General features: G+C 41.2%; 5 protein-coding genes across 13 annotated transcripts; 3 read left to right on the forward strand and 2 right to left on the reverse strand.

Annotated features, from left to right (window-relative positions):
• Positions 1–1,375: 1,375 nt before the first annotated feature.
• Positions 1,376–35,246, reverse strand: LOC101074049 (PQ-loop repeat-containing protein 1). 3 transcript variants are annotated; one of them, XM_003967183.3, is made up of 5 exons: positions 34,968–35,238; positions 33,017–33,261; positions 32,654–32,787; positions 17,710–17,926; positions 1,376–3,241 (listed from the first exon to the last, which is right to left on the reverse strand). In XM_003967183.3, exons 2-5 carry the CDS (start codon positions 33,205–33,207, stop codon positions 3,067–3,069), a joined length of 717 nt encoding a protein of 238 aa, XP_003967232.1. In that variant the 5' UTR covers positions 33,208–33,261; positions 34,968–35,238; the 3' UTR covers positions 1,376–3,066. The 3 variants fall into 3 exon arrangements, with proteins under 3 accessions (XP_003967232.1, XP_011605289.1, XP_029697345.1); XM_011606987.2 differs by lacking the exon at positions 1,376–3,241 and adding an exon at positions 11,177–15,091 and having other exon boundaries at positions 34,968–35,243; XM_029841485.1 differs by lacking the exons at positions 1,376–3,241; positions 17,710–17,926 and adding an exon at positions 23,746–24,300 and having other exon boundaries at positions 34,968–35,246.
• Positions 35,247–35,278: 32 nt separating this feature from the next.
• Positions 35,279–37,202, forward strand: hsbp1b (heat shock factor binding protein 1b). Of its 2 annotated transcripts, none has more exons than XM_029841486.1 (4): positions 35,279–35,464; positions 36,300–36,366; positions 36,540–36,666; positions 36,803–37,202. In XM_029841486.1, exons 1-3 carry the CDS (start codon positions 35,420–35,422, stop codon positions 36,659–36,661), a joined length of 234 nt encoding a protein of 77 aa, XP_029697346.1. In that variant the 5' UTR covers positions 35,279–35,419; the 3' UTR covers positions 36,662–36,666; positions 36,803–37,202. The 2 variants fall into 2 exon arrangements, with proteins under 2 accessions (XP_029697346.1, XP_003967218.1); XM_003967169.3 differs by having other exon boundaries at positions 35,282–35,464; positions 36,540–36,669.
• A 783-nt stretch (positions 37,203–37,985) lies between these two features.
• LOC101073826 (DNA topoisomerase I, mitochondrial) lies at positions 37,986–61,965 on the reverse strand. Of its 6 annotated transcripts, none has more exons than XM_011606985.2 (21): positions 61,884–61,965; positions 59,830–59,968; positions 59,436–59,490; positions 58,822–58,868; positions 56,708–56,806; positions 55,706–55,804; positions 55,452–55,533; positions 55,227–55,348; positions 54,974–55,089; positions 54,336–54,457; positions 52,716–52,838; positions 52,451–52,638; positions 51,719–51,863; positions 51,344–51,487; positions 51,004–51,189; positions 49,172–49,240; positions 39,960–40,074; positions 39,661–39,788; positions 39,400–39,500; positions 39,073–39,222; positions 37,986–38,283 (listed from the first exon to the last, which is right to left on the reverse strand). In XM_011606985.2, the coding sequence occupies exons 1-21, from the start codon at positions 61,963–61,965 to the stop codon at positions 38,181–38,183; spliced, it is 2,415 nt and encodes an 804-aa protein (XP_011605287.2). In that variant the 3' UTR covers positions 37,986–38,180. The 6 variants fall into 6 exon arrangements, with proteins under 6 accessions (XP_011605287.2, XP_029697286.1, XP_029697284.1 ...); XM_029841426.1 differs by lacking the exon at positions 61,884–61,965 and adding an exon at positions 61,033–61,051; XM_029841424.1 differs by lacking the exon at positions 61,884–61,965 and adding an exon at positions 60,348–60,393.
• On the forward strand, positions 61,055–71,090 carry mlycd (malonyl-CoA decarboxylase). The gene is made up of 5 exons (XM_003967182.3): positions 61,055–61,653; positions 64,250–64,362; positions 65,717–65,873; positions 66,223–66,375; positions 68,442–71,090. Exons 1-5 carry the CDS (start codon positions 61,108–61,110, stop codon positions 68,994–68,996), a joined length of 1,524 nt encoding a protein of 507 aa, XP_003967231.2. The 5' UTR covers positions 61,055–61,107; the 3' UTR covers positions 68,997–71,090.
• Positions 71,091–86,163: 15,073 nt separating this feature from the next.
• On the forward strand, positions 86,164–95,503 carry LOC115251107 (uncharacterized). The gene is made up of 4 exons (XM_029842225.1): positions 86,164–86,964; positions 87,779–87,937; positions 94,496–94,591; positions 94,998–95,503. Exons 1-4 carry the CDS (start codon positions 86,182–86,184, stop codon positions 95,304–95,306), a joined length of 1,347 nt encoding a protein of 448 aa, XP_029698085.1. The 5' UTR covers positions 86,164–86,181; the 3' UTR covers positions 95,307–95,503.
• Positions 95,504–111,261: the final 15,758 nt, after the last annotated feature.

The raw sequence follows: 111,261 nt of genomic DNA on the forward strand, positions 1-111,261 counted from the left end.
AGATGAGTACAGAGAGGCAAATTGACATTATTTATATTGATTTTATTATGAAACTAGAAATTCATAATCCTAAAGTGAGTTTCACTTTTATATGGCCTGTAGCCCCCAAATATTTAGTATACTAATATATTACTGTGTAAACAGTCCTTTCAGTTTTAAAAGGGTTTATTTTGATATAAATTCAAACTAAGCAAATATTTTATATTCCAATTAAAACTCGATATATAGAAATGTAACAAATCTTTAATCAGCATTTGCATAGTTCTAACCAAGACTGTTTGGATCAGTAGGAATAGAATTCTGTCCTGTCCACCTGCTTCAGGTGCTACACCTTTAGATTGCCTGGGTCAGTGCACAATATCCTGACATATCCTGGCAATAGTTGGAGATTGCAACACTGGCCGGAGGAATGAAACAGCCATTACTGGCCTGCGACACACGTGGCCATTAGTTACCGGAGCAGGACAGGGCAGTTAGCCACTCCACCGATGAGAAGTACTGGCGTACTATTTTAACCCGGCTCATCCATCATTTAACCGAGGGACTCTACAGACGGACATGCCGGATGATCCGCTGATGGATGAATTAAACAAAGACACAGGATAGGAAATGATGAAAGGCGGGCTGGCGGGTTATGTGGGTCCATTATGACTAAGAATGACTATGGCCTATCTTGCATATTTCATGCTACAGGACAGGCGTCTTCCTTGGATGAACCGTAGAAATGCAGCCAAAACACAGCAGGGAAACATTCACAATCATGCTCCACTCTGACACGGAGGGAACTTAGTAGTATTGGATACCAGCTGATGCAGTGCTGATTTTTCTATGTATGGATGCTACATTTACATATGTTTTCTATTCTGCACTGCTGAATATTTTATGGGAAAACCTTTTCTCTTAGAACTAATTTGCAGTCTGTTCAGAAGTGCTTATTTTAGTGTTATATTCTTGGTGTATATGCCCATTACAGCATTTCATTATTACACAGGAAGTAATTGGCTGCCATTAAGTTATGTTTTTAATAAAAGCCTAATTTCTGGAAGCGAGGTCATCTTAGACGGTACATGCCTGTCTGTGATGAAGAAGATGATGCATTGTGTGAGGGGATTAAAGCCATCAAGCATTGCAGTTCTTAATTAACACCACTAATTCATTTTCCCCTGTCAGGAGCAGCATGGTTTTGTTCTATCGCTTCATTTTTTGTCAAAAAGAGGAGGAAAACAAGGTTTTCTGTTTCTTGACAGTCCTCATTGGCTTGTGTGAAGAACATCTGCACCATGAGGAATTCGCAAAATGACATTAAACATGACAAATAACTTTTCTCTCCTACATGTCTAACATTTCAAGACAGAGTCATGACACACAGCCACATGCAAAAATATAAATACTTTATATGGGACAGAATAACGTGATAAATATTTCATTTACAAATATTTCTGGTAAAAATAAAAGTAAATGTAATGAAAAGGGAGCAGTTCAAATCAGGCAGTTTCTGTCATATTTAGAATTTTTAAGGCTGTGTTGCTTTTGGTTGTAGAGATTGGGTACCTAATACACAAACCGTAGTGTTAAGGGCTGGGGAATGCATTATGCAATCCTCAGAAAGATAACACAATCATGTGCATGTGCCTCTGTGTGTCCTCCTGTCCTTCAGGAGGAAGTAGTTTTGAGACAATATCAACATTCGCAGATAAGAACAGAAAAGTAATGCCGCAGCAAAACACAGCATTACACAGCATCATGGTGAAAAGACAGGCTGCTCATGGTAGTGTACATATTGTGAAGCAAGAAATTAATACCTGCATAATATAGTGCACTCTTTAACATGACTGAAGTGCAGATTTCAGTGCTGAAGGTCACTTAGTAACACCATCTGAAAACAGTTAGAAAAGGCCATATTTGGCAGGTGTAATATGTGTGATGAGTCTTCTGTAAATACACTAAGGTTCCATTTGAAGTGTACCTACACTGTTAATGGAGTTTTAACTTTTCTGCAGACATGAAAGAAAATGTGGTGCCTGACTGGATTCAGGAGCCAGCTTGATATATGGATATCAGGATGTAATAAAATAAATCTTTCTTCTTTTTACTGCCGTTATAACACATTACACAGCTTTATTCCTATTTAATGTATTGTGTCACTGATAAAAATGAGGCTTTGGTTACTATGCTACAAGACATCAAGCTAAACTGGACATCTTTTGATTGGCAGCTGTTGATACTGGGGGAAAAGGATGCATTTTACTCATTCATTCTTTTAAATAGCCTTCCTTGTCAATGATACTCTAATAATCCTACTAGACATGTTGCTATATTATAGGTTTATGGTTCTTCAAAATGTAAATTCACAAAAATGAAATAAAAAGCAGAGGATGTAATGTTATATTTGGCTGGAATGTTCACAGAGGTAACTGAACTACAGTGCAAGGTCCTGTATAATGCCCATGTTGTTCATCAAGTTAAGGTTCGTTTTAGATAAAATAGATAAAGTAGTTACACCTTGACTGATGCTGGTTGTTATTACCAGTACCTGGTAGACCTCGTTTAAAACCCTCACCTGATGCTTCCTGCTGATGGCAAAATTCCATTTCAACCATGCAGGCAGAACAGTGAGCTTGCCAAACATGAAACTCATCACGTACATACAAAGAGAACAGTTGAGGTGTATAGTGAGAAGTGGGAAAGTCATCTGTCAGGCAGTAAATAAATGTGTGAGGCTTCCAGTGCGTAACACAGATCTGCTGTGGTGAGCTGCCAAATTGAGCAATGTTTCACTCGGTGTTTCCACCTCACCACACTTTTCTGCATCATAGTACTACATAGCACAGCACAAATAGTGTAAAATGCTAAAAATGAACTTAAATGACCATCAAAATGCAGGTAACATTTGTTTTCAGTAGTTTGTTAGCTTTGCTTTGGTTAAATCCTAAACATTTGCTCAATGATTGCTGGTTCTTTGATTTTGTTCTTCCTGTTTCTAATACATTTTCATAATATTCCAATACACATAAATAGATATTTTACAATTTTTAAATAATGGCTAAAACACTGAGCAGCGACAGATTAGCCTAGCTTGACTCTTGCGTCCCGGCTATAGAGAAGGACCTGCAGCAGGATGACTGCATCGATGAAGATCTGCACGAACCCGCAAAACCAGAACTGAATTGGGCTTCTGTTCATCAGAAAGTAGGCGGTCTTGAAGAGATCTCCCGCTGTCCACAGCAGCACCATCTTCACACTGGAATAACACAAAAAGACAGACACTTTATATTCTAGGTGGGAGGAATAGATTCCCTAGATCCTGGCAATCCCTCAATACAGCAGGTGCTGTCCAGTGCTCTGTCCTGGGACATCATTCCTTGAGGATCTATCAACCCCTTGGCCATTTATTTGATAAATACACCATTACTGTCCACTGCTACACAGGTAAGACTCAACTCTGGCCCTCCAGCAATCACATCCATCCTTTTTCCAAGGAATAAAATCTTTGTTTTCCTTTAATCATCAACAACAAGAAAGAAGAACAATTCTGGATACCATCACCAATACTACATCATCATTCCAATCATGCACATTGCACATGTTCACAGTTAACCACTCTTTCTTCCTCACCCACCCCAGGCCAATATTCTTATTCCTAGTCTCCTCGATTTGACTTTTTCCTTTCAATCTCACTCAAGAATCTCTCTAGAAGCTTCAGCGCTTTCAAAATTCTGGTGCTTGTATAATCATTAAACCCCCTCCATACTCATTTGACCTCCTCCCCATCAGTACACCCTCCCACACACTCGTGGTCTTCCATTCTCAATCCCCTCCCAACCTTATCTCCAGCTTTATAACTCATTGCCCCCTGAAACCACCCATCACCCTCTGAACTTAATCCATTTTTATTTAAGATGCACTGCCCCATACTGTATGATTTTCGCATTTGATGCTGTTCTAAATGTCACAATGTATGCTAGTTTCTGGCATATTCTCATATCCTGTCTTGCATATGATTTTATTTTCATTTTTTTCCCTTGCACCAGACAAGCAATGAAGGCAGACACACTGATGTCTTATTATCATCGTGCAACCTTGTTGCTGAACGAAAACCCCAATGATTGCTGCACAAATACTAATGGCTTTTAACAAGTAATTATCTAACCACAGCCTGCCCCCTAAATCAAGGTGAAATTAATATTACAGAGCAATTTCAGAAAAAGGAACATATTTAAATAATAAAATTAAGCCAGCTGTCACTAAAGTTAGGTCATCAATGGTGCAGACAGAACAACAGAGAAGGATGGAGGTTGATGGTCCAAAGATACTAAAGAGAGACCAGCATATTCACACGTGGTACCATGAGATAACTCACTCAGTATGTTTACATGTCGCAAAAGAAAACTAAATTGTTGCATTAATCTGACTGTATCTGGGTAGTTGAATTGCTTGTAAACATTAGTCTAGTTAATATCAGACTTCTCCTTATCTGACTAAAACACTCAGATAATGTGATTGGAAATTGATTTTCTCTGACCTTAATCGGGGTTAAAGTAGAACATGCATGTGCGCATGCTCCACAACCCCTGCCAGGACAAAACAATCTGACAAAGCCAGTCATAGTAGAAGTAGGCAACAACGGATAGCATGCTTCTGATCCACACAATAAAGTAAGGCACACATTATGTACAAAGCTATATGACTATCCATCCTACTTTTGTTTGAAATGCTGCCTGACTCCAGTCATTTTTTTTAATATGACACATCAACAAGAAGTTGGGCTGCATTAACCCGCTGTAAACCCGCTGTAAACCAACATGTAGTGTTCAGGAGGAGGCGGTAGTTCCTGGCAGTTATATGGTTTTCTCCACTGCATGTAAACTGGGACAAGGGCTTAATTCTGAAAAAAGTCAAAGTCAAATTTTGAGCATAGCTTAATTATCCACAAATGTTAACATACTGACTGAAGCCCTATCACAAGACTCAGCCACAGAACTAAGTCCAATATGGTTTTTTATAATCATTTCGTAGCTTCGGAACTTGCTGCTGCTGCCTCACTCATTGACTGTCACGCGTCTTTAATGTTTACCCTTCACAGTATCTGCCCTCCTCTCCTCCTCCCTCCTCTTGCTCTCTGGACACTAAACCTCAATGGTATGGAAATAATCAGAGTTTATTAATTTTATTATAAATATCTGTGTCTGAGGATGGAACAGGCTCATCACTCAGGCTATTGTACGGGTCAGCCTGGTCAGGGGAAAAGAGAGAGGGAGTAAGAGAGAGAGTTAGAGAAAGATCTTTCAAGGAAAAAAAACATTTATCTACAATTCTTTAGGTGAATGAGGAAGCGAAACCATCCAGGGGACAGAGAAGAGTCTCTCTGATGGCCACAGAGATGATGAGTGTGTGAGAGAGGAAGACGTACAGTATAATGACTATAGGGACAGCACTCCTGTCCTATCCTTCAGCTATCCTTGCAAAAACACTCCCAAAGCTCTCTGGGCTTCGTTCAGGCCCCCATAGAGCAACCAAAACATTTGCTGAGATGACATGGAAAAAAAGACAGCATTATTCAGAATGTGCAGCAGCAGTCTGCTGCATCTACGATGCATCTCCTGCTGTTCACACGTCCAGTCAGGACAGCAGACCATTGGTGCGCTTCAGGAAATCAAGTCATTCCAAATCTGAGTCAGGTCATCAAGATTCATGATAAAGTTCATAAAGCCTGGAGTTAATGAGACCATCTCACCTTTGTTGTTAGCCTGAAAATCATAGTAACAGAGCAATATATCGATACAGTCCGCTGTACACATTTTTGTACAATCACATGGTCCATAAAAACTCTGAACATTTTAAGCAAAGGTTTGATGTATTGATGAATAAGTTTTGGTTCTCTTTCTAAGTAATTAGGACTCCAGAGGGTAAAAAACAGACAATTTTACATCTCCCTTCCGTTGAGTTTTCCATTTTAGTTTAGTCTTCAGATTTTCATTTTTGATCCCCCTCTTCTTTACATTTCATTCTTCTTTATTATTTTGTCTGTAATAACACTCATCATTTTTATTACTTTTACTGCCACTTCTCTCAGTCTTCCTCATCTTTAAAATGGAACCTTCTATCAGCCCTGACTGCAAAACACAGAAACATTTAATATATGCCAAACTAGTGTGTGAAAACAAGTGTGAGAAACATATAATGGCATTTTAATAGGTAATTCTACATTAATACAACAGTACAATTTAATAGCTGAAATTATTGAAAACCTTCAATGGGTTGTCAATATATTATGCAGCATGGATGCTCTTTAAGAAACAAATGAGTGCAAAATTCAGTCCTCACTCCAAGTGGAAATAATAGCCCATCACTGCAAACTCATGCTAAACCTACATAAGCAAAGATAAAACAAGAAAAATGGCTATAAATAATAAATTTGTGTTTTCATTTTCACCATTTGTTCATACAAGGAATGTTTGTCTCTTACTCAGCACACTTAAAGGAGAAGACTGTCTTCAGCTACAAGTTATTTTCCTCAATGTGGTTTATATCCCGCTTTACCTTCCCACGCCATTAAAATGGCCATTGAAAAGCTACAGTATATCAATGGTTGGTAGAGAAGGCTCTAACAATGTCTTCAAAATGAACGTTCTTGGATTCATAAAGAGTCAAATGTGAATTTTCACAAAGCAGTTCTGAATTTGTTTTGTCATGAATTACTATGGCCTGTTCATAAGAAGGCTCACATCACGGCTGTAGTACTCACAGTTGTAGTACTCATGGCTGTAGTATTCAGGATTGTAGTACTCATGGTTGTGATACTCATGGTTGTAGTACTCATGGTAGTACTCGTTGGTGGCTGGACAAACACCACGGACAATTACGAGTGCTCAAAATCAGATTTCTTAGGAATTCTGAACCTTATTTTTTGGCTTTTAATGTTTATTCTCTTGTTAACCAGAGATTCTGCCAATGTACCATCCTTTGCTCTCCAAATTCTCATTTCTTCCCGCAGCTAATTTCTTTGGCCATGAGACAGCCAACATCATTAATGCCAATGAGTGTCCATGGGGAAGGGGACTGGGATATTGACCGATTGAGTACCTACTTCATATGCACACATAGGCACAAGCACTGACATCAATCAGCAGGTTTATCAGCCTGCTTTCCTTTGCATGAAACAAAAACAAAGCACATGCTCAGCATAGCATGTGCACACGCGCACAGACTCAGTTCAGTCTGTCATTGATTATTGCTGACCTGACACCTTCATTTGAGCAAAGTGGAAACAGGGGTGAAATGGTGCTGGGATGAGAAAAGAGCAGCGCTGGGAGATGCATGAGCGAGGTTGGCGGTAAAAGGAAGATGGTGAGAGATGGAGGACGATAAATCTCAAAAGGGGTGGGAAATGAAGCCACTCTGATGGAGAACTGGAGAGTGACAAGACACATAGAGAGAGATGGAGACTGTGGAAAGGGGGTCAGATTGCACATTGTGATGGCTGTGCCTCATGAGGACCAGCAAGTAATTTTACTGAGTATTGAACGAGTGCTGTCAGAGCAGCTATTAGCTCTCCTAAACTGCGGGAGTGGACGGGAACAATAGGACTAGGGTATTGTGACATTTGGAAAGAGAAAGAGGGACAGAGAGAAATAATAGGGCAAGTGTGCAAATTAAGTGATTTCACATCCTAAATATTTGTAAAGTTGCAGCTTTAAATGTCATTTATGACTGTGAATCTTGGCCTTGAAAGCACATTGTCTTGTGCAACGCTGCTTAGATTTATATTGCTGGCATATATGACTGTTATTTACATTTTATTGGCACAGCACAAAAATAAAGTGACCATAGCAACAGATTTATAACATAGCTTTTGTTTAAAATACATGCAATATATACTATGCTAGTCTATAAACAATTGCAGTTGTGCCATTTTATTTCATTAAATTTAAAAAATAGCTACATAAAATATATTAAACTATGAATAATTAATTTATTGTTTTCAATCTCAAAAAATGATTAATGTCACAAGTGCTTCTTCAATTTACAAACAGCTTAATGGTAATCATCATGCATACCACAATCTCCATGTGTATTACAGGAATGCTGCTGTTAAATGGCCCAAAAAGAATCAATCGAATGTATTAGTAAAGCCATAGAACAACAGAGTTCAGGGGGATGACAGGGTCTCTGTTAATGAGTCAGGTCATTTATTGCAACATGTTCCTCATCTAAATGGGTGTTTGATTAAGTTACCGTATTTTCACGACTATAAGGCGCACCTAAAAGACTGAGATTTTCTCAAATCGACGGTACGCCTTATAATATGGAGCGCCTTGTTTGGACTGAGTTCCAAAATCAGCTGTGCGCCTTTGGTGGGTGCACTACGGTAAACGCTCCGCCAATCGATTAGTTGCACACCTACGCGTAAGGATCCCCTAAAATGGCGCCGGTCAAGCGAAACGCGTATGAATGAGGCTTACTTTAAACTGCAGGCCATCGAATATGCGGCTGAAAATGGCAATCGAGCAATCTTAGTGTTTTCGCTTGAGGCGGCATCTCTCCATACACGCAAGGACAACTGTTGCGCAGCGGCTGCTCGCGGATTACCAGGAGAGGGTGGCCATTTTCCGCACCTACTGCCGCAACAAGATAACCGCACCCAGTCACATCACCAACATGGATGAGATCCCTCTGACTTTTGACATCCCTATGACCCACAAAGTGGAGAAAAAGGGACCAGCACGGTGGCGATACGTACAACGGGGCACGAGAAGTCGTCGTCCACCGTGGTTCTCGGCTGCCACGGAAACAGACAGAGCGCTGGATGACGGAAGGCGAACACTCCTTCACAAAGACTATGAGGCAGCGGCGGGCAGGTTATGCCACCATATGCGGGTGGATTGTAGACGCATGTGCTATGATACTGTCTTCATGTATTGTAAGAGGTTTCACAAAATCAACGCTGAACCGGAACCGGTCGGTGAGTCCGATTCAGATGATTAAGAAGAGGTATTCAGGATGTTGGACATTGAAATAGTGCAGCTGTTTAATTCAGATACAGAAGATGAAAACTTTGATGGTTTTGTGGCGGAAGAATAAATATTTTGTTCAATAAATGTGTCGAAACTCACCGTTTTACTTCCGTTGTCATTTTTTACTGTATGTTTCAGCATGCGCCTAATAATACGGTGCGCCTTATGTATGTTTTAAATACAGAAATAGCACCTATAACTGAGACTGCGCCTTTTAATACAGTGCGCCTTATGGTCGTGAAAATACGGTAAGTAGATTCTGTGTCTTGTCTTGGCCTCACTGCAAATTGCCCAGTGGCCTCTCCACTGGAGCCCAGTCCCTTGGCTGGATTAAATGAGTTATCTGTCTCTCTCTGTTTATGTATTTACCCCCCAAAACCTACCATTAACCTTACAGTTGGATGGATGGCTGGATGATAGATTGATGGATGGATGGATGGATGGATGGATGGATGGATGGATGGATGGATGGATGGATGGAAGGAAACATATGTAGTTCCTCTGTCATGTGCATACATTTCTGCCATATTCAGATATTAGAACTATAGTTGTTAATAGATGTTGACTGTCTAAAAATTATATGTCAAATATCAACGTTTAAGGAAACTTTGGGGGAAGGAATAAATTCAGCTGATTTGGTTTGTGAAAGCACATGTCATTATTTACACTCCTCATTTCACAGTGTAAAATATTGCTGCAATAGATCTGCTGATTCTTTCTGGTGACTAAATATTGATTACTCGACTTACTCCTGTACCTTTCCCAGAATTGCATCTGCATGTTTACTATGATAGCGCAATGGAAGCACTGAGTAGTATACAATACAAAACTCCCACATGACGCACCTGCAATGTCCTGTGATGCTGTGTTCTACACATTCATTTCGACACACAGAGCAATCTAATCAGTTTACCATGCCACCAGGAATTCTCCTGGCACTCTGAATACACTGAGAAAGTTCCAGAGTGGAGGACAGGCCTGGTAATTACTTGATAATATTGACTCCCAATTCTGTGGAAGGAGATATGGTTAAGCAGCAGTGTCTGACTCTTAAAGGTTCAGTCCTCTCTCATCACCTCTTCACAAACATCCAATTGCGCATTGGCATGATGTGTGTGTGTGTATGTGAATCATACACACGATTACACCCACACGAGGTTGTGTGTAAGGTGATTTCACAGCTGGGCTATGAGCTCCTCGAGGGGGCAGAGACAGACTAAAATCAAAGGGCCTAGCTACTCTTAAAACGCTAACTATGAATTATGCATGTTGATCGATTGCACACAGGCAAACAAGGAAAAGTTCCCAATCTGTCAGAAAAGATGGATTCTACTTCACCCAAAGAAGCAGTGGAGAGGCAGGGGAAGTGAGTATCAGAGATGGCCTGAGGATGGTTTGGATTTTCATACATTTTTAGAGAATGGAAACAAGAAGAAATGGATGAGATCAATGTTCCCTCTAAGCTGTGCGCTTGCGCAATCGCGTACTGCTTGCACATTCTCAGCGCACAAGAAAATCTATGCAGTGCACAAAATAAAATTCAACAGAAACGTATTAATTAATATCTAATTTTAGAACTGATATAATCTAGTTAATTAGACCAGTAATATTGTTTTCTGTACCATTTTGCAACATAAATCAATGAGCGACAGGTGTCCAGCCAATAATCCAATACAGTTCACTTACGCTACACAGCCAATCATGGCATTGACAGCGTTTGCGTATGTGCCCTACCTTTACTCGCCGTGCAGGTTAGCTAGATAACAACAGCAACGGATCTCAGAGACACAAATGCTAATCCCTTATCATGGCGAAACAAACGGGCAGAGACACATCCACTCATCAAGCCAAAGTAAAAAAGAAATGCGGTTCTTTTAAGATGGAATGGCTGTCGGAGTATGTGCAAATAGAAGAACAAGCGGTGAAACTGAGATTTTTTCCCAGGCCAAAGCAGGACTGTTCCTTTGGTTAAAGCAGGACTCTCACGTATAACATAGTACACATCTCATGAACAACAAGATTTTTGTCTTTTTCATTTTATGTGCTGCTGTCATTTGATTCTTTTAATAAGCCATGTAACTTGCTATGATCCAAGGTTTTGAACAAGCGTGATACTGGTGTGTGGCCACAGCGTACCCATCTGATGTTGCTCACAGTGGTCCTCAGTGTGCTCAGGGAGCTTGTATGTCTGCTCAGACACATGAAACATTAGAGGGAACATTGGATGAGATAGCAATGGCTAATCTAAAAGAGATCTCAGAAAATCCAGTGCTAACAATGTAATCATAAAGTATTTCCTTAAAGTCTACATAGTCTGTAAGATGTTTGATAGTGGTCAGCAAAAGGAAAATTCACTTATGAAACAATATATTCCTGACACATTTAAACACAGCTAATTCTGTGTCCCATAATACATAACATACATACATTTTCTAAATAAATCTGGCATTTAAATGTATGTATTAAACATTGACCAATATACGTAAATACACTCAGGGTGAGTCTGGGGAGAGATGGTGAATCAATCAGCTGAATCATTTCTGAATTGTCACCAAATGCTTCAATACAGATTAATTAGTGAATCTGGAGTGATTTAATCTCGATTTATCATCTTCCTGAGGAGACAGCAGGTACAGTCCATTTAAGAGGCTTGTGCAACAGTTGACTGTGGGTTTCATACAGCCCTTTTCTTTCTTGCAAACATACATTCTGTTCAGACACAATAATATAGGATAGGACCTTTGTGTGTCATAAATACAGCAACAAAGCAAAGTCAGCAAAATCTATTTTATTCTATAATCCATATAAGTCCACTTAAATAAAATGGAAATATGAGTTCTCACAGCATTCTCTTGTCCTGTCTTGCCTTAGGACAGAAATTACTTTGTGAGAGTTTGCATTGGTTTTGATCACATTAACCATGCTCTAGCAATCACTAGTAGCTCTTCTTTGCTCAGGCACGATGCAAGCACGACATGCATGCTCGCATGCAGTACATAACTGCATCTCATGGAGCGACACGATTTGAGTTAAAGGACTTTATATGTGATGACTGCTTGTGTAATAGTCTGTGGGAAAATGCTTTTAGCAGCAAGGGTACATTTACTGTGATACAGAAAGTGGCAAATGGGCAATGATGGTGTTGGTTTTCATATAAAGTTAGTGAGAAGACAGAAAAATAAAAGATTAATGGTGTTTTACGTGAATCTATTTGTTTTGTCATTTAATGAGGACCTGGCTCTCCAGTGCCAACTTGTGTGCTTTTTCTCAGAGGTCACGGTGATGTTATGTTCTTTTGGGGGCCAAAGTGGAAATGTACTGGTCCTCTGTTGAAAGTCGCCTCAAGTTAACAAACACTGAAACCTGTGAATAGACTCCAACTTAAGGGACACACGACAGTGAAAGATTGTTCACCCAGGTTTGCCAAGGTGTGAGTTTTTTTATGTGGTGAGCAGATTAAGATTTCTGTAAGATTTTAAGGAGAATATGTTGATAATATTTGTGATCATTTAGTGTTATCAAAAATAAATATGACATTAGTGGTGTAACACTTCTCTTTTGAATAGTAACAATATATCAGCAGTTCAACTGTAGTTTGAGGGAGCAATGTCGGAAGAGCATGAAAGCCATGCAATTATGTCTTTTCATGCTACATCAGCGATGGCGGCAAATTAAAGGCATGACAGGTGTGGAAGGATATCTCCATGAATTTCCATTTCCATCATTAAAATTCACCATTGTTTGTGTGTAGCTTATGCCTGCCCTTACCATGACTGCAATATCACCATGGACCCAGACAGCTCTGATAACAACCAGTTGCTGGAACACCCATACATTTCCTTCAATTCCTTAAACCAGCTGTTTAGATGGAATAGGCTCAGCTCTATACTATTTTGGGATTTCATGCACCAAAGGATTGAATGAAAATATGGTTTTTCCTGGTCTATATTATCTGTAATTCTGATGGATCACTAATTAATTAGTACTGATTCAGTATCAGAAGTACGTCATATAAGATATTAGTTTAACTTTAACAAGCAATGTACAATCAGTATAAGATATACATGCATTGCACAGTAAATGTGGTGCTTTTCAAGCGTGATGTGCATCTCTCTACAGCATCTAACTTTCCTTCATATACATCTGGTTGAGGGAAACTGAACAACAACAAACTGTTTCACAAGGGACCGCATGGGAAGAAGTGCAAAACTTGTGCTGCATCATCATACCTGGAAAAAGAGTTTGTGCAGCCTTCAAATGAACAACTGGAAGTACAGCTGAGTACAGCTGTTAATAGATCTGAGACACTTAATGGACCCAGAGAGAGAAGTGCTGACCGGGATGTTTCCACCTTACAGGGTCATCGCTCCAATTAAGCTATGGAAATCATTAGCAGGCTATAAATATTACTGTAAAAGAATTTGACTTGAAGGTGAGGATCGGTATTAGGAAATATTTTCAGACAACTGTGTTAGTTTGCTTGTACAGATTACTGTTGGTTTCACGTTTCTGAGTAGATGTCAACATGATTGTAGATATGAGGTCAGTTAGGTTGCTCATCAGTCAGCTCAGAGACGCAATGCAATGTTATCGCCTATCTTTGGCACAACATCCACCACGATGGCTGACTGCCAAGAGCACAAGCCAGCCTTAATGCACATCCTAGGACATGGTATGTGAACTCGTTCATAGTTCTAAGATGCAGTACTTGAATAATTTAAAAGAGTTATCAAATGCCTTTTTAATGGTTAATAGTGTTTATGGATAGAAATGTACTTCATAAGGCTATAACAGCTGATTTTCTTTCATCCTGAATTTAGACCAAAAACAAATATTCCTCTCTCTTTTGTTACTTATTATTACTGTATACAGTATCAATAATGCATCGTGAAGATAAAACTGAACTTGTGTGTCAGCAAACCCACCAAAACAAACAAGTGAGACCCAAAACAACAGTGTGATAGCTGGTGTGTGAAACAACAGACCAAAAATTTGTGCCTGGGCAATTCATCTTACAACCATGGTTGCACAATAAAATTCATCCAGCATTGATTAGGTTTTCTGATTAACAATGTGTGGTTCAAGGGTGGACATATATGCAATAGTAATGACTGTACTCATACAGTTACAACAAAAGCTTTCAATGCTCCATGGGGTATACTGATATAGAGACAGAGGGGTATGTACTGTAGACTGTAGCAGGACAGAAAGACTAATAATTGTTTTGGTGGATATCATTGAATAAAGATGATATGCCACAATGTCGAGACTAAAAGGTGGTTGTGAGTCCTCCAGCATCAATCAGCTGATCTCCCATGTCTTTGACATAATCAGTAAATGTAGACATAGTTTATTGACAGTCAAAATCCAGCGGCGCAGAACACACCGCCATGGCTTGGACAATTACTGTTTATTGACCTTCAGACAAGTATGCATTTTTTTTCCCACTGATGACAGCCAAGCGACATAATGAGGGAATAATTATGATAATTAGTTGGAGGTTCTGTGCCATTAATTGGCACAGAAGGGGGCATAATTGATTTCACAACCTTCTACCTAAGAGGCTAATCAGTATACACACTGACCTTTGCTTACTTTGACGAAATCTAAGCAGGAAAGAACACTCATTATGCAAAATAAGCTTTGTTTGCTCCTGTTCCTCAACTCTTTTCTCTCTACACAAGGTGACCTTGAATTTAATCATAGTTTCACCACAAAGTAGCTTCAGTCTCTTTAAATTCCTAACTAGTACAAAAACCTCACCCCAGGTTGGGAACTTTATTGGCCTTTGAGCTCTGCTTTCAGTGACTTCTGTACTTTGAGCATTTAATAATTGACTACATCCAAATAAGAAACCAAACTCTGGTCTGCAAGTCTGAATCTCAGACTTTACCTGAAAGCAATTGTTTCCCTTTTCTACTTATTTTTGCAAACATTTACACGTGAATGAATAGAGACAAAAGTGTGGAAAATAATTTTTAATAGAAATAATCAGTGTACATAACTCTCCAGTATTTATCCTCATGTAGTTTGGTTTAAAAAATCCTGGTTCCACAGTGGTAAAGTTGTACTTTTGCCTTGAATGAAAAATGGAAAATGAAAAAAAACCTTGAACAGAATCCTGCACTATGATCTAATGTGTACCTCCCCAGAAATGTAGCTGTCTAAAAATTATTCTTTGGATATTTGGACTGTTCTGACAGAATTCATAAACACAAATGTCTGCAAACTACCAAATGGCAACAAATTACTGGGTTGAAATAGCCATAAATCCAGACAGCATAAATAGCTTGTTTCCAAAAAGTTTTTTTTTTTTTTTTTTTTATCCCTGTAGACCAGTCTCAATATGGCTGCTTTTCTCAGTTCATGATGTTGTGTTTAGTGTGACACAAAACTATGAGGATGCTGGGTTAAACAGCACAAGTGTTTGGTCATGTTAGTAAAGTTAAGGGTATGTTAATTGTTGTCATTAAGACTGAGTGGGACTATAATTTAGTGTCATTAACTCACTGTTATGTTTACAGTGGCCAGAAGAAGTATGTGAAACTTTAGCTGTATTAAGTTTGTCTGCATTTATTTCTCATAACGTCTGATTTGATGTTTATGTAAGTCAACGGCACCGACAAATATAATGTGCCTAAAACAAACACACAAAAAAATCTAATCTTTCATGTCTTTATTGAGAACAACCATATAACCATATAAATTAACATAGAGTCGGTGTGCAACTACGCAAAAAACAATGTCGGACTCCGTAGCATTCTCTAGTCCCCTTCCCAATCTGGCCAGCGATTAGATGTTTAGCCGCATGTCATCGCTTCGTCGCTGGTTGTCACGGTGGTGCCCCGAAAACCAGGTGGCCTTTATAGACAATTGGAGCACTTTTTGGGGAAAACCTGGTCTGATTAGGAGAGACAATGTCCATCCCACACAGGATGGTGCCTCTCTCATTTCTAGTAACTTGGCTAATTTTATTAGACCCAAACTGACCTGACAATCCAGGGTCCAGACCTGGATGCAGAGTTGTAGTCTTACACACCTCTCTGCTGCTTCCATAGAACCCTCATCCACCAACAATAATATATTTAACACTATAGAGGTAGTCTCTGTTCCACGGTTAAAAGTTCACCAAGCACAGAGCAGGGGAGCGGTCAATTACCATAATCTTATTAAAATTAATAAGTTAAATATTAGATCTCTTTTGTGTAAATCCTTGTTAGTGCACGACCTGATAGCAGATCATCACATTGATTTATTTTGTCTTACTGAGACTTGGCTTCAGGAGGAGGAGTATGTTAGCTTAAATGAATCTACTCCTCCTACCCATCTTAATTATCATATTCCACGTGTTACTGGTCAAGGAGGGGGAGTGGCAGCAATCTATCACTCCAAGTTATTAATTTATCCTAGACCAAAATATGGCTCCAGTTCATTTGAAAGCCTGACTCTTGGTGGCCCGAGCATTTAGCTACCAGGCCCCCTTGCTATTGAACCAGCTCCCTGTCCAGGTACGGGAGGCTGACTCCATCGGTAATTTTAAGATTAGGCTTAAAACCTACCTCTTTGAAAAAGCTTATTGTTACTAATTCTGTAGTTCCAGTTACTATTATAGACAGACAAATTATCATACTTAGGGGGTCGTCTAATCATTAGGTTAACATCTTAGCTATGCTGTTATAGGCCAAGGCTGCCGGGGTCCGGAAATATGATCACCTGACAGGCCTCTGTCACCCCCCCACTGGGTCATGGTTTCCTTTCCTCTCCTTCTCCTCATCAAGCAGACTAGTTAGCTGATTCCTGTGTCGTTTTTCTGGTCCCCCGCCCCTTCTCCATTCATTTACAGGTATCACCGCCTTCGGAGCTGCATGACGACCTCCGGCCCCGCTGACCCGCTGTATAAATAGTGTATTTTTGTGTGTGTTTCTGTGCTCTGTGCCTCTCCTCTCCTCTCTCTATACCCAGTCGACCATCAGCAGGAGGATCCCCCTACTTGAGCCTGGTCCTGCTCAGGGTTTCTTCCTGTTAAAGGGGAGTTTTTCCTTGCCACTGTTGCTTGTCTGGGGTTAGGCCCTGGGATTCTGGAAAGCGCGTTGAAACAATTTTGATTGTATAAAACGCTATATAAATAAAGATTGAGATTGATTTGACTTGCAATCTCTAATTATTATTATTGTTAATACTACTAATAATAAGCAGCAACAACAACAACAATAATAATCATAATCCCAATAATAATAATCATAATAATAATAAAGTATTATAACGTTTATCATTTTGTAATTTTTATTTTACCATTAATATCTACAGCTGGTTTGTGCTGTGTTGGAAATGTTGATTGATATATAAACGTATGGCCTATATCAATCTTCAAGTTGCATTTTATTGTGTTCGAAAGAAACAAAGCTTGTGTCAAACATAATCTCTGACATAAACAGCGCCACATATTTCTCCAACTCAGAAAAAGCAGCTATTCAGCACAAAATGTTCTGATGTAACCTTATTTGCATATTTTGTAGGAAAATATGATTAATATTCCCTTCATGATTGTAATTAGAACATTAGATTAATGAGACCACTTTCCATTTAGTGTTGCTGAGCACTATTAAAATCCTGTGGGAACGCGTCATGGTATGCTATGCTGAGTCTACTTGAGAGGTTAATGAAAAGTCTGGCTTGACCTCAAAGTGTGATGTACCTCATGCCTTTGGTGGTGTGATTGTGGAAGTTTTGCAGCAGCTGTGGGAGCCCCAGCATGGCTTCGAATATGACGGCCAGGAAACCCAACATTTCCACAAACACTGAGGAGTCCAGCAGCATCAAGGTGACCACTGCACACAGCAGGGTGAAGCTGAAGCAGAAGAGGAGGTAGTCCTCAAAGGCACTCCACTGCCAGAAGTACTTCATGTTCAAGTCTACAGATGGAGCAACATAAACAGATGAAGAGAAACAGTTTAAATGAAACAGTTTAAATGTCTGAGAGGCAGGATGGCAGGATTTAGAGCAAAGGATGCAGAGGAAAAGGTGATCAATAAAACCACAGCAGAACAAGAGGTAGGAAGTAGGCTCACATGTGTGTGTATAATGTTGCGACATGAGGACAGATGTGTGGCGGTGATAGGCAGAGATTTTAAGTTTAATACAAGAGAAAACTATGATGGGAGGAAGAACGAGCAGGGATAGGAGTTTCCTTGAAGGATGCATGGGCATTCTGCAAAGACAGCAATCCTACATCAATATGCTGCGTGGCTGCTGAGTGAATGGAACGAAGATGAATGTGATACTGTGGAGCTTTTACATTCCTGTTACACTGAAATAACCTTTTCAGAGGCTGTGCTATACATACATTAAGGTTTGTTTTAACCTTTTCACTGACAAATCTATTTATCAAGTGGAGCCTTTACAGTTCACTGGTACACCACTGCCGCCAGGAGCGACTATTTACTGTTCAACTTAAATGGAAGAGGTGCTCTGTATCACGAGAGTGATTTTTTTAAAATTTAACCTAACATTAATCTAAGCAATCTACATGGTCCAGTAGCTAAAATGATGTCTCATACATTAGAATTGTAAACTATTATTTGTATGCTGGGAACTATGGCCAGCTATTGTTAAGTTTATTTAATATGCTTTTGTTAGAAATAGGTAATGACATGTATGACTTCTGTTATGAATGATTTTTGGTTCCTGGGGGAGTGTTCCCTCCGGACGTGATTTTGGGGAGGGAACACGGGGGAAAATGATTAAGAGAAACTCGTGTAGTCGCCTTGTAAGTTGCCTCGCTGGTTAAGAAATAAAAGAAGTCATTCGCCATTGTAACCTGTCTTTCTTTGTACCCACGAGCCCGACGGAGAAGAACGGACCTAAGTTCAGGTTACAGAATGTTAATTCAGAAGCTGCCAGGGAAGAGTTTAGAGACTATGAGAGGAAACATTCTCATCCCAAGCAGCCAAGCCCTCAATTGACCATAATGCAAGATGATCGACCATCTTTCATTGCTTATGTATGAAAGCTCTGTCCTGTAAAACCAGCTTACATCAGCTAAAGTGGATTGATGACTCAATAAGAGCACATTAAGCTGTGTGGGTACTCAGACATGACATTGCTTACTACAGAGATAACTGACGTTAAAGTATGCTGCTGAACATTGGCAAAGACTGCCATGGAAAACACACAAAATGCCTAAAAATCAATTTGTTCGTAAATGTAAATACAACATCCTCGACCTAAACCCTCTTATTTAACCAATATAATAATAAATACTTTGCTGTTGCTGATCAGGATGGGTAGTATCTATCAAGGTACACTAATAGTAAATGTAGGTTTAATGGAGAATATCGCACACATAACTCCCATTGTGACGAAAATGACATTGTGGATACAGTCGAATACTGTACATAGTTGAGCAGCACCAATAGTTGATCTGTTGTGCAAAGTGGGTAGCTAATCTAAAGATTTATTTGGACCCTGAAAGCTGAATGTCCAAAAGACTGCTATGAGACTTGCTATGAGCCTCAAAAGACAGTAATTTTTAGAACAGAAATGGGCTTTTATTGCTTTAAGAGCTATATTTAAAATCAGGCTCACAGCCCAACAAGGGTCCTAAGATCTACTCTGAATTCCACCACAACTGCTTTGCTAAAAGAGTCAAAAAAGCATATCTCAGAAAATGACATATTACTTTGTAGTGTGGACAATAATGTTTCAAAGACTGTTTAGTAAACACATACATACTCAGCATCAGCATGTGTGACATTTCTGCACTTCACTTCAGTCAGCTGCATCTGCTGTTGCATCCTGGGATCAACAAATTGAGACATCTTGCAATAAGCACAGCCTGGTGGCTTTGTTGTACCCACAGCTGCCAACAGATACATGAGCTGAGAAAGGAGACAAGACCAGACACCCAGGTTTTTCAAAGTTTTAACACACCTGCTTCTTGGTGAAAATTATCTTTCATGATTTGACTTGTTCACACAAACTATGACAGGAGCCAATGAGCTGAGGACGAACTATCAGAACATTTGACAAGTCACACTTTAGTCCCATCTGCCTTTTTTTTCCAACACTACAATCACTGGTGCCTTGCAGACAGAGGGTGGCATAGATATCACCTTTTATATCACCCAGCTGCCTTTCTATTATTTCAGTTTGAAGTCAAGAAAATGTCATAAACAAACTGGCACCTGTACACAGTGCTGTCCCAAAACCAGCCAGTTCAATCGTACTTTCCATTCTTGGAATCGTCTTAGCCTTAAGGTTTACCTGCAAAATCAAATTGCCCAGAAGAACCCAAAGGAGTACAGTAGACATGCATTATTGATGGAGACATTTCTTTTGGTTTCATGACTTTTCTCAGTGAGTTTCCTTTTTCTTCCCATCTTTGCACATTTCTTAAACCCTCCATGAGCACTGTTTTGACTTCACATGTCCCATTCATGCACACACACACACACACACACACACACGCACGCACACACACACACACACACACACACACACACACACACACACACACACACACACACACACACACACTCGAGTACCCTGGTCTTTTCCAAACAGTCTCATCCTGTCGGCTGTGTCAAGACAAGAGACCCCAGAGGCTCTGAGGGGCAGGCTACATGCTCTTTCTTCACTTTGTTAGCACAGACTGCATTCATGATCAAACAATCCAATTATGAAACCAGACAAGGACGTGGCAAAGACAAAGGTCCAGTACCTGCCTCTGAAGATAGTCAAGATGCTCCAGCAGGATATGTCAATTAATTCCAGCACTTTTGTGGGGTGGTGTGTGGCTGAGCCCTAAATCAAACAACAAGCTAAATAAATAAGGGGTGAAATAAGGGGGGGGTGAGAGAGAGAGACTTTGACTTTTAAAATGTACTTTATTTAGAGTGCTCTGTTCACATAAAACCAGTTAAAAACCCTCATCTGTCCCTCAGAGCAGCCATGCTGCAGCCTCCATCTCCCCCTGCTCTGTTACCTTCACTAAAACCTCGTCATGCACTGCTGTTTAAAGGCTTCCAGGTTCTCAGTGGCTTTGTAGAAGCAGAACTCCAGATTCAGGCGCACCCTCACGTTCTGCTTCCACAAAGCCACCGCGTCACATGCCGCTCCATTTTTTAATTTTCTCCATTCTAGACAAATAAATGGCGAGTTTAGCCTCACTTAAAAAATTAAAAACCTGGCATTTCCTCCTTCCTGCCCTCTTGTGCCTTAGACCACAAATAAAAGCAGAAGTGGAGAACACGACATTAAAAAGCCTAAAAACACCAGTTAAGACACTAAAAAGACCTACCAGCCTACTGCACCCGGTAAAAACATGAAAGACACTCTCGTTAAAATCACAGAAAGTCAAATCAATCTCAGATCAAATCAATCTTTATTTATATAGCGTCTTTTACAATCAAAATTGTTTCAAGGCGCTTTCCAGAATCCCAGGGCCTAACTCCCAACTAGCAACAGTGGCAAGGAAAAACTCCCCTTTAACAGGAAGAAACCTTGAGCAGGACCAGGCTCATGTAGGGGGACCCTCCTGCTGATGGCCGGCTGGGTATAGAGAGGAGAGAGGAGAGAGGAGAGAGGAGAGAGGAGAGGAGAGGAGAGGAGAGGAGAGGAGAGGAGAGGAGAGGAGAGGAGAGGAGAGAAAACCATGACCCAGTGGGGTGACAGAGGCCTGTCAGGTGATCATGTTTCTGGACCCCGGCAGCCTTGGCCTATAACAGCATAGCTAAGATGTTAACCTAATGATTAGACGACCCCCTAAGTATGATAGTTTATTTGTCTATGGTAGTAACGGGAACTGCAGAATTAGTAACAATAAGCTTTTTCAAAGAGGTAGGTTTTAAGTCTAATCTTAAAAGTAGAGATGGAGTCAGCCTCCCGTACCTGGACAGGGAGCTGGTTCAATAGCAGGGGGGCCTGGTAGCTAAATGCTTGGGCCCCCATTCTACTCCTAGAGACTCTGGTAACCACAAGTAGACCAGCATTCTGAGTGCGGAGCGGTCTATTGGGCTGGTAAGGTGTCACTAGCTATTCCAGGTAGGATGGAGCTAGGCCTCTGAGAACCTTGTAGGTCAAAAGAAGGGTTTTAAAAATTATTCTAAATTTACCGAGCAGCCAATGAAGAGACGCCAGTACAGGAGTTATGTGATATCTTTTGTCAATACCTGTCAGAACTCTGGCTGCAGCATTTTGGATCAACTGGAGGCTTCTTAAAGAGTTGTTTGGACACCCTGATAATAAAGAATTACAATAGTCCAGCCTGGAAGTAACAAATGCATGGACTAACTTTTCAGCATCATGCCGCGTCAGTAGTTTCCTAATCTTTGTGATGTTCCTCAGATGAAAAAAGGCACTTCTAGAGACTGTTTTAATGTGTGAGTTGAAGGAGAGATTTTGGTCAAAAGTTACTCCTAGATTCCTCACAGAGAGATTAGATGTTAATGAGATACCATCTACAGTGATCATGTGATCTAATCTATCCCTGAGAGGTTCAGGACCCAAAACCATGACCTCAGGAAATTTGAAGACATCCAGGACTTTATGTCTTTAAGACAGGTCTGAAGCTTCACTAACTTCTCTATCTCCTCTGGTTTCATGGATAAATAAAGCTGAGTGTCATCAGCATAACAATGAAAATGTATCCCATGCTGCCGAATAATGTTCCCTAAGGGAAGTATGTACAAGGTGAAAAGGATTGGTCCAAGTACAGAACCTTGTGGAACTCCGTGGCTAACCCTACTGTATGAGGAGGGAACGCCATGGACATGAGCAAACTGGTATCTATCAGATAAATATGATCTAAACCAATCTAGTGTTGTCCCTTTAATCCCAATCACATGTTCTAGTCTCTGTAACAGGATGCTGTGATCAACTGTATCAAAAGCAGCACTGAGGTCCAGCAGAACCAGCATAGAGACCAGTCCATGATCTGAAGCTATGAGAAGATCCTTAGTAACTTTAAGAAGTGCTGTTTCTGTGTTGTGGTGAGCTCTAAAGCCTAACTGAAACATCTCAAACAGGCTGTTTCTCTGCAGGTGCTGCTGTAACTGAGTCACCACCACCTTCTCAAGAACTTTAGCGATAAAAGGAAGGTTGGATATTGGCCTATAATTTGCTAATACATCAGGATCCAGTGATGTTTTTTAAAGCAATGGCTTAATCACTGCCACCTTGTAGGACCGGGGTACATAACCTGTCACTAAAGAACCATTGATCTGGTCCAGGATAGAACTGCCTATCACTGGTAAAACATCCTTCAACAGGTGTGTTGGGATGGGATCTAAAAGACACGTGGTGGTCTTGGATTTCTGAATTAGCGATGACGCCTCAGAAAAATATATAGGGCTGAAGGAGTTTAAGGACTTGTTGGAGAACCTGTATGTTCCCACAGTCAGCACATCTGGTGATGGTCCAGTTGTTGGGATGGCCTGGTTAGCTTTTTCTCTGATAGCTAGAACTTTATCAGTGAAGAAGCTCATGAAGTCTTCACCACTAAGGGAAGAAGGGATATGTGGATCTAAAACACTGTGACTCTTGGTTAATTTGGCCACAGTGCTGAAAAGAAACCTGGGGTTGTTCTTATTTTCCTCAATTAAAGAAGAAAAATAAGCTGTTCTAGCCTCACGGAGGGCCTTTTTGTAAACTAATAGACAGTTTTTCCAGGCTACATGATAGCTGATGATAGAAAGGACAGTTGTTTAAAATGTTCGGGTTTAAAATTGACAGGAAGGCACTGGTGGCCATGGCTCCATGTAAAATTCTCCATTGGAGGTCACCAGTTCTCTTCTTGATGGGGGGCTTGTAGAGAGTCCTCCACTGAGGACTCTGTCCCCCCGGCCTGTCCTTCCGCACTGTTTTGCAGTTTGTCTTTGTTGAGTACCTTCACGATGTTGCTGTATAAAATCCTCCTGTCCATGCTGTGAAGGGATCCTGAGCCACAGCCATCCAGGAGAGGACCACCAAGGTCCAGGAGGTCTGGGTGCAGGTGGAGTTCAGGGAAAGCGTCCGTGGGGTTGGTCTCAGCCTCTCCTCTTCCGTGAAGGAGGAGGATACCCTTCTCTTTTATAGACATTCTGTGTTTCCAGAGGCCCAGGCTTCTCTGGAACAGTCGGACCGACCGGACGCCCAGCGCCGAGCTCACAGCCTGGGCATCGGTGAGCTCTGGTCCTGCTGCCGCCACCAGCCGCTCCAATGTCACCATCTTCTTTCGGATCAGGGCCTCCTTCAGCCCAGGGGTGGCGCTGCTGCAGACGTCCACTCTGCCGCCACAGACTAACGGCTCCTTTAAAAGCCAGTACAGAGAGTCAGTCTGAACGAAGCTCAATCTAAAATGAGCACAGGATTTAAAAGATGTTGACTGGTTGGGCAAATTCCTTCAAGCTCCCTGTGGAGGGTATAGAGCTGGTCCAGGTGAAGGGATGCATCAGCCTCTGCTCACCTAAAGTTTGGCATCTGGTTGCTACCTAATGGTGTTTCAAATATGGTCGCAAGACTTGTGGACTTTGCACTGGTGGCTGTACTTGTTTTTTCACTTTTTGTCGCCGTGTCCTGAGACCTGTTGCAGAGCTGTGGCTTGCTTGTGTACAGCAGGGACCAGCTATTCACCCTGTGGAGCTCTGCAGTGCTGTCTGAAGAGCGACCTGACGTGCCCCCCGAGCTGAAGAGGAGGAGACGGGGTCGAGCGTCGCGCCAGGAGATGTTATCAGCCCGTCCTGCCCTCCATCATCATGGAGAATGTCTGATCTCTCCCCAACAAGATGGACGAGCTGGTGGCACTGACCCGGCATCAGCGGGAGTACTCGGAGTGCAGCCTGCTGCTGTTCACTGAGACCTGGCTAACCGTGCTAACTCTGGACACGGCCGCACAACTGGAGGGATTTACTTTTCTGCGGGCGGACAGAAGCAAGATGAGTGGTAAGAAGGGAGGAGGGCTGGCAGTGTTTGTGAACAATAGATGGTGTAACCCTGGGCACACCACTGTCAAGGAGCAGCACTGCAGTAAGGACATTGAACTGTTGGCCGTTAGTGTGAGGCCTCACTACCTGCCAAGGGAGTTCACATATGCCCTTGCTGTGATTGTATACATCTCCCCCTCTGCTAACGCCGATGCAGCCTGTGATGTCCTGCTCTCAGCAGTGAGCAGGCTACAGATACAGCACCCTGATGCCCTCCTCCTCATCTCTGGGGACTTCAATCATGCCTCTCCATCATCTTCTCTGCCCAAATTCACCCAGTACATCACTTGCCACACCAGGGACAATAAAACACTGGACCTGTTCTATGCCAACACCAAGGGGGCATACCACTCTCTCCCTCTTCCTCCCCTGGGCCATGCCGACCACAACCTTGTACACCTCCAGCCTGTGTACAAACCTCTTGTGCACAAGCAGCCTGCTGCCTCCAGATCAACACCAATAAAACCAAGGAGCTGGTGGTGGATCTCCGCAGGCGTAACAACCCCCCACCTGCACCGGTGAATATCCTGGGAACGGTTGTCAATGTTGTGAAGTCCTTTAAGTACCTGGGTGTTCACCTAAACAATAACCTGGACTGGACACACAACACAGACCCCCTTGTCAAGAAGGGCAATAGCAGACTGTTCCTGCTCAGGAGGCTGAGGTCTTTTGGACGGCAGGGACCACTCCTGAGGACTTTCTATGACTCTGTGGTGGGATCAGCCATCTTCTATGGGATAGTCTGCTGGTCCAGCAGCATCATGGTCAGGGACAGGAGGAGGATGGACAGACTGGTAAGGAGGGCCAGCTCTGTCCTGGGATGTCCCCTGGACTCAGTGGAGATTGTGGGAAACGGGAGGATGATGGTTAAGCTGTCATCCATGTTGAACAACACATCCCATCCCCTACAGGACACCCTGACAGCACTGGACAGCTCCTTCAGTGAGCGGCTGCTCCACCCTTGCTGTGTGAAGGAGAGGTATCGCCGGCTACTGTCAGACTGCACAACAACCATAATGCCCGATAGCACACACTTAATATTATATATTATATATATTCTGATATGTGTATTGTATACACCCTCTGTACTATGTACAGGTATACAAAAGGCTGATTATCCATTTATCTTGGATTATTATATATACATATATACATTATTTTTAAAATATATTTTCTATTCTTATTTCAATTTTTTTCTGCATGCTTTTGCTGCTGTTGCGCTGTAAATTTCCCAGTGTGGGACAAATAAAGGAATCTGAATCTGAAAAGGGTCTGAATTATGTGCTCAAATCTGCCAGGTCATTGGCCATCGTTAATAGCCTTTCCTCCTACTGAGATAAGCAGGTGTACATTAAAGATAGTCAGGGAGCAGGGCTGATGTGCAGATAGGTGAAAACTATTTCCAGAGCTTTAAAGATTTACAGATTAAACAATGTGACCTATAGCAAGACATTTTTAAAACCTGAGAAAGAGTTTCATGTTATGGTTCACGTTAGTAGCTTCACAATATAGCACAGACAAATTTTAGACAGTTATTTTTTTGGGCGGTAACATGCACAGTATTCACGGGCATTCAGGCCAATCTTAATTGTGTCATAACATGTGCTACATGCATGTCGGACTGTTTTGTTCTCTGAAGTTTCAAATTTAGCTCAAACATACCCGCATGCTGCTTGGAATTTAAATTATTATTTAAACTGGATGGCTTGCTCCTTTTTTTTTTTCCTCTTGGAAAATAATGTTTGCTGTTTTATGACCAGTCTGTCACCTTCAACTAAGGATTCAGACAAAAACCCTCACAGCCAAATTGACCCTCATTGACCCCCACGTGGTACAATTACCATGTTAACCAGTGTCAATAGTCAGTAATTATCACAGCACTGCCTCGTTTAAGTCATTATTTAAATATAATTTCCACTTATCTCTTAATTTACTATATAACTGCATACCTTACTTTGTTCTTTAGCAATCCTCCACAGCCAACTGGAAGATTTAGGTGATCACAGTGAAAATAAATAAATTAACATAATGTGGGAAAAAAAATATATTGACCCTAATATGGAGTCTAGTGTCTGGTAGAAGCTGGCTTATTTTAGGTGCAGAGCAGAGCTGTAATTCAGACATTCAGCTATTGAGATTGTGTTTTGCATAAAACACAAATACACTGTTTGCATCAGATAATCTGCAGCTGCTGTGTTCTGTGGCGTGAATTTTTGTGTTACCCGGACCTTTCTGAACCATTTTCCTCATTAAAATATCTGCCGACTTTTCACCCTGGACATGTCTCCAGTACAACGGAGGGCACACACTCACATTCACACTGGAACAAATGCTATTGTTTTTTCACCCTGTTTTTTAATAGTTCCAGCTCAGTGATGTGGAAAGGTTTTCAGTGTAGTTATATGTCCTTGTGTGTGTGTTTTGGATTCAGGGCAGTCCTACAGGCAGTGCACTGTGACATGTTGACAACGAGTTGAGGAATCTGCAAAAGTCATGACGATCGTGGAGGCCACATGACCCCAGGCTCGGTACGTGTCCAATTAGTTACAGCCATTATTTTACACACTGCTGTAACTTCCAGCTCCTCTACAAAGTGACTCATCCAGAATGTTTTGAATATAGAGTAGGAAAACTTTGCAGAAGTCAGGCTTCCAAGTCACAAGTTTGGTTACCTAAAGTTTCTCAGGACACGAACATGATAAAAATGACATTTAAAATTGACAAAATACTGGTGTAGTTATTTTTAATGTTTAACAACACGTACTATGACAAAAAATGATCGATTCTTACAAGTGAGTCAGCCAAATCTGATCTCTCATTAAAGGGAACCCAACCTGAGTTAAGGATGTTTTTCATCAACAGGCATTCAGGAGGAATTGATTTTTCTTTTTTTTTATTTAGTTATCATGTATATTGATTGTTTTATCGACATATTAGTCTTTCTGTCTTTATTTCTCTCTCTCACACACACACACACACCCACACACACACACACACACAGAGTCCGATCCTGCGCATACAGTAGATGGTGATAGCCACTGTCACCATCTATGCTGCACCAGTACTGGAACTTGTCCAGTAATGTGACAAACTGTCCACATTGTCCTGAGTTACACAACCAGATCAGTAGGATCACAGGCATGTTTAGGAATACCTAAATTACATCTATAAATACGTCCAGAGTTTGTGGCACAACCCTCTGAATATTTTCTGTATCGAGCTTTCCTGATAACAGTTTCTTAGGATTTATTTTAGAGCACAAGGTTACAAGAGCAGGTTTTTTTTCTTAACTCGGCCATCTCACACAAAAGATTCATGATAATAATCCATATCACTGTCTGAAACCAGGTTCATTCATGTCTCTGCTGGCTTTTACTGCTGGAAATTTTATCCTTTTAAGTGTGCTTGTATTTAATGCTGCAGAATCTCCCTTTAGTTTGGACTTTAATCACAGGACATGTAAGATTACAAAATTACAATTATTATGTTGTACATTATCACTAAAATGCCGTCAGATTGTTCAACATGCACAACACTTAATTGTAGCACCAATAACCCAGGGTTGGCATATTTGCACTAACTAATCATCCTACCTCTGGAATGTCTTATTTGCACATCTTATTTGCACCTTATTTTTTTCTTCACACTGTCCGACATTCCTCCTGTACATAATTTTAATTTCTGTATATACTGTACAATGTACATAGCAATGTACATAATATAAGAGTCTTTTTTTTATTTTAGTACTTTTCTGTATTGTACACCACTACCGCTGTAACGTGCAATTTCCCCGATGTGGGATCAATAAAGTCTTTTATCCTTATCCTAAAATGCAAACTTGCACTTTCTGCCATTTCCAGTGTAACTTTACTGAGAACTGTTTTCTTTTCCTGCATTTATTCCTTCTGGCTTTAATTTTTGGCACTGAGTCTGTCCTGTTCTCATAGGAAGTTGGGCCAGTAACATGCACCACAGCAGGGCCTGGGACAGAAGATGTAAATGAAATTCATACATGGTATGATATGTATAAAACACAGCAAACACTGACACAATGAAGAGCATCAGATGATTCAGTTATGTTCTTTATTTCATTACAAGACAAAGACCCTCTCCATGTTCACATATTCGGTGTTTTTCTCTCCAATAGCTTCTGATATACTGTCACCCCTCCAGCCAGATGCTTTATATTACTAATGAGGCACTGACTGAAAAACAGCTTCCTCAGTAAATGCTTTTCCCTTGCAGCTCTGCCATCATACTTATTTCTAAATTATTATCATTGTCACAAATGCTTTCTGTGAGGGTTCTTGTTTTAGTTCCAGTTTTTATAATTCAGTCAAAGTAATCCAAATGCTTAAATGCTACTACAGCAGCTCTAAACAACCTACCTTGATTTGACTTGCTAATTAGAGTTGAAGCTCTTATCAGGGGTTTAATTACAGTTGGTTTTCAAAAGCACATTTTTTGATAAATGCAGCATGTTGGTGTGCTTTTGTATGGGCTACATCTGATGTTCCCCTCTTCTGTGGACATGGTTGAATGCTTGGGGCTTCCTTATCTGCACTGTAACATTTTCTTATGAGCTTATAAATATTTGAAAAAGTGAATGTATAAATATGTCCCCAGCTGAAACTAGCTGCACTACATTGTGCACTAACTGTGATCCTATGGGTGCCAAACTAATGTATACATAAACCAAACAACCAGTATGCATGATATAATCCTTTACCTGAGCTTAATACCAGAACACTACAGACGGCTCAGTACAGAAAAGAACCGGTATGAATTAATAAGGGTCTAATTTGCTGGAACCCCGGCTGAACTTCATCTTGCAACACCCCAGCCAACAAATTAACACAGTGAGCACACACTCTTTAAGAAATTCATAACATGTGTCGGTTGTCTGTTCAATCATCTCCTGAAGAGGTTATCTAGAGGGATTTAAAATTGCTTTCACAGCTTAAGTGCTAACAGTTTTAAGGATGACCGCAGGGTCAATGGCAGCTATTAGGCGTCCAATTGCTTCCTCGGTCAATCAATCAATCAATCTTTAAATAGCATCTGTTACAATCAGAATTGTTTCTAGGCGCTTTACAGAATCCCAGGGCCTGACCCCCAACAAGCAACAGTGGCAAGGAAAAACTCCCCTTTAACAGGAAGAAACCTTCAGCTGGACCAGGCTCATATAGGGGGAACCTCCTGCTGATGGCCGGCTGGGTAGTATCATAAGAGCAGCACTTCTAATGTGGCCTTCTGCAATGGCAAATGGAAGTCGCCTTAAGTCATAATTCAAAAGCAGCATAAAATGGACCAGGAGGTTGAGGCTGAGTCACTAGAATTTTGAAGGACCTGTACCTACTGTACTCTACGTACTGCTACAGGCACATAAGTCCACATCTAGTTGCACATGCACATTAAATATGAAAGTGAAGTAATTAAATTTCAGTCTAATCAATTCTGCTTTTAAAGAGATAGAATATTAGAACCTCCCATTGTGAACCTGCCATTTTGCCAGAATTTTAGATTTTCTGAATTCAGTAATCTGAGAAAAACTTTCATCAAGTTGATGAATTGAAGCAAATCTACTTAGATGCAACTACATTTTGGACCTAATACAATTATTGATGGGTCAAATTTACATCCCCTTACATTTCCCTGTAAGTTATGAATGTTTCTCATTGGCAGCTCAATGAATATTATAGGTCCATAATTAGCCCGGTGTAGCAATTTCTGTGTAGGAAAAACTGTAAGTGGCCAAATCAGCAATTTCACAGTAGGTAGTTTTCATAGTATGAAAAAAAAAAAAAAGAATCTCTGGACACTCACAGAAAAAACAAAGGATCAGAAAGGAATCTATAGAGAAACAAAGGAATAGCTCATGATCCGAGATGTGCAATTTATCTGTCAAAGGCACTGGGAGCAACATGATGGTATTGACATTGGTATTAATGGTATTGGTAATAATGAATCTAAACAGAGTTTTGTAGATCTATAATATCTGCTGATAATGAGGTAATGGGTCTTGTCTTATTAACTATTAGATCCCTTATCAGGGTCACAGGGAGGTTACACAATGGGTGAAGGCAGGGTGCACCCCCTGGATAAGTTGCCAGTTCATCGCAGGCCTCTATATGAGCGTTTGTGGGTTTGGTACCCTGCTCAAGGGTACCTCTGCAGTGCTCTGAATGTGTTCTGGCACCTTCCCCTACTACCAGAACATCTCCCATGTTTTGTCTGCACTGAGGTTCTAACCGAGAACCCTCTGCTTCTCAGCCAGTTCCCCAGAGTGAGCTACCACCACCCCGAGGTAATGGGTGCAAAAATTAAAAACAAAACAAAGACAAAACAGTAATTAGAATTAAAGTGGATAAACAGCTAAAATAGAGTTAAAAAAAAAAGCCTGGACATCGTATCCAGACAGAAACCTCAGAATTTGTTTAAGCCTCCCCATCAATGATTTCATTCATTTTAAGACATTTATCGCCCATGAAATACTTTTTGAGACAGACTCAACTTGAAAAAGGCAGAAAAGTAAGCGTACAGTATGTGTAAAGGACGCAGTTGAAGGAGAGGGTTCAAGGGAGATTTTAGAGAAGCAGAAGGACAGTAGAGAAAGATGAGAAAAAAAGAAAAACACTGCAGAGGGGAATGCTGATGAGAGTATGACCGTCAAAATGACTTGTAAGTCATGCCTAAACTACTTTACATTGAAAGGACCCTGGTGGTGGTGGTGGTGGTGTGTGGGGGATGTAAATTGGGAGTAAAAACTGTTCTGATCTATTCTTGTCCTCACCCTACCCCAGCCCCCTTGTACCGTCATGTGTGAAACAGCACATCAGGCACGTCCTCTGTTTGTGTACCAGGTGGAGTGATGAGCTTTAATCCTGATTTTATATGCTGAGTGTGTAATGCATACAAAACCATCAGATGAAAAGCACCGCATAAATTATTAGAATTTGCTTTAAAAAAAAGTTAATATGCAGGCTGAATAATTAAGGAATAAAAGAAGAGCTCATGATGAGTAATCCTGTGGTTTGCTGAGACAAGACAGGTCCAGATGTTCATTATTTTCATGCCTGAACACATGAAATATTGCAGTCACACAGTATTTTCCTGCTGCAATGCATCACTGTGTGTCTTTAATAATTCACTCCGATGCATGATGAGAGCACTGAAATATTCAACTATCCTGGTTTACCGTGGAGGACATCTAATAAAACTGCCGGCCCATTCACAAAAGCAGACAACTTGGGGATTTATAATAATAATTTAGAAATGACTAAAAATGATCCGTCAGCATCATTCTGTAGCGTCTTTCTTTCTCACTTACTATATGCCAGTGTCACTCCCTTTAACCTCTCTCACAGGTGCACACAAAATGTACAGCAATAACTTCTACACTGTAAAATCTCTTCCAAGTCTTCTCAATTAACCGCATTTACTCCAGACAGTGGTCTTAATGAATATCTATTTAAAAACAGAAACAGCATTTATTTATTTAATAAAGAGAGAGAAAAAAACGTTCATAAGCATTACAAAACAGTAGCTTTTCCATCTTAGCTTTTTCAATGACGCCTCCTTTTGGTATGAAGTGGGTATTGCCTGACTTAGTGTTTTTTTTTCAGGTTTTTTTTTTTTTTTTTTGCTGTCCGTCTGTCTCCGGTTGAAAGAAGTACTCACCTGAAAGTCTATGTTGCTTTATGCTTATCCGGTTGGTGTTTTGGAAGATGCAGCAGAGGTGGAGCATGGCAAACATGGTGATGATCATCACGACACTCTGGAGCAGCAGTGCGAGCTCAAACTGCTTTCCCATCCTACAAGGATGAGGACACAAACAGAGGTGATATCAAATGATAGGAACCTACTAAAACAAAACAAAAAAACACCTGTTTGCACATAAACCCTGCAATTTGATGGATAGGTGGCATTTTAAGACACAGTTGTAACAAAATATACTAAAACGCACTGTTGACCCCTGAAGTTGAAAAATTGAAAGGAAAGTCAGACATTTCATGCATATTGCGTATTAGTGGTCATCCTTACCAGAAAAAGATGCGCAGGATATTGGCTACGAGCAACAAAAGACACACCCTGGTGGAGAAGCCCTCACTGTTACCAATCCTCTGAATCTCCTGGTACTGGGGGATGTAAGGCAGGGCCCCACCAAACACCATGAGGCAGGACGCCAGCCAGGACAAGGGCGTCCACATGCAATACTCCTTCTGTACATCCATTTCATATAGTGACTGTCACGTGTATGCACTGTCTGGGTTGTCAAGTCATCCCACCTGGAAGGCAGTAAAACAGTACTTTTACACGTCAGAATAAATAGTTCAGCAGTATTAATGCTAATGGATATTTTGATATAACTTCTAGGGCCTAAATTAAATTACCCTATGATTAGTTTGGATTCCACCTGGTAAATTTAGATTTGTGGGCTTTTTGTGCAGTTAAATTAACCCCAGTGCTAATGAGACTGTCTATACTCAAGAGCACAAGTTATTCATAATCATTTACCATCTTGTGATCTGATAAAAAGACGAACAATTTATTATATCTGCAGATTATGCAGCTCATAAACCGTGGGGGGAAAAAAACCAAACTAATTCACCATCAAGTTCTTCAGCCTGGAATGCCAATAAAATTTACACTACTTATATTAATAGTGTACTACAATACAGAAATAATGGCTTGTGTTTTATTCTGTTGTCCTCAAAATGATAAACTTGCAGGAAAAGGAAATTGTGTGTCCACTATGTTGCCAAACCAGAGCACTGCACACATACAAGACTATGTGCATGAGAGCTGGTGCTAGTCTTGGGTGACTGTGTGATTTATCTTTAATAAACATACTGCAGATCTCCAATATGAAAATACAGTCCTTTGCAGCCATTCAACCTCAGCTGACAACTCAGTCTGAAAAGCTTGGAGAGCCAGCACCAGCTAAAACAGATAAAGGTACTTGGATCATCGCTTGCCCTTACTCAACCACACAGACACAAACACTTTACTTTTACAACAGTGGTAATGACTGCAGATAATATGGTATTTCAGCACTACCGCAAATGCTACTGTACCTCTGTACTTCAGGAGTGATTCTATATGTGACCCCGTCACACATCAGTTGATGTAATAAATCTAGCTCTACTAAAGCAAAGTTGGTTTGTTTAATTCGATTTCAATCTGTCATTTAGAAAAGTATTGCATCTCTGGTGTATGGCTGTACATCACTGGTTGCAAATATATAGAATAAAAAAGCCTGTCCTGTTTCAGGCTGCATTATAACTATACTGTATGTGGTATACGGGAGTTTGACTTTGTCGAACTACAGAAAAACAGGTCTTCAAAATTATTGTAGACTGGGTGTGTATCACGTGGGTGTTTCTTTAATTGTAAAGTAGCTAGAGCTTTTCATGATTTTTTTAAAACAATATTTACTTGTCTTCTTTTAACACATATTAGAGAAAGGTAGGTAGAATTTTAGTTTAAGACAGGCAAAGACATCTGGTAAAAGCTTAAACAATGTTAACGCAACATGACTCCATAATCGGACAACTTTATTGATTTCCCAGTTTTTAAATTACTCTAAACGTTTTTTAAAATGTACCATTTAGCTATTTTCTTGTTTTCAGTTGACTTGTGTTACCATATGCCTCATGTTTGTTTTTTTTATTATTGTGATTAAAGATAGTTTCCTGGGGTTGGGTAGCTCATGTCTGAACATACATACGTCGGTTTTAAGCAACTTGGCAAGTAAAAAGTTTGCAAGTAAAAACACATTTTGTTGCAATATAATTGTTCTAAAAACACCTGCAACCTTAGTCAGAGGTTCTTTTAACTTTAAAAGGTTCTTTCTGAGGAGTCCATTGGTCAGACGTCAGCTCCTTGTGAAGACTTCAGAATTGGGAAGTACGTAGAAAAGCAGTAGTAGTAGTAGTAGTAGTAGTAGTAGTAATATTTTTATTTACTAGAGGCAGGTTTCAGCTTTACGTACCTTCAGTTACTTTTCCTCACCATATCAAAACAAGGCATTTCCACCAGTAGTGAGATAGTAAAACAAACTTGGGTCTTTGACGAGACCAGTTCCACAGTTCGTGCACACGATGGAAAGGAACATGCGCAAACAAAAACTCCACAATCTAGTTTTGGTTTTTTAAAATACCACTTTACGTATTTTTAAGGAACTGCTCGTTTTATTTACGTAATGCAGCCTGTCTGAATGCGAAGTAAACGCAACTACTGGCGGACTCACTCCTCATTTGAAACGCGAATACGTTTCTAATAACGACGCAGTTCTCGCGAGATTTCCAGTATTGTGACACCAGCTGACTGTACGGTGGGTTGTGTGAGAAACGACTATTTTGACCTGCTAAGTAAACTGATAGCGGCGCACTCCGTGGACCGGTCCCCGAATTTTAGCATACTGATCATTATTTACACCACAGCATGGCAGATACGGACCCCAAGTCAATGCAGGACCTCACAAATGTGGTGAGTCGTGACCACGAAGCTAGAATTAGCTGCAGTAGCTTAGCTGTAATGCTAATAGAGTCGTCAACCATAAGGAAGGATACGAGTTTAAAACAGATCGTGGCATTTCTTTAAGAGATATTCTGACATTGGTTCGCGTGTTTGTTTATATAGATCTGTTTATCAAGTAAATACATCACAGTTTGTGTTTAGCTCTGTTATGTAATGGTTTCTCGGTCGCATAAATGACATCAGTGGACTAGAAATGACATGCATTTAATGTCACATAATCGAATTCTCTTATTCTGTCTGCTATGCATATTAAAGCAGTTATATAGACCTTTTACAAACCAAAAACTAGTTTCCTTTTATATTGTTCTTATTCAAAAGAATTGATACATTAAATAATGACTTGATCATATTGCTAAGCCCGATTCACATTTTTTTTAATATTACTATTTAAATTTATATTATATTGATATCGCAGTATTTACAACAGTAGAAAATGTAGCGCATTTATGATCCTCCATGATGCTTTTCACGCTAATGGAGGATCACCGCCTCCTGTGCTTACAAAGCTGTTGCATTGTTGTCAAGGAAACTGTGTCCTATTGTTATCATTGTCCTGCAGCTTTTCTTTATCGTGCATACGCAACCGACATGGTGCATTTGAGTGGAATGTTGTTTTGGCTTGTTGATGTACTCTTGAAAATTTAATGCAGGCAGTTTTTATATAGTTCCCCAAAGCAGCGCACTTTGTCTGAACCAAAATTGGATGTATAGTTGCCAGTTTTGGGATAAACAAATCAAGAGGCGGGCGTTTGCATTAAAAGCATGTATGTTGTGTTTCCTGCAGGTGCAGACGCTCCTGCAACAAATGCAGGACAAGTTCCAGACCATGTCGGACCAGATCATCGGGAGAAATATCCTGCCTTTTTGATTTAAAAAGTGCCATTGAAACAGTTTACCTACAAAGAGAAAAGAGGAAAATGTTTGAATTTAAATTTTATGTGAAGAGCTCCAAAGAGATGCGAATGACCTGCACATGTAGTTTGTAGGCTCTGGTGTCAGTTATGTTCCTGAACTGCTGCCTCACTTGATGAGATGAGCACACGCATCGACGACCTGGAGAAGAACATTGCGGATCTGATGACCCAAGCAGGCGTAGAGGAGATTGAAGCAACGCCTGAAAAGGCCAAAGAGAGTCAAGGATCATAATGAAGGTGGTAAGAGTGCCACACATGCACCCGCCAGTCCAAAAATCTCAACTTCATAAATGTCAGTGAATTGCAACTTTGAATAGATTTCTCTAAATACAACTTCTCAAAATTACTATGCACCAACATGTCTGTCCTGCAGGTTCTGGAGTGACAGTGTGAAGGAGACCCGCTGTCCAGGAGCAGCAGACTTTTCCATTTGCTGACTTGTGTCGATTTGGTGTGTTGTAGTGTGAAATGCCTTTTTATAAATTGAATATTGTGATAAACAGTTATAGTTCAAATTGAGAGTTATGTGTGGGTTAGAATAGTTTGATACACCCTCCTGGAACTGGAATGCAGATGGCATGGAGTGTGTATGCACAGTTAAGTCCCACAAGGTGGTGCTGGTGACAATGGTGACCTGCATGTTAATGAGCCAATCGTTTTCCACACCAGGATGAGGATGTTGCACAGCAACGCCTAAAGCCTTCAGCACAGTCCCCACCACTGGGATGCATTCCAATGTTTATTTTCTTCTATTAAACTTACTTAATTCAAAATTTGTCACGTGTTTTATTGCGCAGGTTGTGCAGAGGGGAATTTGAAATGTATATAAAGAAACTGTAACTGTTTGAGATACCCTCATTTGATTTTCTAGTACAGTGGGACCTCTACTTACGAACGCTCTACATGCGAAATTTTCAGGTTACGAAATGTCTCAACGGGAAAATATTTCCTCTCGTTACGAAAGAAATTTCAGGATACGAAAAGCAAAAATATGCTACCGCTGCTACTCGCAGCTCGCGGAGTTTAGCGAACGCAAACATGCTTGTAGCTGCTCTGCCATTGGCTATCGCCTAGCATCTTCCTGTAATCCCATTGGCTAGGAGGGACATAAATATGTAGAAGTTTGTGTGTATCCCAGCGTCTTCGTATTTATTGTGGTTATTCGTATGTTTGTCCATTAGATGGCGGTGTTACCACAAGTGTTAATGTTCGTTGCTAGTAATGATGGCTAATGTAAGATTAGCCTGTAATAAAGTTCATTTTGTTCCTGGAGACTGAATTCCTACATTTATTGTGCTGCAATCTAATTGTAACATGTATTTGTTACATGTTTTGATGCATTTTTATGATTTATTAAAAAAAAAAAATCCTAATTTTGGGGGGCCTGGAACAGATTAGGGCATTTACGTGGAAAACACGTCTCTAATTTTCAGGTTAAGAAACAACTTCCGGAATCAATTCATTTCGTAAGTACAGGTCAAATTAACATTTTTCTCTGTATAATGCAACATTAAGTGTTCACTTAGCATTAAAGCAAAATAAATGCAGCCAGTAGAACTTTATCAGATGGTGGGAACCTTTATTTAAAGGAATGCTAACAAAATACTATCGACAGTCATCTTAAAAAGAAAAAGCAGAAATAAACACAGATGAATTAGAGACACCAGCACTCATTGAAAAGAATAAAGTACTGTGTCAAAGTGAAAGGTTGCATGAAAGGGTAGATATTGCTTATTAGACTGATGTTGCAGCTAGAACTCAAAATCGACTTCTGTCATGTCGATGGCCCAAGCAAACTTGTCTCTTTGGCTCTTGTTGTAGATCTTGTCCACAGGCAACCCCATGTTCTTACACCTGTGCAGGTAGAAACACACATGACAGACATATGTTGGAAATAAATTCCAGATTTGTTTTTTCTCTTATTGCATTTGATCCTGAATCTTTTTAAGCATTACAGAAAAAAATAGTTAATTTTCTAATACAAGGCACCAAGTCCCAGATATCATTTTATGCATTTCTAATGCACTGCAGAATAGGGAGGTGTATAATACCTGTTTTTGCTACTTTGCTACTGGAATCTACTGATCATTTTTTCATAATTAATGAAGATTTTTAGCAGAATTACTATTTGAGCAGAGCTCTGTAGTTATCAAACTAGTCCAAGCGCACATTCTTCAACATAGGAATAACTTGAATTTGAAGCCCAGGGTTTCCAGATAGATACAAATTAAAAGTCTTGGTTAAAAAAAAAATCAGTGTCCAGTCTTTTTAGAATTAGTTTCATTATGTCATTATTAGCAGCTGTTTTGGGCAGCTCCAAACAGAGTCAAAGTGCAATAGAACCCAGCACAAAATGCTTGGTCAGGAACTTTGGAGAGCTTCCCTTGCAAAGAAGCCGTAATGAATAAACATTGGTATGTTAAGAATGGACCAAAGTTAATTTTATTGTGATGGGCTAAACATCATGCAAGGAGCAAATTAAATGAGGACATTATGTGTCATTAGTCTCCTGAGGCTGGATGAGCCCAACACTTGGGATCCTACAGAGACACACTGAATGTGATTGAAGACTAGCATGTTCTTTTGTTCTTTTTTTCCCCTCGATTATTTACACCAAACCCTCCCTGAGTGTTTGTCTCTCACCAGGCCACACTAATGCGTGGGTCCAGATAATTGAGCTTGGAGGTACCCAGAGCAATCTGTTTGTTCTCCTCTCTATCAGTCGCCTGAATCTCCATCTTCAGCAGCTGCTCCTCACATCGCTTAACTGCTGCCTTTTTCCGCTCCACCAGCCTGATGGGAAACAGAGAGAGGCACGAAACAGTCAAAGATGGAGGAAATAATGCTCCTGATTTATGAGAAAATAATCTGTTTTTCTTTCTAGCCTGTTTCTTATTACTCAAGTAAACAGAAGCATTAGAAAATATCACACCTGCAGACAAAAAATGCATCAAAAAAACTAACACATACGTCTGTAGTTTGAACTCAGAGCTGCCTTTGGCCTTTGCCTCCTTCTTGGCCTGCTTGAGCCCAGACTTTGCGAGCGCCAGCTGTTCTTTTCGAGCATCAATCTAGGAAATAAAATAGATTCATACTATCCACTTTCTTACTATTACTGAAGTAAGACAGAATTTGATTTAGTGTTTTCCCTGATTATGCTGAATATACTGAACAAACCTCTTTTGGGGCAGCTGGACAACATACGTTGAATTGTTAAACAGAAGGTTTTACCTTGGATTGAAGGGTAGCCATCGACTGATCAAAGGTCTTTGGCGGTGCCCGCTGGTGGTTACACAGGATAGCGACAGCTCTGTTAGCCCTGTTGTAAGACAGTAGCTTCTCTGCAACACTGTCGGACTCTGTGACAAGAAATTGAACACCATGTGAGTTAAATGGGGGGGTCGGTCACAACTGTGAAAGATAAAACATTTACGCACAAATGTTTATCAGTACAATTGTGATTAATTTTATTCTAACTGAAATGCTAATAAAGTACACATGGCAGTATGGTGTGTGTTGGTGTGTCTTACTGTTAGTGAGCTCTTTCAGCTGCTCTTGTAAGGTAATGGAGGCATTATATGTCCTGAAGACCTTTGCAGTCAGACCTGGCATGAGAGAACTCAGGTGCTTGTTCAGCATGCTTGTCTGCAGTGAAAAAAAAACAACCAAAAAATAAAACAAAACACAACACAAAAATCAGGGCAAAAAACCAGACAAACACCCAAATATCTTAAACAAATAATTACAGCTTCCACTAGATGGCACTGTGTCATAGCCCCATAAAAAACATGAACTCTCAATTCTGCCCTCATTCTCATTATCATCTGTTATAGGAAGATATAAATAGGTCTCAGCACCATTTCTTTGGGCATTTTAACAAGTTGAAGCTGCTAGTTATACATTTTTTAGCTCATGTCAAATGTCTGCATCTTTACCAGAATAGCACTGAGATGAAATGGAGTGTTAGGCTACAGCCTGAATGTCGAAGCCAAATCAACACTCACAGACAACCATAGGTGCGAACGTGTGGACAGCAGGTGTGTGAATTACAAACAGAGACATTGAAGCGGAAAAGAAAATGAGAGGAGCTGCACACTGCAAGTTTAAAGACTCAGCCTGGCTTCTGTGAAAACCTGACAAACGCCTGCATGAATAACCTTTTCCCTCGCAACGGGCGCTACACATGATGTGTACACTCACCTGTGAGTGTACGCTCACAGAAAGCTCAACATTTTCTTACAGCAGGGAGCATCGCTTTCTGTTGTGCTAAGTGCACAATCTCTAAACACAGAAACCGTATTAGTCCAAGACCCAGAAATTCACAAAGGATTCTTCTCTTAAGATTTGAACAGCAGGAGGATATTTTAATTATGTTGTAGACTCTCATAATCATCTCAATGAGATGGGAACATGTTTTGCAATCGTGATCTATTGATCAGGTCCACTTTAGCTCTTCATCAAACTCAGTGATTGAAAGGCTGTATGAAATCAATGCAGACCATGTCACCGGCTGCATTATTTCACTTTCCCAGGGGCTCTGATTTGCACTCAACGCTGTAAAAACAGTCATGACAACTGTGCAAATCTGTTGCCAGTGCAAGCACCTTGGTGTACAAGCCTCCTCCTTCAAAGCTTCTCTAGCTGGAAAATCCATTTTTCCTACTTCAATAGTTTATGACGACTTCATTGTTCCTTTTATAACCATCGATTCAGTAACTAGAATATTTTTAGGCATATTTGGTAGGTTCCAAATACATCGGCTTAAAAGAAATCTCTCCCAAAGTGAGAGATGCATTTGAGGTGTTTAAATATGAAAAGGTTTGCTCCCAAAAAGGTAGTCATGCAAAATGAGAATAGGAGGCTGTGATTTAGGGAGACAAGCTGGACGGACATTTATTTTCAACCCCAATACTTTGTTGTTGCAGCGGCTAATTTCCAGGTGACTCATAAGATTAGTGGAAGCAAAACCTGAGTTCTTTTTTCTCCCTTCGTGTGGCTCATATTCTGACAACTGTAACTGGGTTATGCTAAACTTCTCAAACCTGTGTTGATCCAATAATTGTACCTCAAAAATTGCAGCTACTAATTTAGAAATGATCGGATGGGTTGTATCACATGTTAATGCTGCAGTATTGCTACCACTTGTGAAGAATATAGGAGGAGCTGACTGTCTACAGTCTCCACACTAGCTAACACAACAGTTAATGCAATCATGAGTTTAATCATGGGCTTTTTCATCTAAAGGGTAAATTAAGCATATCAACAGAACACATAGCAAATATTTGCCCTTTTTGAACATATTTCCTGTTTTTTTGCTCACACTTCAGCCATACTGCGTTCACACTCTCAGCCCCCTCTCACCTGAACCAGCTGCCACTTTGCTGCCTCTCCATCTACCCCCCCACCCCCCTCCCTCCGCCCTCTTGGTAGCCTGGCCTTTCTGAATGTCAATCAGACCAGCCCACAGCAGCCATTACCATTCCACCTCCAACTAGCCCTGACATTTCTCCACACGCTGGAGTAAAGATGCCGCATACCTTCAAGTGTCCCATTTTATCAGGCAGCTCTCACTCTTTCTGCTTTATATAACAATAACTTTAATGAATTTTTGATATATATGTGTTAGGTCCATTATATTAAAGTTATCTCTTATTTGCTTTTACCTTGTTACATTCTTTATTCTTGTTATATTGTTTCTCATGACTTAATGTTTCTTATTATTTGTTAATGCTTAATGTTCATGATGCTTGACGTGTGAACTCGAACTTCTCTGGTCAAGGGCGACAGAAATGCAGCTGCTGTGGGGAAGTGACATTGACTGGAGATAGAGCTGCAGGGCATGACACAGGAGGTGTTCTTTTAATCTGTCTGATATGGAAGAATGTGCTGTGTGCGAGCTAAGCTAATCAAATCAGTGAAGACCTACGTATAATCTCACCATTATGATTTACAGTCTTTTGCTTTGTATGGGACCTGCTATCTTGTGTTTCCCCATCCCTTAGACACATTTGAATTCTGTGTAACTAGGGACCTCCTATTTCCAATAAAAGAAGGATGGCGGAAGTTGTGCCTCAGGACGTGCTGGAGATCTGTAACTGAGCACATCTCTCCGTCCTCCTTGCTGCAAGTAAAACTTAAAGCTGTTGTTTTTGCCTCATTTGTTTCTCTCATGTTTTAGGTCGTTTGAATCCAACATTTTGGTCCTTCGAGCCGGATTCCAACACACTTGAAGGGTCAAGTGCGTGAGGCTGAACCTCAGGAAAGACCACGGCAGGCCGCCTAGGTGCGACCTAAGATACCCTTTCCGGGACTGGGCTTCAACTCCCTGCTTGGACCCTGATGGTTGACGGATATCCAGGATGAAAAGGCAACAGTGGTGAGCATGTTTTGAATTCAAAAGTGTGTGCGTGATGATTGTCAGGGACTTAATGTAAAATTGCGATAAACACTAAGGCAGTGTTTTGGGAGAGAGGAACCCGAAAATCCTCTGTAAGACGCAATGAGAAACAAACCCCGTGAATACTAGTCAATGGCAGGTAAATAAAGAGTACTAAGGTCAGTACTAAGGCAGGGTGAGGGAGTCCTGGCCGCGAGTAAAAGAAATTAAGTCACGACAAATCATACAAAAGAGTGATTGTGAGTGTGAAAGGATTGTTAAATACCACTAGGTATTTTCAATCATACCAAAGCAGTGGGACAGTAAGTGATAAGGCTCTTGTGGATGCAGAGGCAAGACTCTCCACTCAAAAGAGTTGAAGTGAGAAGTACCACAACGGTTAATTAATTATCACCCCAATGAGATCAACATCCCAGTTTTAGGTCACCCTATGTGCAAGACTGGACCAAATTCCTAATAAAATAAAAAAAACAAACTGGAAATTAGGATAAGGTTAACTCGTAAAATGAAAAAAAAGAAAAAAAAACATAACAAACAGAGAGAAAAGAAGAGCTAAAAGTTAAAACCTAATCCTCCAAAAATGGGGACAAGTAACAGCAACCAAAGGCTCAGAGATGAATTGCGGTGTAAGGATTGGAAATTCATTGACGAACAAAATCCAAAGAAACTCACTAATCTAGATAAGTGGATAACTGATTATGGATTCAAAGGACAGCTAAACTCACAACAAATTATTGCCTCAGAGGTGAGACCTGGTTAAACTTAGCCATAATTAACTGGGTTAAACTTAGCCATAATTAAGTAGGTTACAACTTAGCCGTATTTAAGTTAAGAAAATAGGAAATTGTGTTTGTGTGTGAATGGAGGACTAAGCCACTGAAGAGTTGATAGGAGAACTCTGCTAGTCCTGTGTTTTATTATTTTGCCTCATATGAAAACGAAGTACTGGTGATCAGGGGACAAAGGACGGGTTTCATCCCTTAAAACTAACACCGCTGTGCAGATAGTGTACAGTAGAAGGCCGTGTTAGTGTCCTCCCTTTGACTCCCTGTGCCAGAGAACTTTTCTGTGAGACCACATAGTACAACATGCCGCTGTTCAAGAAAAAGGATGTCGAATTTGAGGGGGATGAAAAGTTTGTGGAAGGATATGCAGAAGGTTCGGGGAAAATAAGTCAGGAAAGGTGGAGAAGAAAGTTGAATTTTTCAGGCAAACTCTGCACTACAGATATTCTGGAGTTGCAGACAAACCTGGAAATTGAGGAAATAAGTTGAGAGACATAGTCGTGAAAATACGGTATATAAGGCGCGCGTAAAACACTGACATTTTCTCAAAAATCGACAGTGCGCCTTATAATATGGTGCGCCTTGTGTGTGGACTGAGTTCCTGCTGAGGTGCACTACGGTAAACGCTCCGCCAATCGATTAGCGGCACACCTACGCGTAAGGATCCCCTAAAATGGCGCCGGTGAAGCGAGACGCGTATGAATGAGGCTTACTTTAAACTGCAGGCCATCGAATATGCGGCTGAAAATGGCAATCGAACAATCTTAGTGTTTTCGCTTCATGAGGCGGCGGCATCTCTCCATACAGGCAAGGACAACTGTTGCGTAGCGGCTGCGAGCGGATTACCAGGAGAAGGTGGCCATCTTCCGCACCAACTGCCGCGACAAGATAACCGCGCCCAGCCACATCACCAACATGGATGATATCCCTCCGACTTTTAACATCCCTTTGACCCACAAAGAGGAGAAAAAGGGACCGGCACGGTGGCGATACGCACAACGGGGCACGAGAAGTCGTCGTTCACCGTGGTTCTCGGCTGCCACGGAAACGGACAGAGCGTTGGATGACAGAAGGCGAACACTCCTTCACAAAGACTATGAGGCAGCGGCGGGCAAGTTATGCCACCATATGCAGGTGGATTGTAGACGCACGGGCTATGATACCGTCTTCATGTATTGTAAGAGCTTTCACAAAATCAACGCTAAACCGGAACCGGTCGGTGAGTCCGATTCAGATGATTAAGAAGAGGAATTCGGGATGTTGGACATTGAAATAGTGCAGCTGTTTAATTCAGATACAGAAGATGAAAACTTTGATGGTTTTGTGGCGGAAGAAGTGATTTAAAAGATCAACCTTAAAAGATCAACCTTTAAAAACTGGAGTACTTTTGTTTGTAGATGGCTCATCAAAGAAAAATGAGCAACCTTAAAAGAAGAATCTATGTATGACCAGCAGGAAAACCTATCCTACCAGAAAATCAGTGTAAATATGCTGCTATATTGAGCCATGGTGTAACACATGTCTCAACAGGAGGGATGGTAGGACAGATACAGCAGCACTATACAGCCTATGGATTTAGTTCTTATTCAAAAAATTATTGTAGAACATGTCTGACATGTGCAAGACACAATTCACAAGGAAATCTGAGACCAAGGAGAGGAAAATTTCCTGCTCCCCAATATCCATTCCAAACTTTTACAAAAAAAACAGCACATTTAGTGATGGGTCACGCTCTGATAGTTCTTACAACACATAGTATGGTATGACTGATCAGCTCAGCAGCACTCACCATGACCTCACTTAGACAGACCAGGATGGACAAGATTTTAACTGCACCACACATAACGTACACACATGAAGGGATCAATATGGCAGATGGTATGGGAGAGGGCGAAAGGCACAGATGTGAGGAGAAAGTGAAGAAAGATGAAAAAATCAGAGTAGATCTTAAGGTGGAGTCGTTAAAGGATCCAGATGAAATACTATTCACAGACGGCTGTTGCTTCAGACACCCACAGGAGGGGGTGAAAGCTGCCTATGCAATAGTTAGAAAGTCAGAAGAAGGTTTTGAGGAAGTGGAAACAGGAAAGATTACAGGTAAAGTGTTAGCACAACTTGCAGAATTGAAAGCAGTTGTTGGAGCATTAGAAATATCAAAGGGAAAGAAAGTCACTATATATTCAGATTCAACATATGTAGTGGGAGCTATCCAGTTAGAACTTTGTCAATGGTTGCGGGCAGGTTTTAACACAGCATCAGGCTCTCCTATAAAACAGGCGATTGGGTCCTAGTAAGAAGCGTAAAAAAGAAACACTGATATTCACCTAAGTGGGAAGGACCTTACGAAGTTCTTTTATCTACACTTACTGCTGCTAAAATAGCTGAAAGATCAACCTGGGTACACCTCACACATTGCAAGAAAGTCATTTCTGTTGAAAACTCCGACCGGGAAGGTGATGCAAAGTCTGATAATAGGGTGGACTTAAACGAGTAGAGTCTGGGTAGACCCGAAAGTCAGTGAAGTTTTCAGAGCTGCCGACTCACTTAGGGAGGCTACTTCAACAGGTTATGATCTATTGCTGTCCATAAACAGTGTACCAATTTCACAAACTTCACGAGGACAGCAGCGGGTAGAATAAACAAAAGATAATACAGAAAAATACAGAAGATTGGCAGAAGCTGTAGTATGCTAGCCTCGGTGCTAATTGTAATCATAGTGTTCCTGATAAACATAATAGTTATACAAGGTCTCCAACTCAGTTGAAACCAAATAAGTTCAAATGACTCCCAAGTGGCTACAGAGTGCAATTAAATGTTGGGGAGTGTGTTTTTTCTTCATATGCGTGTTTTTATTTGTATGATACCTCTGGAAACCCCCAGGTCTAAGATTGAACATTTCCAAAATACGTCATGACAAGCGAAGCATAAATAACAACCTAAAGGACCAATGTGGCAACAGCAGCGTTCCTTCGATAGCGCCACAAGTGTGTCTGCCATCAAATGCAAGCACAACCGTGACAATTCCTTTCACCAGCCTTAGCAGACCTAGCATCTTTGGTAGAAACGCTGCAGCATGGAAAGATTATCCTTGGTATTTAACTACCAGCAGGGCAGCTCTTATGCTGTATTTGACCTGTAAGCTTTTCATTCACCTGAAGCTCACCAGCTCCATTATTTCAGCTTCACTTCTTTAACACCTCTTTAAATTGCTTGTTTGTTCTGAAAGTAGTTTTGATACAATTTTCAATGCAAAATGAAAAACTGTTCTTACTGTAAAATAATATATTTTTTATTTGTTGGAAAGTTCAGTTGTTGCACCCTGCTGCTCATGCATGCATTATAATGTTCTGAAGTTGTGTCTCTGTTATTTATTTTATTTCTGGTGGTGGTGTGGGGATGAGAGACTGTTTGATACATTGCCTATGAGAGCTACAGGACTATGTGCTTAGTAACACTTCTTATGCTAATTTCTGTGTTCCCTACGTTGGCTGATCAATTAGTCACTCACACGCATAGATTTATGCCTGAACAGTGGCGTCCTAATAAAAGATCTACATGGCAATCTGAAAATGTTCCTACGTATATTGACACCATCGGTGTGCCACGCAGTGTTCCAGATGACTATAAATTAGAGTATCAAGTAGCTGGTTTTGAATCTTCTATTTGTTGGTGGTGTACAATAAATAAGAATGTAGACAAAGTCAACTACATCCATTACAATGTTCAACGTTTAGGAAATTGGACTCAGAGTTGTTTTGAGGCTGTTCATAGCCAACTGTCGGCTACTTCCCTTATGGCATTCCAGAACAGGATCACAGTGGATATGTTGTTGGCTGAGAAAGGTGGTGTGTGCGCTGTGTTCGGAGATCAATGTTGCACCTTCATTCCTAACAACACTGCGTCAGATGGTAGTCTCACACTGGCCATAGAAGGCCTTCGCACCCTGAATAGCAAAATGAAAGAGCACTCAGGAGTAAATACCGCGATGTGGGACGAATGGATGAATGTGTTTGGGAAGTATAAAGCATTAGTTACATCTATCCTGATTTCTGTAGCTGTTTTTGCTGCAATCCTTACTTTGTGTGGATGTTGTTGTATTCCCTGCCTGCGTTCTCTTATTAACCGCCTTATCACCACAGCTTTCGCTCCCATGGAAAACCGTATGGCCGAGTTGTATCCCTTAATCGGCAGACAAGAACCGGATTTGACTACAGACTCTGAAGACTATGAGGGAATTGAGCTAATTTTCCACTGAGTGTAAATGTATTTGTGTTCATAAACATGACTTTGCAACCGAAAATCTACTGGAAGAGGTTGTAAAATGACACTGAGAATTTGAAGCAAATATGTGATAAACAGGAGGGAAATGGTCCATTATATTAAAGTTATCTCTTATTTGCTTTTACCTTGTTATATTCTTTATTCTTGTTATATTGTTTCTCATGACTTAATGTTTCTTATTATTTGTTAATGCTTAATGTTCATGATGCTTGACGTGTGAACTCGAACTTCTCTGGTCAAGGGCGACAGAAATGCAGTTGCTGTGGGGAAGTGACATTGACTGGAGATAGAGCTGCAGGGCATGACACAGGAGGTGTTCTTTTAATCTGTCTGATATGGAAGAATGTGCTGTGTGCGAGCTAAGCTAATCAAATCAGTGAAGACCTACGTATAATCTCACCATTATGATTTACAGTCTTTTGCTTTGTATGGGACCTGCTATCTTGTGTTTCCCCATCCCTTAGACACATTTGAATTCTGTGTAACTAGGGACCTCCTATTTCCAATAAGAGAAGGATGGCGGAAGTTGTGCCTCAGGACGTGCTGGAGATCTGTAACTGAGCACATCTCTCCGTCCTCCTTGCTGCAAGTAAAACTTAAAGCTGTTGTTTTTGCCTCATTTGTTTCTCTCATGTTTTAGGTCGTTTGAACCTAACAATATGGAATCAAAACTAAAAAGATGGTGCTTGGATGTACTCAGAGTGGCTCCTTTAGTAAACGGACGGCAATTACCTAGATTCTGATCAGCATTGCTGCCTGCAGGGAGACAAAAAGAGGCTGAGTGGATGCTGGATTTTTATAGAATGTGTAAATTAATTTACCCAGCATGGTTTGCTTTCAATTTCCACTTGCACAGTTTCATTTTTATGTACTAGAGTACACCCCCGCCTCTCTTTTGAACCTCCTCCAGCTCATGGTCTCCCTGCTACCCATTTCATTTCCTTCTCATATTCCATTTCCTCACTTTACTCCCGTTCATCTCTTAACACCACCCACTCCTTCATGTTCTATCTCACCTCACTTCTCAATTGAATCCCTGCTCTTTCTGAAGTCTTTTATCTCCAAAAGACAAATATGATTCTATTTTCATTATTTGTATTTAGGGATTTTCCTCAAATATTACACATTAGGTTAAATATTGGGAGCTCTCTACTCTTGTCCAAAAATAATAAAAATTACAGGTTTTTTTATGTAGACTAAATACACAGCAGTTCTGAATCATCAAAAACATCTGACAATGTGCTAGTGAGCCCAAAAAAATGATAAAAGCAGTACTCACATAGAGGCGATCAAAAAGCTCATCACCAGGCTGCTTGTTCTCCAAAAACAATTTAAGGTTCTTAAAAACCTGAAAATGAGGAAAAAAATGTGTAAGTTAACATTTATCCTGCGTAATCTGACTTGAAAAACTTGTGGTTTAAAAGTCGGTGTTACGCCGAGAAGTGAATAAAATGGTTGTCAGAAACTAAATCTTATAGACTCCTTTAGATACTAGTATTTCTTTAAGACTGCAGTCATGATGAATGTTGCCCTTTCGATGCCAACAGTACATGCTTTGATTGGTCCAACTTTGACCACATCCACAGGTGGAACACTGCCACTTCTGACATTTCCACGGTTGTCACCTTTGAAAGTTACAAAGTTCAAATATGCATGATACCAATTGAGGTCTAAAATAAACTTTAACAGCCTGAACTTGATCAACTTGTTATCCCTTAAGGCCATGTTTTTTGAAACACAAGTCAATGTTCCAATTGGCATTTATAAACTCAGTAATTGGCACAATGTTAATTGTGGCTGGCCCAAAGCTTTTGCATTAATCATCCTCCTCAAAATTCAAATGGTACAACTGGCAATCACACACCATAAGTGGACATATTACTGTTAAATGCTCGGCCTTCAGTGTGTTATGTTCTCTGCATGCAAGCAATAATCTATAGGTAACCCATGAAAAACCACAAGTATGGTATTATACAGTGTCACATTCAAACTAGAAATAAAAATTCCTTTTAGCCTCATTCAATTTCATTACAACTGACATTTAGTTGCAATCTTGGTAATTTGTCTGGGAAATGAGGGCACTACAATATGCAAGGTACTAATTAAAACTTGCTAATGCGTTACTCTTTGAAGGCACTCATTTGAATAATTATAAATATTCTGCCATTAACAAAATACCATGACTATCAGGTGATAACATTTTTCTATCTCATGTATGAATACCAGCAGGAGCTGTTGTCTTTTACCTGTGCATTCATGCACACACACAAAACATTCAATTATATTCATAAAAAGGTCAAATGCATCGGCCTTGGATATAGTGTTTGGTGTTTTATTTTTGTAAGGAAAGGAGGGTTAATTTCCCAAAGATCAAATAATTTGTCACAGGAAATTAAACAGAGAAATATAAAACCCCACCTAAAATAGCCCTTGGCTTTTTTTCCCACATTGGAAAAAGTCACACTCCAGTACAGTGTAAGATTCTCAACCATCCCCCCTTCAGATTGTTCCACTGTCCACATTACTAAATTAATTTTAAAATGAAAGAAATAACATCCCATCACAGCCCTTTTCTAATGAACTAACCCTGCAGCCTCTCCTCTCTTAAGAGTTCTCCATTGGGATGCATTTATCAAACGAATGTAAAAGGCTGGCGATAACAGAAAGTAGGCACATATTAGTACAGCACATATATCATTAATCAGAACATGTACAACATGAAAAAAAAATCTGGCTGCATAATCATGTAATCAAGAGAAGCAGACTGAAGAAGAGGGGCAGCTACAACCTTTCCAACAGTTAGAGGAATTAAACCAAACACCTCCACAGGAATGTAATCAGCAACTGCCCAGAGGAGGATCATTTCTCAGTTCATTGTCTGCTTTTGGCTGTAACTGCATATTTGCATACAAGTGACCTCATCCAAAAGGGTAAAAGCTACATCATAATAATAAGGAAATATATTGGTTTAGCAATAAGCACCCTGGCTTGTATCAAGTCACCGTCAAAAAGTGACTAGAATTTTTGTAAATCAAGTCTAAACATTTCCTGGTATAAACATATTTGGTTAGACTGAAATGAATTGGAACAATTCCTTTCTAGTAGCTTTACCTTCTTGATGACAGGGACTTTGTTGTAGTAGCGAATGGAATCTTTACCAAGGAAATCAAATTCCACCACATACTCTTTACCGTCCATTTGCTCATGGAGGGTGATGTGTTCAACACGCAGGGAGCAGCAGCCCACCGTGTCGGCCGTCTCTCCCTCTTCCTTCTCATTACCAGCTCTTAGGGCCAGCTTGAGGATCACCAAAATCAGATAGAAACACAGAGTTCATTTCAACCTGCTCTTTCCCCAATATCTCCTGTCAGACCTCATTAACAAAGAGCTTCATTTTTGGCACTTTGGTGTAACTGAGACAAAATATCTGGATCAGTGACTAAACACAGACCTTGTCTATGAAGTAGAGGGCAACAGCTCTTTGCCGCGTGCTCATTTGTCGAGATTTGAGGTCGCTGCGGTACTGGCTACGGATGTTGTCCACGCAGGACTTCAGTTTCCGAGCAACCTCATATTTCTCCCAGTCTTTCTCCCCCTGCATTCAGTGAACAAAGGAAAAAAGGCAGAAGAAGAGTCAAAACTGTGAGAAGAAAGAGTAGAGACATGGGACGCAGTATATTTTTTGCCAACTTTTTTTCGCACCCAAATGAGATATTACTGAATGATAATAATTAATTTTTTCTCTATCAAATGTGATTTTGAGTCCATTTGGAAAGGTCACAGAATGTCACCTGCTTCTTTGCATACAAAAACACATTTTCTGTACCTTGAGCTTTGAGTTGGCATTAAGCATGATGTATTTAATGGAGCCCTGAATGTTCTCAGTCCAGCTGACCAACCATGTTACAGTGTTGTCGTGTCGAACCTCCTTCCAACGGTGACCAGCAGGAGGCACCGGAATACAAGCCTCTCTGTCAATTAGAAGCGTGAATGATAAATAGAAGCTAGTTTCTGTAGATTCAGGCAGAGTGCATGGTAACGTCTTGAGGAGCATGTAGACTGCAGGAATTTCACAGGGCTGGGCCGATAGGGGGAGGTTTCTGCAGTGGAGACTCACATTGACAGCTCCTGCTATACACAGGAACCTTTACGGGGGCCTAACCGAGTCCCTGCTCTGGGGTAGGTACTTGCATCAGCCCTGAAAAACTTCTGGGAGGGGCTTGAGTTTTAGTGTCGATTTGCTAAACCTAGAGCCTGATGTGAGGTGGAACCCAGCAGAGGAGGAGCAATACTCATATTCACTTAGAATATTACACCACCTCAGCTCCTTTCATGTTTACCAGGTCGCCCTATCAGAATCTGTAAGGTGGCTGAGGGGTCGTAGCACACAGGGTAGGCATAACATAGACATCATTGAGGACCAAGTGGGAGGAACAGTTCCTGCAAAGATTTACCACAACCTCCCAAAGGGAAAACATTCTTTTTTACATTATCCAATGCTAGAAACATACAGTATACTGTAAACACCATATATGTATCCCCTTCTCCACTTTCTCACTTGCTGCAGTTTATAATGATGTCCTCTGGTTGAATCCTTTTCTTCAGCATGCCCTGTTTAGGATGCTCGCCTCTACCCCGAAACAGGCCTGGCGGCTCGATCTTGAAGTTGCCAATGCGCTCTCTGTGGTGGTCGAGCAGACAGTACCCAAACTCGTCCACTATTTTCTGGTTGGCCTCTTTCAAAGCCTATTGAAATGACCAATGATGAAACTGTATCTATTCATGATTACATTCTTGAGCATTATAAAATGAATATTACAAACCTGTTTCTCCTCCTTGGTCATGTTTTTCCTGGCCTCCACTTTCGCTTTGTGCATGGCGTGAATCTCTCCAAAGTCACACTTGCCAAGATCTTGAATCAGTGACCTTTCTGCATCAGTCATTTCCTTATTAGACACAAAACATTAAATATTGAACTGGAAGACCTCTCGCAGTGTGTATTTATGTACTTAGTTGCTTAATTAAAGATCAGCTGTATATTTAGATGAAATAAGGTTCTTTGGCTTTGTAACAGAAGCACAAGTCACAATAAATACATTTCTATACCAACTGAAATTACAGAGCAGTGCTTTGGGATCATGTGCCTGGGCAGATAATCCCAAAGCACAGTAGTCAGAAGTAGTCGTGGCTGCAAACTAAGAAGAAAGGATGAATAGTGTATAAAGGATGAATATTTTTCCTTTACACAGATTTATGTTCATGATCATAACAGCACAGTTTATGGTATCACCTGATTGGAGCTTATAAGATGATTTTATCTTCCATCCAGCTGCCTACATTAGCGACATGCAGATGACCAGGAGGACACACCTCCATCTCCAGACCCTGTCTGCCAGTGTGAATAAACAGTGTGTGTGTCTAAGCATGACTGACACACGACAGTGAGCAGGCACTGAGGGCACTGGAGCGAGCAGAGTTTTTTCCGGCTATAATAATAGTCTTTAATTGGATTTGTTAATTTTTAGGGGAGCAACTTGTATTAAATTAGCATATCAATGCCTTCACATAAATCATATTCTCAAGTGCACTGAGCACTAAACAGAAAAAAAGTCCTCGCAATATGCCTTACGGGTTCACAGTTGCAGACAAATCAAACAACAAATACCATATCTGAGATGGCTAGGTATCTTTATAACTTAACCCTTAAGCGTAGGTGAGATTAAGTTCCAATATTTAAATAGTTGAAGCATTAAGTAAACTAGAGTGCTTAAAGGTGCACTATGTACTCTAGCATGACATCAACTCCGTTGACATTAAAAGTAAATGCAATACAAAACAGAGCAAGCTCGTCCCCCCATATTTCCTTATTAATTTCCTGTTATTTCCTGTCATTAAGATGCATCAAAATTGAAAACTTATCTGTGCCGTCATTACAAATGAGCCAATTTAAATTTGGCGAGTAAACTTATAGTTCTACCTGCAGAGGTTCTACCTCTCTTGAAATCTTGTCAGTGATTGGCTGGAATGTAGTTTGTTATGTTTTGATGCGCAGTCTGTTCCCCAGGTGTGTTTTTGACATTTACAACGCCTGTGTTGTCTCCAGAGACTATTTTTTTTACAGTATATTCAGGGGCAGACCGCTAGCGGATCAAGAAGAGGAAACCATGCAAGATTGCATAGAGCGCCTCTAAGTTCTAATGTCGTCGATGAGGATTGCAGTGAGCTTTACCAGAACAAACAAAATTCATTGTAAGATATACTTGTTTAACATAAACAATTTAACTTTAATTGTATATCTTTTCAGTTAGAGGTGGTCCTCCCAGCATTCTGCAGTCAAGAGGTAAGCCATCTCCAGGATAACAGCAGTTGGTTTGGATTAAGCAATTAAGGCCTCTAAAACTGTGAAGTTACCTCAACAACTATGGTCATCCGTATTATTTTACCTTTCTCCAGTCTTTAAAGAAGTTCTCTCGGAACACCTTCTTTGTGGTGTACTCATGGTCCAACATTTGGGCAAAAAACAGCGCCACCTCTTCAGCTGCGAGGCTTAACTTCACTTTCTTCCCTGCACACACAGAACAAAGAAACCATTTCATGAAATAAAACAAATTATTTGGATTTGTATTATTAGATATTTCATGTGATGACCTATAGAATCTTGTCAACCTATTTTACATCACCCATGATTCTGTTCAGCTATGGCTGGTTTAAATATCAAATATAGAGGCCATAAGAACATACGGTAAATAACAAACCTAAAGCAGTGTTATTCAGAAACCGCATTAGAAACAGAATTAGCATTCAGGCTGAACTACAGCTAAGTTCCAATGAGACAAACAAGTAGGAATTAATAGATCAAAGTGATTCCCTGTTGGGCACTGTTGTCATCAAAGTAGGGCTAAACAATTACAGTCATCAATCAATGTGTGATCCAACAGCCTTTTGCCACAGTTTCAGCTGAGCTTTCTCCTTTACCCTCACCTCCAGGCACCTTCTTCCAAGAACTCTAATATATGATTGAGTGATGTCATTATTTAAGAGTGAGAACATTTGACATGTTCAACATTTCCAAACAACCAACCATCATAGTAGAAGTGGACGTTGTCAGGCAGAGGCTGGTACTCAGGAGGGAAGTAGGGTCCACTGTGTTCCAGGAACCTCCATTTCACTCCATCTTCATATTTCTCTTCTTCCCACCTAATGAAAAGGAAGCCAATGAAAGGGTGAAGACATACTTAGAGACACTGATATTTTTCACTGGTTTCTTGTCTGATGATGGATGCAGTAGGGATGTGTTGGGTCAATGGAAGATGAAAGGAATGGCGTTTCCAAACCATCTCCAACGACTTTGCTCCTCCTCTTCCTTCTTTTTGATCTTCAGCTGCCTTGCCTCTTCAATCTCCCCCTTTGTTCTCTTTGGCTTTTTACATTCGTTGCTGTCTTCACATTTCACCTTCTGCGCAAAGAATAGCATTAAAAATTACTTAAAACTCCATCACTCTGATCTATTTAACATGAAACATAATTGTTGACATTTTCCTAAAATGGTGGCTTTCTACCTTTTGCATTTTCTTATTTGATTTCTTTGTCTTTCGTTCTTCATCACTATTTTCTCCCAGTTTGTGTTTTATTTTCTTTGAGCTGTGGAAGCAGATTTTAAAAATCAATCAATTAGAGAATCTAATGTTTCCATAGACAAATTTGACCACTTTCAAACAAATCCTTATTTACGATCCACCATTATATTAGAGACTTCCTCAAAATATCCTTTACTTCAGGCTAATCTAGAGTTTATAGCCCTGGTCAGACTTACGTAGGTATAACACTGGAATCCATAGACTCATCTTGAACCCATTTTCTTTTCAGTCCCTTCCTTGCACTGAAGTCATTGTCTGTTTCTTTCACAGACTCACTTTAAAAAAAAAAAAAAGACAATGCTTAATGGTGCATTTTACTGCTCTCTGACATACAACTGGTTCACACAAAATTGCCATTTAAAGGGAAAGGGAGAAGTAACTTGAAAATGACCAGAAGCCTCCCCGTATAACCATGGTATCAAGGAAATATGAAAACTGTTCGATAATTACAGTAATTACAGACAAACAATGGACAATTTTTGGCTTAGATTAAAGCTGAGGAAAATATTAACTAAGAAACAGCCAGCATTAAAAAAACAAAGCATTTTTATAGTAAGGGATGGTCATTACCACACATGACATTTCTATAGAAGGAAAACTTGGAAAATATGTGGGATAAACACAGAAAAACAATTGATGCAGATACTATGAGCTATGGTAAATGAATAAATGAATGTCTACAATTAGTCAGGTGATACACCAGAATTAAGCCCTGATGAGCACATGATTAGCAGTGAAATGGTACATTAAGGGTGCTTTGGTTAGATCAGATCTCCACAGCCTTGGCCAACAAGGCTGTATTTTTTTTTAATACATGTCCTTGTTGTTAATCATCTCGAGTTAGTGTGTTAATTTTAAAAGTGCTGTGAAAAAGACATTTTAGTCATATCAGATGTAGGGGTTATATGTATGGTTCCTGATCGTCATTTTAAAAAGTGTATTGGCCAACAAGTAGCAAGCAGAATTGTCGACAGTTGTCTGGTTCTGGTTTTCAAAATGTAAATATTTTCTGCATTTGTCGTATAGGATGAAGACTGGAAACGTTTTGATAACGTGTGGCAGGGAGGAATCGACTTTCAACACAATTAAACATTTTACATTGGAAAAATATTGGAGACTTCCTCACAAAATCCTTTCCTTCAGGTTAATCTAGAGCTCAAAGCCCTGGTCTGACTTACGTAGGTATAGCATCGGAATCCATAGACTCATCTTTAACTCGTCTTATTTTCGGTCCCTTCCTTGCACTGAAGTCATCATCTGTTTCTTTCACAGACTCACTTAAAAAAAAATACAATGATTAATGGTGCATTTTACTGTTCTCTGGCATACAACTGGTTCACACAAAATTGCCATTTAAAAGGGAAAATGGAAGAGAAGTGACTTGAAAATGACCAGAAGCCTCCCCGTATAACCAAGGTATCAAGGAAATATGAAAACTGTTAGATAATTACAGTAATTAGAGACAAATAATGGACAATATTTGGCTCAGATTAAAGCCGAGGAAAATATTAACTAAGAAAAAGCCAGCATTAAAAAAAAAAAGCATTTTTATAGAAAGGGATAGTCATTACCACACATGAAAGAAAGAGGGAAAATATGTGGGATAAAAACAGAAAAAAATCAATTGATGCAGATATTATGAGCTACGGTTTTCAATTCAGAATAATGCATTCTCATGAAGCTCCCTGTGGGGCAGTGAAATTATTTAGATTTTTCAGTCTGGCTGTGCTACAGTCACGATTAAACACAATTCCAAATGTGCCTAGTGAATTGCTATTCTTAGTGTCCCATGTTGTTGGAATGGAAAGACAAATGAATGTCTACAGTTTGTCAGGTGATACACCAGAATTTTAAGCCCTGATGAGCTACAAATCAGACTGAAGGCAAAAGCAATCGCCACCGCGATGAAAATAGAAGATTTTAGAGGTGGGCCATCGGGGAGTTTTAGATTGTTCGTTGTTTGAGTAAAAAAGCATAAACAACGTAATTTGTGTGTAGCTGATACAAACGTATATTTCAAGGTAGCTGCATTACAGACACCGTTAGAAAAAAAAAGCATTTACCGGTACAATATATTTATGTTGCTAAGCGGATTAAATTAAAAGAAAAGTTAAAAAATCCTGACGTGATGAAAATTGGATTTAAGGTCTCTGTATAAATGTACAAGTGAAAAGAGTGGCTGTTGTTTCTTACCTGTCTGTCTGTCACTCGTCAGTGACTCGTCTCTTACGGTAATAAAAACATCTACCGGTACTGAATGTTTTCGATCTAATTTTTCATATTACTACGGCTTGTATAAGTACAAAATTTATTTTCTTTTAAAATTAGATTATGCGGCTTTTAATCAGGTGCGCTCTGAAGTCCAGAAATTACGGTACTCGATATTTGTTCTTATTGTATACAGTCGGCATCCATTCTCTATTCAGTATTCCACAAATGACTTTAATCACTAGACTTTATCAGGCACCAAGATACAAACTCAAAAATAAAAACATTTAGCTAGTCCAAGTGCTATTCAAATACCAGCAATGTTGCAATAAAGGGAAGAACTTCAATGGTGCTCGAGTTTGTTTCAAGTTCTTAAAGACTTCCAAGACCTGACTAAAAGAGATGTGATCCAGTTCTCCATAGCATCTTGACTCAGTGGCAGTGAATCATGCTGCGTTTGTGGTTTTGAGTCACAGAAATGGGAAAAAGCCACCCATTTTAACACAGCTAGATGACAACTTGTGTGTACAAGTTCTCACTTAGCTGTGTTAAATGTATCTCTCTTTAATATCCTGTACCACTGAGCATAATTCATACATCAGTCAAAGCAAGGTGGATCACTGCATTTTCATGATGTTACGCTTCTAAAGTGTTTCCTTTTTTAACTCAATGCCCCACTAAACTTAACAAGCCACAATGCTTATATTTCTAAGGAAAACAAAGCTTTAAACCAGAGTTTAGATAAATGTATTCTTACCAACCTGCATCTCTTAAAATGATGTCTTTTGCATTGCCGGCTACATCAGCCTGCTGTCTACAGTCTGCCTCATGGCTGTATCTGCTCCCCTGCCTCCCGAAGTGATGGAAATTAAATATTTGGAGGAGTTGTTGGTGTTCAAGGGCTTTAGAGGAATGAATTCCCATTACACACAATGTGGTAATTTCAACATAAAATGGGCATAAATTATTAAAAAGCACCTTGAATTCGCAAAACAATGACTCAGTTCTGTCACTTCAGGAGGGAGAAAGGAAGAAAGGAAAGCAAAAGCTAGATTACCCGTTGTTCTTGTGACTCCAACCTTACCTTGCACTGATGGTTGAGTCCAGGTTCTCTGATTTAAACACCATCACCTATATGAGGGAAAAAACATTATGGTCACCATCTCAAAGGCCAGAAAAAGACAGCCTAAAAATGTGCAACATATCAGAGTTCATATGTATATACTATATAGTAACAAATGAGAAGTCTTACATTATTAATTATTTCTCATAATTGCTAGTTCTTTTTATGTTTCAAATATTGTCAAGATATTCTGTAAAACTATTTGAAGATTTGGAATATCACATCCTTGTCCTGCAATCGTTGCTACATCATTGTTTGTCATTACTTTCAAATTAGTATAAAATGTTCTTTTTTTAGGAACTGGAATTCAGTGTTACCCTGCCTTAGCAGCAAAGAATTATTTTAGACCAGTATATTCTATTGCTTATGGAGCACTGCACTCAAAGCCGGGTCACTGGGTAAAAGGAGCTGTAACTTTTACCCTGGTATTTGCTGGGCTATTTCTGAAACAGTTATGGACGCATCATCCATTTCCAGAGTGAAGAGATGGTCAACAAAGAATCCACTGTGATAACAGAACTGGTTGCAGAGGACAAGGATACGCAATATTAAAGACAGATATCTTATCTCCATACCTTCTTGTGACTTTCGCCAAGATCTGTCTTCTCTCTGGTTTTCGGAGTCTTTTTGCTGTTTATATGAATATTAAGGAACACCATAAAAAAAAGTAGGTTTATTAATGATAAAATTTTAAACAGCCATCAGACAGCAATGAAGGAACAAAAAGCACAAAAATAATGGCATTATCATAGTGGGTAGCTCAGTATCTAAATCTAACCCAGCGCCTCAATAAGCGTGAGTAAATATGTAGCCAGGTTTTATAGCTGGCTGGCTCTTAATAATGAACCACCCAATGGAAATGTATAACTTGCATGTAACTTTACAGCGTGCCATTGACGGCAGTAAGTGGAGGTATGTACTGTATTTACCTCCGAGGACAATAACTTGGTGCCATCCACCTTTACTTACTTATTTTTGATCGCATCTCCGCCAGCTCTGGTGCTTCCATGGTCACTTTTTCGTCTTTTCATCTTTGCTTCTTTGTTGCGGGCCTTTCCTTCTGTATCAACCCTCTCGCTCCCCATACCATCACAATCTTGAATTTTACCTGTGTTGCGAACACATAGGACAACAATGGCGTTTCTGTTGCGAAGAACTAAGCGCGGATAGCAAAAGTTCGGAAATCATCAAAAGCCTGAGCAGCTAATTGATTAGCAGATTTTTCGTATCGAACGCAAACACAAAGGAAAACTTTCTCAAGGCAGATGCTGTTTCCCCGAATTATTTCTCGTCTAATTGACATCGGAGCTGTTCAAAACGTGCTCACCGCTACTGACAATTAGTGAACTGTATTTAATGACAAAAGCCAACTTTTGGGCGGCGAAGTTCACCTCATTTAGAGGGAAACGCCGCCAGGGAAGCATTTAAACAGGCTTCCCTTCCGGCTTAACTTTGATTGGTTGAACAAGTTCAAACAGCATGAAGACCTCCTGATTTTACGGCCTTTTCCAGCATCATTTGGACAGGATTCACCACTGAAAAGTCCCCATTTAACCACAGAGTTGATGCAGACTTGGGTAGTCATATTGTAGATATAATTAAAAATAGAAATGACAGTTTAATAATAGAGAGAAATTCACATTTTCATGAAAAACAGAAAAGGGAAGAAAATAAACAAATAATATACACATATACTAGAACAAGCGCACTGGGAGAGGGCAGACCTTAGCAGCCAGCACTTGGAGAGATCCAAGAAGTCTACCTAATGAAGGTTGTTTAACTTAAAAATGACTGAAAGTTAACTAGTGCCAGTAAAATACATATGCTGTATTGATAAATACATACATAACGTTGTTTAGGTTTCTTTATAATCAAAGCATCTTGACTTTGATCTACATAAGATCAAAGGTTCCCCCCCACCACCACCACCAAAAAAAAAAAAAAATCCAGTTCGTTATCATTTCCTGAAATGTTACATTCCGCAAATAGCAATAAGTAATTTTGCTGACAGGAAGACGAACTCTGGCTGTCACATAACCTTCCAGGCGGGGTAATAATAAATTAACAAAGCTATATTTTTTGTGAAGCATCTTTTTTCGGAATTGTATCGTCTTGCTTTACACCCATCAATAACACGACGTTCCTGCGGTGGAAACGCGCCTCTATTTTTACCGGTGATGTCCCTTTAATATACCCGGAAGTGGATCCTTTCTGAGTTCATTGGAGGACAGCTTAGTTCCCTTCCTCATGATGATGAGCCATCCTGTTATGTTCGCTATTCGAAACAGTGCGAGACATTGGCGATACAAGACGCTGCTCAAAGCAGTCCGAACTCCGGAGGTCGGCTTTCGGTGCTGGTACTCGACACCACTACGAAGCGGCGTCCCGGGTATGGATGAGATACTCGCTAGGATCGTTGCACCACTGCCCACATATGAAACGAGAGACAAATCCCCTCCTCCTCCAGAATCGAATAGTTTGGAGTTTATGCACTTCTACAACGGTCTCTTCAAGGAAGACAAGCTCAGTTTCCTCAACAAACTGTCCCAGGACTTCGGGGTAGACCACAGAGGCGTCTCAGAACTAGCGCTGAAGCTCTTGGACACTCAGCTGCGAGATTTGGCGACCATTCTGCAAGCAGAAGACAGGCTGAGATACAGCTTGACTCCCCGATATAAACAGCTTTTCAACCACATCAGCAAGGCCGAAGGAGGAGTGAAGTTTCTTGTGGACCTCCGAGCAGATGTGCTTGAAATAATCTCATCTAAAGCTAGCGAGAGTCCAGATATCAGGGTAAAACCACTGTTTTCACAATATACGGGTGCTCGCTTGTCTCAAAAAATATTAACTTGGTTTTGGGTGGCTGCGGCGCTCTCCTTCTAACCTTCATTTATATGTTTTAATTGATTTATATGACCATGTAAGTCAACGTGGCCCCCACGACTGCCCCCGTCCCCAATGACGCATTTTCGGCGCTTGCTTTGCCCCTTGCAGTGATCAGATTCCACCACAACGTGAGTTACCTTTGCCCCAGTTTCCTCTTGGTCCCAAAATAGAATTTTTAAAAACTTTCCTCGGGACATAGGGCATTATTCCAAATTCCATATTTTGTTGCTTCAACATCAAATCTACCAATGCTACCTGCAGAAGGAAAAGTTCTGTGCTAACACTTATAATTTAAGAGGAGAGGCCATTGTCCCGCAGTAAGCAGTTGCAAGAGTGAAATGCACTGGGAATACCTACTAATGAATATTTGGTGAAGTATTTTGTTGACAAACAACTAAATATATTCTGCTTTTACAATACACAAATTATTCCCTTGGAGCTCTTACTGACCTTGTTTTTTTCTGCAATGTGTATTCCCAAAAAGCCCCTTCTTGCTGTTTTATTTACTTCATTGTTTAGTAAAATACAATGAGAAAGCAGAACTATTCTCATGAAGTCATTATCTCAGACAATACCAATAAGTGGTCAACGTTTTATTGCTATATCATACTGTGCATGTAAACACTGAATGTGTAAATCAAAGGCGATTCATTTAAATGATTTATTTCTACATTGTGAAAATAATATTAACATAAATTACAATTTATGTTATTCATTCTATTGTCTAATTGTGCACAGTCTGAGCAGAGGAATTGACACACTGATAATAAAGTGAAGTGTTATTAATAAAATACAATTAAGTAATAAAATAGAAACACCAGATCAGATGCAAATATAACAGTCATCCAGATTTGTAGTGGTAAGTATAAAATTACCTGTCTTTGGGTGAACCGTAGAGCAAATTTCCTGTTAGTGCTCTTCTTATTTGCAATCTGATACTGTTTCGCTGTGGAAAATCCAATTTACCAAGACTCTCGCTGCAGTACTCGCTGCAACCCCTCTGCACAGAATCTATTTTATTTCTGTCAAGAGGCTAGATACCTTTAATCTCAATAACTGTTCCTACTGGGACCTTTTGTTGCATTTAAAGGTCTAAGCCTACCTGCAGGAGCACAGACTTGCTCAAATTGCTGATCACCTTCATCTTGGTCGGCACACCAGACTCATTCTTAAAATTGATTGAACTAAAATGAGGAAAGGTCATGGTAAATAAAGCTTTTACTGTTATTGATGTCGTGTCCATAAGAGTGGTGAAGGGAACTATGAGAAGTGACAGAAAATACAGTTAACATCAAAATATCAAGCAAAAAAAATCATTTCTAAAAGAAGCGTAAGCCTGGGCCACAGAACATTGCAACTTCATTCTCCTCACTTTTTTATTTTTAAATCTTCTCTTTATTTATTTTTATTCATCCAGAAACTGTACAATGCTACCTGGCATTATTAAAACTATATTCAGACATTCATAATCAACATGGCAGACTGCTCTCTGTTGTAAACCTTACCTGTAAACATCAGTCAAGTTATTTGGCCTTTGATGGGTGTTTTCTTTTGATTAACAATCTGTCCCCTCAGATTTTAATGGCAATACTGGATGCTAAAGTAGCATCTACAGTTTTCACTCTGTTTTCCTGCCTTGACATCTAACCTCTGGCTCTGAATGCTGGCACCATTCATTTGATAATTTTTTTCCCCCCTGCATTAAATGTATCCCATAGGTCAGTGGGATACATACGCCATCCACGGCAACATTAACAAACATTTTTAAATGCATATGCCTCATTCATCACATAGACTGTATGAGAAATGATTTGCCCAAGGTATTTTTTTCTTAAGTTAATGTTGCTCTACAAGCTGAAAAATGCAGAGCCAGGTGCATACATATGGAGAAGAATTTGTGTTATTCGGTGTTTGCGATAATTGTTCACAGAAAATTTCCTCCATAGTCACTCATTCGCTGAAATTGTGGGCGATCTGGTAATAAAGTAAACCTGATACAGAGCTTCTCCTCCACTGAGTGTGCAATACACTTGTTTACTTGCGCACCTTTGTGAAATGAAATCTGACCTTTTACAGGGACAAATAAATAAAATTACAAATAAATCACAATGCTCTTTCTCTGAGAACAGCTCATGGGACCAGAAACATTCACATCATTGCAAAATACCACTGTGATGGATTATGTTGGATTTTTCTGTTGACAAATAGTTTTGTCCATAAAGTTTGCTAAAAAGACATTTAGCGTTGAATTCTATGTTCAAGAGCCCCCAAAAAGCTGCTTTTTAAAGGATGAAGAACAATGAACAGCTGAAATAAGTGCTGAATAAACACGGCGGTAACAGTGACCTTGATTTTCTCATCTATCATCTTCAACTGTTCACTTGGGAAATTTGAGGGCAGGGTCTTTCATTGCCAAACAGACTGGCTGCTGAAAGGAGGTGTATGAATAATTAACTGTTGTCATGGATTTGAATGTAAATCGAATCTCAAATTTCATCAGCAGGACCTCAATGGCACTTTGAAGAGCTTGCTGTGTGAGTGGTTCTCCGTTGGTCTGCTCCGGCTGGAACGAATCACCTGGAAGTCCCCCTGTGAGGTTCTGCAGAAGATCAGTCAGTAAGGGCCTTCTTACTCCATCACTTTTTATCTATAAAATCCAAATCCTGAAGCTCTGTAGACACCTTAAAATTTTAATTAAAAAGTAAATCCAAAAGAGGCCTAATGTTTGATTACAAAAATGGAAGTATGTCATAGTATTTGTATGCTGTGTTGACAAACAAGAAGTCTTTTAACTATTTTTGCGCTGCAAATGTTGTGGTAAGAAAGCGTAATAGCAGGCAAAGTATTTAAAGTGCTGTACTTGCAATAAATGTACAGTAGTTGTCAAACTTAATGTTCATTGTTTGGTAGCCTAAACATCTGCTCCACTGCATTATGCAGGCAACTATTGCATTTTAACTCCAATATACAGTACATCACTGTGGTAACTAGTTACTTTTCACAATATGTCCTGCAGCTAGTTACATTAATGAATGTTAAACAATGTTTTTTATTAAACCAAAATCGATATTTACAAGAGGAAAGTAATGCTGCAAAAAACAAATAATACAGAATATATAACAATCATTATGTTAAGATTCTTTACAAATTCCTTTAGGCTGCAACCCCTAGAGCAGGGGTCGGCAACCCAAAATGTTGAAAGAGCCATTTTGGACCAAAAAACAAATCTGTCTGGAGACACAAAAAATTAAAAACCTTATGTAAACCTTATTATGAAGGCAACACATGCTGTAAGTGTCTATATTAGCTGTATTAGCCTTCTTTCAAAATAATAAGTAGGCTACAAATAAATAATGAGCATTCATGATTACATTTTTATTTTCCCTGCAGCGCATCCTGGAGAGAATGACACACCACATGATTAATCTGCTGTACGATGGTCCTTTAAGTTTAATTTCCATTGTAATGAAATGTTGAAATTAAATATTTATTATACACATTTTTACAGCATTGGAAAACTTTAAGAATGTTTGTCATGTTTTTCCTCCTACAGAAATTATGTTAAAACAAAAAATATATTCACACCATCTTTTTCCATTTTCATATTTTTGAAAAAGCTCCAGGGAGCCAATAGGGCTGTACGTCATATTTATCTTGGGGACAGGGGTTCTAATCCTTTGGGCAGACAGTACATATAGCACATACATACCAGTACTATACATGTCGTTACATAATTTTAATTACATTTTTTCCCATCGGGCCATTGTCAGAAGAATTTTAATATTTTCTCATTACTATAATGAATCATGGGTGTTTTAGCCAGGTATTTCAGTGATTTCTATACATAACACAATTCAACCACAGTTTTTTGTCGAGCTTTCATTTGCATAAACAGATGTGCTTCTCAGGTGTAACAGCGATCAGTGAAGCAGTTTGCAGGACAAAATGCTAAATAGCAATCTTCCATTAGGTATGAGGCTGTGCATCCCATAAGGAACTGGGCTGACCTGAAGCGCAGAGTGGGACCATATCGCCGTTGTTATGCCTTCACCCACGCAGCCATGCCGGGCGAACCCCTGGTCGTGCTCCACGTGGCCCTCACTGAAGACATCTCTGACAACATTCAGGTTAGAAGCCATGCAGCTGCAGGGATTTGGAAAGGTGTGTCTCAATTTACTATGCTTTACAGGATGGTTAAGCACCTGGAGTTTGCTGTTTGTTCTTACACTTAGCTCACAAAATATAGACTTTTGGACTGCAAATCCCTTTGAGATTAAACTATGCAGCATGGACTTCTCATTTCCCCTGATGCTTTCCATGAAGAAAAGTTAGGTTTCACCACCTCGAATAGTTCGCAATGTGATATATGTAGTTTTGCTCCCGCAGCCCTGAAAAATTTGGTAGACAACACATCTGCCACTGTAACTCTGCAGTGTATCGGGGTAAATGATGCTGAGTTTGTTGTTTTCTTCTCAGAGCATTGTTCGTGAGTTTACCACCCTTCAGTCCACAGAAGATGTAAACAAGATAAATTCAGCCATTTTCTACTCCATCACCTCCACCCAGCCCGGCCTGCAGGGAGTGGAGCTGGGGAACTACCTCATCAAGAGGGTGGTCCGAGAACTTCAGGTGAGTGGGGGGGGGGCAGTGAAACTAAGAACTAGAACTTACTTGTTGTAAAGGTCACCAAACCAGTTTGAAAGAATAGATAAATAAATAAAATGGTGTTTTGGTTTTTTATGCCTGTACGCATTCTTAAATCTCCCATTTGTTTTACTTTTGCTCAGTGAACACATGTACTCACATGTACACGCACAGACAAACAAACAGCAGCACTAGACAGGCAGCAATGAAATCTCTTCTAGACCTCTCAATAACTACACCAAGAGTCCTCCATCTCAGTCCACTCCAGCTAGCACTTGAAATGATTGGAAAATTGAATGGAACAGCACTCTGCCCAAGTGAAGGGAAACAATCTTTTTATAGTTCATCCTGTAAAAATCAGGCAGTTGTGTTTTGGGCTCCTTCAGATTGAGTATTTTGCACAGAACTCTTGCTGGCTACCAGCTCCTGACTTATTGGGATTTATATTAATGGCAGGCAACATTATGCCACACTGAGCTCAGAACTTATTCTGCGTTTTTCTGCTCCAAGAAAAATAGCTATTTCTGTCACTTTGGAAGTTATGTTGCACTGTTCACATATGTCTTGAAGGCTCAAATGAATTCATATGTTGGTATCCACAGCAACAATAATTAATGCATTCAATTTTAAGCCATAATTCTATCACTTATTGCAAAAAATGTACTCTCCTATATTAGACGAATCCAAGTCCACAGCTACAATAAAAGATTATGTATATTCTGTCAAATGGATTGTCTAATCTGCAGATGTCAGTTTTAAAAACAGGGTTTCTGCAAGAAGAATCCACAATTTAAAGTTTAGTTTTAAAATCTGAACTTTAATCTTCTCCTAAAGTCTAATTGAATTAACTTTGGGATATTCAAAACTCATTTTCCTTTGTGTCTATAATGCTCAGTGATTTAATTTCATGACAGTTTTGGTCATTGCACCTAAATCAGGCTCAAAAACACACATTATACAGCCACTCAAAGTAACTTAAGACTTTTTTGGCATCCAGGTTTCTAGACAAGGAACTGTCTCCTCTTTTGGGGTCATAGGGAGGGTACACAATGGGCAAAGGCAGAGTCCATCCCAGATGTGATGCCAGTTCATCACAGGGCCCTATATGAGCATTTGTGGATTCGGTACCTTGCTCAAGGGTGCCTTGGCAGTGCTTTGAAGGTGTTCTGGCACCTTCTCCAAATACCAGAAGACCTTCCACGTTTTGTCTGCACTAGGGCTCAATCCGAGAACCCTCTGCTTCTCAACCAAGTTCCCAACAGACTGTGCTACCACTGCCCACACAAAGACAAGAGACAAGGAACTTTTGCACAAAATGTGAAGGTTTGACCTTAGCTGCTGATCAGCTGTTTGATGGTGAGTTAAATAAAACTATGCACAGGCCTGGATATAACGATCTTGCAGATTCTAAAACAAGTGGTGGTGCAGCGTTATCTGCATCTTTTTGTTTTTTTTATCTTAATGGTGAAGAGCTGTGCCACAGGTGTCAGGCTAAAGAAGGAGGTCTTCCTTGGCTTCATAGATTTTTGTAAATCTGACATGGAAGTCTGATTATGTTGGCACAGTTTTCTATGTTCTCCCTGCATACTCTCAGGTACCCAATGCTTTGAGAGGGAAATGAGCCAGGGTTTTGAAATGCTGGACTGACAGCAGCACACCTCCCCCAGCAGGGGTCTGACATGTTTACTTTTATTTTCAGTTTTTCATTCCTCCTGCCACAGCTGTGTGTCACTTATCAACCCAGATGTCTGAGGGCAAAGGTAGGAGGAATTAAGTGTGAGGAGAGAGTAATGGGGGAAGATGGGGGAACCCATGTGTCTATGCGCATAGATGAGACAAAGACAACTGAATGAAGTGGACTTGTACAAGAGGAGAGAATAAAAAGAAAGAAAAGAGTTGGTTTGTTATGTCGTTGCTGTCTGAGGAAACTAAGGTCCGACCAGCAGACTGAGCACAATCAAGAAAATGCTTTTTTTCGTCACACATTTAAGTGGTTGATGAAGGGACTGTGTTTTTTTTCTGATTTAAAGTGTGACCTCTCTCCTCTCTAGAGTGAGTTTCCTCAGATGGCCCAGTTCTCCAGCCTCTCTCCGATCCCAGGCTTCTGCACCTGGCTCCAAGGCCTGCTCGGCCAGTACAGAAAGGAAAGATGTCACCCTGACCTCCTGTCTGAGCAAGAATGGAGGGAGGTGGAACTAGCTACAGAATGCCTCGGTAGCAGGCCAGGAATGCCTGCTACCGAGGCCCTCCGCAAACTAATCGGAACTGGTGAATGGATGCATTCTGAGCTCCTGTCCAGAGTTTTGGAGCCCGTCCTAATGCGCCTCTGCGCCTGGTACCTCTACGGGGAGAAGAGGCGAGGCAGCGCCCTCAACCCTGTTGCGAACTTTCACCTGCAGAACGGCGCCACCATGTGGCGAATCAACTGGCTCGCCGACACTAGCCCCAGGGGCGTGGCCAACTCATGTGGCATCATGGTTAACTATCGTTATTTCCTGAATGACACGTCAAAGAACAGTGCTCTTTATCTGCAGAACAAGGTTGTCACGGCTTCGGAGCAGGTTTTGGGACTGGTGTCGCAGTTTCAGAAGAACAGCAAACTGTGACTGAGATGAATACAGTCATGCATATTTTAAAAGGCACCCGCTTTCATCAGTATACTGACAGAAAACCTGTCATAGTGAATCAAGCCACCTGCCTGGCTATCAGCAGCACTTATATTTGGATGGAAACTAGAACAATCTACATGATGCATGAGGATGTTTGATACCGCACAAATCCTAAGAGGGGAGAGTGTAGTTAATGAAGTAAGAAGCATCTGTCAATGCTTTTCTGTGTTTCTGGATGGTTCCTTGTGTAACGGTGGTGCAGATGCTGCAAAGTGGGAGCGCAGTAACTGGAAAAAATGACGTTTAGATTCTGCCATTTTCCCAACCTGTCTTTTTTGCAAACCTGTTGACAAATGAGAGCATATAAGACCCCCCCCCCACCTTCCCATGAGTTTCTTATACACCTGCTATTAAAATGGTTATTCCCACCTAAGTGCAAGCCACAAAAGTAATGATTTACATACTGGAAATACTGTTTCGTATTCAACTATACTAAACAAAGCAAGATTTTTTTCTACCATGTTTGGTGGTCACTCATAATTTACAGTTGGCTGTGCCAGCTCTGCTCCCCCTCCCCCCTCCAGAGAGCCATTGCTGACATTCTAACTGCTCTGTACAGGTGCCAAGAAGTGTTGTATCAGCCCACATCCCATTGTTGTAAAATAATATATCTCAGCAAGTTGATTGTGAAATTACATTTTATCTCTTCAAGGAGGCAAACTCTTTTTGTCCTGTGTTCTCTTTCTCCCTATCGTTCCCACCTCATCCTCTCATGCTGTGCCACTCTATGTCCTAGAAAGTAATGGAGTGAGAAATAAAGTTAACATAAAATGGCTGGATTGATAGTGTTCAGTAAAGAAGATGGGAGAATAAAGAAGCACCAAAGGGACGGTTGTTTAAAGGATGCCCTGGATAGCGAGTCGGAGCATTTTGGAACAAAATAAAGGGAGAACCTCTGGCCAGATGGGCAGGAGTGGAAGCTGTCACCACTGTCGTGTCCCCTCAGGATAACTGCTGTGCATAAAATACCATTTGTTGTCGTGGGAACGTGGTGTTCTGACCAAAACCATTTGCATTAAAAGTTAAGTGTCTTTTCATTAAGAAATTATGGTGATAAGTAAAAGTAATAACAGTTTTGAATATAGTAACTGGTTTATGCAAGCTGAAATCCGATTAAGTCATGCCAGTTATCATTGTGCGGCATCCACATAAAGGTGCATTTTCTAAACCTGCTGGTGCTATAGCATTACTGGTAATCATATCTGCTTGTCAAGCAATAATGCAGCCAATTCAAATTCATATGCAGGCATGTGATTACTGGAAACACACACAATATCAGTATCTTTGCCCAAAAAACTGCCATCACAATTAGAGAGGTGTTTTAAAGCCTCAACCCTCAAAACACCAATGCAATTTTTTTGGAATGTCTTTGGTGTTGCTTTTCTTGAAATCCTTAAAATCCTTGAAATCCTCTTGGTGGAGGCAGTCTGGATTTTATGACGTATTTTTTGGATGTGAACATTTCTGCTGCAAAATCACAAAAAAAATCAGATCTTCAAATATTAAGGAACCCTTACATACATCAACTGTGATATTTAAAGAGATTTAGGTTGATCAACACCTGCCTTCAGCTATAGGGGAGAGCTATTTGTATTCAAAGGATACATCAAATATTCCAAATTACTGCCAGCTTCCATGTCAGCTCAGTGTGTACTCAGAGCTTTCTTCATTTGTATCTAATCACAGCACAGTTTTGTCACATCTCCTGTCTGACGTGTTGCACATAAGTACCGTATGCGTAGATGTGTGAGAGTATTCATTTCTTGTTCCTCATTGCGAGGAAATTGCTTTACAAATGAAGCTAATCCATTTTCTACAGTTGGAAGTGGCCAGAAAAGTCAAAGATGGATGAAAGAGTGGTGGCCAAAGTTATTTTCTTGTGCTATTTTATTCTCCCAGATTTAAAAGCCTTTTGTCCTTATGGCTGCTGCATGTTTAAAGGGGCAATCAAAATAAGCCTTACGTTTCACTAATGACGGATTGTTATATTTTCAATAACCTGCAAATAAAAAGACTGAATAACCATAGAAACAATGGGCCCGATTCACCAATATGTTCTTACGAATCTTCTTAGATTCTTTCTTAAGTTGTCCTTAAGAAGTTTTTTAAGAAAACCCTACGTCGGATTCATCAACGCGTTCGTAAGCCCCAGAATTGTTCGCAGCTGTGTTCTTAGATTGATGAATGCCATCTGTTCGTAAGTTGAAAGCGCGTGCCAGGTGAGTCTAATTAACATACGATTAGCATAAGTCACCGCCCACTAATGCCCATAAAAGGAACTGCAGCAGGACCCTGTAGACAGAGCAAAAAGCAGCCAAATGCCCAAAGCGAAATGCCCAAAGCTTGCCTCTCCACGCCTGATTTCTGACGCCGTGTTGCACAATCAAGAAAGGATGGCTAACACGCTTGATAAAATTGCCTCAACCCTGATGACTATAGCCAACACGCTTAAAGAAATCAACGAGAATGTAAAAAAATAAGAATGTAAAAAAAAAATAAACGTGTAAAAGCTGTGCTCGGATTGTGACAATAATGCATTTTATTCACAAACGGGCAATTAATCGCGCTCGAACGTGAACCGCGTGCCTGCAGTCTGGCCCCATCATTGCGTCAGGACGCACAGCCTCACGGGGTTGTGGCTCTGTGTCCAAACACATCCAGCGCCCCTTTAACATGCCGATGGTGCGTTCAATGGTGGAGCGACTGCGCGCATGCATCTGATTGAATAAAACTCCTGTGGAGTCTGAGGGTTGGTCAGTGGTGTCAACAACCAGGGAGCCAGGCCATATCCTCGATCCCCTAATAAAATAAATCAAGATAAAATCAAATAAAAAGACAGTTTTGGCATGGTTTCCAATTTGGTTGATTAATGTTAAGTCATTGGCACATTTACGTAATTTTAAAATTCTCCGTAAATCACCCAAAATAGGAAATAAACATAAATAAATAAATATGACAGAATTATCATTGTAATATTGAATTTTATTGAACTGCACAAGAGAAGAAAACCCAACCATACCAACATGTCGGCACTGAAATGTGCGCAAGAGTACTCCTGAGTGTTCGTAGGATTTGTTCTTACCTACGAATAAATCCAGGATAAGAAGAAATTGGTGAATGCCACAATCTTCGTCAACTGTTCGTAAGTGGGACTTAAGAACAAATTTGTTCGTAAGAACGCTTCGTGAATCTGGCCCAATGTCCTTTGAATTCTAAAATACAGGCACAAGTCTGACTGGAAAACAACTGTTATTCTACAATCTGTTAATTGGACAGTTAATTATTTAGACAATCTCCAAAAGATTTATGTCCAGAAGTGGGAAGCTATCTCCAAAAACATCTTAGCAGAGGTTTAAATCCATGTAATCGCCCGATTACATTCAATGGTTTATAATTTAACTGGCACTAAACCCATAGCTCCAAATTTCCAACTTTACCGCTTTCCAATATGACTCAAACGCAGAAGATCCTGAGGAAAATATCACGCATATAAATGTACCAATTCCAGATTACTCTTATTTTTTGACAGCTGCATCCTCACTGGCAAAAAAAAAACAAATGGCAAAAAAAAAAACCAGCAAAATCTGAAACAGCAAAGTGGAGAGTTATAATTCATATGTGATATGCAAATGTCTGTGTCCCTGCTTTAGATGCTGGCAACCTCTGAACTTTGTACAAGTGGCATATGCTGTTAAATTAAATGTGTCACATTAGTTTAAATTAAATCAAATTAGTTTAAATCTAATCAAATCAGATTACATTGTTAAATTATCAGTTCAATTTTATCTACTGCACTGTGATCAGTTATATTTTATTTGGGCACAAATCAGATGTTAAAATGGTTAAAATATCAACTTTTCAACTGTTATCAGAGGTATGTGTCTACAGAATGTTCATGTTTGTGTACGACAAACACATTTCAAAGATAAAATGTATGATTATTTGGCACAAAGCATTGCTAAAGTGATTATTTGAAGCAAATTATTGTTATAGTTTGAAGTAATTTAATTCAAAATCACACTTGGATAAATGGGTCATTTTTGACCCATGTGGTGTAGTAATCCAAAATCTATTTTTATTCCTAAAATAATAAACAGACAATGGAAGGACTGACCTTGTACTAATCAAAAACAAAATATTAAAATTATAATTGGGACATTTAATAATAAAATTAGAAGGTGTGTTCATAAGTTGTGCATCAAGGGGTTAAATACCAGACAAGATGAAAGTGTGTGTGTGTGTGTGTGTGTGTGTGTGTGTGTGTGTGTGTGTGTGTGTGGGGGGGGGGTTAGTTAATCCATTCTCCCTGGCCTCTGGTTGGCCCTACTTTATGCCTCTCACCTCATCACTGTCCTCCTCCTCCACTCCCTGGTGACCTGGCCCAGCTACACATCCTATCCCTTTTGTCTGTCTTCACAGGGCTTCATGATTTGACAAGCAATCAGGACACATGCATGCAGGAGTGTTCCACACACATGCCACAAATCCTGAACTATTTCCATTTGAAGCAGCTGATATTTCCAGCTATACCTTAGCAGTAGAGACTCACTGCACTATATCCGGATGCAACAACATTACAACAGGTACACTCCTCCAACAGCTCTGACAGGACACATATGGAGGATATCTAAAGATGTCCTTTAGTTCCTGGCACCAGGATATTGGCAATGCATCCTTCAGTGGTCCATGGATGCTCGGAAGTATAATTTATTGCTCCATCAGTGATGGTGATCTGTCCTCGCCCAAATGTGGGTAAAAAGAGCAAAATAAGGTCCTCCCATCACAAGAATTAGACATAAGCTTCTTGTGCTTCAGTTCAGTGTTTTGCTTTTTGAAAAAATAACATTTTTCTTTTTTTGGTGGCCAGCAAACAAACAAACCTACCATGAACACTTTATGGTTATGAACATGAACTGGCTAATAAGAGAATTTAGATGCTCAGAATTTCTCGTGGGTTCCTCTGTGACCTGTCTTACTATTCCATCTCTGGCAGTCCGTCCCTTCCCAGTGGAAAACTATTTTAAATTCCCTTAACTTGGATATAATCTGTCTGCCGGAGGATTTGTGGAATCTCTTTGTTAGATGAATTTCTAACATTTTAGAATCTGGACAAGCATCAGTAACCTCATGGGAAGTTTTCTCCTGACCCAAAGCAGTGGTTTTATGAAGCAGTTCTGCTTGTTGACATTCTTGTCATTCAAGAAAAATGCTCAGTTGTTATGGGTCTCGCGTAAGCAAGCAAAAGATTTAGCTTTGAAGAAACTGGGGGAACTTGATTTCTCCTGTGAAAGAGGCATCTCTGGAATCCCATACAGAACATCAGTACGCAACACACACACAGACACACACAGACACTGAAGTGGTGATTACCGTATTTTCACGACTATAAGGCGCACCTAAAAGCCTAGAATTTTCTAAAAAATCTACGGTGCGCCTTTTAACCCGGAGCGCCTTTTGTATGGATTACGGTAATATTGGTTAATCGCGGCTACCGTAGTCAGTAGGCGTGGCCGAGGTAACAGCAGTAAATTCAGTCCCAAACCATTTCTGTCTGTAAAGACCCCAAAATGGCTCCTTGCAAGAGACGCGCTTTTGACGCAGAGTTCAAACTGAAGGCTATCAGTCACGCAGTTGAACACGGAAATAGAGCAGCAGCAAGAGGATTTAACGTGAACGAATCAATGGTGCGGAAGTGGAGGAAGCAACGGAGCTTCCGAGGAAACAAAGCAAGAAGTGGATTAACAAAGGAACTCCAGCCGCTAGATATTAGTGTCAACGGGGCATTCGAAGCTAGACTGCGAACTGCGTGGGAGCGGTGGATGACGAACGGCGAACACACGTTCACCAAGACGGGGAGACGGCGCCGAGCGTCATACGTCACTATCTGCCAGTGGATCGTAAATGCCTGGGCATCGACCGTGGTCCGAGCTTTCGGGAAGGCAGGGATTGTCACTGAAATGCCAGACAACACCAGCGACACCGACCCTGATGACGACTTTGACAAGACGGAGCCGGCCGTGTTGGACGCCGTATTCGCACAACTGTTCAATTCAGACACCGAAGAAGAAGAATTCGAGGGATTCCTGGATGAGGAATGAACTGATAAAGTGATCTTTACGTGTTTCTTTTGTGTGTTTACAACTTAACAAGGCTGGTCATACTGTGAATATGGACATTACCGTTTGAACAACGTTGTTATATTGCTATTGTTATATTGCTATCGCTTTGCACTACTTCGAGAGTTCGAGTTACCGTATATTGTGTTTGCACTAACGTTTGATTTACCGCAACGGTACTACGTGATAAAAATGTTGCACTAAATCGAAGATTTATTAAACTCCACTTGTGATAAAAATGTTGCACTGCCTGTTATAACTCGCTGTTATTAAACGAACTGTGTTACGCGAAAACACTACGTCACTCGGGAAAAAAAATAAAACAGCTGTTCTCACAACTCTATTGGAGTGAATAGAGTTGTGAGAACGACGGTTTGTATTCTATTAATAAAGTTTGACTGACTTATCTGGCTGTTTTATTGACATTCCTTTTAGCGCAGCTCGATCTAGTGAACGCGTCATGAAACCACAGGCACTACGCAGTTTCTATGCTATGCGCCTTATAACACGGAGCGCCCTGTGTATGAAAATATTTCTAAAATAGGCTGTTAATTGAAGGTGCGCCCTATAATACGGCGCGCCTTATGGTTGTGAAAATACGGTACTTACCATCTGGCCTTTCTCCCTTTTTCCTGATATGTCTTGACCACCTGCAATCATCTGGGTAACACCTTTCTTTTCACCATGCTACTGATGTAAAGTTCCTCTTACTTTGGATCACTCAAACTTCTTAAACTTTTGAAGGCAAGCAAATAAACCAGCTGTTGTGAAACTGTAGTTATGCCATTTCATTGTTTACTTTGACAGGAAAACATAGAACCTCCGTGGCACATGCTTAGCGTCATATTTTTCAAATTCTGACACACACATGCTGAATTTGTGTGCAAACAGAGCAGATAAGCATTGTAATCAATTTGAGTGTGCTTCTTCAAATGAACCTGTTATTGAGGAGATATTTATCATGCTCTTCTGCAGACACACTGTAATGAGGCAACACATTGTCTTTTCCAGTGGCTGCATAGTTGGCCATTAGAGAAACACAGTGTCACCCTATGTCTGCAGAGCTGTCCTCAAAAGTCTATATGCTCCTACAGGTCAACTCACACACTTTCTGCATTGCCCTGCTTCATCCTCGCCCTCCATCGAGAGGTCTGCAATGGTTGCAAAGGCGTATACTAAAAGGGATGTGTGGTTTCACCTCATGCAGCTGCGAGCATTAAATGGCTGCAGCAGCTGCACTGAAACACAAGGCATGGCTGCTGAAGTCACTGGGCCCGATTCACCAATATGTTCTTACGAATCTTCTTAGATTCTTTCTTAAGTTGTCCTTAAGAAGTTTTTTAAGAAAACCCTACGTCGGATTCATCAACGCGTTCGTAAGCCCCAGAATTGTTCGCAGCTGTGTTCTTAGATTGATGAATGCCATCTGTTCGTAAGTTGAAAGCGCGTGCCAGGTGAGTCTAATTAACATACGATTAGCATAAGTCACCGCCCACTAATGCCCATAAAAGGAACTGCAGCAGGACCCTGTAGACGGAGCAAAAAGCAGCGAAATGCCCAAAGCTTGCCTCTCCACGCCTGATTTCTGACGCCGTGTTGAACAATCAAGAAAGGATGGCTAACACGCTTGATAAAATTGCCTCAACCCGGATGACTATAGCCAACACGCTTAAAGAAATCAACGAGAATGTAAAAAAAGAAGAATGTAAAAAAAAAAAAAAAACGTGTAAAAGCTGTGCTCGGATTTTGACAATAATGCATTTTATTCACAAACGGGCAATTAATCGCGCTCGAACGTGAACCGCGTGCCTGCAGTCTGGCCCCATCATTGCGTCAGGACGCACATCCTCACGGGGTTGTGGCTCTGTGTCCAAACACATCCAGCGCCCCTTTAACATGCCGATGGTGCGTTCAATGGTGGAGCGACTGCGCGCATGCATCTGATTGAATAAAACTCCTGTGGAGTCTGAGGGTTGGTCAGTGGTGTCAACAACCAGGGCATATCCTCGATCCCCTAATAAAATAAATCAAGATAAAATCAAATAAAAAGACAGTTTTGGCATGGTTTCCAATTTGGTTGATTAATGTCAAGTCATTGGCACATTTACGTAATTTTAAAATTCTCCGTAAATCACCAAAAATAGGAAATAAACAAATAAATAAATATGACAGAATTATCATTGTAATATTGAATTTTATTGAACTGCACAAGAGAAGAAAACACAACCATGCCAACATGTCGGCACTGAAATGTGCGCAAGAGTACTCCTGAGTGTTCGTAGGATTTGTTCTTACCTACGAATAAATCCAGGATAAGAAGAAATTGGTGAATGCCACAATCTTCGTCAACTGTTCGTAAGTGGGACTTAAGAACAAATTTGTTCGTAAGAACGCTTCGTGAATCTGGCCCACTGTTCCTACATCTGGAGAGACGGCAGAAGGGAAGTTGACAATGTTGTGACAAATCGTTTTCTCTTATTTTCCATTCCATTGATTCACTCCCTCACCCCTGACTCCCTCATCCAGTTTCACATCGTGTCAGTCCTTTGGAGCAGAAGGCCTTTAGCAGTGCTTCCGGGGGAGGTTAATTGGCTTTGCTGTGCTGTGTCATTAGGAAGCTGGGTAATGATGATAGCAGTAGCTGTTACGAAACATGGTTGCAGAGGACCCGAACGCAGGCCAGGACACAGTGGTGGAGTAGTCAAGAGCTTTATTTACAGGGAAGGGGAGCACACACTGACGACAGGAAACAGTCCTCCTGGACCGCAGGGGGATTGGGAGGCAGCGTCCGCCTGTCACAGGTCCATCGGCGAGTCCCCAACCAGACGCAGTCCCCCTGGACTGCGGGGAACTCGGAACACCGGTGAGTCCTCAAACCGCAGCAGTCCCCCAGGACCGGCGAGGACTCGGGAGTCCGGCGCGACACGCTCACCACACGAATGTGCCCCGAGACACTAAAGGCAGAGGCAGTCGTCCTAGGCTGCAAGGGGAGCAGGAGCGGTCCGCCAGGAGACCAGGAACAGGAACAGGCGCGGCCCGCCAGAAAAACCGGAAGCTTGGGGACAAGAGCGGCCCTCCAGGAAAACAGGAAGCTCGGGGACAGGAGCAACCCTCCAGGGCAACAGGAACAGGAGCGGTCGTCCAAGGAAACCAGAAGCTCGGGAACAGGGGCAACCCTCCAGGAGATGCAGAGCACCACACGACAGGGAAGCAACCAAACAGCTTCACCACGAACAGACACCCTACCAACACCAAGGAACCCAAACAAACAAACACACTCCCCACACGAACAGACACCCCAGCACTGACAAACAGGCACAACCTGCTTAAATAGGCAGCAAGATGTAAATTGCCTACAGGTGCGCCGCCTGCAGTGCCAGCTGCACCCAATTGTGCTCAACACCACACCCTGCAGGCCAAAGACAGACACAAACCAGAAATCCCAACAGTGGCAGGGCGAAGGAGGACTATTTTCTCAATTTTCTGCAGATAGGCACCTGCTTACTTTCCACTGTTTTCACATAATCTGAAACATTTCTCATGTTTCCCACAATGTCAGCGGGATACAGCTAAATAAGAAACTTGCACATGGAATTTATTTCTACAGACATTGACTAATTTCATGCTATTCAATTACAAGAGGTCTACTGTGACAGAGTGCTTGTCTGGCATAATTACTATCCCTCTGCAAGTTTATTTCAATATTTTTCTTTTCTTTGTGTTTTAACTGTCATCCAATGTTTTGCACGTGCAACCCTGTATTACTGCAGAATTGAAGAAAAAACAATTCCCGTTTCCTTTCCACTTTCTGATTAATATAAAAAGGTCAGGTTAAGGAACATTGGTAATCTCCCCTTTCTCTCATTCTGCCCTATCTGCCCTATCCTATCGGCTGGAGGGTCCTGCTCAAGATTTCTTCCGGTTAAAGGCAGTTATTCTTCCCCCTCACTTGGAAACTGGTTGCTCAGGGATTACGAACCAGGGTTCTGTCATTTAAGGCAGTTTGGGCTTGTAGTTTGGCTGTAAAATACACTACATTAATACATTTGCACTGCATTAAATCTGAATTCAATTTAAATTAGCTGACCTGTATGAGTGTAAGAAGCAAAATTATTGTTCTGCAATGATGTATAAAATATTTCATTGGTTCCTTATGAATTGGGAAAACAGTTTTAAAATTATCTATCTTCTAAAGACAAAATATCTGAAAGCTGTGCTGAGCATGTTTTTACATGGAGGTGTGGGTGACACTGACCCTGACTCAAATGTGAGTAGCAGCAGAACTGCACTCTGCAGCCTGTCCCATTGTTTTTCAGTGCGCCCCCGCTGAGCTCTGCTTAAAGTTCAAATGATTTTAGCTGTGACCCTGGGTGCCACTGACCTTTGAGAAGTGCCACAAGTGAGATGTGACAAACCCATGACATAACACGAGCAAACCGAGGAGCCGAGTGTGTCACACATGTTAAACTTCCTGTCTACCAAGGAGAGATCAACGATATAATAAAATATTTAATAGAGCCTTCAGGTTTGACATTGGGCAAGTACTCTTTGTGTGTTCAATTGTCAATAATTCCTGCCTGTCTTTGTTGAGTTGTTTACTTGCGAGTACATAAAGCAACCCAAACTTAGTCCTTACACCGAAGAACCATTATACAATGACTGGTATTAATGAGATTCATCACTGTAAAAACGATAACTCGTAATTGTTGATTTAATTAAAGTTTTCAAATTAAACTGACTCAGAAATAAAGCTTTCCATTTACAACCTACAAAAACTTGTTTGCCCAACCAATTTCTCTCATTGTTGTCCTAACTAAGATTTTATAAGCAGCACAATAAAGATTATCAACTTTTGAGTAGATTTTTTGAGTTACGGTAAGTTGGGAACCAGTGGGAAACCCCATAGATGACTGACGTGCGCATGCACACATGGTCTGAACAAGTTTGAATTCGCTGTCGACCAAACGGACCTTCTACTGAACCTGCGCAGACCTGAGACGTGTGATGATGGTCAGTAGACATTTTCTGTACTGAACTACTTTGGCCACGTTTGGTCAAGTTTTCTTGGGGGGGCCAAGAAAACTTGACCAAACGTGGCCAAAGTAGTGCTTGGCCATTTTCTGGACAGAAGCGGGAGCTGACGACCATTTTGCCCTAGCAGGTAAGCTAATTAGCTTAAGTACCGTATTGGCCCGAATATAAGACGACCCCCACTTTTTCAGTCTTATTTCAACGCAAAAAACACCGTCTTATATTCGGGCCAATATGGTATGTTGTTAGCGTTTTCTACAAGCGCCTAACGACATTTCCAGCCCTTCACCTACTTCTATGCTAAGGTTTTATTACAGAGCATCGGCCCAGCTCGTTCGACCCCCGCAAAAAGTAATGTTTGATACTGTTTAATGTTAATCACGTCTGAAATTCAGATACAGACTTTCATCACTAAATGGCGGTATCTCATCTTTACTGCACGTCGGCCGTGGTAAAGCTTATTAGCTTATTACTCGTTTTTTTTATCAAGATTCAAGAGTACTTTATTGATCCCTTTAGGGGGTGTCCATCAGGGAAATTAGCATCTGTTTTAATGTTTTAATATCTGTTTTAATGTTATCCTTGTGTGGAGACATGATGTTAACATGACCAACAAACTCCCGCCCATGTAAGCTACGCGGGTGCAGGCAGGCGTCCTCGTGCACACGCTTTCATGGGTCGGTGTATGGCAGACATGTGCGCCAATTATACGATGCTGATGTAAGTAACTTGCATATTAGCTAAAGTTGTTTTTCTTTTGTTCAATAGACACCGTTTATCCGGTGCTGCACTGTTACTTTACAGTAATGTATAAAGCTAACTTGACAGTTTGACAGCTGGTGTGACACTGTCTAATGTCCTTAATTACTGTAAGTTAACTGTTACATACAAATTAAAGTTGTGCTTCATGCTCTGTTATAAGATCGCTACATTTTCAGAGCTTTTTACATAATGGGGAAGGAGACAGAATATTTGAGGAATAATTGTGTGTTGTTGATGTCACATTACAGATAGTATTAATTTTTTCATAGTTATTGTGTTTTTATCATAGTAACAAAGACAAATGTTTGAATTCACGTTTGCATTTATGTTACACGTCACGTATGTTAGCAATTATATGCCTGATATAGTAGAAGATATAGTAGAAGAGTGGTCATATATAAGTTAATATGATTCCCTACATACTTTTTTCATGTTGTCTCTGGTTTTGGCTTGTTGATGTGTTCAGCTCCTGCATCTAGGGATTCCTTCTGTGTGTTATATATGGATGTTTTATCCCATAATGACTGTTACAATTAGATTTCAGGCAAGTAGGGCTGCAGGCAATATTGATAAAATTCTTATCATGATATATATTTTTTTCATATCAGGAGATTTCAATCCCAATAATACGTTTAACTTAATAGTCTAATATGTAATACTTCAAAGTCTCTTTAAACTTCTAAGTTTTCTTATAAGTACATTCAGAATATAATGTTTTTGACGAAATACTTTTATTAATATTGCAACAATATTGTAGTGATGACAGTTGGTGCTTTCACAAACTATGGACATAATGAGACTTTAAAATCAGTAATCATTAGTAATATGGATATAACAACTAAATGGGTAAAGGAAAATAATAGAACAGCAAGGACAGTCTGGTAAGTTAGGAATTACATTGGCCATTTGATATATCCTCTTCTCCCTGCATGACAAATTCACCCTGGATATTGCCTATCCAGTCATGGAGCATCACAAATTGGGGAAATAAATCTGTATTGTTATTTTATGTTTACAGGGACTGTTGCAATAGTGCTTTTAGCAAAACTGAATGTGTCCTATGTGTCTCTTGTGTTTCAGGGGTGGATTTCATGCAGTGCAGATTTTGCAAATTCACAAGCTCCAGTCAAGAGACTCTTCTGAAACATTTTCGCCTTCATCACGGACAAGGTGCACGTTGGCCTTGCATTCACACAGACTGTGTATGTGTATATAAAACACCTGGAGCATTACGATCACACCTCTCAAGATCACACTCAATAGTGAAAATCCACAAAAATTCAACATTTCAATGTGAATTGTGTGATTTTAAGGAGATTTGCAGTGAAAAAACTTTTTGGAACCATCTTGGACATCATTTAAAGAACCGAGAAACTGTACAATGTCCCTTTCTAAGGTGTACCTTTAAAACAAACATTTGCCCAACCCTCAGTTCTCACAGAAGTCGAAACCATAAAAATTGTACACTTGAGGATGTTACAATACATGGTGGTAACGGACCCGAACGCAGGCCAGGACACAGAGGTGGAGAGGTCAAGGGCTTTATTTACAGGGAAGGGGAGCACACATCAACAGAAACAGTCCTCCTGGACCGCATGGGGATCGGGAGGCAGCGTCCGCCCGTCCCAGGTCCATCGGCGAGTTCCCAAACCAGACGCAGTCCCCCTGGACTGCCGGGAACTCTGAACACCGGTGAGTCCTCCACACGCTGCAGTCCTCCTGGACCGGCGAGGACTCGGGAGTCCGGCGCAACACGCTCACCTCACGAACGTGCCCTGAGACACTGAGGGCAGAGGCAGTCCTCCTAGACTGCAAGGGGGGCAGGAGCAGTCCTCCAGGAGACACGGAACAGCAACAGGAGAGGCCCTCCAGGAAAACCGGAAGCTCGGGGACAGGAGTGGCCCTCCAGGGCAACAGGAACACAGGAACAGGAGCGGTCCTCCAGGGAAACCGGAAGCACGGGAATAGGAGCGACCCTCCAAGGCAACAGGAACACAGGAACAGGAGCCAACACCAAGGAACCCAAACAGACTCCCAACACGAACAGGAACACTCAGGAAAGTGAACAGACACCCCGGCACTGACAGGCAGGCACAACCTGCTTAAATAGGCAGCAAGATGTAAATTGCCTACAGGTGCGCCCACCTGCAGTGCCAGCTGCACCCAATTGTGCTCAACACCACACCCTGCAGGCCAAAGACAGACACAACCCAGAAATCCCAACAGAGGATTTTCGAACAATTTCAAGAACTGTTCCTGAAGATGAGATAATTGAAACTGAGCAATCTGATAGTGACGCAGGAACATCAGCTTATAATATTGTGAGACCAGATGAGGTGGAAGAGATTGTAAAGGATGTGGATAGTGAGACACTTGAACAAAAATTGGCTTCTCTCTTTCTGTGTATGCAAACAGTGTTGCATGTTTCTCGAGCTGCAACACAAAAGATTGTAGAGGATTTGCGTAACCTGCTCTCTTTCTCTAACATTCATGCTCTCAACAGTGTCAAAGAGATCCTTTCAAAACATGAAATTGAAGTAAATGATTCTGTTTTGCAAGAAATTTCTAATGCTATAGTTCAAACTAATCCACTCCTTTTAACAACATCGGAGAAAGGTTCCCTATCTACAGATCACCAAAGGAATATATATTTCAAAGAGCACTTTTCTGTTCTAGAACCCACAGAATATCTGTACAACACAGCTCATAAAAACTCTTTTGTTTATATATCTTTCACTAAGATACTCAGACGGGCAGATTTTTTTGGACCAAATTGTATTTAATCAAGAAGCTTTATCTGGACACCTTAAGTCTTTTCAAGATGGCAAGTATTACAAGGACAATAAGCTACTGGGACAGCAAAACTTATGTATCAGTTTGGCATTATATATTGATGATTTTGAAGTTTGTAACCCACTGGGCACCTCTAGAAAACTTCATAAGATTACTGCAGTATATTGGGTAGTTCTAAATTGACCAGCCAGATTCCAATCGAATCTCAGTTCAATTCAGCTAGCTCTCTTAGGTAAAAGTGTGGATGTCAAACAATATGGTTATGAAAAGTTTTTTGAGCCATTGATTAATGATATAAGGTGTCTAGAACAAGAGGGAATTGTTGTGGAAGTTGTGGGTCAGTTTGTTAAAGGCACTGTATATTGTGTAAGTGCTGATAACCTTGGTGCACATGGTCTGGCAGGCTTTTCTGAAAGTTTTACTGTTGACAAGTTCTGTCGCTTTTGTTTGATAAGTAGGGACCAAATTGCAACCACTGAAGTTAATGACTTCCAGCTGAGGGGTGTTGATCAACACAATACATTTCTGGAAGAGCTTAGGCAGACTGACAACCTCCAAAGTGTTAATGGGGTAAAAAGGGAATGTGTACTGGGCAAACATCTACTGTTCTTTCACCCAATAACCGGATTTCCTCCAGATGTTTTGCATGACCTTTTTGAAGGTGTCATCCCTTTGGAGTTGTCCTTATGTTTGAAAAATCTGATCTCCAAAGGTTTCATTACATTTGATGCATTAAATAACTTCATAAAATTATTTCCCTACAAATATTCAGACAAAGTAAACAAGCCTCAAAAAATTCCAAAAGCAAGCTTTGAAAAAGGAACAGTTGCTGGTAATGGACATGAAAATTGGACACTGCTGCGCTTACTTCCTTTTATAATTGGATGTAAGATACCAGAACAGGAGCCAGCATGGGAGATTTTAATGGACCTCAAGGAAATTGTTGACATTGTTGTGTCAAACAGACTCTCTGAGGAAGCATTGTGTTATTTATCTTGCAAACTACTGGATCATTGCCTGCTGCTCACCAGTACCTTTCCGGACTTCAGACTGAGGCCAAAACACCACTTCACTGACCACTACCCACATCTTATACGCGGCTATGGGCCTTTAGTGGAATTGTGGACGATGAGATTTGAAGCAAAACATAGCTTCTTTAAAAAGGTGGTCCATGACACTCACAACGGGAAAAATGTGCTGCTCACTCTTTCCTCGAAAAACCCGACCATCTGGATAGTGGGAACCTTTTCAAGCCAAAACTCTATGTTGAAAATGTGAAAGTGGTCAGGGTTTCAGAATTGGATCCATCACTTAAGTGTGAAATACAGAAGAAGTACCCTCATCTAGACAGTGTGCCTCTGTCTAAAACGATTCACCTGCATGGGACACAGTATGTGGCGGGCATGATTTTATCTGCTGGGCAATGCAGTGGCCTCCCAGAATTCCATAAGATTGTGACCATTCTTGTCAATGCAGAGGAGGTGAGATTCATTTGTAAAAGACTGTGTTCCTGGTACATTGAACATTTCAGGTCCTATGAGCTTGTTGAACACACCTGTGCAGACCTTCTTGTCCTGGATCCAGATGCACTGACGGATTACCACCCTCTAACAGCATACACAGTTGGTGGAAAGCTGATGGTGACCCCAAGGACGTTCCTTCTCCATTAAAGCAACTCAAAATGGTATGTTCTCTTCCCTACACCCTGTCTCCTCTTCTCCTCATCTCCCTTCTCATCCACCCTCTGTCTCTCCTCTCATCCACCCTCTGTCTCTCCTCTCCTCTATTGTCCTCTGCTCCCCTTCCTCACTCCTTTCCTCTTGCTCTTTCTTTTCTTCTCCACACTCTTCTTTCTTCTCCTTACTATCTCTCTTCTCCCCACTCACCCCCCTCTATCCTCCCCTCATCAACTCCTTTCTCTTCTCTCCTCTCACGCACTCTCTCTCCTCTCTCCTTTCTTCTCTCATTAAGTATTAGTTTTGTGCTGAATGAATTGAAGGAAATGAAATGAATATAGACTTTAGTTTTTTTTTTTGTTTGTTTTTTACATTTGTAGACTAAATTATTAGCAAATCAAACATAATCAGCAGATTAATATGGAAAAAGGTCCTCATTTGCAGCCGTATGGTATAGGTGTCAACTGTTTTCTAATCAGGTTTGACTATTCATTTTCTCCCACCTTTTCTCTCTCCTCTTTTCAGACTTTGTTACTTCGGGTAGTTCTTTCCTCCAGAGAAGCCTGGCGAGTCCAGCTTCCTGAAGTACCAGCATCTGTGGGGCAGTTGATTGATATACTTAAAGAGAGACTCAAACTTCGAGGTGATTTCTCACTACAGTTTGAGGATCCAGAGTTTGGAAATGCACTATGCAACCTGACGGCAATATCTGAATTACCAGCTGAGCGTGCAGTCCTGCATATAATGTGGGACTGTGATTCATCTCCACTTAACCAGTCCACTGCTTCAGTGTCCTCTTCTTCAGTCTTTTCCCAGGACACAGTAAGTGTTCACTATGAAGATTTCAGGCCTAGCTGGACCTATTCTTTCCAGATGAACTTAAGGCATGTCTCAGAGTGGCCCTCTCCATTTCCTATCCCCAAGTTTTCATATGATGTTGAACTGAAATTGTGTAAGGCTAATGTGACATACGAAAAATCTAAGAAGGGCCTTGCAGTGACAAGAGACATAAAGATGGAGATTTTGGATAAAATTGCAGCGGCAGTTTTTGAAATTAAAGGCTACCCCGAGAAAGATGAGCTTGAGTCAGTTGCTTCTGCGCTGGTTCTCAAGTATCCATGTCTGAAGGAGCCAGGTAGCATCACAGGCTACGAGGGATGGAAAGCAAGTATCAAGCACAAACTTGGAAACTACAGATCAAAGCTTCGTAGGGCAGGCTGCAATGAGGTAAATGTAAACAGGAAAAGAAAAGGGGGAGATGGAGAGGACAGTCCTTTCACCCTTAAAAAGCCCAAACGTGGAGAGGTCAATCATGTCCCAGATTATCCACAACACCATGATGATTCTACTCTTGAAGAGGAAAGAGTTGCTCTGGTCAATGAAATGAAGAAGAAACAAAAGAACATGACAGTCATACAGCAGAAGATGGCGCTGACATTTTCCCTCAGGCGGAGAGAGGTCGAGGAGTGTCAACCTATGGTATCTGAGGTCCAGGAGAGGTGGCCTGCACTGTTTTCCTCTGAGGAGGTAAGGCTGTCCTAGGCACAAGTTATTATACTACATTGACGATAATTGAAGAAGTACAGTACCGGTATTTGCTGGGGTAATGTATTGGTAAACTTTATTATACCTTGCGCTACCACCCCCACTCAAGGCCCCCACTCAACACACTGCACCCACTCCAGAAATGTGCAATGCCAGTGTTTTTGTTATGTTATATCCTCCCAAGGAGTGCATCACTTACTGCAACTGTAATGGGTGTCAAAATGGTAAATTTTTTATTGAATTGTCAGTCCTCAAGGTCCATGTTAACAAATGCCACAGATTCTTTGACCTTTCCTAATATTCTTACCCTAAACATTTCACTCCTATAAGAGCCCATTTCTGCCTGTACAAGAATAAAAGAATCCCCATGCTAAATCGAAATTGTGAAATAAAAAGACATTATGAGACAAAAATTTAAAGTAGTTTCACCTGGAGAAAAACGACCAAATTTGGACTTTATCTCATAATTTTGACTTGGCATGGATTGTTTTTTCTTTTACTGGTGGAAATAGGGCTGGTTAGGGAAAGAATACTAAGGCAGGTCACAGAATCTGATTGGTCACAGATTTCGGTGCAACACTGGAACATGATAATATGCATTCGCATATTGATACTGTTTTTTGTGGAGGGTATTTCCATTCCTGTGCAAAAGACGTATTCACAAGAGCTTTTTGAAGTAGGTTTTGCTGTTGATAACATGGTCAGGCATTGAACATGGGGCAGACTGCACAAGACAGCTACCCAGGAATGTTCTGTGCTGAATAAATGGCAATATTTTGTTGATTGTCTTATTTAGATATCTAAGGAATTTCATCGGATCACGAGCAAAGACCTCCTGGGGACTTTTAATGCATCCCTTGACAAATTTGTGCCTGGCCTGCTGAAACTGTACCGGTCTAAGAAGGGAGCTCTTGGGGAGAAGATGGAAGACCTCCTGGATAAACTTGATGAACAGGTGAGTGACATTTTTAGAAGAGTATGAATATACTTCTCTCATAAGAGAAACAGAAAAAGATGTTAGCTTCAGCAAAAACACATTAGTGGATGTGTGTCAGTAAAAATGAATGTCAGCAGTCATTGCTTTATGTTGTTATTTGTGTTTATGTTGGTATTTGATTTAAAAGTGAAGTAAAATTGTTAACATGGTTGCAGTGTTGTTGTATTTTTTTTAATTTTTTTTAAAGTTTTACATGTTGCTGGGTCCTTTATCTTCATTACTATAAAAGAGTCCTGATTTTGCATTGTTTTTAAGTACATTATGTATATAATAATTATATATAGAATAATCCATAAGGACCAACACATATTGGTACCCTCCTGTTGTCACTGGGAGTTCAGTTATATCTGCGGCAACTTTCTGAAATGGCCGGTCTGCTTGCATGGGCTGCAAAGGTGCTTTCTCATGTGGAGTGGGGGAGCTTCGCCGCTGACACGGCAGACACTCACTACAGTACTTATATATGTCGCGTGACATATATGGCCAGTAACAAATTTCCCTTGCCTTGCGTAGGGTACGCTCAGCACCCAAATGTCCACTAAAACTGTCACCATGAAGAGCTTTCAGAGCCGTAGGTACCAGTTGGTCAGGTAGGACAACCTGGTGGGTTACAGCAGCATATGGATTTGGTTTGAAGGCACGACATAGGATACCACTTTGAATACTCAGTCTTGGAAACTTATGCCAAAGCTTTCGTACAACCGGATTTGCTCCTTTCAACACTCCCCTGGGGGGTCTGTTCTTACCCATCTCTGCCCAAGATAAGACAGTCTGCAGTGACTTATCCGCCTGCTGCTGTCCCCGTATCTCAGCTAAATCAATCGACAATGCGGGAGAAAGATTTGGGGTATTCAGTACCTCCTCCCCTGTCCTGCCAGCCGAGGTTGCTACGTCCCTAGGGCTGGTGGGGGTCAAGACACACTGTACCGCTTTAGTGTCCACCTCCGTGCTAGGGCGTCTGGACATAGCATCCGCATTTGCGTGTTGTCTACCCTCACGATGAAGGATGGTGTAGTCAAACACATCTAGTTCAAGAATCCAGCGTGCCCGCCTACCAGTAGAATCATTATCGACCTGAGCTTTTGTAAGACTAAGGAGGGGCTTATGATCCGTGATTATTTTAAATGGGGACCCTGACAGGAAGTGTTTAAAATGTCTCACCGACCAGATGATGGCCCAGAGTTCTCGGTCGTAAGTGGCCCATTTCTGCTGTGCTGCCGTGAGCGTATGACTCGCGTACGCAATGACGTGCTCTTTACCATTTTTCACTTGAGCTAATACCGATCCAAGGCAGGACTGAGACGCATCTGTATTAAGCAAAAACGGCAGAGAAAAGTTGGGATGAGCTACGATTGGCGGATTTGTGAGTGCGTGTTTTAACGACCGGAAGGCCTCATCACAGTCAGATGTCCAGCTAAATAGGGCCCCCTTCTGAGTGAGAGCATTCAAGGGTGATGCTAGGACGGAAAAATTTCTCACGAAGCGGCGGTAATAAGAACACAGGCCGACAAAAGCTCTCACCTCTGTAGTGGTTCTGGGTGTTGGCCAGTCACGAACCTTTTCAAGGTTTTTGGTGTCTGGTTGAAGGCCCTGGCTAGAAACGACATGTCCTAGGAAGGTCACCTGGCTGCAAGCAAAATGACACTTGCTGGATTTCAGCTTAAGGCCCGCAGATTTGAACCGCCTAAAGACCTCCTCAAGGCTGTTCAGGTGGTCCGAAAAGGTACGGCTAAACACCAGCACGTCGTCCAAATAAATCAAACACGCTTTCCAGTGAAGACCACGAAGTACCAATTCCATCAATCTCTGGAAAGTTGGGGGTGCATTTGTTAACCCCATCGGCATAACTTTGAATTGGCAAAGGGCACTCCCGGTGGTAAAAGCGGTTTTCTCTCTGTCCTGTGGGTCCAGAGCCACCTGCCAATAGCCACCAGACAGGTCCATGGTACTAAACCAACACGACCCCGACAAACTGTCCAACGCATCTGCTGGACGTGGCAATGGGTAGGAATCTTTAACAGTCACGGCATTTAATTTTCGAAAATCGATACAAAATCGGTAACTGCCATCTCGTTTCTTTACAAGTACAACTGGCGACGACCATGGACTACAACTCTCCTCAATGATGTCCTCGTCCAACAGTTTTTAAACCTGGCGGTCTATCTCATCCCGCATGTGAGGGGAGGTTCTGTAGGCCCTCTGTTTAATTGGCTCTGCAGCCCCTGTCCTGATACTGTGCTGCACTTTATCCGTTCTGCCAAAATCTCTGTCGTGTGCGCTAAATATGTCACCATATTTAACAATTAAATTCTCCAATTCTTGTCGCTGCTCAGCATCCAGTGCCGCCTGACTGAGGTCAACTTTGGGGAATGTCACAGGCTGGGCCTTCACGTTGGCTACTGTAGCTTCTACTAATGAGAATTCTTCCCCTGACTGGTTCGCAACTGAATGAAAGTCCCCTAGTACTATGTCACCCGGCACACAGCAATCCTCAGAAATGGGGTTCATAACCTGAATACAAGCCACACCTCTCTTTACAGTAGTCAATGTACGGGCTACCAACAGACTAGGCATGTTTTGTACGCCAGGTTCTAAGATACCAGTGTAATTGGGACTGTGTTTAGGGTCACTCGTATTAGATTGAATCTTAATCAACACATTCATCTGGCTTAGAGCAGGGACGGTAACAGGTGACAGCATTACAGCACTGCACCTTAACGGCGCTATCTGGGGGCTACACAGCAGTGGAACAGGCCTGTCCCAAAGCTTCAGCTGATTCGAAGTCAGGTCAATGACTGCACGGTGTTTCTGTAAAAAGTCCCACCCCAGAATCAGCGGTTGTGTGGCATTTCTGACTACCTGTACATCATGACTGAAACACTCATCACCCACTCTGATGGAAATAGGGAGTGTGCCTAATGTATCTAAACAATCCCGTCACAGATTTGGCCAGAACATATGATTTTTGAATAGGCCTCCTCTGTAAAGCTGGTAGAGACATTCTCAAAGTTTCACTAATCAGTGAAATTTCAGAACCCGTGTCGATAAACCCCTTAACAGCAGTGTCCTCAACAACTGTAAACACAAAAGACCAAGATGGCGGCGCGAGCACATCACGAGGCCCGGCGTCTCTCCAGTTTCTGCAAAATTGCAGTGATTTACCTGCTCTTCGCTAGTCTGTTCATACAGAACAGCCTCGGGTTCACATCCTACACCCGTGAACAACTCCTGGATATTAGATCGCAATGCCAGGAAACTTTTATCACCGATCTTCAACTCATCCCTGAGATCTCCAGGACGCCGGAGGCTACGCACTTTACCCGGCCGGGCGGAAGTGCTCGCAGGCGGCGTCGAGATCGTAAACAAAGGAGGGGGAAGCGCGGAGGGCTAAGAGCGAAGCTAAGGCTAACACCGCATCGGCTCTCTCTTCCCAGCATTTTCCTCGCCAACGTACGGTCTTTGGTAAACAAAATGGATGAATTACGTCTCCGACTCAACCACAGTAAGAGACTCTCGGACTGCAATGCCATGATTCTCACGGAAACTTGGCTAAACAGTGGCATACCGGACACAGCCATCGGGCTAACCGGGCGCTCCACACATCGGGCAGACAGAACAGCTGACGACTCCGGTAAGACCAGAGGTGGGGGGCTATGCATCTACATCAACAAGACCTGGTGCACCGACTCCGCTACTCTGAGGAGACACTGCTCAGCCAACGTGGAGTTTTTAATGGTTAAATGTAGACCGTTTTATCTGCCTCGGGAATTCACATCCGTCATCATAACAGCAGCTTACATTCCCCCGGATGCTAATGCCACTCTTGCGATGAATGAACTTCATGCGGCTATTAGCCAACAACAGTCCGCCCACCCGGAGGCTGCATTTATTGTTGCGGGTGACTTCAATCATTCAAACTTAAAAACTGTTCTTCCAAAATTCCACCAACATGTTTCCTGCAATACAAGAGGAAACAAAACTCTGGACCATGTCTACACAAACATGGCTGGTGCCTATACGGCAACACCCCTCCCCCACCTAGGACAATCAGACCACCTTTCTTTGTTCCTCACCCCCAAGTACTCACCCCTCATCAACCGCGTCAGGCCATCAATGAAGACCATCAAGGTGTGGCCGGCGGGAGCAGACTCCGTACTCCAGGACAGGTTTCAACACACGGACTGGAGTATGTTTACGCCCCAGGGCAGCTGTGGCTCACACACACACACCGACATTGACAATTTCACCTCCACTGTTCTGGACCACATCACCACCACCATCGACAGCATAACCACCACGAAGCGGATCACCACATACCCCATATCAGAAGCCATGGATGAACAAGGAGGTGCGGCTCCTGCTGAAGGCGCGCAACACTGCCTTCAGATCAGGAGAAGCCCAGGCCTACAGCACAGCCAGGGCCAACCTGAGGAGGGGCATCAAAAAGGCCAAGCACACCTACAAACGCAAGATTGAGGGTCACTTTTCCAGCTCTGACCCCAGGCGTATGTGGCAAGGCATCCAGGCCATCACCGACTACAAACCCAACAACTCCAGCCCCACAGTCATGGACACCACCTTCCTGAACGAGCTTAATACCTTCTATGCTCGCTTCGAAAAGGACGACAAGGACACTGCCACTAGGACCCCTCTCCCAGCAGACCACCAACCCATCACACTATCATCTACCGCCGTCTACACAGCCCTCAGCCGGATCAATCCACGCAAGGCTGCTGGTCCTGATGGCATCCCTGGACGTGTGCTCAGGGCATGCGCAGAACAGCTCGCCGGGATTTTTCCGGACATCTTCAATCTGTCCCTCGCCCACGCAGTGGTCCCGTCTTGCTTCAAGGCCACAACTATCGTCCCAGTTCCGAAGCATTCCAGACCAACCTGCCTCAATGACTACCGCCCGGTAGCACTCACCCCCATCATTATGAAGTGCTTCGAGCGACTGGTCCTGGCTCACCTGAAGGACTGCCTCCCAACCACACTCGATCCACACCAGTTTGCCTACCGCAGCAACAGGAGCATAGATGATGCAGTCTCCATAGCACTGCACTCTGTGCTCACACACCTGGACAACACGAACACTTATGCACGACTGCTGTTTGCTGACTTCAGCTCAGCTTTCAACACCGTCGTCCCCTCCAAGCTGATCACCAAACTTGGAGACCTGGGCATCAACCCCTCCCTCTGCAACTGGACTCTGGACTTCCTGACCGACAGACCACAGCGTGTTAGGTCAGGTCACAGCTGCTCCACCACCATCACACTCAGCACCGGTGTGCCACAAGGCTGTGTGCTGAGCCCGTTCCTCTACTCTCTATTCACCCACGACTGCAGACCTGTACATGGATCCAACTCCATCATCAAGTTTGCAGACGACACAACGGTGATCGGTCTCATCAGCAACAACGACGAGACAGCCTACAGAGAGGAGGTAGAGCGCCTGACCACATGGTGCGCTAACAATAACTTGGTCCTCAACACCAGCAAGACCAAGGAGCTCATCGTGGACTTCAGGAAAGCAAGAGGAGGCACACAGGACCCCATCCACATCAACGGGATGGCCGTCGAGCATGTCTCCAGCTTCAAGTTCCTGGGGACCCACATCTCAGAGGACCTGTCCTGGACCACAAACACCTCCAGCATCATCAAGAAGGCTCACCAGCGCCTCTTCTTCCTGAGGACACTGAGGAAGAACCAGCTATCCTCGGCTGTCCTGGTGAACTTCTATCGCTGTGCGATAGAAAGCATCCTGACCAACTGCGTGTCAGTCTGGTATGGAAGCTGCACTATCGCTGAGCACAAGGCCTTGCAGAGGGTGGTGAAAACTGCCCAACGCATCACAAGGACTACACTCCCTGCCATCGGAGATGTCCAGAGGAAGCGCTGCCTGCATCGAGCACGCAGCATACTCAAGGACTCCTCCCACCCTGCCCACAGACTATTTTCCCTCCTGCCCTCTGGGAGGCGCTACAGAACCCTCAGGACTCGGACCAGTAGACTGAGGAACAGCTTCTTCCCCAGAGCGGTGTCCCTGTTGAACTCCTGCTGACCCTTACACACTCCACACCTCACTACACTACAGCAGTTTACACAACAACTCACTAGCTTAGTAACCAATGTAGCTACTGTTTAAACCTGTCCTGCGCACTCATGCACTTTATCATCTGTATCTGTATACACGTAATTTATAATTTGCACATCTCCTCTATCTTATGTAAATAGCTAAATAGCTCCTGCACTTATAGTCCAAGGCATTTAATGTAAACACCATCTGTAAAATATGTTTATAGCACAACCCGGTAAACAACTGTAAAATAACCGCCATACTGTATTTATTAAGTTATTATCCTCACTTGCTGCTTCTTTTGCACTTCTGGTTAGATGCTAAACTGCATTTTGTTGCTCTGTACCTGTACATGTGCAATAACAATAAAGTTGAATCTAATCTAATCTAATCTAAAATATACTAATTGAAATGCTTGTTTTCCACTGAATACTCTTTAGACATCCGACATTGTGTCCCACCGAAAGACAGCAGCACTGAGAGGCCTGCCCATTTTCCTCCGAGAAGATGCAGCAAAGGTTTTCCTGAAGTGCTTGGTAAGTACAGACAAAGTAATGCAAGTAAAACTAATTCCTAATTCCCATGAGATGTTTTGAAGGATGAGTTCATCCAGAATGAAAATATACACCTCCTCAGTGCAGTCCAGATAATTTTATAGTGAGGATTGCAGTTTATAACTCTCACTCCCTTTTTTTCTGCTGAGAAGCAGCTGGGCATTATTGGTGGGTGTTCCGTAGCAGAAAATACTTTTGTACAAAACTCATCACAAAGTTTGCGGGTGAAAGCTACTGTGTCATTAATTAAAGAAAAATATGCTTTTTCTTATTAAAACCTCCATGAGTCAAATGACCAGCATGGTACAGAAGTTTAAGTTCATATCAGTAGAAATGTATTTTGTCTTTAGTTTTTCTTAGCTCTCAATAATACATCTGTTTTCTTCAGGACACTGACAATTTGGAACCAGTGCTGAACGGTGCATCTGTTGCCATCCTCACCATCCTACAAGATGACGATGCCGGTACATCTGTGTTAGAGCAGGTAGTTGTGTTGGAAGGGGAAATCGTGCTACATGACATTCCAGACCTCTCTACTGCCTTGGCATACCTCTTTGGCCTTCTGTATGCCCTCAACATTGATTATCCAAAGCAGATGAGGTATACCTTTGAAGCGATTCAGGCCATCTTTTTTGAGCTTGGCGGTTCTCGATGTTCACATCGCATAAGGGCTCTGAAAACAAAGCTTTTGCTGTGACTATTAATGGGGAAGCCAGACATGACTTTAACTGTGTTCTTTAGCCTGTTCAAGTGCATTGTAGTTGAAAACAGTACCGTATTTTCACAACCATAAGGCGCGCCGTATTATAGGGCGCACCTTCAATTAACAGCCTATTTTAGAAATATTTTCATACACAGAGCGCACCGTGTTATAAGGCGCATAGCATAGAAACTGCGTAGTGCCTGTGGTTTCATGACGCGTTCACTAGATCGAGCTGCGCTAAAAGGAATGTCAATAAAACAGCCAGATAAGTCAGTCAAACTTTATTAATAGAATACAAACCGTCGTTCTCACAACTCTATTCACTCCCAAAACGAATAAACAGCTGTTTTATTATTTTTCCCGAGTGACGTAGTGTTTTCGCGTAACACAGTTCGTTTAATAACAGCGAGTTATAACAGGCAGTGCAACATTTTTATCACAAGTGGATAGTGGAGTTTAATAAATCTTCGATTTAGTGCAACATTTTTATCACGTAGTACCGTTGCGGTAAATCAAACGTTAGTGCAAACACAATATACGGTAACTCGAACTCTCGAAGTAGTGCAAAGCGATAGCAATAGCAATATAACAATAGCAATATAACAACGTTGTTCAAACGGTAATGTCCATATTCACAGTATGACCAGCCTTGTTAAGTTGTAAACACACAAAAGAAACACGTAAAGATCACTTTATCAGTTCATTCCTCATCCAGGAATCCCTCGAATTCTTCTTCTTCGGTGTCCGAATTGAACAGTTGTGCTAATACGGCGTCCAACATGGCCGGCTCCGTCTCGTCAAAGTCGTCATCAGGGTCGGTGTCGCTGGTGTTGTCTGGCATTTCAGTGACAATCCCTGCCTTCCCGAAAGCTCGGACCACGGTCGATGCCCAGGCATTTACGATCCACTGGCAGATAGTGACGTATGACGCTCGGCGCCGTCTCCCCGTCTTGGTGAACGTGTGTTCGCCGTTGGTCATCTACCGCTCCCACGCAGTTCGCAGTCTAGTTTTGAATGCCCCGTTGACACCAATATCTAGCGGCTGGAGTTCCTTTGTTAATCCACTTAATGCTTTGTTTCCTCGGAAGCTCCGTTGAGTCTTCTTTAACTGGCGCAGGTCGTCTTGTTGCTTCCTCCACTTCCGCACCATTGATTCGTTCACGTTAAATTCTCTTGCCGCTGCTCTATTTCCGTGTTCAACTGCGTGACTGATAGCCTTCAGTTTGAACTCTGCGTCAAAAGCGCGTCTCTTGCAAGGAGCCATTTTGGGGTCTTTACAGACAGAAATGGTTTGGGACTGAATTTACTGCTGTTACCTCGGCCACGCCTACTGACTACGGTAGCCACGATTAACCAATATTACCGTAATCCATACAAAAGGCGCTCCGGGTTAAAAGGCGCACCGTAGATTTTTTAGAAAATTCTAGGCTTTTAGGTGCGCCTTATAGTCATGAAAATACGGTAGTTAAACCCCTTTGCCTCTGATATAATCATTTGCCAGTTAAGAGTTGCATATTTAGTGTTTGAACTGTTAAAATTCATTATTGTCTATGTTGTTGACAATATAATGCCATGTTGCCATGCCATTTTGCACTGTTCAACAAAATAAATAAGATTTCAGATAACATTCAGTTGTGCTTTGTTTTATTCAATGTCTATTTAGCATTTTTCAAATATAATGACAGCAACATACATTTTCCTTTATTTATATAGGTACATTTTCAACACACTGGAGTAAAAATTGTATGTTTATTCAACAAGAATATCTGTGTTTGGTGAATTTAGGAATACATGGCATTGAAGGAATAATTGTATGTTTATTCAACAAGAATATCTGCATTTGGTGAAGGCAGAAATACATGGCATTGAAACCAGAAAGATCCAAGTTGGCAGAACTCTTGTCAGAACTTGTAAACCTTAGTTAAGTCAACAACAGTAGGCAAAAGTTGAGAAAACTCAAAAATCTCTTGCATCATGTTGCCTTGAAATTTTACGTTTTCTCAACTTTTTCTTTTTTACAGTGATGGTGTGCTGGGTAGCAAATGTTCCATTGCACTGTAGCACACTAAATAAACATTCATCCTCAGGGCAATGTTAGCACTGGCATTTTTTAAAATATATCCAAGCTTACCAGCACACACACTTTGTTCTCTTTATTCCTCTTCTCTGGACTGTTTTTTTAAAAGTTAAGTTTGTGGAACAAACATGGCCGGAGAATATCCAGTGACTGATTCTTGTCATGGCTATGAATGATTTACCTAAGCACATCTTTTTCATTGTCTGTGAAGCAACCTTACTGATATCCTGACAAACCTTGCACCTTCATATGAGCTGTTTGTCACAAAGTAACACAGGTGTGTATTTTGTGGTATCTATTAGAGCCCATTGCCAATTCTTTAAAAAAGTCTTTTGAGGACAGTGAACCTCATTATTTCTCATCACGCTCCTTTACATCTCTCCCTCTGCTCTATTCCCACACAGTCTCAGCCTCCTTTCTCTGTTCTTGTCCCTTCATCCATCTTGACACTGCGTTTGGTTGGACCACTCCTGGTGACCGATGAGCAGAGCCATTGATCATTATTAATTCAGCCTTTTATACTTAATGGAATCCCTCCATGCTAAGAGTCTGGCGGAGTACATATACACATGTATGATGTGTACTGGCGAGAGATGAATTAAGTTGATAGACAGATTTACAGATTTCTGCAGTAAATTCTCTTGTGTTATACTGAATTCATCAGGCAATCTCTTCCTTTTGAATATGGAAAGGTGCCTTTCATGTGTAACCATGACATGCATCCTGACAGTCTGTTGGGATCCGGCTGAAGTGGCTGTGATCATCCAAATCAAACTGCCTCAAAACAATCACCACTTTTCTCCTTTTCCAACAATAGCAAATTCAGATTGAAACTCATTGAAAACTACATGACGGCGTGATTCACTCATTGCAATACCTGCACACGCAAACACGCTTTCTACTCAAGTGAGAACAATACTGTGTAAACCGATTTAAAAAGCCTCTCCACTGATTCATCAATCTACTTGCTCCAACACAGTAACCATTGCGTCCATTTGTAGGTACTCTATATTTAAAAAAAGTTGATTATTTTGCTGAGGCTCTCTGAAAAACCTGTCACTCTACTACACCAGTACATCAATGGGTACACACGCCATTCACTCACTCACAATATAAAGTCTTTGACTACATCAGGAATGTACAGTAGAATACCCAGGTACATGGTGCCAACAAAGATTATTAAAACGAGGTTAGGCAATTAAAAAAAGTTGAATAGTTATGCTGCCCATTTATTATCAAAACGCTTAACAATTAATGTTTTGTATGACTTTTAGCATCGTGAAATCATGAAATCTCCATCTTATTTTGCTGTGGATGAGGCATCATTGTGCACGCATGTGTATGTATCTGTGTGTGTGCGTGTGTGTGCGTGTGTGGGTCCTCATCACCAGACTTTGTTGACATCTGTGACTGATCAAGTCTGAATCACCTAAATGTAGGACAAATGGGAAAAGAAATGCTGCATTTGATAAATACTTCAATATTACTTAGATCTAAGTAAGATTATAATAATTTAAATTTTCAGGAACTTTGAGATATTGGTGGTAAATATTCTATTCTATTCTATTCTTTTCTATTCTATTCTAACTGTACCTATTCTCTTCTCTCCTCTACCTGTCCTCCTCCCCCTTCTCCTCTCTCTCTACCCATCAGCAGGAGGGTCCCCCTATGAGCCCGGTCCTGCTCAAGGTTTCTTCCTGTTAAAGAGGAGTTTTTCCTTGCCACTGTTGCTTTTTGGGGTCAGGCCATAGGATTCTGTAGAAACAATTTTGATTGTAACAGATGCTATTGATTGATTGATTGATTGATAGATTGATATTCTATTCTGTTCTATTATATTATATTATATTCATGAAATAATATTAGTCTGTTACTTCTTTAGGGGATATGTGAGTCAAAACAAATGATACATGCAGTTTTGTCAATTTTATGAGCTGAAATTCATCACCAATATGTTGGGTTTCGGAGGACAGGAAATGTTTCCGTCCTTTGGATGTAACAGGAATGTCAAGATAATCAGGCAAAGTCAGGTACTAAATCACTCATTATGATGTGCATGCATGACATCCTGCATTAGCATAAAAAATCATGGCGCTGAACTGCCCTTGAGGTGAATGCAGGGGGAAGCATGTGCACGTCTGCATGTCAGAATTATGGGAACAAACCCACGTGGAGGCAACACACCCCAATCATTCCCTCATCTTCAATGTCATTAGGAAACCGTTGAGCTGTTACAAAATGGTAAAATTATAATGCCACTAAATCAAGCTCTCGAAACAATGTTTGTGTTGGATCTGATGCCGTCCATCTGGTTTCATTAAAATGAAAATGAGACAGACCATTAATCTTTTTGTCAAGACGCTCCCACATTTAATATCAAATAGCCGCTCGCATTTGTGCAGCCATAGTCAGCCTATGATGACTTGAAGGGGTTTTATTATTTTTATTCCATGCTGGAGATGAAATAAAATAATCATGTCATCACAGAAATGTAGATGACTGTGTTTAATTTAAGGAAAAGAATAACAGCACAGTATGTCCACTTCTCTGGAGGTTAAATGTGTTTGCATAATCAACAAATCAGAGTCATGGGTGAGAAAAATCAACCATGGTCTGAGAAATCTGAAATCTTATTTATAATATTTAAAGGGATTACCATACCCGAACATTGAAATTTTGTCCTGGGATGAGAACAGGATGGTACAGTAAATTACCTTATTTAATTTTAAGTTGTTGGTGAGAAAAGGATCAGTTTTCTCCCTGTGCTGTTGCCTTCAGAGGAATGAGACGGAAGCTACAGTTTACTTGCTGCAAGGGCAACCCACACGTCTGCAGTGTGAGCTACAAAGTGTGAGCCTTGACAAGGTTTATTTTATATTAGCACACGAACATGTAAGATTACAAAAGGCGTAAGTGTAAGTGTCACATGATAAAGCGTAAGCGTCACATGATAAAACAAAGCATGATATATACAAAAGGAACATATAAGAAAATGTCGGATGGAGTGTCACAGGATGGTCAGGTTGTCCCCTGCTATCCCGAGGCGATAGAACATCAGTTAAAGCAGGTCACAGGGTTCTGCACAGGAGTGATAATAAGCGGTTACAGCATTGCTACAGTATATGAATAGTTTGAACCTAACAAAAGTTTAATCAGAACTTTGTGTAAAAATACCTTAAAAAGAGGCTTATATTTTTGGAAGAGTTAATTCAGAATGTACAATTCAGCTTTTATACTAGAAACTACTGCAAGTATGCATTATTATCCTACATGTGCACGTGAGCGAGTCCTCGTGAATACCCTGACATTGTCTCTAACACCAGTCCTCCTTTAGATGACCTTATCTGACTCAGTGTTGCAAGTGAGAAACCAGTAAATTGCTGAGCAACAATGAGTCAGCTGCTTGTTGAAGCATTGAAGTAACCCAGATGAATAGGGTATGAACTAAAATTACTCTGTTCTGTTGCATTGTGCTACACTACACACAGCTGGGATGTCACTGTGCTTATATGACACTGTGCTTATATGTGGACACAGGGAAAGGCATATCAAACATTCTCCTATTATCACGCCGTTCCATTCATGAAATTGCTAAAGCACCTCCTCTTCCAGCTTTCCTCCAACATATTTCCACTTTCTTTGCCTCCTGCCTGGCAACTCCATTCTTATCCCAAAATATGCAGTGCTCCCTCCTCTTCCTTCCTGTCTAACTCACCTCAGTCTGGCCTTTACTTCTGCCTCCAACCTAATCTGATCCCTTGTGATGTGCCTATTGCCAGTACTGTCCCTCCTCATTACTCCTAAACAGCATGTCTTCTCTGCCAGCTACAGGCCTGCCCCCCATTGTTAACCTTTCCTTTCTCTTTTTCACCTACACTTTACTCATTAAGCTCCCCTCACAGTTTCCGCCAGCCAGCCGACTCTTTAATTTTTACCACTTCCCAGGTTCTGCATATTTACCTCAACTGATGTAGTCATGTTCCACCTCTTATACTCGTTACCTCACTTCTTCACATTGCGTGCTTTCATTTGCACACCTGTTTCTTCTTTGTCCGTTGCAGCATCACATGAAATAGGGCCCACTTTGATCATGCAGCTGTTTAAATCAACATCAAAACATTTTCACAAAGTTTCCTCTGAACACCACCACTTTTGTAGTAGAGGCCTCAAAGCAACAAAATTTGGGGTTTGATTCCAGTTTTCTATGTGGAGTTTGCCTGCAACACTCTAAAGTTCCCCTAAATTTTGGTTATTATTTAATGTCTTTTGCCCGGTATTATCACTTCCTAGCACTGCTATCTACTCGACTGGGGTGGAACTTTCTTCCAATAATCACATTGATGAATATTGAATGAACCCATTTATGTGAGTTGCAGCTTTTTCTTCACTGGCAGTTGGATGTCTACCTGTCTCCACGGATGGAGTTGCCTGTGCTAATTCTTGACATTCAATTCCATCGGATTGATTCACTGATGGCAGTAATTCGATCAGTTGTGACAGCATCTGGGTTTTCCATGGCAACCGAAATCAGGTCTGTGGTCTGTTGAAATGCCTGAAATACCTAGTTACATCAAATCCATACATCAATTTACTACTGATGATCTGATTTTGATTGGCAATTTATATTCTTGACATGGATGAATTGATGAATTGATTGATGCATTGATGGAATGCATTAATTTAATTTAATTTAATAACAGCTCCACTTACTAAAATGCTCGAAAGAATAATATATTAACATTTTTCACTACAACAAAATAAATCACAGAACATAATTTTAATTTATAGTCACAGTATACACAAATGTACAAAAATGAGTGTGAGGCACATATTTTCCTCTTAATGTACCAATGTAACAAATCAGCTTTCTTCTGGAAAGTGCAATTCTTTCACATTATATTTCCACTGTTGAAGGTCACATACACTGGGACACTTTATTCTTTTTGTCCTCTTTTATTGGTCAGTTTTAACGAACAATTTCAGAAGGTCACAACTGTTTTATCTCTGTCTTTGAATATCTTTTCAGAGTTTATGATAATTATAGCTACCAACAGTCCCAAATGCCATCATCTCTACATTGTTTGTTCTTTGTTTGCAGAAACTGCATGACATTGTTGTCTCTGTCATGATGAGGAAGAAAACACAATAACCGGCCGCTGAGAGAAAATTGCCCAACGCTGAGAAAAGCCAGTCAAAATTCAGCTTTGTGATAAATAAGAATGAAAATCAGATCTCATCTGTTCACAGTGGAACATCATGCGCATCAAGTGATGGTTGAAAAGATGCTGAAGTAGAAACAATCTGCTCCAAAGAAGGTGTTAGGGTTGGGTTTTGACAGGACCCCAAAACAGGCAAGAATGCAGTGATAAAAAAAGTCCCAAAAATCTAACAAACTCAAAATGGCAGTCCTCCCGGACTGCAGTGAAGCACTCATCCAAAATCCGGGGCACAAAGAGAGCTCCAACGCAGAGCCAACACAGAAGGTTCTGCGTGTTCACAAGTCCAGCAGGACAGTGTGGTGAACTCAAACAAGCAGGGAAACCACCGAAACACTCTGACGCTGGTAGGCATGCTCTCCCTCCTTAAATAGGTGGCCTGATGGAAATTGCCGACAGGTGCGCCTGCCTGCAGCGCCAGCTGTTGCCAATATTGACTCTTCCACGCCCCCTGCAGGAAAAACCAAACACAACACGGAACCCTGGACCCCAACAGAAGGCAGCCGAGGTGAATTTCATAGAGCAACTGATTTATCCAAACAGCAACTGGACAATGAGCCTAACGATGGCCCATCCTCATTAAATCAAAAATAACTAATTAATAAACATCACTCAAGTTATGGGCTCTCTAATTCAGGTACCAGGCTGGTGACACGGAGAGCAGTGCTGTCCTACACCCGACTTTGGTAGATTCTCCCATAGTTTTATGGGAGAAAGGGGGGTCCAGAAATAATAATTAAAAGCCCCTTAGCTTTGATAATAAAAACGGTTAGAATCATTATAATAAAGTTATCTCCTATTTGCTTTTCCTTGTTATATTCTTTACTCTTGTTATATTGTATCTCATCACATTATGCTTTTATTACTTGTTAATGCTTAATGTTCGTGATGCTTAATGTGTGAGCTCACACACCTGTTCAATGTTCAAGAACAACAGGATACAGCCGCTGTAAGGAGTATCAGGATGCAACATTGATCGGAGTTGCCGATAACAGCATGGGAAGCAGGATAATTTCTCCTCTTTGTGTATGTATTTACATTGTATGGAAGGATGTGCTGTGTGTGTGAAAGCCAAGCTAATAAATCAATGAAGACATGTTCATATATTCACCATTATGGTTCACATGTTTTACTATGAATGGACCCTGCTATTCTTGTGTTCCCCCCTCCCTTTAGGCACAATTGAATTCTGTGTAACTAGGGACTTCCTAATCCTAAATCCTAATCCTAAAAAGAAGGGTGGTGAGAGGTGTGCCTCAGGACGTGTTGGAGATGTGTAACTGAGCACATCTCTCCGTCCTCCTTGCAAGTAAAATTCAACACTGTTGTCTTTGCCTCATTTGTTTCTGTTATGTTTTAGGTTATCTGAACAAAAACAAATCAAATTACAGAATGAAATAATTAAATCACAGTATTATAGACTCAAACAGAATGATAAACGTACATCTTACAGTGTATAGGATTCTAACTATACTGAAAATAAATATTAATGTTTTCCCTCTGATTTTTACACTTGTTGTCCAGTATCTGCCAAAAAGTATAATGGCAGATTTGGTGTCCCCATCAATAATTGTAGTTGACAAAATGTCCTGTTTAGTGTCCTCCTTCAATTTTGTGTTTGCGTGTGTGTGTCCTCATAGTTAAGCCCGCAGGAGTCATTGGTCTTTACATTTCCTATTTAGAAGGTTAGTGTTTAACTGTGATGACCGTTGGATGTTGTCAAATACATTTAACAGTTGCACAAAGGGCTAGTAGAAGCAGAAGATAATTGATCACTAGTCAACATGAACCGACAAATTTCCTCCAGCAGGTTTGAAACTCAATATATAATTGGAGGATTTACTAATTTAAATGCCTAAACAGCCATTTTCTTGGGCAGTGTATAGAGTTGTGGCATAAAAATGGAAAAATGACCACAAAATGTTTTAGTTTATTAGTATTCAAAATATATTGTTCTCACCCACAGGTTTTGTCATCACTGTCAGTGAATAGGCTCACTCTGACATACTTTTAACCAGAAGACCTGAGGCCTGACTAGCACTGCCCAGTTTGCAGTCTTTTATTATTATGTTTATTGTCTGCCTGACCTTCTTTGTAATCTTCCTATTATTTTCCTCTCCCCAAGGGGCAAATAAAACAAATAAATTTATATCATAATTTAATTAGGGGGTCATTATTCAATAGAATCTGTTATATAACAACTTTAGCTGCCTTGTTGAAAAACATGTCTGTACTCTTTGGCAGGTCAATCAAATCAAATCAAATCAAATCAATCTTTATTTATATAGCGTCTTTTACAATCAAAATTGTTTCAAGGCGCTTTCCAGAATTCCAGGGCCTAATCCCAGAGAAGCAACAGTGGCAAGGAAAAACTCCCCTTTAACAGGAAGAAACCTTGAGCAGGACCAGGCTCATGAGGGGGACCCTCCTGCTGATGGCCGGCTGGGTAGAGAGAGAGGAGAGGGGGGAGGACAGGTAGATGAGATGGGGGCTCATGATCACCTGACAGGCCTCTGTCACCCCACTGGGTCATGGTTTCCTCTCCTCTCCTCTCCTCTCCTCTCCTCTCCTCTCCTCTCCTCTCCTCTCCTCTCCTCCTCATCATCAAGTAGACTAGTTATGCTGATTTTTGTGTAGTTTTTCTGCTCCCCCCTGTATTCATTTACAGGTATTGCCGCCTTCGGAGCTGCATGATGACCTCCGGCCCCGCTGACTGGCCAGCGGCTTGTGTATTTTTGTATGTGTTTCTGTGCTCTGTGCCTCTCCTCTCCTCTCCTCTCCTCTCCTCTCCTCTCCTCTCCTCTCCTCTCCTCTCCTCTCCTCTCCTCTCCTCTCCATTCTATCATCTACCTGTCCTCCCTCCTCCCCTCTCTCTCTACACAGCCGGCCATCAGCAGGAGAGTCCCCTTACATGAGCCTGGTCCTGATCAAGGTTTCTTCCTGGTAAAGGGGAGTTTTTCCTTGCCACTGTTACTTATTGGGGGTTAGGCCCTGGGATTCTGGCAAGTGCCTTGAAACAATTTTGATTGTAAAAGATGCTATATAAATAAAGATTTATTTGATTTGATTTGAAACAGACCCTCGCGACGCTTGTCAAACCACTTTCTCCAGAACACCTTTACAAATACCTTATCTCCCAGTTGCACTGAGGTGCTCCTCTGCTCGTCGAGTCTCTGTTGTGCCTCTTCCTGCGGTGCCAGGAAGAGGTGCCAGACCTTTGCCTGGACCTGTGGGCGTTGAAACATAGCCCGGAGGAACTGTCACCCCACGGCGAACATTGTTTTTCAGGCAGATAGCACATCGGCCAATGACATAATCAATTTCTTCAACCAGATAAGGAGCCCCAAAACCATATTGTTTAGTGATTTGCAACATGGGCCAACCCATGTGCCTCCAGGATCATCAGACCCAAAAGATCTGGGGGTGCCACGATCAGGTCCTCATGATTTTTTCAGAGGCCAGAAGAATCTTTAATGGCCCCCCTATCCTGCCAAAGTTGTTTATCCAAGGGAGAAACACCATTTTGCATGACAACAACATCCTGTACTGTAACTTTTTCCTCTAAATCTATCTCATGAGTGACCAAAAAGACCTTGCCAGGCTTGTTTGCTCCCGTAACTGCTTTTGCTGCATCATCGGCAGCTTGATTTCCTCGTGTAATCCTAAACTGGTCGGTTTTGTGTGCTGCACATTTAGCAATAGCTATTTCTTTTGGTTTCATCATGGCTTGTAGAAGTTTCATGATCTGAGCATGATGCTGAATGGGAGAACCGTCTGTCTTCTTGAAACCTCTACTCTTCCACACTGCCCCAAACAGATGACACACATTGTGTGCACATGCCGAGTCGGTGTAGATGGTCACTTTCTTTCCCTCTGCCAAAAGACAAGCTTCTGTTAGCCCCACAAGTTCTGCAAGCTGTGCAGAGGCTGGTTGGAGTATCGTTTCGGCCTTTACAACAACAAAATTAGAGCCTTGAGGTTCCACGATTGCATGACCAGCACTCAAACTTTTGCCAAGCCAATAACAAGAGCCCTCTGTCCAATATTCAACCTCTGAGTTTTGCAGTGGCAACGCCTGCAGATCAGATCTAAGTTTTGAATATTTCTCTGCCTCCTGAACACAGTCATGTGGTTCTCCATCCTCAGGGGTTGGCAGATTTTCAGACGGATTAGCAGTCGCCCACCTAACCAGGGTGACATCTTCCTGCTCCAACAATCTGTGATAGTCTCTCAGTCTGGGCATTGTCGACGTGTATTTACCATAATTCAACAGGTTTCGCAAACTATGATGACAAAGAATAGTCACAGGGTAACCCATCGTGACAGATGATGCCTTTTCATGCATCAGATAGGTCCCCACCAGTGCTCGATAACAGAGCGGAAGTCCCATCTCGACCTCGGAAAAGGCAGTGGAATAGTATGCAATCGGCTCGTCCTTGTTCCCTTTGGCTGACAAAGCACCGCACATGCATGCTTGCCTCCTGTAGAAGTTTACACGTATAGTAAGAAATTTTTAGAATAGTCAGTGTTGGATTGCAATACCTCTCGTGTGTCACTGCCAATCTGCATGTTCTTTAAATGAAGACTTCAAGTAAACAAATGCCAATTTCAAAATTTATTTAGCACATAGAATCAATTCAAGATACAAATATTACAGAGCTCCGGGCCAGTTCATAACCCTACAATAACAGAGTCCATTGTCAGGGCATGAAGTCTGACAACCTAACTATCCCTTGGCCCAGTTTATATAGAAAAACATATGTAAATTATTGATGCTAATTCAGTCCAATCCAGTCCTTCTTCTTGGATGACCTCATCTTCTTCATCCAGCCTCCTTCGGTGTTGGTGCAGTCCTTCTTCTCCATTGTCTTCCCAAATGGCCCAGTCAGAGGCCATATTCCTGTCCAGGAACTTATCAATCACCAGTAAATTATGCTGTCACGTTTTACGATGAGGGTCTACCATTTCCTGTCTGCCTGGCTCCAACTGTCTAAGCAGTATTCATGTCAAGAAAGGGTCAACTGACTTGCTTATGTGTATTCCTACTAAAGATTATATACTATCCCTAACTTCTAAACTAACTGTAACATAAAACAAAAACATATAGTATAACACATGCTAATAAGATAAAAGATGCTAACAAGATAAAATAATTCTCTTCATAAGGAAGCGCCAGAGCTGGAGCCTCTTGAAGACGCTGTTTGACTATTTCAAAAGCCAACAAACCATCTGTTGTCCAAATCAGATTACCGTGTAATTGAGCATTCCCAGTATCTTTGATAATGGCTCTCAGAGGCCCTGTTAAACTGGCATAGTCATCTATCCATGCAGAGGAGTATCCTGCCATGCCAAGGAATGTCATCATCTCTCTAACTGTCCGGGGCTTTGGAGCCTTGCGAATTGCCTCCAAATGATTATCAGAAATACATCTCTGTCCCTTTGCAATCAATTGGCCTAAATAGACCACTTCCTGTTATATTATATTAATATTGTAATTTCTTTTGAGAAGCTTTGTGTCCCTTTTCTGCCAGCAATCGTAAAAATGTGACTGAGTCTTTATGACATGTATCTCTGTCTAGGGAACAAATGATGATGTCATCAACATACTGGAGTACAGTACTGCTTAGTAGGCGATTAGTTCCATCCAAATCCTCTTTCAATATTTTATTAAAAATGTGAGGACTATGTTTAAACCCTTGTGGAAGTCTCAAATATTCATAAAATTGCCCATTGTAAGTAAATCCAAACAATCCCTGACTCTCAACACTCAGTGGAACACTGAAAAAGGCTCCACAGAGGTCAACTGTAAAATGAGAAGCTTCTGGTGGGATTTGAGCAAGTATAGTATGTGGATCAGGTACGTCTGCTGGAAAGTCAACAACAAACTCATTCATTGCTCTCAAATCGTGAGCCAGGCGATATGTGTGCAAAGGCGTGTTACTCCATGGATTCTGAACAATTCTTAAAACTCCTGCTCATACCAGGCCCTCGATTTGAGGTTCAATGCCCCGAACTGCTTCCTCTTTCAGAGGATACTGGTTTTTCCAGGGAGGTACAGTTCCTGGGCGGAGATGAGCCTTCACTGGTTGGGATGACTTAACCAGTCCAATATCAGTACTGTGTTTTGACCACAGAGATTCAGGAACTTGTCTCAACATCTTTTCTTTTAAATAATCCAAATGTTACCGTCTAATCTCAAAGTTGTAGCGCTGTAAATTGTTTCATGCGTCATTCGTGCAGTCTGTGGCTGTCCCTGTCCTTGAGCTGCAATTATAATTTTGAGAACTCGTCGATCTTTACAACTGTAAACATTTTGATGTTCTTCTAATGGTTCAAAAATTACTCTGCCAGCCTCAGTCATCATTGGCTCAAGATCTTGTGGGTGATAACCATCCATCACTCACAATGTTATGTGTGGGACACTGCTGGGAACTTCAAATTCCCTGTCCAAATATTCATTTTCATCAACTCTCTTCGCCACACCTTGTGGCCCCAAAATGATGGAAGATGCGCTCAGCGAGACCTGCTTTGGTTGAGCAGCTTGCCATTTCTCAAGATCCAAATGAGTAGTGTTTTTAAAATATTTAAGTGTACAATGCAGGGGACACTCGGGTAGTGTCGTCTCAGGCATATTCGTCTCAATGAATTCTTTCCATGTTTCAATTGGTTGCAACAGACTGGAACTAAGATTTCCAATCCAAAACACAATTGGGTTAGCATTAGTGTCTGTTGTCACAAACAGTTGTTGAACTTCGTTCGGCATGTCAATTTGGCATCCGTCTGGTGTGCATTACACAATGCGTCTCTCCCCAAAAGTGCGATAGGTGTATGTTCTGACACTAATATAGGAATTACAATCTTTTGATTTTTATCTCGGAGCTCAACTGGTTTTGTAAGAGGAATCAGCTGGTTCATACCCTCAAACCCGACTGTCCGAACTAATTGACCAGACATGGGGAGATGTATAGCATCTTCAGGTCGGATACAGGTGAAAGAAGCTCCGCAGTCAACCATCGCTTCAAGTGATCGCCCATTTACTTCAACCATAATCGTTGGATCTTGTTCCGGCCCTGACACTACCAGCTAGCACCTCCCACTCGGGTTCTCTGGGCATCCCTAGAACCCGGACACAAATCCCCTTTTAGGGTTCACCGGTCCACGGGACTGGCATACCTGTCCCCTGAAATTCCCTTGAAAGCCTCTCCTGAAAGTTCCTCTGGCAAATCCTCCTGCAAATCCTCTACATTCACGCACAATATGCCCTGGTTGCCCACATTTAAAACAGTACATCAGGTTATTCGCAGGATTAGGACCAAAATTGTTTCTTGAAGGCTTGTTATTGCTAAGAGAAGCTGCTAAGAGATGATGCTGGAGCCCTTAGGCTCCTGGTTGTTCTCCATATGAGGATGTGTAGCATGAAGCCTTTCTACTACTCCCATTTTTGGTATTAACTGAAATCTATGCCTTTGGGTTTGCTATATTGCGGAGCATGGGGTCATCAGAAAAGAATGTGTTTACTTGACTGTATAAGAAGGAGCTATCAATGTAAACACTTCGGAGTTCTTCACCAACGGGACCGCGAAACCTCCCTCGGGCAAGCTGCAGCGTCCGATTGAACCAAGCTGGTGTCTGCGAAGACTCCTTCCTCATCAACACATCTCGGCTACCACCAGAAGAAAATTGGTGTCACGAACAGGATCGGTTGTGGCTGTCGTCTTCTCCATCTGCTTCCTCGGATCAACTCCCGCTCCAAGCCAGGGGTGAACATTTTTCACATATTGGGGCGCTAGTTAGTTCAGTTAAGCTTTTGGGGAGTAATTTAGACACACCGTAAAGATAATTAGTGTGGGTGTGAGGAGAGGAGAGGAGAGGAGAAGAGAAGAGAAGAGAAGAGAAGAGAAGAGAAGAGAAGAGAAGAGAAGAGAAGAGAAGAGAAGAGAAGAGAAGAGAAGAGGCACATCTCTAAAGTTCTTGAGAAGGTGGTGGTGACTCAGTTACTGGAGCACCTGCAGAGGAACAGCCTGTTTGAGATGTTTCAGTCAGGCTTTAGAGCTCATCACAGCACAGAAACATCACTTCTTAAAGTTACTAATGATCTTCTCATAGCTTCAGATCATGGACTGGTCTCTATGCTGGTTTTGCTTGACCTCAGTGCTGCTTTTGATACAGTTGATCACAGCATCCTGCTACATAGACTGGAACATGTGATTGGGAGTAAAGGGACAGCACTAGACTAGTCTAGTCCCTAGACACACATTAAATTAGTCTCTAGAAGTGCCTTTTTTCACCTGAGGAACATCTCAAAGATCAGGAAGCTACTGACGCGGCCTGATGCTGAAAAGTTCATTCATGCTTTTGTTACTTCCAGGCTGGACTATTGTAATTCTTTATTATCAGGGTGTCCAAACAACTCTTTAAGAGGCCTCCAGTTGATCCAAAATGCTGCAGCCAGAGTTCTGACAGGTATTGACAAAAGAGATCACATAACTCCTGTAATGGTGTCGCTTCATTGGCTGCCCATTAAATTTAGAATAATTTTTAAAACCCTTCTTCTGACCTACAAGGTCCTCAGAGGCCTAGCTCCATCCTACCTGGAGGAGCTAGTGATACCTTACCAGCCCAATAGACCGCTCCGCTCTCAGAATGCTGGTCTACT

Source organism: Takifugu rubripes, chromosome 9 (genome assembly GCF_901000725.2).
Source record: "Takifugu rubripes chromosome 9, fTakRub1.2, whole genome shotgun sequence".
Classification (NCBI taxonomy): domain Eukaryota; kingdom Metazoa; phylum Chordata; class Actinopteri; order Tetraodontiformes; family Tetraodontidae; genus Takifugu; species Takifugu rubripes.

Bases quoted from the DNA above. Each gene is read 5' to 3' on its own strand.
- LOC101074049 (XM_003967183.3), bottom strand. From the start codon at position 33,207: ATGGATGTACAGAAGGAGTATTGCATGTGGACGCCCTTGTCCTGGCTG. The intron at 17,927-32,653 runs GTGAGTACTTCT...CTCCATCTGTAG, and splicing joins AAAGCAACATAGACTTTCAG to ACTTGAACATGAAGTACTTC. The intron at 3,242-17,709 runs GTACATCACACT...GTGTTATTCCAG, and splicing joins CACACCACCAAAGGCATGAG to TGTGAAGATGGTGCTGCTGT.
- hsbp1b (XM_029841486.1), top strand. From the start codon at position 35,420: ATGGCAGATACGGACCCCAAGTCAATGCAGGACCTCACAAATGTG. The intron at 35,465-36,299 runs GTGAGTCGTGAC...TGTTTCCTGCAG, and splicing joins TGCAGGACCTCACAAATGTG to GTGCAGACGCTCCTGCAACA. The intron at 36,367-36,539 runs ATATCCTGCCTT...CTGCTGCCTCAC, and splicing joins GGACCAGATCATCGGGAGAA to TTGATGAGATGAGCACACGC.
- LOC101073826 (XM_029841422.1), bottom strand. From the start codon at position 60,284: ATGCTTCCCTGGCGGCGTTTCCCTCTAAATGAGGTGAACTTCGCCGCC. The intron at 51,864-52,450 runs GTGAGAAAGTGG...TCTAATTGACAG, and splicing joins ATCATTATAAACTGCAGCAA to AGAGGCTTGTATTCCGGTGC. The intron at 51,488-51,718 runs GTACAGAAAATG...CACTGAATGCAG, and splicing joins ATGCCAACTCAAAGCTCAAG to GGGGAGAAAGACTGGGAGAA.
- mlycd (XM_003967182.3), top strand. From the start codon at position 61,108: ATGATGATGAGCCATCCTGTTATGTTCGCTATTCGAAACAGTGCGAGA. The intron at 65,874-66,222 runs GTTAGAAGCCAT...TTTTCTTCTCAG, and splicing joins ACATCTCTGACAACATTCAG to AGCATTGTTCGTGAGTTTAC. The intron at 66,376-68,441 runs GTGAGTGGGGGG...TCTCCTCTCTAG, and splicing joins GGGTGGTCCGAGAACTTCAG to AGTGAGTTTCCTCAGATGGC.
- LOC115251107 (XM_029842225.1), top strand. From the start codon at position 86,182: ATGTGGGACTGTGATTCATCTCCACTTAACCAGTCCACTGCTTCAGTG. The intron at 86,965-87,778 runs GTAAGGCTGTCC...TGTCTTATTTAG, and splicing joins CACTGTTTTCCTCTGAGGAG to ATATCTAAGGAATTTCATCG. The intron at 87,938-94,495 runs GTGAGTGACATT...AATACTCTTTAG, and splicing joins TGGATAAACTTGATGAACAG to ACATCCGACATTGTGTCCCA.